This window comes from Hippocampus zosterae, chromosome 2, assembly GCF_025434085.1.
Source record: "Hippocampus zosterae strain Florida chromosome 2, ASM2543408v3, whole genome shotgun sequence".
NCBI lineage: Eukaryota > Metazoa > Chordata > Actinopteri > Syngnathiformes > Syngnathidae > Hippocampus > Hippocampus zosterae.
Window position 1 is genome coordinate 17,591,808 of NC_067452.1, and position 126,681 is coordinate 17,718,488.

A 126,681-nucleotide genomic window follows, 5' to 3' on the forward strand; every position below is an offset into this window, starting at 1 on the left:
TTCATAAAGTATAACATACTTTTGGGGGAAACACTTCATTAACATTAAACTAACCTGCATAAACATTGATTGATTGTGTTCAAACACAAGAAATTGTCTGTTGTTATGAATGTGAGTGTCAATGCCAGGCCAGTCACTGATTGGCAGGTGATCAGTCTGCAATGATGAATGGAGGAAGTCCTGAAGATCTGAAGGCGTATGCTTGCATTGGCTTTCTCGGAATCGATTTTAAAACACAAATTCACTCAAATGTGTCCATTTGTGCCATGGCTTCAAATGCAATAAACGCTGGTGGAATTTCAAAGGAAAAAAAAATAAGAGTCCCCTTTGTGGCTTCCATGTCTTGCCTGCTTCCATATAATCCACATCAGCGCTGTCAAATTCTGTCAGGTTCCAGTGAAAAGCTGTTGGTGGATTATCCACACAAACAGCCACATCTGCAGGAAACGTGTTTTTAGTTTTGATGCAGAGAAGAGTTTTGACAGGAAATAAGATCAATCGTGCTTTGTTGTCATCAATTACGCATGCCTAAGTAAGAAACTGTCATCACTGAATTTTGTCTCCATGCATCCTTCCATCAAGCTAGTTGTACTTGGTTTCTTTTTAAATCCTGATTAGGTTGTGGGGCATCTTGAGACAATAGAGCTCAGTCTCGAGGATTCTGCTCTTCTCTATCAATCCATTTTGAATTATTTTGGGACATTTTAAGAGAAGCGACAAGCTGTGATCTGTTTCTCACAACTGTGTTTTGTGAGCAAACCAAAAGGGGCCTTATTTTGTGCCCAGGTTTAGCACCAAGTGCAGTCAAACTTTGCACATTTCTGGCGTTTTCTCGTAGACAGGCGCATCTGAACGGGGGGCATTTGCACCGTTGTGAGAGTTAAAACAGCCGACTTACTTCTGGGCCAATGAAAGTGCCTGCACCGATTCCTTTTAATTGCGTCGCAGGAGAGGTGCGCGCCAGTTTTTGACATTGCGGAAGCAGAAATCGACTGGCAAAAAATTAATGTTTTTGGAATTAACGATTCTCACAGTTTTACAGGCTTGTTACAGATATGTTCACATATTTCTTTTTTATGAAGATGTACTGCTTGATTTTACAGTGTGCTGCGGACCACGTGGCACACGCTCCTCCATGCATGTATTTTTTTTCTTCTAAATAACCACACTAACTGGGTAGTAGGTGGAATTCCCACACTATTTAAATAACCAACTGACCGATAAATCAAATGTGTTGGTGGAGTTCCGGGGTGCGCGTTGATGGGCTCACGATTGACCACACGCGTGCGTCTATGGTGTCAGTGACACAGAAAAGTATTTAATCCCTAACACATAGTCTAAGAAAGCACACATCAAGCCGATGAATATGGACAGAGCTCTGGGTCAGGAATTGTTCCGTGAGGGTCGCGAGGCAGAGTGGCAAAGACGCTTTTCCCTGGCCTCACCTTTAAAAAATCCTTCAACAAGAGTGTGCCTATCTGTGTGTTGTGTGTGTGTGTGTGTGTGTGTGTGTGTGTGTGTTTGTTCCGTTATTGTCTCCAGGTAGGGGCAAATGGTCTGCGAGGACAATCCCGGTGAGAACAACTGCATCTGCCAGATTAGGTGCGAATTGGCTTTCTATTGTGAGTCTCAGTTTGATGTGGATATGCTCTTCTAGCTTTTGGCCGCCTTTTGCTGTCTGGAAGCGGTCATGCTGCTGGGGGAGCCCTTTGAAGCGCTGATAGTGACCTCCAGTCCAGGGGAAAAAATATGGATATAAAATATGGAAAAAATAAGGCCTCCTCCCCCTTGCTCCTGACACCTTGCCTGCACCGCCCGTTCCTCAAATCTCTCATTTACACTCAGCAACACATCATTATTTGCAGTCACACCTTCCGAAGTTTCACCCGAATTAACAGGACGTCAGCACTGACACAAAAGCAAGTATTTTGTGACTGTATGAAAAATTGCAATACGGCAACGTGAAAGCCTTTACTGTACTGCGGATGAAGTCCCTGACGGTGCTGCCACATTTCCGAGTCTCTCTCCGGATCTTTGTGCTCTGCTTAGCCTCGCTCCTCGGCTTCTTCCCCCTCAACGCTCTCCAGAGCTGGCTGTGTCTCTCGTTCACTCCTGGAGGAATGTTGAGTGTCTCTTTAGCCCCCTCCCAAAAGATTAAGCCCCTCCACACTCCCCTCTCCTCTCGTCATTCCATTCCCTAGTACGCCCCCCCACCCCCGAAGAGTTGCTGCATTTTTATCTGAGCCCAGTGATTGTGACGGATTGGCCGCATGACACACGGACACAGACACACATTTGTGGACGCGCGGCGAGGGGAGGCTGCCCACGGCTGGGGAGGGACCAGACAACGGCGGGCTGCGGCTATAAAACCTTGCCATGATGAGGCCAGCGTCCTGCCCTGAGCTGGACAGTACCCACTTCCTTTCTGCCTGTAGGACACCGCCAAGACAGGCAGCAGACCAGCCTCCAACATGAACGACATCTACAAGGCAGCGGTACGTCCCTACACAATCGTGGGCGCGTTTGCTCGGGCGATCGCCGACGCTATCAACTTCTGGGCAACATTTGCTTCATGGTTGCAACTGCCAAGAAGTTACTAATCTGTTTATGGTTTCCCCATACACGATGCTTTATGTTGCCATTTGACTTGAACGGTTTCCATCAGCGGCTGGTGATGATCCGACCTCTCCATGTTGGCCCATTTGACCCCAGTCAGTCCTGAGAGAGGAACCCCTCAGGAGCTTTCTGCCAACTTCATTCATGACTCCAAATGGATCAGTCCAATTTCGCATTTGCTAATTTGGGCTGGTTGCTTAGTGGTGCTCTGGTGCCGGAGAGGGGCTTTGAGGTTTAGAAAGCCCAATCCCATCAAGCCTCACCCGACCCCCCCCCCCCCCCACCCCAGCTCAGGGCTGAATTCCAGCTTTATCTGGGAGTCCGTCCGCCTCTGCGTGGACCAACGGCTGTCTGCCCCGTCCTCATCCATGCCAAAGAAGCAGTGCAGCTGAAACAGGAAACGCACACGGGAATGTTTCTTACAAATGAGTGTGTGCTGTGGATTGATTCTTTCACGTCTATCATCCCTTGCGGGAGGGGTGCATTTAATTTATGGTGGACAGAGTAAACTCTTACATAAGCAGCTGTCTCCTTCTCTCATTCGCGGTAGCTTTTCCTGGATTATCGTTCTATTGTTGCGCCAGAGCCTCAAGCTATGCTAATTTAAAACACGGTGTATTCTGTCCTTTATCAGCAGTTCCTGATCCTCCTGCCTATTTTTACCCTCGCCTCTTACTGGCTCACACTTGACATATCGAGTCTGTGTTTTGTCAGGGATGGCCCGGGGTTTCCAACTAAAAATATCACCTTTGTTTGGGAGAAAAGTGATGGAAAAGTAGACTTCGCATGGGCCGATTTGAAACATTGCTGCGGGAACGTGATTTTATGAGTCGGTGGTGTGTTTGAAAGCGGCACATAACTGAAAACAAATCAGAGAGTCTTTTGCCAAAATACACACTCTCGTGTACTGTTTGCAGGTGGAGCAGCTGACGGAGGAACAGAAAAATGGCAAGTGACTTGAGCGTAAACCTTATATTTCATTTCATAACAACTCAAGCGAAACCTTTTCTGTACTTATGAATGAAATGCCATGTTTTCTTGTCGCTAATGCGTCGGGCTGTTTTTGCAGAGTTCAAGGCCGCGTTTGACATTTTTGTCCAAGATGCAGAAGATGGCTGCATTAGCACCAAGGAGCTGGGCAAGGTGATGAGGATGCTGGGCCAAAACCCCACGCCGGAGGAGCTGCAGGAGATGATTGATGAGGTGGATGAAGACGGTAAATCAGACAGTGGCTGTTTTGATAGGAAAAGAAAAGGGTGGGGCGCCTACTTCTTGGGTACTTCAGCAAATTCCTGGCACAGAGAAATTTCATATAACTGCTAAGGAGCATGGAAAGGTGCGATGTGTCACAACATGAAACAACGGCACTCTCTGTTATTATCTGAAGAACTTCCAAATTTAAAAATCCAATCCCAAAACCTTTTGTGTCACAATTTGGTAAATGTCATATTTTTTTCAGTCCACACCCAAGCCTCTTATTTTTTACTGAGGATTGACCGATCTAAAGTGTTGAAAACTCTTTGATGATGCAACGGGAATGGTTGAGCAAGCATGCTATTTTTGGGGTCTCCTGGAAAGTGATGCTTTTGGAGGTACGTGGATCCCGCCCGATGCCGGCCATATATTGACATGCCTCATGCAGCCTATGTGTGTTGTCATCAAGTGATTAACATTTTTAGTGAGTGAGACATATAGCCCGAGGGTGGATTTGCAAAGAATCTGTGAGGTACACAATCATTTGTCCATCCAGTCATTTTCTAAATGCTGTCAGGTGACTGTGAGAGAGAGGCGGCGACCACCCTGGACTGGTCACCAGCTTATTGCGAGGCACTCAATTACAACAACATCACAAGTTTATCGAGACTTATTTTACACTGCACTACCTTGATCTGGTGGAGCAGTGCCAGATTTGCCTCAAAAGCAAAATACTGAAATCATAGAACCAATGTCTGATTGTTACTTAGCCGGAGCATTTTTTGCTAATCCCAACGATGAAAGGTGATGAAGTCCAAGATGAACCTGAGTCAACTATTTAGTCAAGTGTGTCTCTGCGCAGGGAGCGGCACGGTGGACTTTGACGAGTTCCTGGTCATGATGGTGAGATGTATGAAGGACGACAGCAAAGGGAAGTCCGAGGAGGAACTGGCGGAATTGTTTCGTATGTTTGACAAGTGGGTTTCTCCATTTCTAAAGTTGACTGCAACAAAGCTTTTATTATAATGAGATGTAACCAACACGACCAGACTGGTAATCAAGTTGCTATGTTACGTGCACTGACAAGAGCACCACTAAGCCCAGCAGTTACTCCTTCATGCTTCTTGGCAGCCAACAACATTCAAGCGGCCCCATGGTGTGAGCCAGACAGCTCGTCTTCCAAACTGAAGCATCACAAACAATTCGATGCAAGATGGGATCAATTAGCAATCACACTGGCTCACGCTGTACCACGCCATACATGCAGTCATGTGTTGTTGTTGTTTTTTTTTTTTTTTCACATGTGATTGCGCAGAAACGCAGATGGCTACATCGACTTGGACGAGTTGAAAATGATGCTGGAATCAACAGGAGAAGCGATTACTGAGGACGACATCGAGGAACTGATGAAAGACGGGGACAAGAACAACGACGGCAAAATTGACTACGACGGTGAGTCGTCGCAAGTCACTCATAGTCTGCAGTGCTTTCTTTTGTCACTCGTGTGAAGCTCACGTGTGATCATGAAAAAAGGAAAGTTTCGGCAGCCCCAAGTCCGCTGTGTTTTGAATATGTTGTGAATCTTCTTGGGACTCATCTATTGCACGGATCACCTTTTTGTATCACTTGCACACTGTGGAACGAGCAAGAGATGAGTTATTCTTATTTGGCGTTTTTGTCGCTGTTCGCTCATTTTGCAGAGTTCTTGGAGTTCATGAAAGGAGTGGAGTAATTCATCACAGCAGAAGCTTATTTTTGTATTCCTCTGTCACATCTGGAAAACTGAAAGCTGACTTGGGATGCAGCTTTGGAACGACTGCAAGATTTTCTGCATCTGACTCTTGCTTTTGTCTTTTTCCGACCATCTCCACTTGCATCGTTGTAAATACAATTTGTAACTATATTTTGTTCCCACGTATCCTGAATTTGTGTAAATGACATAATCCATTTGAAATCTTTTTTTCTTTTGTATGTCGGAAGTTCCTTCTCTGAGTCTCTACAGTGACTTTAAGACCATATTTCGTGATGCACATGGCAAACATTTTTATATGGTTGAGGCACCCCTCAGGACTTGTTGTTTCCCTTCTCATAGCCTTGGAAAGCACGCGTTTGACTATGTGCTTGGAATGTACGGTCAAGAAATAAATAAGAGCCATTTGTCAGAGCACTTTGATTCGTCCTATTTTACTTCCACATAACAATCACTCGAATATTTTCTTTCCACATGCTCTATATCCTCATGACTAATTCTAAACGTGGATCTCACATCCGTAGCCGCTTGTTTCTTCTGCTAGAGTCGGCCGCTTGTCTGTGGCACACATGCGATTCAAATGGCTGCTGCGCGATTCTCTTTCCTTTTGGGACAGGAGCTATTTATGTCTAATCATGTTGGTGCCCATGTTAGGGGATCTGGAATGACTGTCTTGGTGTTGACAATCCAATGCCTTTGTCCTTATAAAGAACTAGAAACGTGTTGCAGACCTCAGTGCACTGTCCCCGCGGAGGGTTGGATGACAACTGCCAACCGGTTGAGCCCTGGTGACCAACCCTCGAACATCTTGGGCCAAATACCTTTTAAACTAATTGATTCCGAAGACCCCTCCGTGAGTCGTCACCTTACCGTGGTGGAGGGGTTTGTGTGTCCCAATGATCCTAGGAGCTAAGTTGTCTGAGGCTTTATGCCCCTGGCAAGGGCACCCATGGCAAACAGGTTCTAGGTGAGGGGCCAGACAAAGCACGGCTCAAAGACCCCTTATGATGAGAAAAATATATGGACCAAGGTTTCCCTTGCCCGGACGCGGGTCACCGGGGCCCCCCTCTGGAGCCAGGCCTGGAGGTGGAGCTCGTTGGCAAGCGCCTGGTGGCCGGGCCTACACCCATGGGGCCCGGCCGGGCACAGCCCGAAGAGGCAACGTGGGTCCCCCTTCACATGGGCTCACCACTCATGAGAGGGGCCAAAGGGGTCGTGTGCAATGTGAGCTGGGCGGCAGCCAAAGGCGGGGACCCTGGCGGTCCGATCCTCGGCTGCAGAAGCTAGCTCTTGGGACATGGAATGTCACCTCTCTGGCAGGGAAGGAGCCCGAGCTGGTGTGTGAGGCAGAGAATTTCCGACTGGATATAGTCGGACTTGCCTCCACACACAGCCTGGGTTCTGGTACCAGTTCCCTCGAGAGGGGTTGGACTCTCTTCCACTCCAGAGTTGCTCACGGTGAGAGGCGCAGAGCAGGTGTGGGCATACTCATTGCCCCCCGGCTCAGTGCCTGTACATTGGGGTTCACACCGGTAGACGAGAGGGTTGCCTCCCTCCGCCTTCGGGTGGGTGGACGGGTCCTGACTGTTGTTTGTGCATATGCACCAAACAGCAGCTCAGCATACCCACCCTTTTTGGAGTCCTTGGAGGGTGTGCTGGAGAGTACTCCTGCTGGGGACTCCCTTCTTCTGCTGGGGGACTTCAATGCTCACGTGGGCAATCACAGTGAGACCTGGAGGGGCGTGATTGGGAGGAACGGCCCCCCCGATCAGAACTCGAGTGGTGTTTTCTTATTGGACTTCTGTGCTCGTCATGGATTGTCCATAATGAACACCTTGTTCAAACATAAGGATGTCCATATGTGCACATGGCACCAGGACACCCTAGGCCGCAGTTCGATGATCGACTTTGTAGTTGTATCATCGGATTTCCGGCCGCATGTTCTGGACACTCGGTTGAAGAGAGGGGTGGAGCTGTCAACTGATCACCACCTGGTGGTGAGTAGGCTCAGATGGTGGAGGAAGACGCCGGTCCGCCCTGGCAGACCGAAACGTATTGTGAGGGTTTGTTGGGAGCATCTGGCGGAATCCCCTGTCAGAAGGAATTTCAACTCCCATCTCCGACAGAGCTTTTCCCATGTTCCGGGGGAGACGGGGGACATTGAGTCCAAGTGGGCCATGTTCCGTGCCATCGCGTGGTCAACAGGGAGAGTGCCTCTGGATTGGCAGACCGGGGTGGTAGTCCCTCTTTTTAAAAAGGGGGACCAGAGGGTGTGTTCCAACTGCACAGGGATCACATTCCTCAGCCTCCCTGGTAAGGTCTATTCAGGGGTGCTGGAGAGGAGGGTCCGTCAGGAAGTCGAGCCTCAGATTGAGGAGGAGCAGTGTGGTTTTTGTCCCGGCCGTGGAACAGTGGACCAGCTCTACACCCTTAGCAGGGTCCTCGAGGGTATGTGGGAATTCACCCAACCAGTCTACATGTGTTTTGTGGACTTGGAGAAGGCGTTTGACCGTGTCCCTCGGGGAGTTCTGTGGGGGGTGCTTCGTGGGTATGGGGTACCGAACCCCCTGATACGGGCTGTTCGGTCACTATACCACCGATGTCAGAGTTTGGTTCGCATTGCCGGCAGTAAGTCGTTTCCAATGGGGGTAGGACTCCGCCAAGGCTGCTCTTTGTCGCCGATTCTGTTCATAACCTTTATGGACAGAATTTCTAGGCGCAGCCGAAGCATTGAGGGGGTCCGTTTTAGGGGCCTCAGTATTGCATCCCTGGTTTTTGCAGATGATGTGGTGCTGTTGGCTCCTTCAAACAGGGCTCTCCAACTCTCACTGGAGCGTTTCGCAGCCGAGTGTGAAGCGGTTGGGAAGATCAGCACCTACAAATCGGAAACCATGGTCCTCAGTCGGAAAAGGGTGGAGTGCGCCCTCTGGGTCGAGGAGGAGATCTTGCCCCAGGTGGAGGAGTTCAAGTATCTTGGGGTCTTGTTCACGAGTGGGGGCAGGAGGGAGCGGGAGATCGACAGGTGGATCGGTGCAGCGTCTGCTGTGATGCGGACGTTGTATCGGTCTGTCGTGGTGAAGAAGGAGCTGAGCCAAAGGGCGAAGCCCTCAATTTACTGGTCGATCTACATTCCAACCCTCATCTATGGTCACGAGCTATGGGTCGTGACCGAAAGATCGAGATCCCGGTTACAAGCGGCCGAAATGAGTTTTCTCCGCAGGGTGTGCGGGCTCTCCCTTAGAGATAAGGTGAGAAGCTCGGTCATCCGGGAGGGGCTCAGAGTCGAGCCGCTTCTCCTCCACATCGAGAGGAGCCAGATGAGGTGGCTTGGGCATCTGTTTCGGATGCCTTCTGAGCGCCTCCCTAGTGAGGTGTTCCAGGCATGACCCACCGGGAGGAGACCCAGAGGAAGACCGAGGACACGCTGGAGAGACTATGTTACCCAGCTGGCCTGGGAACGTCTCAGGATCCCCCGGGGAGAGCTGGAAGAAGTAGCTAGGGAGAGGGAAGTCTGGGCTTCCCTGCTAAAGCTGTTGCCCCTGCGACCCGGCCCCGGATAAGCGGTAGATGATGGATGGATGGATGATTCCGAAGAAGGATGAGGCTTGAAATTGAGCTCTTGTGCTTCTTTTCTGGGCGTCAGATTTACCAGAAGCGAAATCAACCTCTATTTTCATCCATTGTTCCATACACGGTACAAGTTCATGCCTGCTTGTGAAGGGCGAGGAGGACAAGCAGGAAGAAAAAAAAATGTTGGCATTTTACACGCCAGAGCTGGATGAGTCAGGCAGTTACTGCAAATGCAGTTACAGCGCGCCCACCACTTGATGTCAGCAGTCTGCCGGTGTCAAGAAAAGCTTTGACGCTGTGTTTTGCCCACTGAGAGGTTCGGTGACAAGCCAACAATTTGTGCTGCCATAAAAGAATTGTCGATGATCACGCATTGACTGATCATGTAATCCTTCACTGTCTTTAATATTTACGACTGGAAATTGACTTGCTTCATATTTCAATAAATAAGTTGTTTTGGTTGTTTGTTTGTTTACGTCAGGGACCAGTACAGCAAAGGATAAACGTTGAACAAGCTAGTAGTTTTTTAGCTAATTTCTACCTGTAGCCCCAACTTAAAAAAAAGATTGGAAAGGTTCAAGGAAAATTAGATTCGGAGTGACAACCGCAGCCACTTATACGGAGAAAAATTGAGACCACCCTTGTTTCTCCAGTTTCCTGTTCATTTTAAACACCTAGTACAATACAATAAAAGCTACATTTGTTTGACCCAATAGAACAACGACAATAAAATCAGCTCATAAGAGTTAACTTTAAGAGATGATCGAGACATTTTTCAATGGTTTTCCTGGCAATTATCAAAATAACAGCTCAAGTTCATACACGAATAACTGTGACTGTTGGACTGCATACATAAAAAACAGCAAACCAGTTGCTGTTGGTTAAGTTTTCAAAATGAGGACACACAACCATGCCACGATACTGACAGTGCCCAGCCTCAGCCACGCACAACACACCAACATTTTCTTCCACAGTCCTCTTATGACCACTGTGGTGTGGTTGTGTGGTTGGGGGAGCTGACACCTACAGTGTATTTGTCGGCATTTTTATCAGGGTCTTTGATCAGAGGGCTTCAGCCCCCCAAAAATAGACATAACAATTCCACTCCACACACGGATTGCATCTCACTCACATTTAGTGCATTGATAACATATGGGTTAATCAATGCTGACAGGTTTTATTTGTGGTCCTTTGGAGTAGGCTCGAAGATCTGTGATGTTCTTCAATTCATTGTGTGTGTGTGGGGGGGGGGGGGGTATAGCAGTGAGTGAGTAGATGAATGTATTTCATGATGTCAGTGTTCTGACTTGTGACAAAGTTTCGCCCTCTCAGTCCACCCCCCCCCCCCCCCAGCTCCCCCGAGGGTCCTGTCAACACCATTCAGTCCCGCTGGCCACGGTCCTGCGTCGCACAGCTGCACTGTGGACGGGCTGGTGAATAAACAAGGCGACATCGATTGGCTGCGCTTCCTCTCGTCACAAAGTGCATTTGTGAAGTCGCTAAGCCGGTGTGTGCGGTGTGGAAGAGGTCGAGTGGTGCTCTCCCCGCCATCAATGGGAGGCCCGGCAGCAGCAGAGTTGTGTGTGAATGAATGTGGGGTGTGGCGCCATAAACTGCAGGCTCTTATGCAAGCTCAGCCTGATGACTCATGCTGGATGTTATTATCACACATTGCAGTTTAAGGAGGCACCTTCACCACCGTGGATTCCGGTGACACAAAAGGTAGCATGAGACCAGCGTGACAGAGGAGTGACGCCGATGAGATATAAAAAGATTTACTGTCAATAACAGCAATATAGAGTACACCGTCAGCATTCTGTAACTGATTTCATTCCGTTTTATTCAACCAGTGTGTGTGATCAGTGGGTAAGGTTGAGTCTCACAAACACAGCACATACTACCTCTGTATTCATTTCCTTTATCTGCAAGTGATTCATTGACATTCATCATGCATCATGAAATTGGGCTACCAGATGTGTCAGTGAACTGTGCCAACAATGTGATGCTTTTATAACCTATTCCCAACACTGTCTGATTGATAGCGTTATAAAAGGAGTCACAAAATCCTCGGCAGAGTGCGGACTAGCCGGGATACCGTGCGGATGAGGGTGTTAACCACTTATGCCATCTTTGTTTTGTGCCACCCACACAGGAAGCCCTCAAGTGACGGTTCCCTTCTTTCTCGCCTCTCGTTATCACACTGTGTAAAAAAGGTGTCATGACGCCAACTAAAACAAAATAAACGTTCCTCTTTTGTTAGCTCCTACTGTATTAAAAAACAACTGCTTTAGTTGTGCTGTTAATCACTTCAGACCAAGACAGAGTACTATTGAAGCCTAAAATGACCATCCATCAATTACAAAAAGTTGGGAAAGTGCCATCTTTGGTTGAGAAAGAGGTAGGCTGTTTGAGTTGTCATAAATACACAACGAGGAAGTGGAAGATGACACAAAAAGAGAGCGGAAGGCCTGCAAATCCAGCTTGAACAGACAGAATATTGTATGGTAACGCTCCAACCCACTTGTGGGGCTGAGAACACTGAAGTACTGTCTCTGCACTGTCTGGACATAATGGCCCACACAACAGCAAGCCCCAAAGACACAGAATTTGCAAATTCCACAATAACTAGTCATTGATTCAAATGAATGATGATGATTGTTGAGCTTGATTGTACCACTGGAGTCTTTATCTGTTTTTACCACTTTCCAAAGGGAAATCGCGGCAAGAAATATGGGCTACCAAACCTACTCTTCTGATGAGTTGTGCACCTAGGCAGGGCAAGGCAGTTTTATTTTTATAGCACGTTTCATTCACGAGGCAACTCAATGTGCGTCACACAAGCAAAAGCTACAAGCTACAGCTACAAGTATTGACAAACACAACGGTCAACGACATTCAAAAGCAAAGCAGACAAAACCAAAGCAGCTTTAAAAAACAATTGAAAGAATGTAATTTGACAACATTGGAATCACATAAACGGAAAGCTTTAAAAACAGTTCAAAGTAAAGAAATAAAAGTGGTTTTCTAGAATTTAGAGTACATTCATTAAAAAGATAAGGAAAGAAAAAAATAGCTACATTTTTGATAGTCCTCTTGATCCGTTGTGCTTGAACTAGGTCAAATATCACATGTGAAACTAAATTTTAAAGTCAGATACAAAAAAGTAACAAATTTCTCTCTACTCCAAACAATTTCAACATAACTCAGTTTTTACATGAATACTTGTATATTTTCATCAGGATTTTTTTTTTCAGATCATAAAACAGAATTTTGGTCAGCAGCTAAATTGAGCATCCTGAGTCCCCTTTTTGGGCTCATGTATCCAATCTGTACAGCAAGCAGCATGTGGCCTTCCGTGAAGTATACCAATAAAGCAGGCGGCCGAGTAGCTCCCAGATCTGCCTCCTGCACCACTCCGGCGCTAAAAACGCATGACAGAACGATGACCTTTGTGTTCTGCGTTGAGTGAGCCATGTCAGAAAACACCAGCGCCCCCTTTCAATCGCTTGGCCACAGACTCAAGTACAAACATGCACATTTGTTCCCGTACACTTGTGAGCTCAGTCTACTGTAAAGTGGCGGATGGTGGAATTGGCCCAGACTAGAGACTTCTGCTAGTAACAGATGGACTGGGTTCGCTCCACCACCAGGACTCCATGTGGCTCTGCTTCACACACGACCTATATTCTCATGGACAAATGTGTCGCTTAGCTTGCACTGCATAGGGCATATTGTCCATTACCCTCCAAGGACACGTCACAATAGGGGACTATAGGGTCCGTTGTTGTTTTGATACGGATACAGTACATTTACTAAAAATCAAATAGGGTTGCAATGTGGTTCTGGAATACTGCACAACATGATGGTTGTCTTCACATTTCATCTTATAGTATGGTTACAAAATCAAACACAGTGGTGCCTTGTACAGCCTTTATTGTGTCCTGTCGTGCTGGGGGTGAGGGAATCTGACCCCATCGCATGTATTGGCAAGAATGAAGAACAGAAAATGGCTTCAATCTCAAATAAAAGGAGATTAAGGCATCCACATTCCAATACAAGTATAGATGATTCAGTGACAGCAGAGCTATTCCTGTCACCGAACGTAGCCATTAAAAGTATTCAAGGAACTCCCTTTTGGGCATGTCAGCTGCCATCATGGTTTGGAGCAAGCATGGAAGGTATCCTGATTATCCAACCGGGCCATGAAGCTAAACCTATAAAGTGGCGTCTTTCAAAAAAGATGACAATATATGCATGGTGTCATCGCTGCCCAGTGTCATGATGTCATCTATGTTGAGATTAGGATTATTTTACCCTGCCGTGACCATCTGATGGACAAGCAAAGGAGCACACAGAGAAATGCTGTTATTCAAACTGTGGCTCTTCTTTCCCAACAACAACATTACTTTGGCCCTTCTCTAGAAAAATGACTGCATCTATTCCTCAAATTAAATAAATAGATTTCTGTGGCAAATGTGAAATTCAGGAAGAGGCAGCTGTGAGCAACATACTGTCAGCCATGCAGTATGATAAGCATGCTCTTATGACCACAGCAGATGTGATTGTAAACCAGGAACGACTGGCTTAGATACCACATAAACACATTGCAAATGGGCCTTGACACCCAGCTCAAATCCCAGCGGCCTCATGCACATCTGCTTGCACAACTATGAATGCTGAGCGAGCACATGTGGCAATGAAAAAAAGATGCAGTCTAGATTTAATCATCTCACCGATCTTCGTACTACGTTCGGAAGTGGAGCCCATCCCATCCAATACTAATATAGATGCCAAATATCATATTCAGTAGTTCTCACAATGTCCGGATGAAGAAGAGATCAAAATGTTGGAAAAGCCAAATGGTCCTAAACCCTGATTTATTTTATTAATTGATGGCCTTCAGAGATTTGACTTTGTCCGCTATATAAATTAACTGACAATTCGGCAGTTCACTTAACAAAAAAATAAAATAAAATAAAAAATGATAACAACATATAATTTCAGTTCGTAAGAATTTGGTTGCCATTCAGTTGAAGAGATTTTAACATTATACTACGACTCGTGTATATATATAAATGACAGAATGGCTTCGGTCCGGTCGACACGAAAGATATGCTTCATGGAATATGAACCCAGTAGCGCTCTGAGCTCCGCAGACTCGGGTCCATCAGTGGAGCCCAGAGATCAAAGCAAACACGGTGCATCAGCATTCAGCTGCTCTGCTGCACGCAAATGGAATAATATGCCAACAGAACTCAAGTACCTGTATTTTCGATATCTGTACTTCAAGGGCTTCTCAGTTCAATATAAGGGAGCGTAAAACTGAACCGGTACTTGAAATGAGGAAAGATGCTGTTGCAAGAAATCAACCGTGACCTAGCAGGGACAAAAAAAGCGATATAGAGCGTGGGGCAAAGTGTACAGGCCACTACTTTTGACCACACATTTGACCTCAACAACCTATAGCACCGCTTGATCAAAATGATTTACAACCTTTTACAGATATACAGTACATCAAACGGTGTCTTAAATTAGGCTTGAATAAATGTGTCTGTGTCTTGTGGACGATCCCATGGAAGAGATGTTCTGTTTTATGAAAGAAAGGCACGGCAGCGCTATGGTGTGGTGCAGGTTTCCGTGGCCTACGTACAGTATGTCTTGGCACCACTGTCTTTTCAGGCCTGATCAGAGATCTGGCCCGCAGGTATGTGACATGCCTGGTTCGGTCTTGCGAGAAAAGCTCATCACTCAATAGCTTTCAAAATTTGCACTGTGATGCGTTGCCTGGCATGCCCTTTCATGCGCTGCAAAGTTGCTGCAAAAGTTGAAGGGGGGTGTGAACGCCCGCTCTTATTTTCTCACGCATATCAGTCGTGAGGATGGAACTAATACAACATCAGCGCAGTGTGCAAGTCATTAAATCCTAAAGGGCAGCTGTTAGACAATTAATTGCCTCATACAACATGAAAGCGCTATATAAATCAGCATGTATTGTATTGTATAGAACAGTCCTCCTTCCTTATATGTCTTCTCCCTCCTGCATAAGACTGTCGCGGAAGTGAATTTGTTATAGACTACTATGTTTCTCTTGAGTATATACACGATTACTGAGTATATTACACAGATGTACAGAAAGAGAAAACGCTCTGCCAATAAAGCATCTCGGGTACAGAAATAGAACATTAAGATGAGGAAGAAGCAAATGCAGTTGACAATCATTTGTCGGATGAAGCGACGCCCAATAAACATTTTAGTCTGAATGGAAACCGCTAACTGTCGGCTTGATGAGACGGCACAAGGGACAAACTGCATTCGGGACATTTCATTTACCCCAGTACATTTTGTCGATAAGATTCACGGTTGCAGAAATAGGTGAGGTCCAGAGTGCCGTCGTGCAAATATGACCAAACTGCAAAGTGAAAACGGGTCAAAAAGAAGCTACTGTATTCTATTGGCACTGGCAGAATTAACTTCAGAATCATTTTGATCTTAAGTGGAGGCATTTGTTGTCTGACATGTATACGCAGATTGTCATGTAAGACACCCAACACAAAGAGAACACAAGAGCATATTCAAGTAAAAATATACAATATATTTGTCATATAAACTTATACAGAATATTTCGGACATTTTAGTTCAGACACTATACATAAGGGTCAGAATCAAGTCACTGTTCGATCCTTCATTATTTTTGAGAAAAGGGTCCCCCAGTTACAATTGACTCTATGTACATCTTGACAAACGTAGCAACCAAAAGAGCCCTTTAATGCACTTGACATGATAGAGATGCCTACAAAAATCCCTGAAAAAGAGCTCTCGGTGAGGTAAGAACACGTTTGTCCAACTTTCATTCTCACTAGCTCGGAGGCCCGGGGGGGCAGAGATGGTTAATCGTGTGCCATCGCGTTTCCCTTCAGCGACATTGTGCCACAGAGGGAGGCGCTCCGGACACAATACGCTCAAGGATACAAAAGAAGGCGCAAAGTTGTCCGTTATTTTTTGAGGGTAAGTAATCCTGTTACACTTTTGTGAAAAGATGACAAAACCTTGGTCCAGTTCCGCAAGCTTAATTTCACGATTTCATGATATAAACAAGATCTGCGGCACAAGGTGGAACACAGTCATGCAAATTCAGTCGTTTGTGAGAAACGGAATGAAGAGCAGTGTTACATGCTTCCAAAGGTGCTTGTGGAGTATGCAGCCACTTACAGTTACATTCCTGTTGTTAAAAAGTGTGAGTGAGAACATTCAGACTTAAAAGAGGACCCACTGCGGCGCTTTATTTCAACCGCACAACGGCTGAACGGTCAACAGACTGAAAAAAAAAGGGACAGAAATTCAAGGCCGGATGACTGGAGTAGCTTATTTTCCCTCAGTTGCAAAACATTCTGATTGACAAAGACTATTAAGACAATTGAAGCAGCAGTCATTACTAATTAAAAGAAAGCTGGTTTAAAAAAAAAAAAATCTAATGAAACAAAAACAAGGAAGTCAAAAAGCAATCTCACCAGATATATTTGGACACGTTATGGCTAATATGGCAGTACATGATAGATGGTCATGTACTGATGAACACATTTCTCCTCGTGTTAGGTAAAAAGGCATCCGACAGCGTCTGACTCAAATATGGCTTGGGCTTGTTCTCTGCCAAAGTTGCAGAGACGTCAGGAAGCCGACAAGGTAAAACCACCACCACCATCGACGTTCAAGACGAGTCCAGTGTGTCCAGCTGAAAGACGTTGTGATTGGTGGGCGTGGTGAAGAAGAGCTGCTCCTCGCCGGTGGCGCGGTTGTCGCAGGGACTGCGCAGGCCCAGCGTCCGCTCAAAGTCCAACAGCTGGCCCATGAAGTTAAAATTGGGGGAAATGTTGGACTTCTTTCTCTTAACAAAGTCGTAGGCGTCGTTGAGCGGCAGGTTGAGTCTCTGCATCAAGTAAGCCACGGTGACGGTAACCGAGCGGCTGATGCCAGCCAGACAGTGCACCAGAACGCCACACTGCTTGGACCGAGCTTCGTCTGCGAGAGGAAAACAAAGCCGGCGTGTCAGCAAATTTCGCACAATCTTGAGACTCTTTGTGAATATTTTCATTCATCAACGTGACTCAAGTAGACATAAACAATCAGCTTGCTGGCACAATGACACCATTATAAGATTCGACGGAGGACAAAAAGGGCTTGAGACTGATTCTAGGAATTCATTTACTAAAAAAAAAAGACACGCACCAAATATCCGGCAGATTCCCGACTAGCATGTGACCCTGCAATCAGAGGCAGCACAGAGTGCAAGTGCCACTTCCTTCCTGGTTCTAGCACTGAACCTCTCAAGAAACCGACAAACAAGCTCTGCTTTTGAGAGTACCAAAGCAAGTACCAAAGCGTCACTCAAATTGGAAGCAGCTAACACAGATGACGTGCGCCTTCTCAGTAACAATATGTCCTTGTTTGAACTGTTTAACAACAATTGGCAGTCTTTGTATTTGATTACAGCAAAAACAACCACTTATAGAGTAATATAAAAACACCACCCTAGAAGCAATTATCATTAAAAAAATTATTGTATTGCTGGCATTGTGCCAAAACCTATGTCACAATTTGGTAAACTTCATACCTCCTCCACACACACACACACACACACACACACACACACGCACACACACACACACACACACACACACACACACACAATTTTACACTCTTGGTCACTAACCAGGTGTGGGTGTTATTTTTTCCGCAAATGATTGCCCACTCTTAAGTACTGAAAATGGCTCTTTGACAATGCCATGTTAATTACATCCCGTTTTTGGGGTCCCCTGAAAAGTCAGCATTTTGGAGATACAACAGTTAAGCCCACCGTCAGCGCGATGAAACTTATTGCACGTCTATGTGAGATGCATACTGCGTGAGCCATTATCGTGCTGAAGATCGTTTTTCAATGTATTGTGCAGCTCAAGTATACTCTGGATTCCACTCAGGAAAAAAAACAAATCAAACCAATGAACTGTGCAAGGATAAACAACAGTGTGGGAATTTCACAGCTGATAAAGAGTGAGGTCACTGAGATAGATCCAGTTGACGCACATGTAACACCACAAAAGCTCATGTCACTGTGAGAATAAACAAAAGCAAAATAGAACATTTTGGTGGAAGGGGTGAAAGTGCATATGCACACTCACCTATAAATGATATGGCCTCTGGGAAGAACTGGGATAGATTTTGACTCCAGTGATCTGAAATAGGGATCTGTTTATACCTGAAACGGCCCTCGTGTTCAAACATGTTGGGCAGATTGGGTGTGACGTTCAGGATGTACTTAATGTTGTGTTGTCCCAGCACATCAATGTTGGTCGAGTCTTTGGCACAGCCCAGGTAAAGGTAAGGCAGGATCTGAACTGGGAAGGCTGGCTGATTGCTGGGAAGGGGGCTCTCCTCTGGCTCAGTGGCGCTGCTGGGTTCTCGGTCAGATTCCCCATCTGAACAGTCAGAGCTGATCCGCAAATTTCCAAAACCCAGAAAGGAGAGCGGAGGAGAGGAGCTCGGACAGGAGCTGTCGAGGAGCGTCTCACAGTGTTCTGGGTACTCTGTGTGGAATTTTACAAAGCCACCTGGAGAGTAACCAAAACAAATCATATTGAAAAAAAAACCCAGCTTCCTCGTTTAGAGAATCAACAACATGATGTCATTTCAGTGAAGAACGTGCGGCACTGCAGTGAAGTGGTATACTACACAAGTCGATCCGGTTCCACGAACAGACCATTCATGAAACGCATGCTTGCTGCAGCAAGCAAAACACAACGTAGCCATTTTGGAATTTTAATTGATAATTTCAATGACATACTAAGAACTTTCAAACCTGGAAAACAAGCACACGCTAAACTATCGGGGCATTACGAGGGGACCAATACAACCACAACGACTGTATATACAGTGTTAATAAAAACAGGAATCGCCTTTTTCAAAAGTTTAAACGTGCAGCAACGCTTTCGACGTGTCTTCAAGCTCAACAAGAACCAAAACAAATCAGCCTTCGCGTTAATGACGCAAAAACTACGACTACGACTAGCTTGACGTGAGTGACATAAAGCGTGTTTGCATTTTCAAGTAAACACGACTTAACTCTGCACGGCACGGTTCAGCACACACAGCTCGAGTTCACGACACGTTAGCTATAGCTCCAAGTAACTTTTTTGGACACATACCCTCCAGGTAGTGCGCTTTACAGCCGTCCTCGTGGAGTTTTTGGAGAAGCAAACCCAAAACGGACGACGGGGGGCCGCTGTCCGACCAACCGACGGTGCTCTCATCGTACAGAACCACCGTGTCCGTTCGACATCTTCGCGTGAAACTCTCTTTGTCCTCGTGGTTGGGAATGATGGTCCGAATGGGGATGTTGCCCTTCTTGAACCTGCGGAGCATCAGGGCCGGGATGGCCACGCTGATAGCGCCCTCAATGTGAGACGACTCGTACAGCTCGTGTGCGCGGCAGTCGAGCAGGAGGACCGAAGAGGCGCCCGAGTCCAACTCCACTTGCAGCCATTCCACGCTCTTGCTCGCCGTCACATCAGACATATCGCGCTTGGTGTCGAGCTCGGGTGGCTTTCCTTTTACATGCTCCGAGTTCTCCGCGGCGACGCGCTACATTTTACCCGCAAACAGGGAGCCCCGCGGCCGCGATGAGCGTTCGGCTTGGCGCATGAGCTGAGCGGAGAGCTTTCCCCTTTTTTTCCGCTTCGCCCTTCCCATCAAGCGGAGAGAATGCGCCTTCCACAAATGCGAATCCGCTTTCACGCGCGCACGGTATTCCACCTTGAAACGTGATTTCTTTCAAAGCGAAAAAAAGTGTTGGTCAACTTCCGCCCGCCCTGCATCGTACTACAATTGGGGTTTCTCATTCCGATGCATGACAGCAGAGCGAGCAACTCCGGAGGGAGGAGTTTGCTCCCGATGACTGGAAAGTCGTAGCGGGCGGAAGTTAGGTAACAAACGATCATTTCTTAATCACCTCAAAAGAACTTTCTTTTATTTTTTTTCTTTTATTTTCACCCGTGTCCATTGTTGAATTGTCTCTGCTAATTGCCATCCAAACATATGTACAGTATATATCCAGTCAAACATGCAGCGGTACTACTTAGGGCCATGCACATTGTACCTGTCTAAAATATTACAAATAATAATAAATTATACTCTAGTCTAGGGGCGGCCCGGTAGTCCAGTGGTTAGCACGTCGCCTTCACAGTGCAGAGATACCGGGTTCGATTCCAGCTCTGGCCCCTCTGTGTGGAGTTTGCATGTTCTCCCCGGGCCTGCGTGGGTTTTCTCCGGGTGCTCCAGTTTCCTCCCACATTCCAAAAATATGCATGGCAGGCTGATTGAACACTCTAAATTGTCCCGAGGTGTAAGCGTGGATGGTTGTTCGTCTCTGTGTGCCCTGCGATTGGCTGGCAACCGATTCAGGGTGACCCCCGCCTACTGCCTGGAGACAGCTGGGATAGGCTCCAGCACCCCCCGCGACCCTAGTGAGGATCAAGCGGTTAGGAAGACGAACGAATGAATACTCTAGTCTATTCTCTCGAATCTGGACCGAAAGAGAAAACTTACAGCGTCGCTGGGAGACTGGTTGCACTCCCAGCTTTGCGGCAGTACAAATGTAAATAGTACTTAAAGGCCCGTTTTGTTTACATTATTTCTTTAGTCATTGTTTTAGTTGTTTCATTATTGTCTTTTATTCAGTTTGCAAAGCTTGGTTTTGATCTGACACAGTGATCGTGCATGACATGCTGACTAATGGGCGGCCCAGTAGTCCGGTGGTTAGGCCGTCAACTTCACAGTGCAGAGGTCCCGGGTTCAATTCCATCTCCGGCCTCCCTGTGTGGAGTTTGCATGTTGTCCCCGGGCCTGCGTGGGTCTTCTCCGGGTACTGAGGTTTCCTCCCACTTTCCAAAAACATGCATGGCAGGCTGATTAGACACTCTAAATCAGGGGTGCTCAACCAGTCCACCGCAGGCTGATCCCAAGTCGACCCGTGAGGTGTGTTGAAAAAACAAAGTCTTTTTTTAATGACATGACAGAAAGTCAGTGTCACCAAACTCAGCAACTTTGACTCTATATTTAGTGAGTATTCAGATCCTCTCGAGCGACTCTTTTTTCAAAAAAGTGACAAGATACCGACGCTCGTTCCTACCGACTCCTGTCAGGCTGCTGAATAAAAATTACAACAACAACAATAATAATAATAATAATAATAATAATAATAATAATTAAATGATGTAAAAAAGAATTGTAAATAGCACTGCGATTTATCCATTTTGTATTTATATTGCACTTAATTGAACGGTGTTTGTTTTTTCTTTCTTCTTTCTACCCACATTCTTGCTGCTGGAGGCTGTAAATTTACCCAGTGTGGGACAAATAAAGTATATCTATCTTATCTTATAACAATCTAGCGACTTTTTCTCGTGTTATTGGAGACTTTTGGAGTATGTGTGGTGAAAGCACGTTGTTCTCAATGAGCAGCGCTGGGAGCTGTTGTGGCCCCTCCCACAAATGAAGCCCCTGCTGGCTGTTCGCGTCAGGTTTACAATCTGGGCTGGAAGTAAATGTAAAACTTTTCTTTGTCTGAAATACATTTAAAAAACAAAAACAAATAAAATTTACAAAAGAAAAAAAAAGATCGGGAAAAAAACACTCCCCAAGTAAATCACACGCACTGATGACATCATTGAGCGACGTTTAGGACACCCAATAGCTACTTTCCTTACCGATGAGTTGGAAACGCTGCTGGAAATTGACCGCTGTTAACAGTAGCGAGCAGCTAGCGATTATAGCGGTTCTTTGACTGGTTCAATGCGGCTCCCGGGCTTTCACACGACAAGCATTGAAAATGCCTCGGTGGTGGCAATGCCATTCAAACAACGGCGCTAAATACAAAGGACGCACTGCGTCAGCCTATTAGGGATGTGAATCTCAGCACTGAAGACGATTCGATACACATCACGATCCACTGCCAGCGATGCGATACTTAAACGATACATGGAATTTTCTGGCGATACGATGCGATACGTTTCACCGTCGTCGCGATGCGATACGATTCGATACACATTATGTTCAAATCAATGCGATCCGATAAGATACAATGCAATTTGTTGCGATATTGTGCAATTAAACATGATGCAAATAAGCAAAGAAAAAAAGCTTTTAAAAAGATGGAATTCAGTATGGTATTACAAAAAGGATACCACTTTATTCCTTATAAAGAGTAGAACTTGTAAAACAACTTATTTAAGCCCTTTCACAATTGGGTTTTGTGCAAAGAAAATGTAAACAATTTGGCACCTGAGACTCACAGCTGTTGCTATAGTGTTGTCACGTTCCGTGCCTGCCTGCAGGGGGCGGGCTTTCTCCCCGCCGACTGCACACCTGTTGTTCATTCGGGATGATTATGCTTCCTTTATTAGGAGACTCCGGCAGTTTACTCACTGCCGGAGAATTCCTTACCGTGCCATTGTTCTCTCGCGCTATTTCATCGTTCGATATTACTCGCTGCCTTTTTGCCTTACTGCCACTACTATTGTTATTCGCGTTGCATCCAAATTGTTATTGCTCTAAGTTTACTGATCTCTGTACTTCCTCGCTCTTTGTTTTTCCGCGAGCGTTTTCGGTTGTTTCCCTTATTTCCTGGTCCTTATTTGACCAGCGTTTTTTTGTTACCGTTTTCCCTGTCGGGCTCTTTCTGTTCGTTATTAAAACCTTTTGTGTTTCATACAAGATCTTTTCGTGTCTGCTTTTCCCTGGGATCTACCTCGTTATTTTTGTTGTGCACGAGGCGATTTTTCATCGCCTCGGGCGCAACGTGACAGAATTCTCCGGCCACCATGGATCCCGCAGACATCGAAATAATTTTGTCCGCTCTTTCCCGACAAGAGCAACAGAGGAGTCAGCAGGGCCAAGCCATTAAGGAACTCCGCGGCGCGGTCTCCATGCTGGCTCATCGGTACGATGATTTAGAACCTCGGTTGGTCCGGGTGGAGGAGCGGAGACCATCTCCCCCCGGGGTTCGTTCTATCATTCCTGAAGCGCCCTCCTCATATCCCATTATGACGAGGGAGCCATCGCTTCCACACCCCCCTCGCTACGGGGGTGAGCACGGGCAGTGTGGACACTTCCTCCACCAGTGCTCTCTCATATTTGACCAACAGCCGTCTGCCTACGCTAATGATGCCGCCAAGGTGGCTTATGTCATGAGTCTGTTAACAGGTCCGGCGGCGTCGTGGGCGATTGCGACCAGTGACGCTAAGCCGAATCTCCGTACTTCGTTCCCCGACTTCGTGGCAGCGTTCCGCCGGGTGTTCCACCATCCCGTACGGGGCAAAGAGGCAGAGGGCCGGTTACTCGCCCTCCACCAGGGAGAGCGATCGGTAGCAGACTACTCCATCGAGTTCCGGATCCTGGCCGCCCAGAGTGGATACGGTGATCGGGCGTTGTGTGGTCTGTTTCGCCGCGGACTAAACCCTCAACTCAAAGACGAGCTGGCGACCCGCGACCACAGCACGGACCTGGAGGAGTTAATCGACCTCTCCCTCCTCATGGACAATCGCCTGAGGGAGCGAAGCCGGGAGCGTGGAGGTGATCGGTTCCAGTTCCGGCGTACACCCACGGAGGAACAGATGCAGCTGGGAGGCAAGGACGTTGGTGCGGAGGAAAGAAGGCGTCGTTTCAGCGATCGAGCGACGACTGACAGCGTTCAACCATCTCCTCACGCCGCAACCAGCCATCCGCGGTCGTCACCCCCTGTCCACCACGAGTACTGTGAGTCACGACCTCGCGCGCCACCCTTCGAGTCTAGGCGAGTCGACTCGCGGCCGGGACACCCCAACAGACTTGAGCTCGAGGGGGAGATATTTGGTGGGTCCCGGTCGTGGCGGTTTCGGGCTCTGGTAGACTCTGGGGCAGATGACTGTTTAATGGACACCAATCTCGCATCCGAGCTGGGTTGTTCCGTGGAAAAATTGATCGATAGGAAGCGGGTTTGTGATCTTGATGGGCGCCTCCTGGCGGTAGTTACGCATAGAACGGAGCCGTTGAAACTTCAACTGTCCGGCAACCATGTCGAGCATCGCCGTTTTTACTTGATGCGGTCCCGCAACGCCCCGATCATTCTCGGATTACCCTGGCTTAAAACACACAACCCCGTGATTTCCTGGGCGCGCCCAGCAATAGATAGCTGGAGCCAGTATTGTTACCAGCACTGTCTACAATCGGCCGTCGGGAAGCACGAACGTGTCACACCCCCCGAGGAGATCTGCCTTGACGGAGTGCCGGGTTGCTATCGGGATCTTAAGGAAGTGTTCAGCGAGGATCGTGCCCGCTCTTTGCCCCCACACCGCCCCTACGATTGCGCTATAGACCTGCAGGCGGGCGCTCCGTTGCCGACCTCGCGGCTGTATCAGGTGTCCCAACCCGAGCGCGAGGCGTTGACGGAGTACATCAACAGCTCGCTCGCTGCAGGTCTCATTAGACCATCGCGTTCACCGTTAGGGGCGGGTTTTTTCTTCGTAGGGAAGAAAGACAAGACCCTGCGACCCTGCGTAGACTATCGTGGATTAAACGAGATTACAATTAAGAATAGATACCCGCTACCCTTGTTGGACTCCGCCTTCGCCCCATTACAGTCGGCCACCATTTTCTCGAAATTAGACTTACGCAGCGCTTACCACTTGGTTCGCGTCCGGGAGGGTGACGAGTGGAAAACTGCTTTTAAGACCCCTCTGGGTCATTTTGAATACTTGGTTATGCCTATAGGGCTGACCAACGCTCCTGCCGTTTTCCAGAACCTAATCAACGACGTTTTAAGGGACATGATTAACATTTTTTGTTTCGTTTATCTTGACGATATTTTAATTTTTTCCCGGTCATTACACGAGCACCAGCAACACGTTAGGCTGGTGCTACAACGTCTACTGGAGAACCGGCTCTTCGTCAAGGCAGAAAAGTGTGAATTCCATGTCCCCGTCATCTCCTTCCTGGGGTTCATTATCGAACAGGGCAGGTTAAGGGCGGACCCCATTAAGACGCGTGCAGTCACTAACTGGCCGGTTCCTACCAATCGCAAGGACCTGCAGCGCTTTTTGGGGTTCGCCAACTTCTACCGACGCTTCATCCGCGGTTACAGTCAGAAGGCGCTCCCCTTAACCCGCCTTACGTCCATTAAAATCCCATTTAAGTGGGATCCGACCGCGGATGCGGCGTTCGCGAACCTGAAGGCGGCGTTTACCAGTCCCCCCGTACTACAACATCCTGATCCTGATCTCCCCTTTATCGTGGAGGTGGACGCCTCGGATTCGGGGGTGGGGACTGTGCTGTCCCAGCGCTCTCCGGTCGACCAGAAGCTGCACCCCTGCGCCTTCTTCTCCCGTCGACTCAGTGCCGCCGAGTCCAATTACGACGTGGGCAACCGTGAACTGTTGGCAGTTGTGACCGCCTTGCAGGAGTGGCGGCACTGGCTCGAGGGGGCAAAGGAACCTTTTACGGTCTACACAGATCATAAGAACCTCGCTTATCTCCGCTCCGCCAAAAGACTAAACGCCCGTCAGGCCCGGTGGGCCCTCTTCCTCACCAGGTTCGACTTCATCCTCACCTACTCTCCCGGGTCTAAGAACACTAAGCCCGACGCCCTTTCCCGTCTCCACGAACCTGCGGGGAGGGACCGATCCCCGGAGACCATCCTCCCGACCCAGTGCATCGTGGGGGCCGTCCAGTGGGAGATTGAGCAGCGGATCCAGGCAGCCCTGGAGGGGGTTCAGGTGCCGGCGGGGTGCCCAGCGGGGAGGCTGTTCGTACCTCCTTCCCACCGATCTGAGGTTCTGCAGTGGGGACATGGGTCCAAGGTGGCGTGTGATCCCGGGGTGAACCGGACTGTGCAACTCGTCGCCCAGCGTTTCTGGTGGCCGGAGCTCCGCAGCGACGTGACGGAGTTCATCAAGGCCACCCGCAGTCCAATGGACAGGCTGAGCGCGCCAATCAGGATCTGGGGGCGGCCCTCCGCTGTGTGTGCCTCCACCGTCCCGCATCCTGGGTCGACCACTTACCCTGGGTGGAATATGCCCACAACACCCTCGTCTCTTCCGCCACGGGCAGATCACCATTCATGACGGCTTACGGGTACCAGCCACCGTTGTTTCCATCCCAGGAGGGGCAGGTGGAGGTCCCTTCCATACAGCACCACCTTAAGCGGGCCCATCACGTGTGGAAGGAGGCCCGGGCTGCGTTGTCCCGCACTGCGACCCGGAACCGGCAGATCGCAGATCGTCGTCGGCGCCCGGCGCCCTCATATGTGGTGGGGCAGAAGGTGTGGCTGGCAACGAGGGATCTTCGCCTGGCCGGCACGTCTGCAAAACTGGGACCCCGATTCACTGGACCATTCGAGGTCGAGGCCGTCATCAGTCCAGCTGCAGTCAGGCTCCGGCTGCCACCCACCATGAAGGTTCACCCCGTCTTCCACGTCTCCCTACTCAAACCCGTGTCTTCCAGTGACTTGGCTCCTCCTCCCACGCCGCCGCCACCTCCGCGGGTGGTCGAGGGTGGTCCAGTGTACACGGTGCGTGCCATCCTGGACTCTCGGCGCAGGGGCAGGGGCTTCCAGTACCTGGTCGATTGGGAGGGCTACGGGCCGGAGGAGCGGCAATGGGTGCCTCGCTCCTGGATCCTTGATCCGTCCCTTCTGCGCGACTTCCACACCTCACATCCTTCCAAACCGGGGGGTCCGCCGGGAGGCGTCCGTTGAGGGGGGGGTACTGTCACGTTCCGTGCCTGCCTGCAGGGGGCGGGCTTTCTCCCCGCCGACTGCACACCTGTTGTTCACTCGGGATGATTATGCTTCCTTTATTAGGAGACTCCGGCAGTTTACTCACTGCCGGAGAATTCCTTACCGTGCCATTGTTCTCGCGCTATTTCATCGTTCGATATTACTCGCTGCCTTTTTGCCTTACGGCCACTACTATTGTTATTCGCGTTGCATCCAAATTGTTATTGCTCTAAGTTTACTGATCTCTGTACTTCCTCGCTCTTTGTTTTTCCGCGAGCGTTTTCGGTTGTTTCCCTTATTTCCTGGTCCTTATTTGACCAGCGTTTTTTGTTACCGTTTTCCCTGTCGGGCTCTTTCTGTTCGTTATTAAAACCTTTTGTGTTTCATACAAGATCTTTTCGTGTCTGCTTTTCCCTGGGATCTACCTCGTTATTTTTGTTGTGCACGAGGCGATTTTTCATCGCCTCGGGCGCAACGTGACAAGTGTAAACACAAACAGACTCTCACTGAGTGTCTTATATGAAATATTCATATATATATATATATGAATCTATAGCGCAAGATGTCCACCCATCCACTGTAAGTGCAACTCTTTGCGCACTGTTCAGCGACACAGTAATCTCACTTCTCACTTTGTTGTACACATCGGGAATATGTTTGTAAGTGAACACAGACCTGTCTGGTATTTTATACCTGGGTTGCAAAACGTGCACGAGCTGTCTGAAACCCTCGTTGTCCACCACACTAAGGCTGGAGGTCTTTGCATATGAAATAAGCAGTGGCCTTAGTTATAGCCATTGCGCGGTCACAGTGAGTTGCAAGGGGACTCCCAAAATAAGAGGCAATTTTTTTCTGATCCTGACCTGGTTTACCAAGAGTTTCTCCGGTGTCCGACGAGGAACTGGGCGGGGAAGCGGGAGGGAAACTTGTCGGTGATCTGGTGCCATCGGTTTAAGTGGGTCTGCATATTTGTGGTGCTGCCGTTGTATGGCTTCTTAGTGCGACATTCCTTGCAAATTACGGAGGTTTTATCAAGCTTTCCGTCTTTCTTTTCGAAGCCGTAGTATTTCCAAACATAAGATTTGAATGTTGCGGCTGCATTAAATATAGTAGTTTCCTTGCTGCTGCGTGCGCTAACTTCCATAATGTTTCGCTTGTTGTGTACTGGACTGTATGTGACGCACGGCTACCGTCCGTATTCAACACAAAACGCAAAGCAATGATGGTGCATTCATTGCGCCTAGGAAAGGGCAGATATGTGACGTTTAACATGAATAAAACGGCGATTGAATTGGATTTTACAGATACCCATCAATGCATCGTGATGAATCGCGATTTCACCGATACCCATCAATGCATCGTGATGAATCGCGATTTCACCCGTCAATCGCGTCGTACCCAGTGAATGAGCCGATGCACTCGGATCGCGGATGTGCGCATCGATGTATCGATTAATATCGATTATTTTCCACACCCTTACAGCCTATCGTCAATCCCGTTACTTGATTGACACAAGTCAAGTCAACAGTATTTATAGAGCACTTTCGAACAGCCATCGCTGCATACAAAGTGCTGTACATAGAGCAAGTTAACAAAAACAATAAACATTAAAACTAATCGGTAACAAAGACGGTAGAAAGCACCGAACAGTAAAATCAAAAACAAATCTAAGTCATGCTGAGTCGAATGCCAAAGAATACACGTGAGTTTTGAGGAGGGATTTGAAGATTTGAAGATGGGCAGCGATTTCCACCAATGAAGTACCAATAAAGAGCTACTCACCATTTTGCCATTAACAGTACACACCAGGGGTGAGGATATTTTTAATGCTTTCATGGGATTTCTTAGCGGGACAAAACAGTGGCTTTTAGATCTATCTTTGCTCACTGATCTCACTGGCCAGCTCAATGAATTGAATTTATAGCTGCAGGGTAAGTGTAAAGATGTAGTCAACATGATGAGTTCAGTGAGTACATTTAAAAGCAAGCTAAAGCTGATGTCCAACCGTCTGCGTCTTGGTAACCTGTGCAACTTCTCTCACATGCAAGCAGAACGTCAAGGGAAAGGCGTGACACAGTTTGACAGTGCACGTTATGAGGAGCATGTTCAGAGCATCTCGTCAGAGTTTGAGAGGCGTTTTACTGACTTTGCATCCATCGAGCCAATAGTCAGCTATATGTGTTGTCCATTTGGTGCAAATATTGACGGTGGTGACATTGCCGACAAAGTCAAATTACTTTTCGAAAGCCCCACTCTTGAGGATGAGATTCTGAGATTGTAAAATGACTTTGGGATCAAAGTCAGCCCACTGAGGTAGGAAGTGATTTCCTTTTTTCAAACAGAGATCTACCTGTTTCGTCATTGTTTTTTTTCTGTTTGGTTAATATTTGGTTCTATGTAGGAAACCCAAATGGCTTGGCCCTGGGACTTTTAGTGTTTAATGTATGTGTGTGTGTGCGTAGATCTCCGGAGGTTGGCTACTTGAAAAATAGCCCTTGGGACAAAAAAGGTTGAGCCACCCTGCTCTAAATTGTCCCTGGATGTGAATGTAGGTGTAGATGGTTGTTCGCCTCTGTGTGCCCTGTGATTGGCTGGCAACCGATTCAGAGTTTCCCTCGCCTACTGCCCGAAGACAGCTGGGATAGGCTCCAGCATCCCCGCGACCCTAGTAAGGATAAAGCTGTTCGGGAATGAATGAATGAATGTTGACTAATGAATTGCCTGACCTTGTGTGGGGTCTCGTAAGCAAGATATTTGAAAACAAAAATCATTGAAAACACACTGGATGCAATTTCTCCCATTTCTTGCCAGCTATCTGGATCGTTTTTTTAGTCCCGTGTATCGTGAAAAACAAAAAATACAAATATAATAACAATAATAATCAATAATAATAATAATACTTTGTGCGCCCGCTGTAATTATTACGTACGCACGGGCAACTAGTTTTGGGGGGAAAAAACCTACTACTTCGTGCACAAAATGGTAAGAAAATGCGCACAAAATAAGTGTTTGTGCATGAAGTAGTCGCAGCTTCTTGTGGCTCACTTGAAGAACATCGAATTCACCGTTTTTCAAAGTTGAAAGGTCGAAGGAAAGCTACATAATGGACAAGGACAGCGTGATCAACTTTTACTTTACGTTTCGGATGAGTAACGAGGACATCATGAAAAGCTTGGAGCAAGCAAGCAAGCAAGGAGTCATTATCGCTGAGAGACATTTGAATAGGCTGGTGAGAGCCTGACCGGCCGACGTAGGACTTGGACGCCAGATCGATTTTATTGTTCAGCAACTGCAACGCTCTGGAGGGGATCATCGTTACTAGTGGACGTATACAAAATAAAATACTTTTTTTCACAATATCACGATTTAATGTTGGTATAAAATAAAAACATCAGATCCAATAATTTGTGGGGTTTTGAAGGCACTGACTGCATTTAATAAGAACTTTGCCCCCACCAGTGTGGTCGTCTTAAGGCACGTCACGCTGACGTAATTTCCCCATGTCACGACATGATAACTTCCGCTATGACGTCAGTTTTGCCAGCCATCATGCCGGCGCCGTGTACGCGAACGCTCGGCTGTTTTCTCACAAAATATGGAACATACTGGTCAAGTATATATGGAGTCTCAGCACAGGTGAGTCTGTTTTGTAAGGAATATTTACCCCACTTGGGAAAATTAAAGCAGACAAGAACAGAGCGGTGATGCCCTTGAGCTAGCATCTTCTTGCTCCTGACACAGTTGAAGTGTTTGACATCCCCCTGAAGTCCCATCCTATATAATGAGTGTGCCATTTTGCAATGCTGCTCGAATGTTAAGTGAAGTTACCCCCAGTGTTGTGATACTTCCCGCAATGCATATCGAAAGGAGTGTATAACACGACGCCCACTGGAAAAATCAAATGTACAGTATACCATGATGTATTGCGCCGATTCGGAAATCTGATTTTGTCTTAAGTTAATTCTTTAAACGGGGTCACTAATGGTGTAGTGGTACACTCACCTGACTTGTGTGGGGGCAGCGTGGGATCGGGTTCTACTCGGTGACGATGTAGGTGTGAATGGTTGTTCTCTACATGTGCCCTGCGACTGACTGGCGACCAGTTCAGGGTTTGGTCGACCTTGCGCCCAAGTCAGCTGGGATAGGCTCCAGCACCCCACTGTTACCCTATACAGGATAAGAGTTGTTAAAATGGATAGATTGATGGACTTTGTAAAATGATTTAAGGACTTGGGTTTGTTGTGAAATGGTGTTGCTGATTCAGATTTTGAGTAGTGTTTGCGTCAATTAGTTGAACCGTGCAATGTAACATTTCCAATGGGCTCACTTCACAATGCAATGGATGCTCAATTTGGGATTCCTGTCTCATGACCTGATTGGAATGGAGAATCACTTCCACCATTTGTTCTTCTCTTGTGGGGTTGGCTTATGTTCAAGGTCTTCCAGAACGTTCATACATAGCCATCTTAAACAGTTCTGTCTGCTTCAAACTTATCTCTGATGCCAGCAATGAAACATCACGTTGGTTGAGCCAACTGAAATTGTCGTTTAAAATGTCTTTGCACTTCCGTGACATGTTTATACTTGCATTAGAGTCATTTTCTTGCACATGAAACAAAAACAAAATACATGAATAACTTGCAGTTCAAGCGTGAGTACTTTTTTGGGTGGGCACACCCTGTTCACTGAAGTACAGTATAGTCATCTTAATTTGCTTTTTATGTGTTCTTATCAATCATATTAATCAACCTAAATCCTCATTTTGTCTTGAGCAGGGTGCTTCTACGTCTTTTTACCAGTTCAATATTTCTGTTAGAATATTGTGCTTCTACAGCCCCCCACTCACTTTAGTAATTCTGTGAGAAAATTGTAAAACTAAACCTCCGTTTGTTCTTGTTGTCTTTTCCTCCTCTAGGTAGTCAGGAGACGGATATGTACAAGTGCCGTCATGCACAGGAAGAACCTGGCTGCTGCTGGCCCCGAAAAGTTCACGATGGAGTTTATCGAGAAGCAGGTGGAGGAATTCAATATCGGCAAGCGGCACCTGGCCAACATGATGGGAGAGGACCCTGACAATTTCACTCAAGAGGACATAGATGTAAGAATTGAAGCTTTGGGGAATGTTTGAACATCAATTTGAATAGATTTATGGTTTAGATCAGCAGCTCTTCAACCTTTTGCACACAGTTCATGTCCAAGTACAAGGCACAAATGAAGCAGTGTTTGATCGAATTTTGCAAGTTGAAATGTGCATTTTGCGCCTCATTAGAACACATTGCACAACAAAACTGAGACTCAAAAGATTTTCACAGTCGAAAGAAACAGTGTCCAACGTCTTCAGATGTGACGGTGAAAGAATGGCGCTCATTGTCGTCATCTTGTTTGACGCTGACGACTCTTTTCTGGTCTGAAACCCCGATGCCACGTGGTGCGCCTCAATTGTTCAGCTTGCGCTCTTTTGGGAATTGCTGCAATATTGTGGAGGGGACACAGGTGTGACTTCATCTGTTTTTGCCTTTTACCACTTTTTATCTAGTAACCTCTCACTTTTGGCGACCTTTCTTTGCGTCTCGGCACACTTGTGCCCCCGTGAGCTATTCTTTCTCCTCCCCCGTTGACAAGCTGAAATCTCAACAATCCGCCCGCACACCACCTGTTCGCTCATCCACCTAGCCAAAAAGCAGAAAAGAGCATCTGGTGGCCGATCAGTGTGTGCGCATGCACACTTGCTGAACTTGAGGTGAATTGTTGGACATACTGTCCGAGTTCTGCTTGCTGTCTACGCTGCCCCACAAGCTCATCTTTCCTTGAACCAGTTGGTAGCTTGTAGTTTAGCCTCCCCTACTCTCAACACCATCTGTTACCACGACCTCTGTTATTCTCAGCTGTCCTCATTGTCATTACCTGTCTTTTATATTTTCTTCTAAAGAGGAGCATCGCCTACCTCTTCCCCTCTGGCTTATTTGAGAAGAAGGCACGACCCCTCATGAAGGTAAAGATAGTGACTGGACATATGTTCTTGCATGAAGGTACATCTTTTTCAAAATCTCCTTTTTGGCACGTTACATTGTCCTTTCTTCATCAGCATCCGGAGGAAATCTTCCCAAAGCAGCGAGGTACATAATGTTGAACGCCTCGTATTCTTTTTATTTATTTATTTATTTATTTATTTGGGTTGTTGTTTGTTTTTTTCCTGGTTGCTCTGTGGAACTAACATTGTCTTTTCTCTTCTGGCAGCTGTCCGATGGGGGATGGACGGACGGCCATTCCACTTCCTGTTTTATACGGGAAAACAGGCTTACTACACCTTGATGCACGTGAGTTTGTCATAAGTCACGTTTATGCCAATCGACTGTATACACGCACCATTTCTGCGTTTGGGGTACGACGGTGTGATAACATCCGGTCACTCTGCTAATGCCTAGCCATAACATTGACGGCATCAAACTCTTCAAAATATACTTACTGTCTCCTGGAATGACACCATGTTACTCTAATTGACGTATTACTTTTGCAATTTTCCCACTAATGCCAGTGCCGGTGAAGTACTGTATCAGATTTAATGAACCGGTCATTGTTTCACTGTACATGCAGGTATGTATGTACAAGTGGGACGGAGACAAAGTACCTCTTACACAAAGCCACATTCACACACATTTAAAGAATGGGGTTAGGTTTCCTTCAGAATGCATCTTTGTAGTTTGAAACAGGCCAAGACTGAAAACACGTAAGGCGCCGGACCTTTGCTTTTCATGTGCTGCCGTGCATATGGTCCATTAGTCCCCTTGAGAAATCCTGAACAGGCTTACCCCCCCCCCCCTTCAATTAAAAAAAAAATTGGTTAGTCAACAAAATGGTGCAGAATTGTGAAATTTGTTAAGTACAAATGAAGACAAAATGGAGTGCTGCATAGTCTTAACTAGTTTGTTGTCTGAAGATGAACATGTCTTCACCTGTGCTATTTGTTACATGGCATTGAAACAATTCTTTTGAGTAGATGTGGAGGTGTAGATGGTGACATAACTGTAGTGTGATATAATCACAGTTCACTCGGTAATTGTGCACTATCTGTGAATATAAGTGGCAAAAAATGGTGTGAATTGCCTTGCACGTCATAATCATTTATAAATTGACAGACAAGACTTTAGGCCTGCTGTGGATAGCGATTTAAAAACTCCCTTAGCCTGAGTGTGTTTACGTCCCTCAATGTTTGTAGGACACACAGAGTAAAATCCTCGACATCGAGAAGCATCAGGATCGTCTGCGAGCCAAAGGACTCTTCTCCCAGGATGTCAAGGGGATGTGGGTGCACAAATTGCGTTTGAGGACTCAGGAGGTGCGTCGTTATGATTCTAATAGCACTGTCTACCTCTCATTAGCGCCCTCAGCACAAGCAGGTGGCTCCTGAAGGAGGAGCTGGAGGAGCTGCTGGTCGAGCCCATTTCTCTTCAAGATGTAAGTGATTCCAAAGAAACACAGCATTTTTAGTTTATTGGCCTATATTCCACAACAACACACACCTTTGAAGTCACTTAATTAACCGTTCACATCGGTCAACACGTTTTCACTCAATTTTTTAAATCGGCGATACAAATAAATGTTCCCACCTTTATTTTCTTGCACTGATTCATAACATCGGGTTTTCATAATAGTAATGGTAATAATATAGCAATAATACAACATGTAATATTTAATAATATTGATAAATTAAGGTTTAGATTCAGTAACAGGTCAATTTTTTTTCTGAAATGCCATAGCTATAAATTTCAACACGTGGTAAAATATAAAGTTTGATTGATTGATATGTGTTGCGCAAGCCTTTTCTCGGTCAAACAAATCATGAAAATACCTTAAAAACCTGATGTGTTGGAAAAAAGTAAATGCGTGTTTTTAACAGCATCAAAGTGTCTTCGAGGGATACAGGCGTCTTTGAATTAAATTGTTGTTGACTGGTGTAATTGATGTTAGGGACTCGAGGCAAAATGTGATGGCAAAGTACACCTCACAGTCTATTGGGGAGAAACCTCGGGACAGGAGCAAAAGTTTTATTTTTACTGTGCACATGGGGCGTTCAAAGACCCAACAGAACATCACAAATGCAGGTGAAAAAACACCATTTAACAATTCAAGCTAAAAGTACCAAAATACCACAAGATGGCACCAAAGTAACACTTTTTTTCTTTGCTTTGTCCTGAGCGCTGAAAGGGTGGTTGTTTTATTTCAACACACAAACTTTTTCTTTTTTTTTTAACCCTGTACATCTGGGTGGACGGGGAAGATTAAAAAAATGGCATCAGAACACAAGAGACCCCAAAGCACCTGTGTGATGCCCGGCTGTTTTTTTATCATTTCAGTACACTCGCTTTCTCCAGCTCATGGAGCGGCTGCTGTCTCTGCCGTACTGCGCCATGGAGGAGCAGTTTGTTCTCAGTTATCGCCAACGACTCGAATCTCAGTCCATGAAGCGGACTGTTCCATCCTTGGAGAAGGATGAAAAGGGCATGGCTTTTATCACCTCCCAAGGTAGATGCAGACTTTTTTTTCACTTCTGCTGCGCTATCATGTGAAAAAATGTGATGGTCTTTGTATTGACTCTCAGGACGAAGAAAGACATCAAATGCCTCCGTGGTTCTGAGAGATGGCGGCTCTGGAAGTGTCAACATTAATGGGCAGAACTACACCCAGTACTTCTCTGTGCTACAAGACAGGTTGGCGAGTGCTTTTTTTTTTCTTAAACAGTTTCTGCTCTCACCGCTCACTGTGTCTTTATCTCCTTGATGTGAATGAATTACACAGTTGAAAGGGTCCGTGTCAGCAGCCTCACATGCTCCACCAAGAATTTAAACATTCTGGGAATGTTTCACGTCATTGTATATGATTGTGTTGACTCCTCCTCACGTTTATCCTCCCTCGGTTTTGTGTGCACAGAGAACAGCTCATGTTCCCGCTCCAGTTTATGGGCATGCTGGGACGCTTTGACGTGGAGAGCACCGTGAGCGGTGGTGGGCGGTCCAGCCAGGCAGGGGCACTGCGACTTGCCATTTCTCGGGCCCTGTGCAGCTTTCTCTCTGAGAGAGATGTGGAGATCATGAGGCAAGGTGGGCATGCCAGCCAGCTTTTGCCACCTCAGAGTGTAGCTGTCAAATGTTGGAGTTCTTTTTTTCCCCTTTATTTGCCAGCTGGTCTTCTGACTCCTGATCCCAGAGTGAGGGAAAGGAAGAAGCCGGGTCAGGAAGGCGCCAGGAAGAAATTCACCTGGAAGAAACGCTGAGGATGATCCCACCAGAGATCATGCAATAATGACCTCTTTACATGTGGTACTCTACAAATGGAACTGAGATTGTCTCCGACTCAGAAAACTTTATCATGGATGCCACATTTGGTACTCAGCCATGAGGTGCTTCTGTCCAGAACAACTGAACAAGTTTTATTATATTCATTCATAAATGAATACATATCCATAACTGCTCATCATTACAAAAAAACATGATTACATCTCTTGTGTCACCAAAAAATGATTCAGCTTGAGCTCCATGGTGAAGCCTGTGTCAACATGAGACTTTCGGTGTGGAATTTACATTTGTATGTCTGGCGGTCTGGTTCTACATGAATATGCTAACTTTATTGCAATAGTCAAATTTGACCACTGATGTGTAACTTACACAGAGCATTACATTTATATAGTTGGGGAAAAAACTATGTGATCCCTCTGGAATTACCTGAATTCCTATACAAATTGGACATGAATAATGATTTGGTCATCTACTTAAAACCAATGTTTTCTTAAAGGCATACCACACAATCAATTTCAAGTTTCTATCGTGTTGGTGATGAAAAATTATGTGAACGTTGTGCTTACCTGTCAACTTTTCGGAGCGCCAACCTGGATAAACTACCAAAAAAATCCTTATAAAGAGCAAAAAATCCTTATAACATAACAAAGCGTTTTATATGTGAAAATAACGGCAGAAAAACACCCATGATATTTTCAATGATATTTATTGTAGATCTCCATAATACAATGTCTGGTTAATGTCTAATCATCATTCTACTTAGTGGCATTGCTGTGTTCAGAGTTGTATTCCTGCGTTACTTTTTTCACCTACTCCAAATGCTGACCCATCGGCTCGAAGTTACAGCATCCATTCATATTTACTTTGGAAATGAAAGCATTCGAGTAGACTAGCACCATTCGGGGCGGGGGGCAAAACCCGGAAATTTTCAGAATCCGTATGATTTGTGCGATACGGCCATATACGTAAGATTCACCACAAAATCCGTATGAACTATGGCTAAACCGTATGAGTTGACAGGTATGGTTGTGCAGCTCATGGGGTTAATTGAGCCGGTGTTAAAATAGTGCTTGTGACGATGTGATGTAACCACAAGATGGCGACAAACGCACAACAATCCAATGTGTTGAATTTTTATCAGTCACAAACAAGAGTGAAGTTATGCTGTAATTAGGAATTAAATTAGATTTCTTGAAACGAACATGACAGATTTATAAAAAAATAACAAAATAACTCGTATTGAAATATAAACCGCGGCAGTTAATCTTCAGAGACGGCAGGGTGGAGTTTAAAGTGGGCGGAGAAACATCTTAAATTAACTACAAGTATCTGCTCACGGTTGTCTAGTCTAGTGATGGGAATTCCGGCTCCTTTTAGAGAGCCGGCTCTTTTGGATCGGCTCCCTAAAAAGAGCCGGCTCTTTCGGCTCCCAAATGGCTCCTCAGTTTTTTTTGTTGCTTAAATTAATTTAATACCAAAAATAACGTAATATTATGTGTAAAATGAAGTACTAATGCAACAAATAGACATTATATCAAATATTTATTATTTGTATGACTTTATTTATATTCTTCTGAACATACTCAACATGGAGTGCTACAAAAATTAAAAACAAAGTACAAAGACCCATCTCAAAACAAGGTTGTCAAAAAGTTCCAATCTCTGAATGTGTATATTTATAAGCTTTTAACTATTTACAGTAAAATATAAGTAAGCTTTGAACACCACACAACAAATTATAAATTAAAAATTGTAAAACAAAAAGAAAAAAAGCAGCATCCAGGTAAAGGTTTTAGCTTGTCTTTAGCGAAGATTGGCATAAAGAAAAACCAAGTGCCTCAGCTTTGAGGGGTTGATCCTGTTTCTCCTCTCTGTTAATATTTGCCCTGTTTTGGAGAAGATTCTCTCTGAGGGGACAGATGTTGCGACAACACACAGCCAACACAAAATGGATGAAAATCCCTTGCAATCATTTTACCCAGTTCCTCGTCAAATGTGTTCTGTTTTGGTGGTTTTATAGCTTTTTGCATAAAGTGGCTCATAGAGCTCTGGGTTGTACATCTAGGCAGTTGTGACATTGCAGCAGCAGCAACAGTTGCAGACACACTAGCACCTTCATTAATATCTGGTTCCCTTGCTTGTCTTTTCTCTTCAAATTGTACTGATGGGTGGACATTTCTGATGTGCCTGTGCAGGTTATTTGTGGAGCCTGATCTATGGGATATTTTAACCTTGCACAGTCTACACGCTGCCTTTGAACTATCGATTACATTGAAATGAGTCCACATTTCACTGCGTTTCCTATCCATTTTCTCACCTTTCCACTTTCCACCGTGTTGTTTTTTTTTCACTAACTAGCTCTCTCGTCTCCTCGTCTGTCTTGTTCGCGTGCTGCTCAGTGTGCTGCTGTGTGTGTCTCTTCTCTAACCCCTCCCCCTTCTCTAAACTGCAGCGTGTGTGTGCGTGCGTGCGTGCGTGCGTGTGTAACCCTCCCCTCCGGCTCCCCAATGAGGAGCCGGCTCCCAATGAGGTGGGAGCCGGATCCCATCGTTCACTTCAAAGAGCCGGCTCTTGGAGCCGGCTCGTTCGCGAACGACACATCACTAGTCTAGTCACACGTGGAGATCAGATGGAGACTGTTGTTGTGAATGCCGCCAACGTGGACCTCAAGAAGAACCTTGTGAACGGCGAGCGGCAATTGAGGAGGCTGCGGGAGCTCATCCTTAGGCTGGAGCTCCACAATAAGCGACGGTCTCCCACTCGGGCCCGGGGTCACAGCCCTTGCACGCCATCTTCATGTCAGCCGGGCTCGCCAGGACCACCTGAACACCGTGTCGAATATTTGCAACAGCAGGGCCAATACGAACCGTTAGTTCTGGACGACGTAGAACTTTTGGACTTGGAACTGATTGGATTTTCTGATCATGAAACTTGGTGAGTGTGTACATGTTGTTTTAATTACATTCAAACACATTTCACGTGCTTTTTTAATCAATTGGTCCTGTTCCTATTTGTACATTTGGAAGCAAACAACGCCACACTGGGTCAACCCCAGAATCCAAGCTGTCTCAGCAGAAAACTCGGAATCAATAATTGGATGATTATGAAGTTTGTCTTGGAATGTGTCACGAGTGACGTGGGAAATTGTATTCACTGCATTCGAAAAATGATTTGTTTACTGCGAATTAGTCTTTGTTGATCCGTCTATGCCAGTAATATTCAAGGGTCTATTTGGACGTTTATAGTTGCCGTTTTAAATATATTTGTATCCATACTGAACATTTAGTTGTAACATTTAATGTTTAGATTTAACTATTAAATGTCACTTGTTTGTAAACGTGTAAACAGTGACTCTCAAAATGACTTTTTCTGTAATCATTGGAGCTAAATTTGACAATATTGCTATTTTTATAATGTTTAGATTTAACTATTAAATGTCACTTGTTTGTAAACGTATAAACAGTGACTCTCAAAATGACTTTTTCTGTAATCATTGGAGCTAAATTTGACAATATTGCTATTTTTATCCAGCGTGAGCTTTACAAACCTCACCCTATCCTGGATTAGCCAAGATGTTTCTGATTTTAAAAAATAATTTTGAAACGCGTTAACTCAGTGATCACACACTTTTTGGCTGACAGTCTTTGTGTCTTTACAGGTTGTATGTGCCACCCAAAACCAATAAGAAGAACTGTGAGAACTATTTAACACCTTTGCAGTGGTGCCGGCACATTCTGGAAGCTCCTGAAATGAAGCTAGCAAGGCATGACACGCGCCTCCAACTGCAGATAGGTGTGAGATGGACTTGGTTACAATTATTTGTTTTTCTACTGTAACGTGTTCTAACTAGAAGTGTGCAAAACCGTTACAAGGTTAACATTTTGCATTGGGATTAACAGGAATTTTCAAATTGAATAGTGGTTCAAGGAACTCGAATGCAGTTCATACTGTAGTTCATCATATTACAGACTAAAACAACATTAGACTTCATGCAAGTATAATAGTACCGGTACCTTGACTTACAAGTTTCTCGCCGCCGCTTGAGTGCAGTGGGTAACACAATGGAGCCATTAGGGTACAGTACAGTAATGCCCTCCCTTGTGGGAAAGGGAAGCTATTTATTTTGTATAGAAGTCTGCTTATCTTAAAAACAAATGTTTGTTTGTGCTTTTCCATTAAAGTACCCAGAATTTTCACTTAATAATCTTCCACACCTTTGCAACCCTGGCTCCCGATGTCGGCCATCTTGTTGTGTCCACACGTGCTTGTCTACTTTCTTTCGAGGCGTAACCGGCCTATGTAGGCTTCATTTTGAGACAATGGTCTTCTGATTGTTCAGGTCCCCAGTGACAGGCAGTGCAGATGAGCTAATGGCACAGTGCCCAGCTCCTTTCAAAGAAGCGTTGTCGCATCAATAGTCTATTCAAGTAGTAGCTGAACCTTTTCGACCAAGAACCACCAAAGAAGTACTCATCTCTCCAACTACCACCAATATTAATGTACATCAGTGCAGTAGGACCAAGTGTTCATCCAAAGCAAGACAAGTTTTATTCTTTAAATGTATTTCATAATATTGTACCGCAAGTCTCTGTTATATAGTAGTTTGACACTGGACTTAAATACAGGAATATAAAAAAAAATTCTTAATGATTGAGTTAAAAGGATTGCACAGATGTTAAACATTTAACTGCTATTTTTTTAAAGCATGTGGGTCTTGTCAAATGTATTGAAATTGCCAAAAGTTAAGCACAACTCAATTTTGAGAGTTACTGGACTAATCTGTCTGCTTTCTTTCAACCGTTTTGAAATGGGTTGTCCTCAATCTGAAGCGATCCTTTCCTTTCAATATTTTCAGCGTCATGCTGGCGTAAATTACTTTACAGCCCACGGCCCACCTCCACCCCACCCGCTGTAAGCAGAGTTGCTGTCGTGTCCCCCATCGGCACATCCAGAACAACTTGCTCCAGTCCCCGGACGCCTGAGATGCACGGTACCCACACAGAATTCAGACGACAACAAAAGTTATGCTTGGGGAACAAAAAAGTTCTGAAAAAATTTGCATTTCTCCACTTGTTTTCAAAAAATGTGTTCATTTTGTTTTCATGTTTCCTTAGCGTCATCTCGCCCTCATTCTCAGAACCCCAGTGGGAGGGTAAGGACTCCCACATTCATCCCCCACCCGACCCGTGGTAAGTCCACTTTTTCATTTCATGCCCCAAGACAGCAGTGAGCCTCTGTTGCATTTTTACATCTCACCACCGCTTGGCAGGAAGCAGCCAGCAGTGCCGTAGCCTTCTGCCACAAGTTGACCGTGACGTCATCTTTCCTGGGGTGGACGAGGATGACTTGGTCCCTCATGGCTACAAACTGCAGGATCTGACAGATGTGCAAGTGATTGCGCGGCTGCAGGAAGAGAGTAGGTCCAAACTCAAATTCACCAGCAATTCGATTTTATTTATTTTTTTATTTCCGTGATGTCTAATCACCATCACGCCCCGTCCCCACTAACTGTAGACCTCAGAGCTCATCGCTACTCTAGCTTCATTAACCCCACCAGGTGATTGTGTGTGTGTGTGTGTGTGTGTGTGTGTGTGTGTGTGTGTGTGTGTGTGTGTGTGTGTATGTGCGTGTGCGCGTACATGTGTTTCTGAGGTAGGAACTCTTGTCACTTGACTCGAGTCAGACTTAAGTCACAGATTTTGTACTGGACTTGACTATTTTTGCGGCAGAACCTTGGGACTTGGTCAACCCTTCTCACTTATTGTCTGGGTTAGGAGAGTTGAACCTTTCAGCCTGACCAAGGACTTCCGCATAGAGTGGAGCCAATAAGTATTGGGCAACTTAAAAATGTACAAGTTTTCCCCATTTAGAAAGATAAGAGAGGTTTGCAATTATCATCAAGGTACACATCAAGCGTGAGAGACAGAATGTTAAAAAAAAATCCACAAATCACATTTCACAATTTCAGATGGGACTTTACATGATTTTTACGTAGTAGGGGAACCTTTCGGGTCATGCAGGATTTCACCTCATGCCAACGAAGTGAGTTACTTATTGTCATCTTTGTGACGATTATCCTAGCTGTCTTCAAATCATTGACCTGGTCCTGCTGTGTAGTTCTGGGCTGATTCCTTACTGTTCTCAGGATCATTTGAACCCCACAAGGTGAGATCTTGCATTGAGCCCCACTCCGAGGGAGGTTATCAGTGAGGTTATATTTCCATTTTTCTAGTAATGTTTCAGACTGTTGATCTTTTCTCACAAAGTCGGTTACCAATTGCAGTGTGACTCATCCCAGCTTTGTGCAGTTGTACAATTTGATCTCTGCAGTCTTTGTGAAGGTGTCTGGTCTTTGTTATGATGAAGACTGGAGTCTGACAGTTTGAAGGTGTGTGCAGGAGTCTCTTATGCATCTAATCAGTGCTAACGGATGCCATTCCTACTGTTACTGAGTGCAGGCTAGAATAACTTCTTAAAGAGCAAGTAACTGGTCTGTGGGGGACAGAAGAGTTGTTTGTTTTCTAGCGGCCCAATACTTATTGGACACCCATTTTCACAAATAAATGATTTAAAAATCATGCATTTGCTGATTTTTTTTTTCAATTTGTCTCTCACGCTTAATGTGTCCCTATGATGACAATCACAAACCTCTATTATCTTTTTAAACTGGTGAATATATGTAGCCCAATACTTATTGGCCCCACTGTTTGTGACTTATTCCTACCTCTGGTGCGTGTGCATGCAGTTGTTTGGCATGCCATTCCTCATTGCTCGCTTACCCAGAACTCAGGCGGGATTATGCCAGCGCTTCAACCTCCCAGGCCAATCGGCACAGCCAGAGCGACACCCTCACACTCAGCGCCCGCCCCGGCCCAGAGGAGGAAGACGAGGCGGCCGGCGAAGACTGCGGCCCGCCGAAGCGCCGCCTCTGCCCAATGCTGCACCCCCACACCTCCAGCGCCCAAGACTGGCAAAGCAGCAGCTTCCTGTCCATACATCCCTCCGTCCCACCTCACCCCTTCGCAGGCCGATTGCAAGCGCCTTTCAGACCAGGAGCAGGTGAGCAATTGTGCCCATGAGTGAGCCGCTCTTATGGCCCTATCACTTAATAATAACATTCTAAGCCTCTTGAAGTGTACTTAAAGCGCTGTCGACAGTGCATTTCCGATCCCAGTTTGATGGGATTAGATTCATCCGCCCGCAAGTGCTGGGAACTGTTAAAGGCGCTTTATGTAGTGCTTAAAGACATCATTCCCAAATGGAGCATTGGCTGTGACCTTCACATGTAACAGCAAGAAAGACACCTACCAATTGATCAACAATATTTGCCCTTGTGTGGCTTCAAGCAGGGAGCTTTGGCCTCTGAGCTTTGATCGTGACAGAATGCAGAGTCACAGACATTTATTTGATTTTTTTTATAACAGTGACACATGCATTCAAAGGTTTGGAGTGGGTCAAATTCAGTTCGCCTGTTAAGCTCAGTGCCGCATGTTAAACTCACGGTACTCTGTGTTGCAAGAACTCTCACATATTAGATTGTATTGTTATATATTTTGGATGAGATGTTCTTATTTTATTTTTATTTTTTGCTTGTCTTTCAGAAAAGACGCGGCACAGCTTGCCCAACCTTTCCCGAGCGCACAGTGTTCCCATCGCGTATTTACTTCATACTAGCCAGAGCTTTGATTCTCCAAGCTGCTCGACTTTCCTGCAACCCTCCAGTAAGTTGTCAGCTCGTCTGAGACTTTGATCAAATTCCCAACTCTGCGGTTTTTATCTTATACAGTACACATGTAATATAGATATTATACAGACTAACGTATGTGCTATACACTTTTTAATATCTAACTACTGTATACTGTGACTCAGTTGGTACTGTTTTTCAAATCAACATTTTCACTTTTTTTTTTCCTATATCATTTGCAAGTGTGAATATTGCTTGTGTGACAGTTTAATTTCCCTCCTGATAAATAAAGTATCTATCCCTGTGGCCTCCCTCACCCTGTGGCTCACCAAAGTCCAGAGCATGAGGAGCATATCTTCACCTTCACAGCAACCACGAAAAGCCACCGCCTATCTCAGCCCGAGCATCAAAGATGCGCTGACTTCCCGGTTGCCGGGCAGCGTGGGCAAGAGCAGGATCCCGACGCTGAGTAAATGCTTCTCCCCTAGTGTGTCCAGCCTAAGCCCGCCTTGGCCCGCCCACTTTGATGACACCGCAAGCCCCTTCCCTACCTGCAAGGTGCCCCAACCAGGCGACACATATAGAAATATGATGCGGTTATTTTCCATGTAGCATTGACAGTACACTACTCGTATTCTGGTGAGCGCAACATTTTCCTGCTTTCAGTTTGCTCACGCCTCCAAAGCGTTTGTTGTACCCCCACCCGCGGGGACAGCCGCAACTGATGGCACTATTTAGCCAAGCCTAAGGTGCGTTTTTAAATTGAGTTTTGCATAAAGTATGTATTTTTCTGTCTTTGTCAAGGGAGAGTTATCACTGCTGCTTCTGTGCTACGCACCCTTTTACAAGATATTTATAGATTTAGAAGTGTGATTGTTAATTTGTTCTCTACACCCCTTTTGGCAATATATGCCAATAATGCTGCTAAAATCAGATGTCTGTGGGCACTTTTTATACATAACTATTAATCAATGTGGTATTGTTAACTTATGGTTTAGTGGTGGTGGTTTGTTCAACTGTTGTTTTAATATACTTGTCTCAATGTGGTTTGATTCACAAAATACACACGAATAGAAAGTTCATCTTTGTTCACATAAACGACAATTCACATCTTTTTCTGATTTTCTTTGCACCCCGAATGTCATGGTTCATGCATAATTTAGAATGACACCATTTGTTTTCTGATTGTTGTGGCAAATTAAATTTATGTTTTAATTCTGGTCTAAATGAACGATTACAGTGCTTTAAAAAGAACATTGTAATGGCAAGCAATTGGTGACTTCATATTTTTAATGGTGAAATCTCAAAGTGAGTGTCACACATCTTGATGTATAACCCTGCTGCAATAAAAATACCCTAAATGTCATCCTTTCACCCTGAAGTTTGTTGCCTTTTCCCAAAGCTTGCTGAAGTGCAAAAAAATGAAAATGTTTAAAGTGGCATTCTTTTAGACAGGCCTAGTATAAAGTTTATGTGCTGAGGCTATTGTAGGTCAAATTTGACCAATGTGTACTAAAATACATTTTAGATTTACCAGTGTTTGGTATATCAAGGAGAATAGTGGGACTCTTCGTGTGTGTGTGTGTGTGTGTGTGTGTATATATATATATATATATATATATATATATATATATATATAGGGCGGCCCGGTAGTCCCGTGGTTAGCACGTCGGCTTCACAGTGCCGGGTTCGATTCCAGCTCCGGCCTCCCTGTGTGGAGTTTGCATGTTCTCCCCGGGTCTGCGTGGGTTTTCTCCGGGTGCTCCGGTTTCCTCCCACATTCCAAAAACATGTGTGGCAGGCTGATTGAACACTCTAAATTGTCCCTAGGTGTGAGTGCGAATGGTTGTTCGTTTCTGTGTGCCCTGCGATTGGCTGGCAACCGATTCAGGGTGTCCCCGCCTACTGCCCGAAGACAGCTGAGATAGGCTCCAGCACCCCCCCGCGACCCTAGTGAGGATCAAGCGGCTCGGAAGATGAATGAATGAATATATATATATATATATATATATATATATATATATATATATATATATATATATATATATATATATATATATTTTTTAAGGGACACTAATAACACTGTTCACGTAGGACGCAAAAGTCACTGCCTGTTTCAATATTTGCACAGATTCGTACAGAAACAGACACATTGCAATTCATAAGACACAGTGCAATTCATAAATGTGACATAAGATTGTTTGATACCCAAACCTGAACCAAAATACACTGAAAAAAACGATTAATCATGTATTTAATGTCAGGCAGCTACGGTAAATCATTGGAAGGCTCAGCCATTCATAATTTGATGGAAAATTATGAGGATTTTCTTGACAAGTGACACACTTAGCCAGTAAGTTTCTCTATGTGCATGGAAAATGAATAATAACCGCTCGGTTGCTCCGTAAAGTGATATCAATACAGAACTGTACTGTACATTGCAAACTACGGTTAAAAAAACCCATTCATTTCGCGCCAGCAGAGGGCAGTAGATAAGAAAAGAGATTCCGTCCGTTTCACATAATAGAAGTAGAATAGCTGGACCAGTTTCACGTGACCGCAGTCGTGTATGTAAACATAACGTCGAAACGATGTTGACAAACTGAAAACTGAATATGTAAAACATAATATGAGGGACAAACTTCGCGGAAACTCGGACTGGATGTCACGTTTACCTGATGAGCTGCTTGACGTGTCGCTGTGGAATTTGGCCATCCCCGGTAAACACAAAACACACTGCCCTTAACAGAAAATACGGAAGTCTAGTATAGATGTAGCCAAAATCTCTTTACAGATGCATTTAAGATCATTTAGGTGCTTTTTAAAAACTTTTATATTTTCATATCTACGTTTTTAGTGTGGCATGACTGCTTTTCTAGTGCATCCATCCTCACCATGTATTTTTGTGCATGTGTGTTTCAGGGAGTCATGACAGCATGTCATTCTGTCTGGACTTGTCCTCTCCTGTCGTGGAGTCAGAGTCGTGGTTTCTCAAAGTGACGGACACATTCGCTCCTTGTTTGATACGGCCCTGCGTGTTCCGCTGGGCCACCACGCAGGCACGCGCACACACATACACACACACACACTGACTGCAGGGGGATTAATTTGCAATAATAAATTTAAGTTTGGATTTCAAAATGTAACATTTGTGACATTGCTCATTTAACTTTTCTGACACACATCGTAAGTCGAACTTGTTTCAAGTTACGTGACATGGGCCCCAAGCTACGGTGTGCATGTTGTGTGTTTATAGTGTTTAAGGCTTTCTTTGTGTGTGCTCACAGCAAGCTGTCCTCAGTCAGCAGTGTGACCTTGGTATTCGCTTCTTGGACCTGCGGATTGCCAGGAAGCCAAAAGATGGCAGCAAATTATTCTTTGCCCATGGTATCTACACTTGGATTACTGTTAAGGTAACATGTACACACACACACAAACACACACTCATGTCATCATTAATATGTACATATTACATTCAGAACCAAATAAAAGAAACATAAAAACTGTCAGATTACAGGCCATTTCTGTCAGCTCTCATTAGTTTCCCCTGAGTGTCCAACTCTGGAAAATTTGCTGAAAATCTCAGTGTTCTATCCCTTCGCAGCAAACTGTGGACCTAAAAAGTCTACACACTCCTGTTCATGTCAGATTTTTATGAAATAAAATTGTGAATAGGATTCAGCACACACCTGTCACCCTTTAAAGGGCCTCTGATTTGTCTCAAAGTCACAGAAAGATCTGACGTGATTTTCATATTAATAAGGCCGTGGATATTCTGATCATGATGTGTGTGTGTGTGCGCGCGCGTGTGTCAGCAGGAGGCACTGGATGAACTGGCCACCTGGCTGGATGCACATCCCAAAGAGGTTGTTATTGTTTGCTGCTCACATTTCAGTTGTCTGACCCCGAGGGACCACACACAGCTTGTGGAGTACATCATCTCAGTCTTTGGACCTAAGCTTTGCCACTCACAGGTATCCTTGTAATTTACGGCTCCAGGCTCATTATATACTCGATATAAAAAATTGCGTGGAATGGCTTACTGCATGACAATGAAGCAAATGAAGGACATCATTTCACTCCGTGGTGGAAGTTTCCTCTGCTGACTGTAGATAAACTGTACTATTAATAATAATAAGGAAAATAAATGGTGGTACTCTTTTGAAAAAAAAAATCCATTCTGAAATTGACTTTTTGAGCAGGATTGTCCCACCTTGCGATCCTGTTGGTCCAAACATCAACAGGTCATTGTTTCCTACGACAACCAGGAAATTGTCCAGCATCATCCTGAACTGTGGACTGAAATACCTTACTGGTACAAGCGCGCAGACTTCAAGGTACATGCCAAGCCGCCACCTCCATGTACTGACGCGTTCATGTCTTTCCGTAGGTATGCTGACAGCACTGATCCAAAGAAGGTGATTTCCTACTTGGAAGCTCAGAAGCAAAAAGGAAGACCATGTAATTTGGATAAATCTATGGGGAAAAAAGAGATCATATCATAAAAGCCTGTAATATATCAGTTAACAAATCAGCTCACGTGACTTCTCTGTACTGATGTGTTTTCCAGCTGGTTTTTACGTTAGTGGCCTGAACCTGACTGAAAACATCACATTTGTCCTCCTCCATCCCTTCCAAAACATGAGGACCATCACCATCAAAGCCCTTGCTTCGCTCCTTGGCTGGGTGGAGGAACAACAGCCGGGACCTGAGGTGGGCAGCGTCAACATCATCTGCTGTGACTTTGTTGATGTCACTCACTTTTGCGAGTGTGTCATTGGCCTCAACTATAAAAAGGCGGTGCTGACAGAGACCCAAAAAAGACACTCATTTTGAATGTGCAGGAGAGACAAAGGGGGAGTGGCTTGTCGTGGCTGCAAGTGACTATGATTAGGATGTATTTTGATGCCAGAAACCCCTGAGACACCGGCACTCCTACACCTGTTGTATTTTTAGTACGATTGTGAATTTTACGGGTACGAGTTGCTGGATGTGAGTCACAGTGCTGTGTACAAAATGTCAAAATTATGTATCAATATGTTGCCACTTTGGAAGCCAGAACTCCCCAGGACATACACTTGGATACTTTTTACATTTTTACTGCGAATAGAGTTTTGAATTGTGTTAACATGTGGGGACAAATACCCCAACACTGGAGTGGACAATGAATAATGGCTACCCAATGCCAAATGAACTTGCATTTTCTTGTCAAGACCATGACTGATTTGTCGTTGATTGTACTTTAAAATAATGTGATATAAAGGACAAGAAAAATTACGCTTGATTGACCTGATTTGTACAATCAACTGTATAAATAAGTTCCTTTAGTCTTGCGGAAATACTTGCATTTTTTTTGTCCGACAACACCCACAAGTTCAGCATTCGGCTTTGCGATACAAAGTACTGCAAACACTTTAGTACAAAGAAGTGCAACAGACAATGCTTTGAACAGTTTAATTGTGAAATGCCAGAAGCTTTCATGTACAGTATGCACTGATGGTAGAAGACTTCAGGGAATTCCCATTTGGATGAAAACAATTCAAATAGAACAGTACAAAGGCAGAAAAAGCTATTGGCCAACTTTTTGCAGAGTCTTGCCTCAGAGATTGGGCTGCATCAGTCTCCCAACCAATCATTCCATTTTTTTTTCCCTGTTGCTGCAGTTCATTTTTGGACAGACACAAATCTGTCATCTCATTCTGTTTGCCCAAAGTCACGCAGACAATGCCGGCATGTTCCGTGTGATTTTATTTCTTCTTCTTCTCCTGCGTGCTGGTAAACCACTGGTCCAGCAGCCTCTTGCTGTAGTAGATTTGCCAAGCGTGCACCTGCACGGAAATGACGATCACCAAATACATGACCATCACCGCCGAGAAGCCAAAAATAAACCGGTAGGCTTTGCCGTGTCGATAGAGCTGCTGAGCGATGGGAAACATCTCCATGCTGCCATAGATGAGCGGAGCCACAGAGAAAAGCCCGTTGCTGATCATGGAGATGACCAGGTAGCTGATGTTGTTTCGTGGCAAAGCCATGAAGCTAAAGGTGGTGGGAATAAGACTGAGGAGGTACGGGTACTCCCACTGGTACGGCGAGGCGATAGTTTTGTGGGACACCAGACTCAGCTGGCTCACTGTCACCTGACGCACAACGAGACACTTGAATCGGAGCACGGCTGACACTCTTTTGAATCACAAGTGAATGAAGTTTTACCTGAGCTGCCATCAGCAGCCAGATCAACAAGTGGACGATGTTGAGTTTGCGGATTTCGGACTTCAGGGCCACGCTGTACACAAAGATACAGTATGGGAGAAGAGGTATGCAACACAGGCCTGATTATCGTGATGAAATATGAACCATTAACTATTTTTTTCCCTCTTTCCTCCGCCATACTTCTCACACATACTCTCACACATACACCCACGTACCCTATCTGCTATGATTGGTGGAACTGACAGAAAGGTCCAATTCAACTTGCATTGCCCTGACTGGATGAATTTGCATGCATCTGTTGCATGCTTCACGTTGTGAATTCCTGGAGTGACTGATTACACATAGCATAAAAGTAAAAAAATCACTGATAGCACTCGTGCATACCTCATCTGGTAGTGTGAGGCCACTCGCTCTCTGTGTTCAAAGTCACTGCCGTCCGTGCCCGTCGCTCGTGGTCCTGCTCGGGAAGCCATGGCTCAGTTCTACATGATGAGACAGACCGATCACAAGTATGAGAGCTTGTACGGTTCTTCATTTTATTATTTTCCACATGCATGTTCCAGGAATTACTGGGCGAAGTGTGGAGTACACATTTGTCATCAACAGAAACATTTCTGCTTAAGTTCTGTCAAATCTGACGGCCCGTCAAGCCAAACATAAGTGTTAGTGGAACATGTTAACGAGACATATTATTGCATTACACGTTCTATATAGTCTAACATTGCTCGTTTCTTGGGGGGAGGGGGGATATTTCTGAATGTGAGCGTTTTACATTACAATGAGAAACAGTCTTGATGTAAGCCGATATAGTCATATTATAAATGATACAAATATATTGTTATATAATATTGGAAATATTTTGTTTGTAGGCAGCCCGCTTCTGTACGCGTTGGGCTACAACTCCGAATATTCCTTGTTTTGATTTTAGAAAGTCTTATATAGCCACAACGCATTCAAAGTAGCCCACAGAAATCATATCACATGCTGCTAGTTTTATATTTGATCAACTCCGCAGTCTTAATCACCGCCAAGTACTTTTTTGTTCCCATTTCGAATTATCTTGAAGCTCTGACCATTTAGAGGTCAGTCCTCTTATTCACTTACACAAGTGTACTGTCACGCCCCCGTTCCACTGGTCTATTTTCTGATTGGCTGCACTTCGTGTGATGATTTCACTGAACTCAAAAGCCAGTGGCAAGCACATTGAGTTTAAACAACCCTAAATTCTAACGAAAAGCTTCAAATGGATCTTGTCTTACGACAGCTTGCAGAAGGCATTGTCTACAACCGAACTGCAGGCTAACGTCTAACTTGGGCACATGGCGATTTTAATGTTGGTCGACAAAGATCCAAACAGTTTTGTAATAAGAACATTTGAAATCATGGAGGACTTACACGTTATCTTCCGCCGTTCGTCAATTTTTCGAAGCATGAACAAATTGCACGCCAACGTTAGCGCTGTGAGGAAAAGGAAGTCGACTGACAGTCCCAACGACGATTGGCCAAAAACACTTCTTCCTTTTTTTTTAAAATTGCGGTTGCAAACTGTAATAGCGACCTATCGCCACCTATTGATTTGGAATGTTTACTGCTTTGGCTCGTCGACTCTGTGGTCCGTTATTACCCCAAGTACCACCTCGAAAAATAAGTACAGCATCACTAGAATTGAACAACATTAAAATACCAGGCCCATATATTCACGTAAAGGCAGGCACATGCTTTCCCCCCTCCTTCTAAAAAGTATGCTTAATATTATTTTATAGTGTCACTGTAACATCATGCACAGCTTGAACAACAAAGCTGATTTGTATTGTACTTCAAAGTTAAATACAACGAAACTGTTCTTGAATGTACTGTGTTGAATGTAAAAAAGTAGGTTAAAACACTGTGCGAAATTTGAAGTGATTCTTTATGTACCACTATTGTGGTATCATACTGTCGTGACAATGACTTAAATTCGTTCATGTTTTGAAATAAAAGAACAAAACTACAAAACTAAAAAAACGAAAGAGGAGTTTTTCAATTTTTTTTCTATTCAGTCCTTTCAATACATATCTAGCGATTTGATCTTTTGCTTGGTTTCTCAAAATTGTTCTATCAAATATATCTACTGTATTCATGATCATTCTATTGAATTTTCTCTTTTTAACACTTGAACACTTTTTTAATAATCAAATAAATATTTGTAAAAAAACTGCATGAATATTAATTTTACCTGGTTAATGGGATTTTTGAACGTCTGCACACAACATCTGCAAATCTAATCAGGGCTGTAGGAAGTCACCTTCATCTTGAAGTGTGTTATGCATATTTTGAGCGATGAAAAAAAGAGTACAATATATAATTTTATGTTAATCTTTCGAGATCACACTTTTCTTACAATTCACAACTACAATGAAACAAATGAACAAACACAAATAAAGTACTTTGTTTGGATATTGGGCTTCCGCACCACCCGCCTGTCAAATCTGCATGCTGACACGTCAAGTGCTCGCAAACGTCTCTGAAGAAGGTGAATGCTGATCACTGAAATTGCACAAGGTCTGAAGAATGAAGTGATACACATTTTTGAGACAAATAACATACACTTCAATCGGACACTTTTATTTATTTTATTGGACACTTTAATTTATTTTTCCCAAACCACGCAGCACCGCAACATAAGGATGAAAGAGGCGCATGCTGCTCCGGAGCTGTGGGTTGCCGACCACTGTATGCTTTTAGAGTATGTCCTGTAAGCGATGTATTTGTATACAAAAGCGTATACAGCATGAATTCAAATATTTTCCTTGTATGCTACCTAATATGTCTGTTAAGACCAGCTGTAAGAAAAAGGAAACAATCACGACTAAATGATTGTCATTTCAGCTATCTTCTCAGTCAGGAGACAGAGATGTATTTGCTGCCTCAAAATGACCAAATTAAACATTCAACAAAGTAAAAATGAGTTTTTGTACTTTTAACAGACCGATTAGCACATTTATGTAAAGACCGCTTTGTTCATATGTAAATATAGATAGAATAATTTTAATGAAATCCCAAACAAAGATTGTCATTATGTTGCCGGAGCACATCCAAACCGTTTCACTTTACATTTTCTGTCTCAATCATCGCTTTTCTAAATACAAGTGTTTTCAATCAGATTGCGTACAATAAGTACCCAGAAAAAGTGGCGTGGACATACGGATCAGCATAAAGTCCTGCTGCCTGGTCAGATGGCAGTTGAACATGCACAGTGTCAGCCTGCTGTAGAGGAAGCACAGCACTACCGGATGCCTGATCCAGCAAGCCTTTGGTGCACTCATCGTAAGTGTATAGCATGGGCTTGTTGTTCTTCATCAGTGCCACCCACACGTTACTCCCTTTGCAGTGGACATGGTAAGTAAAATAGTAAACCCCAGGTACACTGCATGTAAAAACACCATTTTGCGGACTGTAGTCCCGATTGCTGTTCTGCAGGACTTTATCAAAAATCACAGGAGAACCGACAGGAGGAAATGGATCGGTGAGCTTTGCTGTGAAAGATGGCATCTCCAAGGCATTTTCACCAATGTACCCACCATTAGTTGGCTTTTTGTATGCTTGTTTTTGACTACTGTATGGACCCGACACTGGGAGGGTTTGTCCAAGGACAGGATATGTCGCAGGTATTCCTGGAGGACCTGGTGGTCCAGGTGGCCCTGGTTGTCCAGGGAGACCCTGAGGTCCAATAGACCCAGGGTTACCATTAGGACCAATCTGACCAGCCTGTCCAGGTATTCCTTCACCCGGATAGCCCGGCATCCCAGGAGGACCTGTTTCTCCTTTTTGACCGGGCATTCCAGGAGGTCCAATTGGTCCACCCGGTCCCAAAAGTCCTGGGATGCCCTGAGGTCCCTGATGGCCTTTATCGCCAGGTTGGCCTGCCTCTCCTCTTGGCCCTGGTAACCCTGCAGTTCCAGAGGCACCAAATAAACCCCTGTTGCCTGGTTCCCCTTTGGGGCCTGTTGGTCCTTGAAATCCTCTCAGTCCAGGTTGCCCGACTCCACCTATGAACCCTGGCTGTCCTGGGAGTCCTGGTAACCCAGAATCCCCTTTTAATCCAGGATTTCCTTTTGGCCCCCCATCACCATTTTCACCCTTTTGTCCCGGGAAGCCACTACTTCCTGATGGCCCCATTGGGCCTGGTGGACCAGGTCTGCCACTCAAACCTGTAGGACCAGTGACACCTGGAAGTCCTTCATGACCCTTTTCTCCTTTTAGACCTGGTGATCCGGGAAAACCATTATGTCCTTTATGACCCTTGGGTCCTGGAAAACCTTGTTTGCCATAACCAGGCAAACCTGGACTTCCTGGCAATCCTGGAGAACCTGGTTCACCTTTGCCTCCAGGAAGCCCAGGTTGGCCTGTAAAGCCATCCTTCCCTGGTTTTCCAACTCCAGGTGAGCCCGGTAAACCTGGCTGGCCTCCGTCACCAGGTGGGCCTGCTGGTCCTGGTTCACCACGAGGACCAGTTTTTCCCGGCATTCCTGCCTGACCAGGAAAACCATTCACACCAGGTTTGCCAATCCCAGGCATCCCGGCATGTCCAGGTGGACCTGGTGGTCCACTAGGCCCTTTCAACCCAGGCAAACCAGGAATACCAAGTCCTTTTTCCCCTCTGGGGCCTGGTTGGCCAGGAAGCCCAGGAGAACCTCTTTGACCTGGCTCTCCTTGAAGACCTACTTGTCCTGGGAGACCTTGACCGCCTACCTTTGCAATTCCAGGAAGGCCAGGTGGACCTGGAAGTCCTTGAGGACCATGAAGTCCATTTGGTCCCTCACGACCATTAGGTCCTGGCTCACCTTGAGGCCCAGGCAATCCAGGTCCTCCTGGTTTTCCAGGCAATCCGGGAAGTCCTGGTTTACCTATTCCCGGGTACCCTTGAGGACCAGAAGGGCCTGGTTTTCCGGGTACTCCTTGCAATCCTTGTCCTGGCAGCCCTGGTGGTCCTTGAGGTCCTGGTGGGCCCTCAACTCCAGGAGGTCCAACGCGGAAACCTTCTCCACTAGAACCAGGAGGAGGTGGACCTTTGGCTCCTCTGAATGTTTGTCCTTAAAAACAATAAACATTTGATCATGAAAGGTGAAGATTACAACTAAGAAACAAACAGTCCTCAGTTCTTTAATTATTTCATTTTCAATTATTTAAAAAAAAACCTGGCACCTTTGTTTTTCGTCACTAGCCGTTCTTTGCCCAACTCAAATGGAAGCTGAGGGAGCTCCACACCGTACTGACCAAGTAACGGCATGTCATTCCCTAAGACGGGCTGTTGTGGGTGGCCATCGTTGTACTGTGGCTGGCCCTGGTATTGATGCAATGATGTTTTGCTTCTGGAGAAGGAGCCACCATGTGCCAGATGAAGCACAGCGATGATTATGTGGATGCGATGGAAGATTGTAGGAACCATATTCTACTGTGGAGAAGAAGAAAAAAAAACCTAAGTACTGTTCGTGAAGTGCATCTGGAAAGTGCATCTTTTTTTCTACATTTTTTTATGTCAGTCTTCTTGATTAAATGTTTTTTACTCAAAATTATAGCTCTCCAGCATTCCTCCAGAAGGACAACCATCTTTGCCTCATCTACCTTTCAAGTCACTAAGGTCGAGTGGCCAGACCAAAGCCACTCCTTAGCAAAAGTAACATGGCAGCCCATCTGCCATTTACCCAAAGGCATGCCATGAGCGACCAAATTCTCTAGTTGAATGAGACAAAGATTGAACCATTTGACATGACTGCCAGACTTTGGTGAGACATGTTTGAAAACAGGTTACTGCACAAAGCTCTAATCCTTACAGACAGGGAAGCACGATGGTGGCATTATCATGCTGTTTTTCAGCAGCAGGAAATGGGACACTCGTCAGGAATGAGGGAAAGATGAAATAAGGCTGGGTTGTGATCGTCGACTTCACAGTGCAGAGGTGCAGGGTTCGATTCCGTCTCCGGCCTTCCTGTGTGGAGTTTCTATGTTCTACCCGTGCTTGCATGGGTTTTCTCTGGGTACTCCAGTTTCCTCCTACATTCCAAAAATATGCATGGCAGACTGATTGAACACTCTAAATTGTCCTTCGGAACGATTGTGAGCATGAATACAATACAATACAATACATCCTGATTTATGGTCACTTGTCAATGTGTGCCCTGCGAGTGGCTGGCAACCATTCAAAGTGTCGCCCGCCTACTGCCCGAAGATAGCTGGGAGAGGCTCCAACACACCCCGTGACCCTTAGAAAATGGATTAGAAAATGGATGGATGGAAATAAGGCTGAAACATAACATGTGGGAAAAGTTGAATGTTGTGAAGACTTGAACTTACTCGTGTAGCGTTCCATTGTGAACAGACGTGTTCAATAAAGATTTTTTTTTAAGCGTGGTTTCGGTTTTCGAACAAGTCGGATTTCGAACAGCCTTCTGGAATGGATTATGGTTGAAAACCGAGGCATGACTGTATTCTTATTTAAGCTGCAATAGGTCAACATTGGATCAACCCCCCCTCCAGTTATGAGTGCCACTTTGGCTTACCGGTACTTTTGAAGTTGATTTCTTCACCAAGTAAATGTCTTTGTCCACTGCCTCGCCTCACATTAGGTTGCTTCTCGGACTCGGTTCCAAGGTATGAGTGGGAAGGTGGCCATGTAAGGGCTCCAGTAAGGTCTCAGCTCTGCCAAAAAAACATGAATTGCAGGTTAGACTTGTACCTTCTTCACCTTCATGTAGGGGCACTACAATGCACGCACATTTCATCAACAGAAAGAAACGCAGAGAGACTAAGACTAGTTATCATAAGTATACTTAGAATTTCTAATATTGGCTGACATTAGTTTGCGCAAGTGGTCATTATGTTGCGGCCTGTCAGTGTTTTGGTTGTGTTCATTGGCTTAAACACTTGACAAGTCCAAGTCCAACATTGTCACAACGTTTGAAGAATCTCCAACTGCTCTCTAATGTAAAGATCTAGCACCATGGACAGAACCCCACACTATTTCACATTCCTCATTTCAACATCCTTATTCTTTGGGAATCATCACTTTTTCTGTCCTAGTGAGAGCAATTTAGTTCCCATGTTTAACCCCCCCCCAAACCCCTTTGATTAAGTGTACTAACAAATATAAAATTAATATTTTATGATCATCAATGGCCATAATACATGTAAAAATAATTTCTGTTAATATTATATTAAAAAAAACACTTTACACCCCATGGTCAGGCTGGTTCTTCTTTTACAATAAAATTTGCAAGTAAGGCACAAAAAGTGATAGCAGATCACACACACCCAATCAGACATTATTTTTTTTTACTGAAAATGTTGAATTGTTTGAGGCATTCAGATTCAGTCTGATCCGAAATAAATAGTAAATCAAAACCCTAAATAATAGTAACAAGCTCTTCGATTAAAGAAGAGCAGTAGCACATGCTTGATGTAGACTATTGCAGATTTATGAGCAGGTAATACATAGTAAAGCTTACATAAATGAAGCTCACCAGATGTTACTATCGTGCATGAAATGAAACTATTCATTGTTGAATTCTAAAACACCATCGCTTCCCTCTTCATAACAGAGTTCTTTTTAATTTGTGAGTCTCAGTATGATTCCAGAGGTTTTGGGAAGCTTATTGCACAAGTACAAAAAAGCTGTTGAAGAAGTTAAAAGGGGACGTTGTTTTGTTGCCAGTCAAATATTGGAATGACGCAAATCTCGTATAAAGTGAAAATTTGTGTGATTCACTTTTAAATGTGTGTCAATAAAAAATTGTCTGTGATGGGGTATTTTTTTCTTTCTTTACATTTGGAAGCTGTTAGCTTAAGCAAATGTTTTATGTTTGTCAGAAAAAAAACCCCAACAAAATACAAAAAACGATTGTAATGATTTGTGTGTATAGTATGGAAAATATGACTGGATGGTGACTGAATAAGATGAAATGACTAATTGATAATTAATTGATAATTTCACCTCTCACAGCATTTGAAGGTTAGTAGTGTTAGTCCTTCTGGCATGTTATTACCATGTTACCCTGATTAGGAAAGGACAGAGCCGACTCTTCCTACTCAGGAAACTGAGGTCTTTTGGGGTTCAGGGGTCGCTCCTTAAGACTTTCTATAACTCGGTGGTGGCCACGGCCATCCATTATGGCATTGTCTGCTGGTCAGGCAGCATCTCAGCCCGGGACAGAAAGAGACTGGAGCGACTGGTCAGGAAGGCCAGTTCTGTCCTGGGCTGCTCCCTTGACACTCTGGAGGAGGTGGGCAACAGAAGGATGCTAACTAAGCTAAAAGCTATGATGGCCAGTCCCTCCCACGCTCTCCAGCCCGCCCTGACAGCACTAGGTAGCTCCTTCAGCCAGAGACTGTTACACCCGCGCTGTAAGAAGGAGAGATACCGACGCTCGTTCCTACCGACTGCTGTCAGGCTGCTGAATAAAAATAACAACAATAATAATAATTAAATGATATGAAAAACAATTGTAAATAGCACTGCGATTTATCCATTTTGTATTTATATTGCACTTAATTGAACGGTGTTTGTTTTTTCTTCTTTCTTCTTTCTACCCACATTCTTGCTGCTGGAGGCTGTAAATTTCCCCAGTGTGGGACAAATAAAGGATATTGTATCTTATCGTATCTTATCTTATTCCATTTTACTCAACAAACAACACATTTGAAAAATCCACAGCCTTTATTAAGGGCAATGACATACATTGAACCCAAGCTCCAAGACTACATCAATTTGACCTATTTTAAAGAGAACAGCATGATGACGTCAAGACACACTGGATCAATTAAGATCATTTGCCATGTCATATGACAGAGTCCACAATCAGTGGGTCAGCTCCTCCTCTATTCTTGCATGATGTTGAGGATTTGTCATATTTGTAGGGGGGGGGGGGGGGGGGGACAAACAAACTTGCAAGATGTCATCGTGCTCAGTGATTGGACTATTTTTGACTTGCACCACTCAACTGATGCGGCCAAAAACCAAGTGTGTGTGTGTGTACTTGCATACATCTATGATGACAACAGTTAAAAGAGCATTCTGTGTGTAAACAATTGATAGCTATGCCACCAAATGTGATTAGCAAGAATTTGCAATGAAACCTGCAGCAGAGTGCATGTCATGTAAATGGCTCACTTGAGGTTCGACGATCCACGCAGCACACGCTTTTTTTCCGGCTCATTCAAACAATGCGCGTACATGCACCTACAGTAATTGCACTCCAATACAGTACACAGGCGTGGTGTGTGACTCATTAACAGAATTGCCTTGAAGTTCCGGGAGCCACAGGTCACCTGACGTCTCGCCACAGTTTTTATTTCAGACAAATGTCAACAAACGAATTTGTTCAACTGCACCTTTTGCACCCATAATTTATTGCCATCACCTCATGTGGTTGCTTTGTATCATATTTATGGTGGCTCCCAAAGGCACTCAGCCATGTTTTATGGATTTGATGGGCCAAAAATAACAAGCTAGCAACGAGACGATGGGAAATTTACGGTTTACAGCTGCAATAGTTTAATTCTAGATTGTAAACTGTGATTTTAATATATCTGTACCGTACAAAGGAGTCATTGTTCAGAACTAGTTATATTTCCACATTGCAACAGAGGCAAGTGGTCACAATACTTTAAATGCAAAAACAACTAACTTATTAAAATCAAACAAATCCAATTAGCTCCAAAGATGGAAGAAGAAAAACGAGAGGCAAGCAATCACTGCTTTTATTTATCTGTGTGAGTTTTATTCTCTCTGTTGGATGGGTGTGGATGGGTGGTACAAGGAGTGAATGTGTTTGATCCACTTTCAGCGACACACATTTCTTTATATTTTATCCATCAACTAAGAATATTTAGAGAGACTCTGTTGATTTTTTTCTTTCTGAGATCAAGCTTTGTGAAATGTACTGAGTTTATGCAACATGCTCCAGCACAGAAGTGCCACCTGACCTGACCAGCTGCCATAACAAGATATGACAACCCAAGAATTAGAATCAACCGTTGGTGGTCCTGCAAGGCCTTCCCGACTGTCCTGAACACTATCAGAAGCAATTATCTTCATTAAAACCCTAAATTCCAATCCTTGTTGCATGAAATTGTATTGATTTGTTCCCAGCAGTCTATTCTCTTCATTTTGTAGCATCTCTCCAAGCTGCACGGCTCGCAGACGTGGATGTGAATGATGGATTTTTTTCATCTTCTGTTTGCGATGTCATCTCATCTGCCCACGGCCTTCTCAATCTGGAGTGCTGACCCAAGTAATATTTACAAATATGAATGCTTATTCAATCAAATCAATTTGAAATGTATCCTCACAGAGCCAACAAGCTGGCCTACGATGACATCAGCATTTTTCCATCCTCTGATTGTTTGTTCAGAGCAAAACTTGTTACCGTCAACGTCACTAGCAAAATACACCGACAGACTTTAATATGTTTAATAATCAGCATTTCTTGACAGTATGTCACTGACTGAAATGTTTACTTAAATATTGATTTTTCCAGATGTTTAACATTGAAGAGCTAAATTACATGTTAATTATACTGTATTGCAATACTAATATACATTTTGGCTTCTACATTAACCAGGCGATCGTGGTGGCCTGATGAGGTGGACTGAGTCGGGTAAGAAGGCCCAGTTATGTTATGCGTGGTCTGTCACTGGGCTCAACAAATCAATCCCCAACTCCTCATCCCAACGACCTAGACCTATGCCCTCCCATAAAATGCTGATTGTCTCTCTGCTATGAGGCTGAACGTTCCAACAGTAAAATACCGTAAAAGTAAGTCAAGGGTCAGAGAGAAGAGCCCGATTGCCTTAATCTCTGCAAAATACAAAGCTGAGATGATTACAAAAACATATTTTCTAACCCAACTTGCAGGAGAGGAGTATTTGCGCGTGCTGTCGCAGTGTGACTCACAAATGAGAGACAAGAAAGGAGGCAGCAACAGACACATGGTGGTGGGATCAAGAAGCACATTCTCTCCTTGCTACATCAACACTTCCTGTCTAGGAGACAGGAGTGAGCGAGCGGGTGTGGGTCACAGTGCAAAGACATTAACAAGGCAGCAGACATAAAAGTCTGGGCCTGCTCAGGGAAGCGCCTGTCCCCTCTTTTGCACCCGTCAATGACAAGTGGCGCTGGTTCAACAATAACACGACAGAGGCTGGTCTCCAGGAGGACAAGATGTTGTCTTTTTAATGTTAATGTGGTGCTTGTGAGCTCTTTGGATATTCTTACAGGAAAGCATTGTCTCTGACCCTCATCAAATTAAGCAACAAGCACCAATTCATCCCAAACAATCACCCAATGTCAGGTTTAAGGTGGCGGATGCACAGGAGGGATAGACAGACACGCATACTGCGGAGTTTGGCAGCTTGCTGGCCATGCATGATGATCACTTCACATTCTGGATGCAGAAAGAATTCTTGTGCTCAGAAGTCAATGCAAGTTCACGGCTACCAAGTCCCACTCATGAGTCAGTCTATATTTTCTTCAGAATTTGACATTCAGAAAATCCTGTGAATTGATCTGCGATGTTTTGTTGGCAAGAAGGCAATGCAGAAAATGCGATGTTGCAGCCAGACATGCCAATAACGCACTTATACAGACAAAACATGAACAACCCAAAAGCAGATCGGCGCTGTGTTTGTAAGGTGCCTCTTACCTTCACATGTGTTGCTGCTATACTGCAGGGTGGATGGAGCACAGAACTTTGATAGGGGTGAGGCTTTTATGTGCAAGAGGGAGGAGCTGCACAAGCAAGAGGACGGAGCCCAAATACTGTACAAAAAGGACCACAGGATCTGCTTAAGGGAGAAAGCACAGACAGCGGCCAACTGCGGAAAGGCAATTGCGGTGCTGTAACATACTTTGGTCGACCTCAATTTCGATCAAGTTGCTATTGCTATCCAAAGCAAGTTACAAATCTCTGCCAGGACACAAATATTGCCTGCCTCGTGGAGCCAAAAATGTTCACCATAGGCGGGGCAAGTGGATGAATTTTCTTTTAGTTTTTACTATCCTTCCCCAAAATTCAATATCCATTTATGAAAAACAGGTGGGAAGTGGGGAAAAGAAAAATCCCAGAAAAAAATGGACAGATCCATAATGTGAATAAATATTGTGTCTTTTATAAGTTGTAATATCACCAATCACCACAAGATGGTGGACATGTCTTAGCTGCACATACACTGGGTTTTATACTGCCGGATAGTGTAAAGGGAGTATCCCTAATTTTTTTTGAGGACTTGGAATGACATGCTGGACAAACATAGTACCTCAAAAAGTTACATATTTTGAGTGAGTTAATTTTTGTGAAAAAATGCGGAGTAAGTTGACTTCGTATTGGATTCTTGTTTACACTGGGGGGAAAAAAAATCATTACACTATTTTGTCATATTCTTCAAACCCATGGTTGTTTGATTAGGCTCTTCTATATTTGAACATTATTGAAAAATGTATTCTCAAAAATGAAATAGGTGCACTTATTTAGTCCAAATTTAAAATCGAATTTTTTTTTGGCCACCCCCAGTAGCACTGATGAAAAATGGGGCCTCTGCAGCATTCAAATTGCCCATGCCTTATTTCATCTCAATGCATTTCGATGAGGCAACGTTGCCAACCAACAAACGTGTTGCTTACTTCGTCCTTCTCTGTCGCGTCGATTACAACTCGTCAAATGCACGACTATTCATGCTGAGATTGTGTAACAGCGGGCAATGCTATAGGAAAAAACACTCTTTGTAAACCAGATCTAATCTCACGACTCGGGTTTGCATCCATGTGCAATTTTAGTGAGGCTTTGAACTTTTGCTCAACTTCTTGCTTATTTCAAGGTGTCAATTCTGACCGTGAACAGCTGGTTCACATTTGAGTAATCATTTTTCGTGGTGCTTTTTTATTTAACTTCAGACGCTTCAGGAAAAAAAACCCCATCTGCCAAATTTGCAGTCGTTTTCACAGAAAATACTGAAGCTGCTGAACTCTATTATTTCCCTGCATCAATCACTTTCAGGACGGTGGAGCGAACTCAGCACACCGCAGAGAGAAAATGGAAAACGCAACCTCACAGCTATGCAGTACGTACCTGAACCAGTTTTTACTCATGAAAGGCTAACACAAATATAACATTTTACAAGAAAAGGCCACAGCCTTGAAAAGTGGTCAATATTCTTTAGTCTCCACTGCTACAGCAGATAACCTCTAAATGCAAAAAAATGAAATGAAATGAAAACAACAACAACTATTTGCTATAAAATGTTTTGCAGTGCCCAACCTCCACTAGAGGGTATTTTATGATACAGTACTTGACTAGCTTTGAGACCTTCTAAGGGCAAAATTGGGACTGATGACTGGAGCTCATTTTCCCAGTCCTCCCTCAGTCCTCATACGCTTGAGCAATGTACTTAACCCTCGCGTTGACGTTTGTTCCTGAGTATAATATCAATGTCCCTGTATGGGAGAAATTAAAGGATTCATTTTTCTGGCCGTTACATCAGGAAAATTAGGTAAATGATGACATCACAGACATTTCAGCTGGTTAACTTTGAAAGAAAACATGTGGAGGAATTTAGCTACAAGGTCAGTGGAAGAAATCATCAGATCGTGTTTCACCGTCATTACATCGCCTCACTGCTGCTCTTTTTTCTGCAACGTTCTCTTCGAATTTACCTCAAAGACACCCAATCAAAACAGGAAAAGTCTTCAGGACTGGCCAGTGGAAAAGTAGCTTAACTGTACTGAAAATCTTTCCAATTTCTGCATTGGATGAAACATCCCGAATGCGTAGAAAAATCAAAGTGGACTAATGTGTTCTGCTCATCAAACCCCCACCCCCCCTCCCCCGGCCCCTTTTTTCTTTTAATAAGACAAATTAACAGAATATGATCATTATCATTATAGGCACATTAGGGATCATTAGTTAGAAGCTTTCCAAAGCAAACAATGAGCAAATTCCACCGGACGACAAGTGTGGATGCCTCACATGGCAGTTTCTAATTAAAAGTGTTTTTGGTAACGTGATCCTTTAGACATTTACCTTGGAGCGAGTTGCTGAATGGTTCAACACATATGTAAAGTGTCTATTAAAAGTCTACACACACGTTCAAATGCCAGGTTTTAGAGGTATTAAAAATAAATAAATAAATAAATAAATAAGAGGAGGAATGAACGTTGACACGATTGACACACCTCTAGTCTACTATGTCTGCTTTTGCTGCGCAGTATAGATTCACAAGTGTTTTGTTTGTATTGTTTAATCAGATCTGTGCGGTTCGGTATAGGTCAGGTGATTTCCATATGCGACACTCACCTCGTCAGATACGTGCTGGATTTTTATCTACCACCCAAAGAAACCTGATTCTGCTTTGAAGATATACAATTTCATGTGTGTAATGGAAGTAAGAGAGAAAAAAACAAAACACAGCTCTCTTCCATGAAGCATATTTGCAACGTGCTGTTTGAGAGCAAAAAACTTGAACGATGCTGCGCAAATCAAGCTTTATCTTGTGCGTATCCCACAGCCTGCTAATAAACTGCTGGTGGGAAGGTAGATGTTTTACACCAAGTAGCACCTCAACAAAATATTTCGCTCACATCTTCCTAACCGCTTGATCCTCACTAGGGTCGCGGGGGGTGCTGGAGCCTATCCCAGCTGTCTCCGGGCAGTAGGCGGGGGACACCCTGAATCGGTTGCCAGCCAATCGCAGGGCACACATAGACGAACAACCATTCGCGCTCACACTCACACCTAGGGACAATTTAGAGTGTTCAATCAGCGTGCCATGCATATTTTTGGAATGTGGGAGGAAACCGGAGCACCCGGAGAAAACCCACGCAGGCCCGGGGAGAACATGCAAACTCCACACAGGGAGGCCGGAGCTGGAATTGAACCCGGTACCCCCACACTGTGAAGCCGACGTGCTAACCACTGGACTACCGGGCCGCCCGTACTTACAAATTAAACAACTGAATGAGTTAAAAGTACTGTCCTGGATTTTAAAAAATATTTAAGACACTATAATGTGCAATACATTCTGACATATCTTGTAGTCATGTTTTTCCCCGCATAGCTGGTACCACGGAATCACTGTCATAGCAGGAAACAGCAAACCCTTCTTGAACATTTTGACTTCCTTCAGGGTCATTTCTTCTCAGCACAGTGTATATCCTTTTCAGGTCACAGTGCATCATTACACCGACAAGAAATGTGCAACGAAAGCGTGATTAAATGACAAACAATGTGAGGGAAATTCCAATTAGGTTTTTAACATCAACATGCACCCACAAGGCAATTTACCTACTGTAACTCCGATTAGGAGTATTCAAGGACTTCCGCTTAAAAAAATTGGCAATACAGAGACTGAATAACACAACACAAGGCCGACAGGAAATCGAAGGCCACAGGCTCCCTGGACTCGGTTTGCGCTGCTTTGATAAACCAAGGGTGCGCTCTCTTCCTCTGCCAGCAGAGCCCGTTTTTACTGGCGTTCAGCGCCTAAGTGGACACACACACACACACACACACACAGGCCGATTCCACGCAGACGGTGTTGACAGAGCAGAAAGTCAGCACTCATGAACTCATGATGCAGGATTGCTGGAGTTTACAGAGGCTGAACGAGGTCCCATCAGCACAGTGGAAGCTTGTCCTGCTTCGGAGTTTCAAACCCTTGTTAAAGCCCGTGTGTTTTCTTGCTTGCTTGAGTATTTGTTTTGTCCACAATGACAAGAGTCCCATTTTGCTCCACGACTGACTTGGACTTCTTTTACTAGTATTCAGTAGCAAAAAGAACAGGAAGCGGATATTTACCACAAAAACGTAAGCATAATTGATAGAACAGTTCTGATGTCAAAAAATTACTGTGGGACTTGAAGCCAGCCAAAATTGTCAAGACAACAATGTCTCGACAATTCACAAGCCAAAACTCCTTGGGCCTGGATCCCAGCAATCAGTTCTCACGGTAGCAAGAGGTTCCTGCTTTGGCAAGCAGGAATATTGCAGCAATAAGAACGAAACGGAGGAAAGCCGTGCACTGGGAAACCTTTTTTTTTTAAAAAATAAAGTCATCATTGCCTACAGGGCAGAGAAGGAGAACAGTGGAAAGATTGTTGCTCTTATCAGGACATAAAGCCAACAGACGCCGCGAAGCGGCCTGGCTGCTGAGCACAATCACACTCATTTCAGCATTTGTGGGCGTGAGGCTTCAAGAAAGACAAGAAATGCAGTAGAAGCTCAAGGTTACACATCAGCCTGACGGACCAGTGAAGGGTAAGGCCCACCGCACACAGAGCAACGCGGCCAAATGGCCAATCTTATCTGGAAACAACTTCTTGAGACTTTAGATGTACAGTATTGCACTGCATTAGTTTTTAATTGACTGCCCCGGCAACTGAAGCCATATTAAAAGTAAGGCAGGAAACGAGAAGTAAAGGAGTGAGTGTGGTTATTTCAGAGGCGGTTGGCAATGATGAACTCGTGCACTTCAGCGACAGTCTACACACTTCGCACGCAACGCAACACACACTGAAAAATGTTTTTCTTGAATTTACTCAATTTTATTTTGTCAGGTGGCTGCACAAAATAAAATCATTCGGATGCAGATACATTCAAGTAAATGTGTAATCGAGATTTTTAAAAAAATGCATCTGGCTCCAGATGATTGTATTTCAGGCAAACGCCTGACAAAATAAAGTACGAGTAAATTCAACACCATTTTTTTTGTGTATGATTTATTTCCATGACTCCCCTATCCGAAAAACCGGTTTCCGTTCAACAACAAACCGGCGTGATTATTAAAAGTTCCGTTAAGTGCAATGATGAACAACTACTGCTGTGTAAGATGAGATGCAATGCGATGCGATTCTTTAAAGCATCACACTACAATTGAAGCACATTTTTATTTATATGCATGAAAAAAAATCTAATAAAACTGAAGTCAAAAAAACTTCAGGGAGCGCATTTGGTTGTGTGCAATTGCCTCTCTGCAATCCTCTTGGAGCGTCTAAGAACAATATTTGGTTGGTTGGTCTCCTGCTGATGCTCAAGTGGCCTTGCTGGCTCAGGATGCTTCGGGTTGTCTGCCTCTTTGCCACTTTCCGCCTGCGACGCCGCAGCCTTTGCGCGACTGACGGCCTTGGGTCTCCCTCGGCCAGGTTTCGAATTATCGGCCAGTTTCTGCTGCCCCGCGGCTGCTTTGGGGGCCCTCTCCACCGTGGATTTTGAAGGCGATCTGTGGGGTTTGTATGCACGCTTACTTGCGTCCTTGCCAGCGGGCAGATCAGTCTTTGGCGCCACTGGTTTAACAACTCCTCTTCTCTCAATCTATTTGAAGGGTTGGATAGTAAGTTTAGACGTTGGCGCAAAACTTAAATTCATTGGTTGAAGCCAAGCTGTGCTCTTACCTCTGGTTGAGCTAGTTTAGAGTTGAGTTCTGCCATCTTTCTCATTAGTTGCTGAATCAGCATCTAAAAGCCAACAGAAGAGATGAATTAAAACAGCTTTATCGGCTGTGGTTCCGTTCCTCACCTGGCAACCAACAAGTTGTTTCACCAACTGTTCAGTCTCCTTTGATTCCTCCTTTGTCCTGAGACGCACATAAGTTCAGAATTCAACTAAAGGATGTGATTTGTAGTAAATAATGACATGGGACACACGTGCACAAATTGCAACATGAGATGAGGTCTAAACATACCGACTTATGTCCTTCTCCATATGACTGAGTGCCTGCTGCTGCTTCTTCTTCTTCTTCTTCTTACTCGGTGCCCTATCCACATCTTCCTTGTTTACTACAGCCAGCAGTGACGTGGCATTTTGCTCCAACACTTTGATTGATGACAACATGATTCCAAGCACCTGCTTGTGGTGCTCCACAAGCTCCGAGTACGATGAAGACTGATAGGCAGAAGACATTTACACAAACTGGTCTATGTAAAAAGAACTGTGAAGAAGACACTCAACATTTTTTTTTACCTTTGGTAAAGATATTTGATGGGTTCTTCATTGGTATGACTACACAAAATGACTCCACCCCCTACCTCGGGGTGCAGGATGAAGTCAGATCCAGCCACTCCCGCCAACGTAGTCCAGTCACAAGTTAAGAGTAGTCAACTTCCAAGGTCATGACAGGATGAAGCTGAAAAGTGCTATAACTTCTACTATTCAACTTAAATTTGATCACTTCCTCTTAGGGGTGTCATGATTCGGTTTAGGGACCAACAGGTGGCACTGTAGGGCTCCCCCGGCAGCTGCACACCTGTTGGTCATAACTAATTAGGTCTTTAAAAGGACTCCCAGCCCAAACACTCAGTTTCGGGTCATTGTTGCTTCTTGCTACTGGCATGTGTGTTGTTGTTGCTCTTGCTACCGTCATGTTTTGTTTGTTGCTGTTGCTTCTTGCTACTGTCATGTTTGTTTCAGTCATGTTTAGTTCATTGTTATGTTTTAGCTTCAGTCCTGTTTTGGTCATGTTTTTGTTATTGGCAGTTTTTAGTTTCTGCAATGGTTTTTGTTTGTTACTTTGGACTTTGTTTAGGATTTAGTTTTCTTGTTTTAAATACGATTCTTCAAATACACCCTGATCTTCCCTCCTGCCTGCTTTTTGGGGTCCACCACCACCACACAAATGTGACAAGGGGCATTTTTGTCTGATTTTGTAATTTGTCACTTCAGCTCTTGAAATAAAATCAAGATAGTGACTACATCAATGTTCAGATTTTGGCTCTTTTTTTGGATATTGGTCATCAATTCAAACCTGTGAAATACATATTCTTTAAAAAATATCCTTGTTATTGACTGGATTGAATGAGTCATTGTAGACATGATACTGGATTTTTTTGCTGTGTTTTCGCTATTCGATTACATCATTGGTTAATATTTGAGCAAAAGAGCAAATTCAAATAATATTTTTAGTTTCCAAAAGGGGCGTTTAATGACTTGCTGCACTCCAGTGGTGAAAATGAATGACGACATTGAGAACTCTACTGGCCATAGAGAAGAACGTTAGTTTTAGAAGGGGAAGCGCCCTCTGCTGATTGAGAAAAAATATTCGGAATGTAGGGGGGGGGGGGGGGGGAGAATATAAAAAGTACTGAGGCTGCATGAACAACAAAATCATTTTAGGTCGTTTTCCCACCTGCACATTGCGCAAATGATAATTGAACGGTTACAAATGATGGATATATGTGTTGTAATGAGCTGATGTTGGTTAAAAGCATGATGTATTTAAAGAAGTAAACAACAATAAAAATGTTGATGATGGTCCTGAATAAGTTGTAGGAAAATCAATTCAAAAAACGTATTCAGAGCAGTCGGTGCAAAAAATATCAATGTAAAGTTAACAAGTAATGTCAGCTTACTTTGTCCAGATCATCTTGCACGTTCTCGCTGGAGGTCAGCATCGGCTCCAAGACCAGCTCCCTTTGCAGCACGCTTCGCACCACCTCCAGCTCTGCCTGAAGAGCATGCAGATGAATTGGCTTCCCAACTTGTGCACATGGATCACTTCACTGAAAGCCAACCCATAGCTCCTTGACATGTTTCTCCACTTGAATCTTCCTCAAGAAGTCCAGGTCACCGGCTGTTATCTCATACCCCTTCATGCCGTTCAGTAAGGTGTCGGGGTAAGCAGAAAAAGCTTGCAAAAATGCACACATGTTAGAATCTGACCCTCTGGTGTGCCAACGCGTCACAACTACATTGAACTGATTTTACAGAATCATTTTTGATATTCATTTAATTGCCAATATTATGAATGGACGGGCAGAAACATGACCTTGGAAAATTCAGTGATTTGCCTTTGAGAAGCATATGTGTTAATATGTGCAATGGTGCATTTTCAACTGTTAATTCATGATTGTAGCAACGCAGTGTGGGTATAAAACTATTCACTGATCAAAACAAATTTGCTGCTTCACATAAAGACATGAAAATGCTATTCAACACTATGCATGTTGGCGTGATCCTTTTGAAAAATGTTCTAGAAGCGTTGTGGCCAAGCTTTGCAGGAATTTATTTGACCTCACTTAATTTGTTGGAAAGATCAAATAAAAACTACAAATATTGCATATTTAATTATTCTATATATATTCACCGTAACAGGCCCAGATGTTTTACACTGTAAATGTACTCGTGATTAAATATCAGTATATGGGTCAGACACAATTGGAGCATATTTTAGGCGCCAACATTGGGGGAGGGGGGAGCAATTATTTTATATTTTTTTTCTGGGGATACACTTTCAAGTAAAAGTGGCAATAACAGAGCATATACTGTAATTTGATTTGTCCAGGTCAACCTAAACTCAACTACACTAACATTTTGTCATCTCAATAATTTGAAAACCCCCCCCCCAAAAAAACAAATGATTTGATAAGTGCAATGCATATTTTATGGCCCATTAGTTTTATAACTTGAGTGAGTTTCTCCTGAAATTCTAGAATATCCCACATTAGGAGTGTACTTTTTGTGATATTTCCGTTTTGTGGTTTGCTGCAAGATTTTTCTATTGCAAAATACATGCCTTAGTTGAATAAGGTTTCTGGTAACATTGTTGAGAAGTATCATTGAAAAAGCCTTACCTGGTTTTGTGCCTGAAGTGTTGAACTCGGTCTCATCCGGAACAGGACGCTCGCCACTGTCCTCCTTTGGATCATAGACAAAGGTCATGAGGTCACCACTTGGACTGAAAACGAAACAGTTAAGTCAGACAACAGATGGTCTAACTGGATGCACGGACCTCAGTGTCCTGATGGAATGCCGCAATGTGACTTTTTTGATCCTCATTGATAATGACCAAGCGTCTCTTCACTTCGGACAGAGGAGGCGTCCTGGGCAGTTGCCTGCCGGTTGGGATGAAGTGCAAGCTCCCTCCCAGCCTCTTCAAATAATTTTCAGCCATGAGGGATGTACAAACTAACAATGGCCTGCTCCCGCGAAACAAACAAAATAAACCCTTCTTCTGTCCCTTTAACAACTCGATTGGTTGCACCTGGGGCGCAATGATGCCTTCTGGCCACCAGGGAGCAAAATAGTTGTGCAAATGAAATGCACTCTTGACTGGACATTTTCAGTCGCCTTTTTAATTTTTTGTTTTCGATTGGCAGTTGAAAAACGAAAGAACGAATGATACACGGATTATTTTACCCATTGCAAACATATTTCATCCATCCGTCCATTTTCTGACCCGCTTAATAATAATAATAATAATAATAATAATAATAATAATAATAATAATAATAATAATAATAATAATGCATCTCACAATAGTCGCGGGGAATGCTGCAGCCTACCCCGGCTGTGTTCGGGCAGTAGGCGGGGTACACTCTGAACTGGTTGCCAGCCAGTCGCAGTACACTTTTCATGCAAAAATGTAATCTAACTCTAACTCAATATTATTTAATCTTATATTTTATATTATTTTAGCCACCAATAGATTGAGAAGAAAGCAAATTAAAAACAAAATCTAAATATGTTGATAGTTGCACATAGACATGTCACTTCCTGTGAAAGGACCACATTTACACTTGTACAAATATCTGACGGCCCTGCAAAGTGCTAAGTGAGCTGACTGCTTTCATACTTGGACCAACATTTGGCACCTGCATAGTCATTTGCAAGAATTCATTCTCCATTCTGAGAATTGCGTTTTCAGACCACAAGCATACAATGCTAGCGAACATAAAATCCCCCTTGGTTCATTTTGTGTTTGAGGGACACTACCTGGGAATGCACAAGAGACATCAGAAGAATGTGAACAAGGGAGCATGAATGATATATTCAGAAAATTCAAAAGGCATTCCCAATCCACGGCCTTATTGCAGAGAATAGTTAGATGTTTTCAGTGGCAAGAAAATCACGAACAGCACATGCATTCACTGTTCAGCACCATATCCAGCCAGAGAAACAGCTTCAGTTCACAGGCCCCTGTCAATGCCCTGCTCCACTGACAGATTGAGGAAATCTCTCCACCGTCATGCCATGCGGCTTTTTAATTCCACCCTGGGAGGGAACTGCTATTATCATATTCATCCTCTCATCTTTGTACTGTACTGCCAACAATTTGCACACAGATCCCCCATGCACCTTATTCTGGACTTTCACACTGCACTGGAATTGTGACTCTTATTGTCTTTCTCTTTCCATCTCTCTCTCTCTCTCTGAGTTTTAGGGAACTTATGGTTAAAAAAACACTGATATTTTGTTTGGTAAGTTTGTTCATTCTCAGCTATTGCAATCTTGTATCTATTTACTACTTGTGTGGGAGTATATCAAGTTAAATATTTTCACTTTACTTGAACACTGGATTTTGGTTTTGGCAGAAGAAACACACATATCCACTGTACAAGGCAGGTGGACAGTTAGCCGAGCGGAAATCCAACTATCTTTAAACTGCCAGTGTCACACTGCCGGTCCCGCATGCTTTGTGGCACTCCAGGAACTTGAAAGGCGAGCACTAAGTCGTAAATACTTCTGCTTTTAAACTCCTTGCTCCCATGACGCCGCAGGAGAGATGAAGAGAGAAAAGGGTCATGCATTGGTGCTTTGTACAATCTGATTGGGTAACAAATTATTAGAGCTCATGTTCTAGTCGCAGTATCTCAAACATGCACTAGGCCTCTTGCTCCAGTGCAGTTACTGAAGTCACAAACGCACACACCACTAAAAGTTCTTTGGTGTCCTAAAAAGACCACCACTCCCTTTGTTGCACCAAATTGAGTGGGAAGCTCATAAAGAGAGGAATATGTGCTAAGACATTTGACTCCACGGGGAGATGTCCATTGATTCATTTTAAAATCTAACCGCAAATGGCTGGCAACCAGTTCAGGGTGTCCCCCGTGTCTTTATGATGGCGCGGACAGGCTTCAGCATGCCCACAACCCTAGTGAGGAGAAATGTTTCGGAGAATGGATGGATGGATTAAAATCTAAAATCCATTTACTCATTCAATCCCAGCCATTTTCTCTGGAGCAACCCCCTCAATCCCAGAATTTTACTAGATTTTGACTGATCTTGCAAGGCCCACAGAATATTTGGTTTATATAAACATGGAGCCTACCAAAATAAAGTTTGGACTCTCTTCTTTCAGGAGAAAAAAACATTTTTGTTTCGTTTTCTATTCTTCAGCAATCGACATTACAAAATGGCTAAATTCCATGAAAATTGTGAATCTGGGCAAAAAACTGAAAAAAAGAGCTTTTTGTAAAAGCATGCATTTCAAGCACCAATGCCACCTACTGGTCGCTTTTTTACATGATTTACAATGCAAACGTCTTATTCGCATTCACAGAATGCATCGGACCCTCCTCCTTTCTATGACGCAATAAAAAGACTTAGACGTACAAGTACGTCCTTGGTAGGAGGGGCCTAATTTTAAAAAGACGTACAAGTATGTCGTGTGGAATGAAAGCGTTAATGATTACTAAACATGTTTCAAGACAAATGGAGTTCCAAATTATAGACTTAGCGTGGAGTTGGTAGCCCAGTGAGCAGGTTAGCACTTCTGCCTCACAGTTCTGAGGTTCAGGAATTTCATCTCCAGCTTTCCCGTGACTGAGGTGCGCACAGACATTTTCAACACATCGCTCCCAACAATGTCCCAACCTCCCTAAAGACTGACTCCATCATCCCCATCCCGAAGATCTAAACAGTGGCTCCAAATGACTATCGGCCAGTAGTAGTAGTACTTTGAGAAACTGATCGTGGCACAGATCACAAACTCTATGCACATCACTGTGGACCCTCACCAGTACACCATTTCAGTGGTACATCCAACCCTCACCAACCTGCAAAGGAGGAAGTCCGACATCTGCATGCTCTTGGGGTATTTCAGACACCTTCAACATCTCACAGAACCTGTTGCAAAAGGTAAACTTCTGTGGGCTAAGTCCATCACCGGGGAACTGGATCCTGGACATATTTGGAACGGAAAAATTATTAACGGTACTTGCACTTGAAAATGAAATGTTTTTTCTTCTTCTTCTTTTGCTCTTTACCTTTCCTGTTAGGGGTCGCCACAGCACGTCATCCTTTTTTCCAAGTCTTCTTCAAAGTCTTCTGCATCCTCCTCTCTATCACCAACTGAAGTGTAATGATGTATTTTAGTTATCATACATTTGCCTTCAATGTCTTCCCTCACTACATCTGTCAAACTTCTCTGAGGTCTTCCTCTTGCTCTCTTTCCCGACAGGTCCCTACTGACCATCCTTCTACCAATATACTCACTATCTCTCCTCTGCACGGATCCAAACCATTTAAATCGTCTCTCTCTAACTTTTTCCTCCAAAACATCTAACCTTATCGATCCCTCCGATGAGCTCAGTTCTAATTCTATCCCCGATGACTCCCAAAGTAAACCAACATCTTTATCTCTGGCACCACCCAGCTCTGCTTTGTGCCATTTCCTCATTGTCACTGCGTCCAAAAAATACATCATGGATTACTGTTTTCTAAACTTAGTCCTTCATCCTGGCGGTGACTCGTCTATCTCATAACACTCCATTGCTGTGGACTGCTGACCGTAAGTATTGTATGCTCTAAAGTGTGATCATTTTCACAGTGTTTTCTACTTAGTAATGCTAATGCAAGAACTATCATTAAATTATAAAACTGTTAATGCAGCACATAACTATAGCGTCACCACAGCTTTTCTTTTACTTTCAAACTCATCCTGTTGGCACGAGTGAACCACATAGCTAGCTGACTTTGGCACGCCTACTGTATGTTTGACACCCCTGTGATCAATGTGCCACAGTGTTCAATGGGAAAAGTGTGGTTTTGCTTTTGTTTTGTGGCACATTTATATTTCTCCTCGAAAAGCACAATCCATCCCAAGCATGAGGTCCTTCCCCTCAGGGACTGCTGAGGCAGTGGGCTTCAGTCAGGATCCATGGAGTAGAGTCATTGCCATTTGCGACACACAAGCACCCAAGTGTGTGTGTGTGTGTGTGTGTTTGGAGGGTGGTGGGGTGCAGACATGGCTCAAGGTGTCAGAAGGCAGGCTAGTTTAAATTTAACTGGCTGCAACTTAACATGGCAGGTCCTTCGCTCCCTCTCCCTCTCTCACACACACACCCATGCCCAGACAGCATCATGCTCACACAGACTTAGCCTTAGACACCATCCTGCACTGTGCGCACCATACAGCAGCAGCCATCCTCATTCAGACCACCTGGATTGTACAGGGGGACGGCCGAGGACATAGCAGAGAAGTAACTCTCACACTGGGTGGGCAAGAAGCATTCAACACTAAGGATAAACACGTCATCCAAGGCGTCAGGCTGAAGAAACGACCGGCAGCTCTGCAGCATCACAGCAGCACAGTTAGCGGTTGTGTCGCTTAGCTACGAGAGGTAAGACCAGAGGAGCATGTGCACAGTGGCCGTGAAGGTATCTATTAGAAATACTTTGACTACTGGAGAGAGGAAAACTGCAGAGAAACTGCTGTGTTCCATGGGATTAGTATGCAACGGGGTCCAAATTCACATTGGATGCACAGGAAAATAAATCAGTACCATTCTACGAAGGGTGCCGATGACTGCGGTCACGCGGCACATCAAAGCTACAGTGATAACTCATGCAAAACAGTCCTGATGTGACAATGGCAAATGTTGGCCGCACCCAGGAAAGTTTTGCAAAGGTGTTTCCATTTTTCCACTGGCTCTACCATCACTGGCTTGCCAACGGCTGCGTTTTGATGATGTGTTGATGTGATGGGGATCATAGGTTCAGATTGTATATGAAATAATTGCAGTCAGTCAATAGGTCTTGATTTTTTTTTAAACAACCTTGTCCTTATGGAGCCATTTGGCATTTTTGCTCTGAATAGTTAAAATACTTCACTCCAAAATGTACAAAAAACATGTCCTATTGTCTCATATTAAGATTTAAAGTATTACACAATGCTGAAAGTTTAAACTATAAGCAAGCAAGATGTTGACAATATTTGGTGCATGACTAGCAGTGACGATTAGCATCCAATAGCAGAGCAGCAGGCCAGTAGTGCCTTCTGGTGTTACTAATCTGCAGCAATCAACTAATTTAACTACTTAACATGGCGACTCACAAGTGTGACTGCTGGCCATTCATAGTGATATCTGATTATTTCACGCGGCACGGTGATCCACTGGTTGTTGCGTCAACTTCACATTGCAGAGGTTCAGGGTTCGATTCCAGCTCCGGCCTTCACTTGTGGAGTTTGCATGTTCCTCCCGCACCTGCTGATTGAACACTCTTAAATTGTCCCTAGGTGTGATTATGAGCACGAATGGTTGGTTTTCTATGTGTGACCTGTGATTGGCTGGCAACCAGTTCAGCATGTCTCCCGCCTACTCTCCAAAGACAGCTCTGATAGGCTACAGCACACCCGCGACCCACATGATGATGAGCAGATTGGAAAATGGATGGATGGATGGATGATTATTTCACTTTCAGCGCGTGAATCATCATCAAGCCTCATCCTAATCATAACATGTTGAGTATTTATTCTCTGGTCGACTGAGCAGACCTTTAGGCCAGGACTCACACTTTTGACGCGTGGGAGGCTCGCATTAAGACAGACTAAAGGCTTTTGGAAACAATGCATTTTAAGAGATAACATCTAAAGTGCTGAAATCACTGGAGAAAAGTACACCTTGCTGCTGAGTGACAGTTTGGGGCTAGTGGGGCACAGATTGTAAACGTACTCTGAGCTCCTCGACTAGGTGGGCGGATTACAGTCTGGTTAAGAGGTTTTGTGTTGGATTTATCACTGACTCATCTAGTCAGAATGTAGACATCAGCACCAGCTAATGTCTACAAAAAAAGGTTCACAATTACATAATAAAAAGAAGATAGTTTGCGAGAATAGAAATCTGGACAATATTTATTCTGGCTTGTCAAGAAAACGAATTGCACGATTCAACAATTGCATGTCATGCAAACAAATGGCAGCATCAATAAGAAAAGCTATTCAGAACAAACATTCTTGGATTGCATTTGCTGATTGGAGAAGAACTGAGCTTCTCAGTCCATGCAAAGCAATGACATTTGTCAAATTTGTGCTGTTTATCAAATCATTTGTTGTCTGGTGTATTGAGGCAATGAGGTGGCAGCGAGGTTAACCAGTCCAAATCCAAGTGTGGAATGAGAGGGGCATGGTGCTCGCTGACTTGTTTGGGCTCCCTAGGTCTGGTTTCACTTACAGAATAGCTACCACTCAGAGCTCTGGGGAAAGAGCACTATTTATACTTGAGCAGAAACGCCAGTGTTGTCCAACAATAGCTTTGCTCCGAGCTTGACCCGCAGACTTCACAGTCCAAATAAGTCGCAGCCATCACACTGAATGATAGGATGGAACCCCAGAACCATTGTTCATCCAAGCAAGTTAAAAAGAATTTTAGTACACTGAAGTGGTCAAAGACACAGTTGTAACAACTCTTCATGAATTGAATCATAATTAGGGGTTAGCTATTTCTAGAGGTGGCAAACATATTCACACTCTGTACTTCTACTTCTAGTCAAGTACCAAAGCTTGTGTAAAAAAAAGACTGGTGAAAGTAAAACGACCGATTCAACTCTTCTCATTGAGTCAAGAAAAAATATTCACACTCTGTACTTCTACTTCTAGTCAAGTACCAAAGCTTGTGTAAAAAAAAGACTGGTGAAAGTAAAACGACCGATTCAACTCTTCTCATTGAGTCAAGAAAAAATGTACTGACTGACTATTCTGATTGCTAACCAATTTTAAAAACTTGGCACATTAAAAAAAAAAGTACTTGTACTGTGTTACGTCTCACCACAAGCAATACCTGACACCAAAAGTCTGGACTTCTGGACTAGTGTAACCTGCATTTCTGCTCAAGCAGAATATATGGCACTCCCTTGGCCCCGCCATCACCATTAGAAGCGATGGGCTTGGGTCGGTACACTTTCTCATGCACAGGCACAGAACATAACAACTCAAAACAAGCCATAAAGTCAGGACGTTGTATTTATGGGGTGTCCTAGTACTTGTAATGTGTGTCCGCGTCCCTTCAAAGGTATCATAGAGTGAGTCCTTTGTTTAGTTTAGTTTTTTTCTTTTTACTGAAGACAGTTTAGGTCGAAATCAAAAGCTTAATATACAACTAGACATTTGCAGTCTCTGGAGTAATTGCATGAGAATGCTGAAATGCGAAGTGAAAAAAATATGGATGCCTCTGGAATGGTGTTGAATGATGTTGAAAATGACTACCAATGTGGGGAAATGTTTGAATTTTGAATGGTATTGATGATTTTGTTGACGGTGTCATTAGTAATGAATAGGGAATTTTTGGTGCAATTTTTTGGGGGTGAAAATGTTGAATTTTTGGTCAATGGGGAGCAAAGTGAAAATTGTTCCAAATGTGGCTCAAATGAGTTGAATATTTAGAATTTCAAAATGAGAACAATGTTAATCTGTTATATTCAATAACTCACTGGGAATGAATGACCAAAAGCAGATCATTGCTTTCTCAGCTATTTAACCTTTCCAACAATTCATTAAAGTTTAATTGTTGTCTCACCAGTCCATAAAACTCTTGAGGCACACATCTACGCATGTTTCTTCTTCTACTGCCCGAAGACAGCCAGCTCCAGCATGCCTGCGACCTATGTGAGGATAAGCGAATTAGAAAATGGATGGATGTAAATATCTATCAAAACTGATATATTTATTGAGGGGAGTGAATAAAGAGCACAATATGAATTTGGTCCGCCGTGGCAGTCAGGTCTGGTCTTTCTGAATATATTAAGGAGCTGTCCGATGTTGTGATTTAAAAAGGAAATGCTTGTAAAGTGATTTTTTTTTAATCTTTGGCGTGTTTTGACAAAAAACTAAACAAAAACGAAAACAAAAACAACAACATCACAGAGGTCTTAAGACACCAGCGAACTGTTTTAACCTTTTCAGGGACAGCAGTCTGTTCATCATCTTTATGGACAGAATTTCTAGGCGCAGCCGAAGTGTTGAGGGGGTCCGTTTTGGTGGCCTCAGTATTGCATCTCTGCTTTTTGTAGATGATGTGGTATTGTTGGCTCCTTCAAGCATGGCTCTCCAACTCTCACTGGAGCGTTTCGCAGCTGAGTGTGAAGCGGTTGAGATGAAGATCGACACCTCCAAATCTGAAACCATGGTCCTCAGTCGGAAAAGGGTGGAGTGCCCCCTCCGGGTCGGGGAAGAGATCTTACCCCAAGTGGAGGAGTTCAAGTATCTTGGGGTCTTGTTCACGAGTGGGGGTAGGAGGGAGCGGGAGATCGACAGGCGGATCGGTGCAGCGTCTGCTGTGGTGCGGACGTTGTATCGGTCTGTCATGGTAAAGATGGAGCTGAGCCAAAGGGCGAAGCTCTCAATTTACCGGTCGATCTACGTTCCAACCCTCACTTATGGTCACGAGCTATGGGTCGTCACTGAAAGAACGAGATCCCGGATACAAGCGGCCGAAATGAGTTTTCTCTGCAGGGTGTCCGGGCTCTCCCTTAGAGATAAGGTGAGAAGCTCGGTCATCCGGGAGAGGCTCAGAGTCGAGCCGCTTCTCCTCCACATCGAGAGGAGCCAGATGAGGTGGCTTGGGCATCTGATTCGGATGCCTCCTGAACGCCTCCCCAGTGAGGTGTTCTGGGCATTTCCCACCGGGAGGAGACCCTGAGGAAGACCCAGGACACGCTGTAGAGACTATGTCACCCAGCTGGCCTGGGAACACCTCGGGATTCGCCAGGAAGAACTCGAAGAAGTGGCTGGGGAGAGGGAAGTCTGGGCTTCCCTCCTAAAGCTGCTGCCCCCGCGACCCGACCCCGGATAAGTGGTGGAAAATGGATGGATGGTTGGATGGAGGGAGGAACAACAGTCACTACATTGGACAGCTTATCATGTTATCAGGTTACAGGGTGCATGAAATGGTTACATTGTGAAACAATCATTTCCTTTTAAATACAGGTACAGTATATATTACTCATTTTTTTTCTTTTTTCTTTACTGAGGTTAAAGTCCACCTACTGTTCACATTTGCTACAGCATCATCACCCTCACTCCTTTTAGTGTGTGTACTTTGGTTTGACTATGCAGCAGGTTGAATTTGGACTCCACCGTAGGCTACTTGATAGGGGCCGGGACTTTCCATGATGCGACACAACTTGTCAAACCTGCGCCTCCCTTTGCTGTGTGGCCTGGTTGGTTATGTTCTCATAAAATCCTCACAGAGATCAGCATACGATATTTGGCAGTTATTTCTGGGCAGTCTATTCTCAGGAGGGATGCAACTTTGCCCGTGACATTCCGAGCATACGAAACATGATTAGATAAAGCGACACAAGTACGGTGCCGTAAATATTCACCTAACAGTGGCCATGCCGTGAACACTCCTCTTTTTTTGTGCTGGCATTGTTGCCCCCGTGCTGTGTTGCATGTTGCCAAGGAGACGCCCCTGACGAAGACCAAAGCTGCATGTCTCTCTGTTACAGAGCAGCGTCGACTGCGAGTCAAATGTCACCCACAACACAGAGTGAAGTGTGCATGTCCCTTCATTCCTAAAAATGTCCCGCCTGCCTCGAGGACAGGGGTCTCCGAGCTTTTTCCTGCAAGGGCTGCATCCATAAAATAAAAAAAAATGTAACATTTTAGGGTGGTCTCCGGCCCTGTATCTCCACAAGAATAGGTTCGCTCTTGCACAGCGCAGCAATCAAATCATATCTGCACATTCAGAACCAAAATGAGAGCAATCAAATGTATGTATAAATCTGACAACATTTAAAGGACTGTTTTGGGATCGGCTTTAATGTTATGATTTAAAGATCTGATCAATCATGTCATTGTTAGTGATTACAGCCGCAGTGTTTCTCATTTAAACATTTGTTTGTGGCGGGCTGCCACAAATAAATTTTAGACACCACTTAAAGACTTCAGCGCTATCAATATTTGTGTCGCAGTGCTCATTGCGTGGGCCTTGTGCGTGTCTTCTCATCTATACCCGTACCACTTTCCTTTCTGTGCAAACACAGTCCCTCAATGGACTGACGAATAAAACCTATTGATGCTTACGTTTGGGAATAGATCTTAGTCGTACCAGAGGCATCAACAGTTAAAGCAGTGCCGATCCCTCTGTACATTCGTAAAGATATTGTGCGTTTAGCACGACGCAGCAAAGTGATTATTACATGAAGTGAAGCAAAATTGCAATGCTGTCCTGCAAGCACGTCTGACAGCTCCTGTCGCTGCTTGAATACCTGCAATCTTTCAGCTCACTATTTTGCAACATTATTGATTATTACATATTGTTTAGCAGCTAACAAGCCAGACAGCTCCCTCAGGAGTCATCTGATGCCGTGCCATGCCATTGTGTGCATATTTACTTTCATCGATTAATTCTTGGAGAGCAGCCTTCGCCACACATTGTCTCTGAGCCACAGCGAAATACGTTCACTGGGCGGGCCTTTCGACAGCATGGCAAGTGGCTCAAGGAGGGCTGACCTCGTAATCCTCACGATGTCCACTATCATTTCACACGGAAGCAAATTCCGGCAGATGAGGTGACAGATTGCTGACTGTCCTATAAACCCATGCCTTGACTAATCTACTGTCAGCCCTCAACTGGAGGGGTTAAAGCCCCGAAAGGGGGATGTGTACATTTTAATCCCCACAACGAGTCCTTAAGGTCCCTCTGTCCCTTCAGGGTCTCCTGACTATTGGTAGTGGTGAGTCTTGGGAATTGGGTGGAGGTAACTGGTAACAAATTGTCATTGCTGCTGTTTCAGTGGGACTATTATGGTTGTTGATATGGCTGTTATTGAACATCACATGACCAAACCCAGAAAACAAGTGATCCGTGGCGGCCATTACCCGAGCCCTTTGCCACTGGGATCTCATTTTCAGTCAACAGCAAGTAGGCAGCCCTCTCACAGGGATAAAATAATAGGGATTCTTATATCGGATTAGTTCATATTCCACAAATGCAATCTTAATCAGAAGAGCATGTTTAGACGTGTGGTGGCGAATACAACTTATTATTGACAAGAAAAGTCTTGACTACCTTTAAATAGTCATGAGATCAGGGCCTGGACACCTGAGGCTTAAATTTATAATATACTCCCCTCTGCTGGTTGGTTGGTTACACTACATCCACAATGCCGTGATTACCTTCACCTCATTTCATCTGTGAGGTGCTGCTTTAAGAGTAGGAAAGGCTGCTTGTAAGGGAAATACTTTGGCACGTGATCAGGATCACCTGTATGGTAAAAAAGAAAAATGTTGTAATGATGAGTTAACCCGCAAGGGTCAAACTCAAGTCCCGGGGGCCACTTTTACCTACCCACAACATTTTACGGGGCCCATTAAGCCAGCCATATGTGTCTACATAATTTTTCTGACCAAAAAATCCAAACCGGCATTTTTGTGGGTGAACAACTTCAAAACTAGTGAGCCATCAATTTGTTGTGCATACATAATAATATGATGAGGCGATTGTACATTTACATGGCTCCACAGTAACGGTTCTCTGAGGGAAACCATAACTACGCTATGTGGCCTGCAACAAAAAATTATTCGACACTTGCTCTAAATTATTGAGCTCAGTGAAAATCATCTTTACCTTCCTGTTTATGTAGAAAGCAAAGATCTGCAGCGTCACACTCTGTCTAAACCCAATGACCCCCGTCACCGATATTACTACGACCCAACAGCACTTGCGGCTTCTCCTTCTCATAATCACCTGTTCCAAAACAGACCTGGTAACAGTGCAACTGTATGCAGCCTGTAGCTGGGGCCAAGAGAGGAAAACCAATATGGGATAATAAATACAATTGTGTGCTGGAACATGCGTTGAGGCCCAAATGAGATTCTCAGGTCTAAACATAGCATGTACAGTCCTACGGCGAAAGAAGGAGGTTCACTTCTTGTGCGTCATCTTCTGTTCATTGACGTTTGACTTCACGCAACATGAAAAGAAAAAAAAAACAATCTGGTCTCAGTTGTGGAGGTTAAACTTCTGGGGCTTGTTTGCAACCTTGACACCAGAGAGGTTCAAACAGGCCAATGGTTAAAGATGTCGTATTTCATGCTGCTACATGCAATGTTTTGGAAGCAGCTGTAAAATCATTCGAAAGATACCTTACCTTACCTATCCCTTGACCTCGGTTGTGGTCGTTGTGGCGCCCGTGAAGACCCTTTCACCGTTTCTTTCCAACCGTCTCTGTTTTCTGCCTCTCTCTGGGACTTTGCGAAATCCAGGTTGGTCCACTCTCTGATGTTGTCCTCCCACCTCTTTTTCTGCCTTCCTCGTTTGCGAGATCCTTGTACAGTTCCTTGTAGCACCGTCTTTGCAAGGCCTGATGATCTCGTAACATGGCCGTACCACCGTAACCTCCGTCTTTTTACGATGGTGAGTAGGTTGTCATGGTGCCCGATAGCTTGTTGTATCCTATTTTGAACTTCCTTGTTTGTTACATGATCGGTGTAAGGGATGTTTAATATCTTCCTGTTGCATCTCATCTCCATTGCAAAGATCTTTCTTTGGAGATCTGCTGTTAGTGTCCAGTTTTCACATGCATATAGGAAGATTGACATGACAAGGGAGCGTAGAAGGTGGATCTTTGAGCGCAGAGCTATCTTCTTATCTTTCCAGATGGTTTGGAGTTTTGCTATTGCTGTTGATGTTTGAGCAATTCTTGCCAACATCTCTGGCCTCGAGCCCTCGTCTGAGATAATAGAGCCTAAGTATTTGAATGACTGCACAGTTTCTAGTTTTTTCCCACTTACTTGGATATCAAGATTGATGCCTTGATTGTTGTTTGTCATCAGCTTTGTTTTTTCGGCAGATATTTCCATGCCATATGAGGCAGCTGCTTCGTCCAGGTGTTCTACTAGTCGCTGTAACTCATCTTCTGTTCCTGCCAGTCCATCTATGTCATCAGCAAATCTGAGGTTGGTGATGTTTCTCCCTCCGATGGAGATTGTGCCTTCATGTTGTTCAAGGGCATCTTCCATGATCCTCTCTAGATACAAATTGAAGAGGGTGGGTGAGAGTAGGCAACCCTGACGCACACCGACTGTAGTTTTAAACCAATTGCCGATACTTCCATTCAGGAGGACAGCACTTGAGGCCTTTCCATACAGGTTTTCGATGATTCGGACGAGGTTGGCATCGATGTTATACTTGCGCATGGTGGTCCATAGGGCTGCGTGCCATACCCTGTCAAAGGCCTTCTTGAAATCTATAAATACGTGGTATAGGTCTTTTTGGTGCGAAAGATGCTTCATCCTGAAATGTTTTGGAAAATGAAAATTACAGACAGAACTTGACGAGCCAGAGGAACATAACTCTCAATGTACTCAATGAGAGGCATGGCAAACCCTCAACTGCTTGCTTATCATGCTCAAACAGCTGATGTGACGCTGCTGTAAATGCAAATCAAAAGTCTGTGAGTCTGAAACTTACATCAAGTACTTAAAAAATACTGTTCTTGTTCAAGTAAACTGAGCCTTTTTGGACAAACTAAGAAATAGCAACTACACACAAATGTAGGGAAAATATTTACCGGTACATAAAAAATGGATATTCAAGTACAGATAATTGAAAAGTCTACTCAAGTGAAAGCACATCAAGGTTGGAAAAACTCCGTTTTTACCTCAGTTTTCTGATGGTAGATCAGAAGAATCAGAATGACTCGCTCACAGGTTTTTGGAAATCATCATCAGGGAAGCTTTACTTGGTTAAATAATATCAGACTTGGGATGAGTGGCCAGGCACTCCAGAGACCCCGCCATTTGCATACAAGCAATTTAAAAGTCACTTTCCCATAACGTATCCATCTAAAACCTCTGTATCATCATCCATGACGCACCTCGAACAATGCCTGATCATCTTCCCCCACACCCAGTGTTTTTGGAGTTCGCCTGTGCTTGGGCAACTTCATGAAATTGCCCATTTTTTTATGTGCACGCGTTTGACGGCAGGGAGCATCTCAAAAGCTTTTATGACACCACCTGTTATTATGACAACCATCCACCCCGTTTGCAAACACTGCACTCCTTCTTTTGGCTCCGTGATTAAAACCACGGAAGCGGGTGCAGTTATTACAGGGTTATTAGTTGGCCTTAAAAAAATACAGTTAAGTTCCTGAGGGTATTTTACAAGCACAAGCATTCTCTATGAAGTGAGATTATGAAAACACTGGGCTGTAATGCAAATAAAATTAGCTGAATAAGTAAATGGCCAACGTATGCTCTTTGTGCAAAAAGAGGAGACTGTTGCTCCTGAATTAAGTGGTTGATATTGAGCCCACTTTGTGTCCAGAAGGCAGACAAGTAGTAGATCTGCTCCTTCTTAGCAAAAGTCATTCACTCCATCTGCTCCTCCCCTCTCCCGCTGCTTGTATTTGATCTTGATTCTCTGAGTGCCCTCAATCACGTCAGGGTGTGATGTAAGGCTGTAGGAATGTACTCAGTAATGTGTGTGTGTGTGTGTGTCTTCCATACATGGGGGGGAGGTTTATTTTCTTTGCAGTACACCTGCTTCCTCACCTTTCACCTTGGTGACTTTAATGGGCAAATGTAAAGTCAAGATCTTTTTTTTAAGTCTTGAAATGTATGTAAACTTTTACGAGTCCAAAAGTCTGAAGACAGCATATTCAAGGCTCTTGGGCCACATCGTACTTTTTGACCAGCGAGCCAACCACGGAAACTTAAGTGGTCATGGGAAAGAAAAGCATCCAAACTGCCAGAAGTTTCCAGCGACTTCTGGCTGCTGATACTGTTATGAGTGCCGAAAGAGTTTAAAAGCTACACTTTAAAAAGTAAATAAAGAAACATTGGGTGCAATCAAGATTTGACGGCAACAAACTTTTATGTTGGGCAATTCAATAAATACTTTCTGTTTTGCTGTGGTAAGAATTGGTTTTCTCGCATTTCATAACAAAAAAGATGCATTTACAGAGCTATACTATTCCTTGTATTGGCTACCTAAGTTAGGTCTCAGTAAAAACAACTCAGCACATTGTTTTGGCACAAACGACTTAATTGCTTTGCTGTGCTAGCTAACATTGTTGCAATAAATGTCAGTAATTTATATTTCAAAGTTGTTGTAGCTTAAATTACCGGTATGTTTTGCTTTGTTTTGTTTTTAAGAGGGTTATAGGCCGGGTCTCTTGTCTACTTTTTCTTGCCTAGGGATTATTTCATAAAACAAATTATCACCAGCAATTAATGCATCCACCCATTGTCCGAGCCGCTTATCCTCACAGGGGTCGCGGGTGTGCTGCTTTCTCACAACCATCCGCATTCACAATCACACTTTAGAAAAATTTCGAGTAATCAATCAGCCTATCATGCAAGTTTTTCAAAATGCGGGAGGAATCCGGAGTACCCGGAGAAAACCCACACAGGCAGGGGGAGAACATACAAACCCCATAGAGGACGGCCGGAGCCCGGAATTGAGCACATGACCCCTCCACAGTGAGGCAGACACGCTAACCAGTCGCCCACTGTGTCGCTATCAACAATTCCAAATTCACAACTAGAGAAATGAATAATTATACTCCTTGACGTCAACACCCATACCTGATCAAACAATTCCTGTATATTTTTTCTCTTAACTCAAGTATGTGCTGTTGGACCTACTACTAATCCTTTTGTTAAATTCAACATGAATCTACTTCGGTGTCCCTGGTGTGACCCTTTTTGCCTTTTGACGATGTGAAATATTTGTGATCCCTCTGAGAGTTTTGGCAGATATGTGACACTTGCACATGCCGAGCTGCTGTACACGTCTGTGACCTCTGGATCTGCTGCACTAACCTGTTCTATCGGCAGCTCGGTGTTATGCCTGAGTGCATGCGGAGTCTGCCCCTGACTAAGGAGGAATTACCTCAGCTCACAATCATGTGGCGTCTCACCTCCACTGTGTACAATGCAATCAACCAGCCTCTGCTCTCACTCACAGGCCATCAGAGGTTCTCACGCATCGGCCCAGTAACCAACAAAATGCCGCTCTACTTATCTGGGAAGTTCAACAAGTGGTGAGAGTCCATTCATCAGAAAATCTATGTAGAATAAAATTACTTTCTGTGAAATATAGATCGAAATAAATCGCTTACTTGAGCAAATGGGATGATTCATTGCCTACTCATGGTTTTCTAATCCCTCTGAGGCCGATGCAAATCTCTTCTTAAAACTGAACTCAGATAAAAGCCTCTATAAAAGATGATGCAATGGTTCTGGAATTCCTTGAGATATGGTTGGTTTCTACTAAAAAATTGTATAAATTGTGTGGTTACAGTTCATTAGCTTGTTCTATCCATTTATCATAGCTGGGTTCATCACAATCAGTGAGCGTCTGAGCATCCCGGTCACATAGCGGACATCAGCGCCAAGCAGATGATGATTCTTCTGATCCCAAAAAGTCTTGTTTCGCTGAAGTGGCTCTTTTCCCCAACCACAGGGGCCCAATCACATCAAACAAAAAACAAAACAAAAGGGAAAAGTTATTGGCTGTAAAGGGTGAACAGCAACTTTCAGGGAGGAGATCCAAGAAAGTTCTGGATGTAGTTCGTAATGTGAAACATTTTTCCATTTTTGCATTAGTTGACGACTCCATTCTGCTGTGAGGCTAATAATATCTTGCAAGGCCGAGAATGCACAAATACAAGGCCAGATATACAAACTTCACACAGGTTATTTTGTTGCTTTAGCCCACTGTCTGAGGTATTTAGAGAATTACACTTTGCTTTTTTCCCCCCCTCTTTTCTTGTCCTACCCCTTGTTCTCCAAAAATGGTGAAAAATCATATTCTCATGCAAATACACCAATAGGCGATTCACAAATGTGTATCAGGATATATTCCAAATAAGAACAAAAAAAAAAAAAACAACGCTCCTTTTTACATATGTTCAAATGAACTGCACGGATGAGTGTGACGTGTAGATCCATTATTCAATGTAGTAGCAATAAATAGAGACAAAAATAAAGGAAGACACAAACGGGCATGCCCCATTATAAATATCTATAGATAATCTAGACCCTGAAATGTCATCGAGGAGCGGTAGAGGATTCCAGTGGCGACCTGAACAACTCTGATGAACTTTGTGCCCCAAAGGGTCAAGGCAGTGCTGGAAAAGAATGGTGGCCAAACAATGTGTCGACATTTTTGGCAGAATTCGGACATTTTCAATTAAGGGTGTATTCATTTCTGTTGCCAGGTTTCGACATGAATTGCTTTGGGATGAGTTATTTTGAGGGAATTGGGTAAATTGACATTCACACACGTTGTATGATGATTATATTGGAGCAAAGTGTCATGTCTTCAGAAATGAGAGAATCAAAATATTTACAAAAATTGTGACGGGTGTTATTGTACACGCGTGTGCACATCGAAGTGTACTTTGCAATAACCCAACACTGTCCTTTCAAGGTAGCAACATGCGCTCCCGTAGCAGCAGCCTGGAGGACGTCACCAAGGTCAAGTTGGCCAAAGAAGAACCCTCTGGGCGGCCAGAGCGTCGCAGTCGCCACCGTGAGCCTCCAGATGACACTGGCACCATCCAGTGGAACCACCAGACCACCAAGAATGGTGGCAGTAGTGCTGCAAAGGGGCCCCGTAAGGAGAAGGCAAGAGACCTTTCGCGTGATGACCTGGTCTTCCTGTTGAGCTTGCTGGAGGGAGAACTGCAGGTCAGGGCACAAGTCCAGAAAGACAGTTTTTCTCAAAAACATCAACAAAAAACGGTGGACATTATTCATTCCGCAGGCCAGAGATGAGGTGATTACTGTGCTGAAGGCAGAAAAAATCGATTTGGCCCTTCTGGAAGCCAAATACGGCTTTGTCACGCCACCCAAAGTCCTGCAGGCTCTGCAGCGGGATGCCATCCAGGGCAAAGTTGACGGCTTACAGGAAGACATCTATGAACGGCCCATGGTGGAGGTACCAGCAGTCTTGTATAAATACTTGCGAGCAATACTGTAATCGAGTCAAAGTATCCACAAAGAAAATATCTTTCGAGTGGCGTAAAAGACATTGTGTAGAATATTCCTTGAGCAGAAGTCTGAAAGGACCTGATACAGTATTTGTTTTACTGAAGTACCAACAATTATTTTCTAATATTAAAGTTTCTTCCATATTAAAAGTAAAGTATTTTTGAAAAATGATGAAGTAGGGAAGTATTCTTACTCATGTTACATGATACAGCTGGCTGTTGTTGATTTACTGTATTTGCAAAAATCACGGTGCATGTGTCCTGCAACTGTCTTGCAGCTGGACAAGCTGGTGGAAAAGCAGAGGGAGACGTACCGCCGCATGCTGGAGCAGCTGCTGATGGTAGAGCAGGCCCACAAGCAGGCCCTGTACAAAATGGCGGATGAGAAGCGCAACCATGGCGACTTTGTGAAGAAGAGCGACGAGTTTACCAACCTGCTGGAACAGGAGCGTGAGAGGTCAGTGTGCAGGACCGCAACACCGACGCCATCACAGAGCTTACCCAACCTCCCTGGCTCTCTATTCCATGGGAAATATCACCCGTTTGAGTTTAGTGATAATTCATGGTCACAGTAAACACTCAATCGAAGTCATAACACAACATGAAAATCAAGGCATAGTTTTGGGACATATTGTATATGAGGTATGTCAGATAAATTCCACGACTGGTGTCACAAAACATATATTTCAAGTCCAAACTACAAACAAATGAACTAAATAGTTTGACTATAATTTAGCATAATCCTAACTAGGACAACTAGATTTCATGCAAGCACAGCGGTACCTTCACAAGCACAGTCACTTTTTTTGTGTTGCGAGCAAAGGTAGCAAATCCAAGTCCAGAAAGTGAAAACCAAATTTCCAGGGGAGCTCTTTTACCAGCCGCCTGAGTCAAAGCACCTGTGGCTAAAGCCAAACTGTGGAAGGGTTTTCACTTACTTTTGACTTACTCTGGTTGCAAGTCAAAATATTAATGACTTTGTATGAGCCAACTTCAGATTCAAACACTTAAGGGAAGTTAGCAAGAAAATTGAAGAATCAAGGCACGGTCATGCAAATAATCTAAGTAATGCAAGTGGTTAGGGAAAAGTATCTATTTTACATGGTTGTCATTTTATGACATGGTTGTCAATTTATGACATGAAATGTTTATATTTATGTTTGAATAAGATACCTTTCTATTGAATTACCCTCAACTGCTGTTAATTCCCATAATTCCCCTTGGAGAGTTTCAAATTGAGAGTATTCCCATAGCACACAATATTAACCCCGTGAAACTCCATGTCAAGGAAAAACTGTTGCCAGCATTTGCGGGTCACATTTAATAATAATAATAAAAACAAGAGAGAGGTTGCAACAGTGAAAGGAAAGAGACAGGGTGGAGTTGTCGATAGTGAGATTAAAGTTGGGAGGAGACTCGTTGGGTGAGGGAGTTTAGACCAATGATTAACAGATGAGAATTTGTGCAGTTGGGTGTGAGAAAGTTTGTTTGCATCCAGGATTTAATATCAGAAAGACTGTTAGACTGGGTGGAGTGGGTTGGATTTAGCGGAGATGTCCAGTTGAATATCATCAGTGTAACAGTGGAAGCAGAGACCATAATGACAAATGATTTGGCCAAAGGGGAGAAGGTAGAGGAGGAAGAGAAGAGGACCAAGCACAGAGCCTTGGGGGACACCTTGGGACAATAGGGCAGTGGAAGAGGGAGCAGTTGTTGATGTGGATGAATTGTTTCCTGTCTTTGAGATATGAGTGAAGCCAGGGGAGGACATTGACTGTGGTGTTGAGGGATGGGAGGAGAGAGAGTAGGTAGTAAGGTCAAAGAGGATGATGACGGAGAGTAGGCCAGAGTTGGAGGAGAGAAGGAGGTCATTGGTGATTTTAAGGCAGACGGTTGCAGTGCTGTGATGCGGGAACCAGAATGAAATTGCTCAATTATTGTCAAGGTGGGCTTCGATTTGGGATGCGATGACATGTTCTATGATTTTGGACAGAAAGGGGAGGTTGGAAATGGGTCGGATGTTGCTCATGGTGTCAGGGTTGAGTCCGGGAGTTTTGATGATGGGGGCCAGATCTGGCCCGCGTGTTTTGAGTTTGACACCTGGGTGATAGCGGATGTACGGGAATGTCAGCAAATACTTCACCTTGATTGATTGAGGGTCTGTTATTGAATGATGACCTCATCACATGCCGACTGATGCAGGAGCAGCAGAGGTGTGGGAGCCAGAATGACAACGGCGTGCTAACCAGCAACAGATGTTTCTTAAAACATGATCTCAGCGCAGAGATGAACAGTACACAGATGGCGACTGCCCACCTTTGTTCCTCTGTGGGGAATTGAAAGCAGCGAGGCAATTTCATGGCTGTCTGCATCTTCTAGTTTTGTTGAGGAAAAAAAAACTGGCTTGAAGTTGAGTGTTTAATGTCGGGTGTGATTAAATAAGTGTACAGTATATGCCATCCCCATCCTTCTAAATGGCCATCATAAATAATGAAATCTAAAATCTATACAATTCAATTCATCAGGAGAGATTTTATGGAAATTTCACTTTTCAGTTTTTGTATTCAAATTGGATTTTGTATGGAATTGGAATTTTGCCGATTGGGACTTGGCCTTCGTATGAGACAGTCATGACCCTGCCAAAATCGAGTGATTATGACGAAGGTGTGATATCAGAGACCCTTTGTGAAGATACTGAGGAACTGTTCTAAAATGTGGACAAAATTGTCTACTTTAAACGTGACGTTTAAAAGTAACAGGGAAACCATATTCAAAAACACTACCTGTCAACACATTGAAAGTCAAATACTTGTGTATTTGGCCTGCTCATTCCTTGTTATGGACAATATACATTTTGTGAATATGTAAGAGTAAACATGATTGACAACTACTATGAATAACAAACCAAACACCCTTAACCTTCATTCCTACTGTACTTGAAGCTCGATTGAAGTAGGCTGAGGTCTGGCGTGATGTGCTAAACATTGCACTTGACACCACACACTGGGCAATTCCATTCATCCAATTTCAATACTACTTAGTAAGTTCACGGGTGAGCTGCAGCCTACCGAAGCCGGCATGTGGCTGCCGGTTTATTGAAGGACACATATCGTATCATCAACAATCATTCACAGTCGCATTTACACCGAGGCCAAATTTTGAGTGTTCGTTGAGCCTAACCTCATGTTTTTGGAATGTGGGAGGAAGCCAAAGTACTCTGAGAAAACCCACGCAAGCACAGGGAGAACATGCAAACTCGACACAAGAAGGCTGCATATGAAATTCACATCTAGAACTTCATGACAGTGAGGCAGCAAATGCTGTCTATATCTATGCAACATTTCTACTCCCATTAGGCCTTTCGGTGTCCAATGCATTGATTGTGGTTGGTATCTGTGACGATGGACTGCTGAATTGTTCTTGTGCTTTATGTTGTGATGTTCAAAGTCAGTTGAAACAATCAAACTTTTAAAATAATGACATTCTCTCCATTTCTCAAGTCCCAATGCTTGACAAACATGTGCAATATATTATACTTCTCATCTAAAATAAATCCGTGCATTATGGAAGTAAAATCGGGCAGCGATTGAAAGACATGGACAGTAGCCGCAAACATGACACAGCACGATTACCCTCTGCTTCTTTGTTTGCTACGCAGGGCTTGCCATTTATCTTTAAGCCATCTGGCTGGCTTAACTGTTGCGCTGGTGGTGACATCAACAGGTTGAGAACATTCTTGGGCAATGTCCTCATCATCACTGACGTGCTTATTATCCAGATCTGCCCTCTCCTTTGAAACCCAACGTTGCATTTTATGTTTACATTGTGGGATTTCTCGTTGAAAATGATCAGTGTTCCTGGACAATCGAGCTCGCCTCAGAGGAAAGTTGTGAACTCGTAAACCAAGTCACTTTGCAGGAACCCCTCCGATGATAATGGGGTTCATCTTTTCCACCCATGCTATGTTGCACAGAGAGGGCACATTGCCTGCGCTGACACTGATGCTAAGCAGTCCTGAGCTCTACTGGATGTAGATGAAGTGTAATGAAAAACAGTAGAAGAAGAAGCAGAGAAGGTCGCCTACTAAGCTGGAGAAATACCGTGTGTGGAAACGGGAAGTAGCGTTTTGAAGGTGTTGAATTACCATCTCAGCGGCATGTTTCATTGTACGTTCATATTCAGCAAGCATACTTGTTTTAGTGTATGATTTGGCTGAACATTTTAGTGTTCATAATGCCGTTTTGTGTCAGTTTTACAGTCAACTTAAACTGAGAGTGATAAACAGCTTATAGCAAGCATGCTTAACCTATTAGAACATCCGGTAAAAAAATGCTATGGTTTCCCCATATCATGTCTTATTCCATCAATTGCGTATGGCTCGGTCGTGACTCTGCAGCACACTAAATAGGGGTTCACTCAGTTTGTTGTTGTGTCCAGATGACGGCATGTTTAAGAAAGTTATCGGGCAGCTGTTTGTGCTGGATGCATGAGCACAACCTGTCAGCACCTACGGAGCGTTAAAATGCCATCGGGCCATCAAAAAGTGTTAGCAATGTCTTTCCTGGAGAGATCTCCACCTGTATTTTCAGCCTCGCACACACTCATACATTCCTGCTCCGCACCAGCTTTCTGAAAGCTGACATGAGGAAATGAAGTTATTGGCAACTGGAGAGGCTTTGTACCGAACATTTCCTTGTATGGGTGGAAAAAAAAGTGATTTCCTGAGCTGACCACGATGGTTTACTGGCAGTCGTATGCTTGAATGAGCATGCCCTCATATCAAAACCATGAAAAGCAAGCTTTCGACATGTTGACCCAACACAGCAAACACGCACATTCTGCCTCATCTCCAAATATGTCTGAGGGCCTCTTAAAGCATACATCACTCTTGTGGGGAAAGAGTACTTGTTGAAAAGGATGGCAATTAGTAACGAATTAGGATGTGCAATGACGGCGTAATGAAAAAGACTCAAACGATGGCAGATGTGAGTCATATCCTTTTACTGACCATGGGGCTAGTTTCCTTATTTGCAATATGTCATTGTATTTTTTTTCAAGGTTCAATTTGGCAAAAGGAGTCCATTCATAAATAAAATCTAGTATTATTTCACTTGGTAAAGTGGGTGTGACTAAGGGAATGAGGCTACAAAATTCCGCCTTCCAAGCACTCACAATCACGAGAGGAATCTGTTCCCAAGCCCACATGCTGATAAAATGCTCTTTAGTAACATTTTGCCAGAATTATCAGATCTAATATGGGTATGGTATGACATTCAAAGTCACTGAAAGTCGCCAACCAATAGGAAGTGATGAGATTACGGAGACCTGGCGGCAAATTGCTTAAAGTTTACGGGCAGGGCGAGACAAGCTTGATAGACTTACTGTTGAGTCTCTCTGGTGGTCTAGTTTGAATGAAAGTGACACAACTTTAGCGATGACATCATGCTTGGAGATAGAAGCACTTTCAGGAAAGTTTTACAGATGTGTGACGGCATTTGCTTTCGTTATCCATCTGCTCGGTAGACAAGAAACAGTTCAAAGAGCTTGAGAATGCTCAGCCAATTGTCTACTTATGACAAAAAATACACACCATGGACCGAGCATTTTCCAGTACAGGATGCTGGAAGTTCTTTTGTTTCAGCTTGACTGTACCCCGAGTACAAAGGATGGCCTGTAAATACATACTTGAAAGAGTTTGGTGTGGAAGGACTTCACAGTGCTTGCTTTAACGCCATCAAACACGTTTTGGGTGAAGGAGAAAAAAAGGTTGCGATGCCAGTCGACACTTGTCCGAAAGAGTAGAAATGTCCTTTTTAAACATTTTTGACCAATTTAAAGAATTGCTGCAAATGGAGTCAGGGGTGCAAATCCATTACTTATTTATCAATGAACAATGTGCAAAAATTCACCTCCTGTAGGTGGGAAAAAGGAGCAGCTTATGAGTCGGCATTTTGTTGTTGACTTGTGTTGCAAATCACAACGTTCTAACACTTCCCGCCTCAGTTTTGCAAAACGTGAGGTTTTCTATTGTAGTGTGTAAAGAATCAACAGTGTGATTGTCCTCACACAACCTCAACATTGCGAATGAAATAATGCGGCTCCCTGTCAATGCTAACTGGAATCCATGAATGTAGCAAACAGATGAGGTACAGCCCTCAAGTGTTGTTAAGATGAGAAAACCTTTATTAGTCTCGTAATGGAGAAATTCCCAATTCACAGCAGCAAAGTTATAGAAGGAAGAAGTAGAACAGCAAAATATAGGAGCTGCTGGAAAGACAGCCACTCTCGCGGCGCCTTGTTGACACGCAGAACAGATGATGGCGCACTCTGGCATGTATGACCTCATCTCGTGTGATTCCATTTGGCTTCAGCAAAAAGGGAAAACTGGGTGGATTCACAAAGTGGCGAAAAACGTCATGAAGTTCAGATGAAAGTTCTATCAAATGTGATTTTATATGAGAAACTTGGAGCGCACATTGCCTACTTGCAATCGCCACAATGGACAAATGAATCCATCCATCCATTTTCACAATGCTTATCCTGTTCCGGGTCACATGATCATCTGACGACAGGGGACGAACGGACTACACCCTGAACTGGTCACCAATCACTTGCAGGGTACTTATAAAGACGGATAACCATTTGGACTTTTTTGGACTTTCCTCCAGTTTCATGATTAAGCTTTTTTTTTTTCCAAGTTACATCCCAACCATTTGGTATGAGCTCACATTTTAAAAAATATTGATTTTTGCACCTGCCCAAAGCAACTATCTCCGGCTATTTCATATTGTTTATTAAAGGGTTACAGTCAATGGCACTCTTCTTAACCTCCGTTGAACCTGCTTTCAAGAGTAATTGTTGCCGTCAAACCAATTTGTTCTCAAGGAGCCTTTGACTTGCAGCAATGCAATGGGACAAATAAGCAAGCGCACAGTAGCTGGTTTCCGAGGCGTTGGGAGTCGGGGCATGGTCTGACTAAATAGGCTTCGGGGGCCAGATCTGATTTCAGACGTCTGGGGAGGATCCGAGCAGTGTAAGGAAGAGGAAGTATCAATGTCAGCGTGCGGACAAGCCTTGAGGCCCCTGCAAAGAAGCAAATGTACCATAACGTGGTGTTTGGGTCACGGTGCACGATTTGGAGTTTGCAGGAAAACTCACACTCTTAGTGCCTTGGATACAACGCAGCAGAATTCTTGTAAAGTTTCATCAGGGGCACGGCATGTGCGGTTTGGATTCAGAGAAAAGGCGAGAGGCTAAATGCTGCGACTCCATCTCGCTCTCTAATTTAATGTAAGTATAGCATGAGCTCATTCCAGAAGAGTACTCTTTTTCCAAACAAAATACGCATGAGCTCACGTTTGAAAAAGCCACGCATGGCATCCGACCTAACGCTTAAGTCGTAGCGACCCGTAATCTAATTTTACTACAATTCCTTTGCTAGCTGGGCCTCATTTTGAGCCTAGTTTAACACAAATTCAGCTGCTATGCTGAAGCTAATTACTGTCATAAAATAAAAGGAAGACATTGTGAGCAAAGTGGACAGAGAAAAGCACACAACTCCAAGGGCCTCTGTGGACTGGCTCCAGATGTGAGCCAACTGTTGTGCTCAGTCACTGAGGTGTGACCGGTCATGTCTATTCACTGTGACATCATCGGAATCCTGCATCCACTCCACTCATGTGGATAGAGAAGGTGCATTTGTCTCATAGCCTGAACATGTCACCCTTTTGTAGAGCGCAAGTCTAATCTGTTGACTTGGAGCAGCCATTCCCAAGCAATGTGTGTTGTGACTGTGAGAGACTGTGTGCCTTGGGAAATTATTCAAGTTCACTGAATTGGTTTGAAAGTGATGCATTCACCACAAAAAGTTGTGGTGAATGCATCACCACAAAAATTCTTGTTTCTTGTTTTTGTAGCGATGCAACATATGGTGACCGACAGAACAATGAAATGCTCTTCTACATTCTCTTTTCTACCTGTTGCCATTCATGCAACAGAATAATAGTGCTGTGCTCAACCAAACAGGCCCTGACTTTACACTGGGACAGTACATTTGTGAGTTTATTGAAATGGGGTCGTCATAATTTCAGAATATACAACCCTATATTATAACTATACAAATAATACAAATATTGTAATTTAGCGCATTAAATTGAAGAAAATTACAAAGAGGCAATGTGCCAAATAATGATCTTTTTTTTCTGGTCTCTCCTTTTTTTTTCAAACTAATATTGCGTCTGACTCCTTTCACAGAAGACATCTTTGGATGCTGACAATGATCATGATGATGTGGCCATGAATTGGCCTGAAAGCAGCAGGCAATTTGCCTCATCTCTCTTTAAGTGCGCCGGGCAATGATGTCACACTGACCGTACAACACACACTCATGATTGTGTCGCGAGTCTTCTGTAAATTCCTGCGTCGCAAACTGCAGGACAGAATGCCTGTCATGACCTTTCCTCGTCAATATTTACAGGCAGAAGAATCGATAGCAGAGGTTACCGACATGCTACCTACGGGCACCAGGTCACCCCCACCCACAGGGATCACATGAGTTGCCCGCGGGCCTGTTCTAAAAAATGTCTCAGTTAGTCAGTGTAAGTGGCTCGTGAAAATGCGAACATTATGCTTTCCAGAAAGTTTTTTTAAGCATATGGAACACGTAAACACTTGCAGAGATTTATAGGAATAAAGTCTTGCATATTGATGTTACTAACTTGTTAAATCGTTGTCGATAATTATTGTGGGATATCACGAACACGATTGTTGACACCATTTTTATGAAAGACATAATTTGAGCAAATCAGTTATTTCAGAAGTCTCAATCAAACTGTTTGGCCTTCATCGTAATCAGTACCCAAGAAGTTGGCCCTGGTGTCAAAAAGGTCTGTGACCCCTGATCTAGAACATTATGGGCAGGATGGATTACATTTTGTCACACTTTATTTGATATATCAAACTGTTTATTTTTAATTCTCGCTAAACAGAAAATAATTATGATAGTTCATTAACTTCTGGTCCAGACTTGATCTGGCATCCCTGAATGATTGTTCATGATTATTTGAACAATTGTAGACTTTCAAACACTTAATCGCCAATAAAATGCGAGTCCTCAAGCGATTACAAGAACCTGCCTTGAAAGAAAGTGTGCCTGGGCAGTACTGCCCCGCAACCAAATAAAAAAGAAAACAAAATCCAGGATTCAGAAGAATACCCTTGGCGTGAATGCATAAAGATCCTCCAAAGGTTCCTGCAGTGAAAAGGGGCCGTCGGTGTGTAATTTACAGACTGTCTGCCTAGTTGCACCCTCTGAAGGTGCGAAACGGATTCCTGCCTCTTGAGCAGTCCTTGACAAGACTGCACACGTCACTCATTCTACAGGTGCGTTGGGAACTACTTCTTCTTATCTCTGTAATGGCTAAGATGAGAGAATCATCAGTAGTGAAATCAAAAAAAGAGGAGGAAGAAGGGAATTAAAGAGCAAACGCAGAGACAGAAAGAGAACCATTTGGGTTTGATTACAGGAGGACGTCATGCACGTCAGATATTGTCCGTTTCATAATGCGCAACATGCATGAGCAGGCAGGTGAGGCGACACGACTACCAAGACTCCGCGTTGAGCTTTTTTTCTCTTGCTGTCGGATCTTACAGCTGTGGAGTGTTCACACAGTGAATGGAAACTCACGAAATCAAGGGCTTGTGGACATTATAACTAAAGACGGATACAACGGTCATTTCGGCAGCTCATTTAGACACCAACACACTGAAACTAAATATCCTAAAAAAAGAAAAACGCTGGTCACTCAAGATAATGAGCCTGATAACGCTTCTCCCGTTAATATTTTGAATCATACATACATAAGGAGAGTAACATCTCTGTCAATGCCAGTCAGCGGTGACTTGAGAGGAAAAAAAGAGAAGTGAACCCATGACTGATGTGGGCCCTTGGAAAACAAAAACAAAACAAAAAAAACAAGCATGTTTTTTTTTTTTCTTCTACACGGGGCTCGCCAAATCCCTGGCAGCTCCCCTGACCGTCGTGACCACAGATTGAATACTGGACAGCAATGACAGAAAGTCTAGCTTTGTTTGAGAAAAAATAATTTTTGTGTTCTAATCTTGGAAAATGTTTAATGAGTGGAGATACACTACTTAGACAAAGCATTACGACACAGAGTTATTACATCTACAGCTGGTTAAAATGCACTGGTGGCAAAAGTATTCGTACTCAAGGAAAGGTGCAAATATTTGTGTAGGAAAATACTCCCAAGTACCGGTACAACTCTGTAACTGATGTAAAGTACAGATTCTGAAATGTGACAAAGCAATTTCTTTTTTTTTACCATCTTTTGACCATCAATTAGAATATCTGTTTTGATAACTTAGCACAGCAACCCCCAGCCCCCCCAAAAAATAATAACTATTACAGTGCTCATCCCGAGTAGGGGGGAAAAAAACGATCGTGTGATGGCTAAAGCTTTTATGTTACCACATAGTTGTGAATTGACTCACAATAAAAAATGATAAAATAACAAATAATAGCAACTGCAAAAAACAACAACAACAACAACAACAACAAAACAGAAGACGGTTCAGTTAAATACAGCCATTGGTGGGGAATGTCTATCTTCTCCTAATCTGTTGCACCATTGTGGTCAATGCTCCCTGGTTCCGTCCCCAGAGGTATTTTCAAGTACTGGTAACTGAAGTAGATACTGCAGTGTTAAAGGCAAAAAAATGTGTCATAATGCACTCTGTCTGGTGCGCACACGCACGCCAGCAAGCAAGAACACCCCCTTCTTGTATGTGCGTGCAATGCAAAGCTCCATATAAGGCCATGTTGATGATGTCATACTCCAAAGGCGCAGGGAGCAAAGCACATCCTTTATTGTTTGGTCTGGCTGCAGGAATGCGACTTAGCGAGCGGGGCACACGATGTATGGCAAAATAACTCCTGGCAGTGACACCGGGAACGCTTTGCTGCAGGTAGGCTTGCTGATCTTAATCCAAACTCTCGAGACTTTGGCAGCTCTTGGATGGCTTTGGGACAAACAGATCACACTTCAGGTCAAGATTAAAGTATTGGAGGGATTTTGTTGCTGGAGTGGCACCGAGATTTGGATGGCGACACTCATCTGGATTTCAAATTACTTTCCTGCACTGTAAAACAACGTGGTTATAGATACTAGTACGTGATTGAGTATGTTTATAACATGTGTAAAATCTGTCAGATTTATCCCAATGAATTGAGTAAATGTGTGAAAAACAATTACAAGTAGAAATAAAATTCTACGACTGAATTCCTAAAGTAGAAATAAAATTCTACGACTGAATTCCTAAATAAACACGACAGTCAGATACAAATGGCAATGAAAGGAGTAAATATTTTTCCATTTACTTCACATATTAAGAGAACTCAGCTATTATGGATTATAACTCGAGGAGTTCGGCGTTTTGACTCTGGAACATCTCAGAGTCGATTTTACATCAGTTGCTTACATCCACAAAACAGGCATACTTTCTTTTAAGACTAAATAGTCCATAGATGGTAAAGGGAATAATTATCTTCATGTGCCCTGCGACTTGTAAATGTGTGATTGATGTGTAATGAGATATGAATATTATTGTCAATGAATTAACTTTAGCTCTTTTAGACTGTCACTGAACCTACAAAAGACTTATTTCTAAAAGTGGCTTCTTTGCAAACCGCATGCAAAATACAGTACCATATAACAGTGGAGGGGAGAAAGAGAGAGAGAGAAAAAAAATCCTCCTTCTACTCTTTCTCAATACAGCCATAGAGGTTCTCAATTTATAGTTACAGAAGGTAACCAGGTTTACTTTCTATGTGTTCGGAAGACTATGCTGTCAAACTCCCCCAAAAATTCTACATGAAATTTTCAGGGGCCTTCTTATTGTCGTTTTTCATTACCTGTTGTTACTAGCTTGAAACAGTACCTGTGAAAATTTTTGGCTGCAGCTAGAGATGTGGCTTCACTTTGACTCGCAGAAATGGAAATAATGTCTTGTAGGACAGTGCATACCGTGGGAAGATAAGAGATCTTTGACTTTTCTTATTTCTGGTGTGAAAGTAAATGGTGGGCCGCGAGACACACTCCAATCTGTTGACTCAATGACTACGAAGCATTGTGTTTGTGGAAAGTAGAAATAGAATGGGAGGAATACAAAACACCTCTTCTAAAACAAGCTCATTTTAATCTGGGTTGGCGTGTGCCGTACCTTGTTTTACCAGCAAACCTGAGCAAAACTGATTCTTCTATCTTTTAAAACGGAGACTCAAAATGTTATCCGTTCAAAATAGCTTACTCCATCTGCCAAGTAAAAGAAGATGTTTATTGCAACGATAATGATGAACTTTATTAGGATATTATTATTTTTTTTGCTTTGCTGTTGGACAAATCACTGCCTGACTTGGCCGCAATCAATGCACAATCTCACACTGTGATTCAGAAAGGATGTCTTTTGTTGTAATCAGGGGTTGGTTATGCCATAACGCTATATGTCAAATTATTTGTTCTACTGTTGCATATGGGCATGCCGCCAAGACTCGTCGTAGTAGAAATGCAAAGCCAAAACTAATTTTCCAAAAACATACTGTGATGAGTGGAACTATATCACTTGGTTAAAATATGACTTAGGGAAAGCAGATACATTTTGTGAGTGCTTGAAGGTAAAACTTTCCGACTTCCTCTTTTTCAGACTGAAGCTGTTAATTGATCAGGAAAAGGCCTTCCAAGAACGAAAAGACCAAGAGAACAACAAAAAGGTCACAAGTCTGAAAGAGGAATTGAAAAGGGTCAAATCCTTTGCGTTGATGGTGGTAGATGAACAGCAGTGTCTCAACGAGCAGCTGAATCAACAGACAGCGGAGGTCCAACAGCTGAGCACCACCACTATACAGGTTCGGGAGGAGCTGAGCTTAGCCAACAAGAAACTGAAGGAAGAGGAGCAGAAGGTGTGCCGCCTGGAAGCGGAGCTGCGTGACTGCATCAGTCGACACCATCAGGAGCAGGAAGCCACCATGGCTAAACTGACAAGTGAGGATGCACAGAATCGGCAGCTGCGTCAGAAGTTGTCCATTCTAAGCAGGCAGCTTGACGAGCTGGAGGATACCAACAAGACGCTGCGCAGAGCTGAGGAGGAGCTGCAGGAGATGAGAGACAAAATCAGCCGAGGTGAATGTGGAAACTCCAGCTTTATGTCCGAGCTGGAAGAGCTACGGAAAAGAGTGCTTGAAATGGAGGGAAAGGATGAAGAACTGATTCGAATGGAGGACCACTGCAGAGAGCTTAACAGGAAACTGGAAAAAGAAGCCAGTCAAAGTTACGGTTTGAAGGCTGAAGTTGATAAACTGAATCACAGAATTATGGACTTGGAAAGACTCGAGGATGCATTTAGCGAGAGTAAACAGGAATGCGCCTCACTAAAAAGTAACCTCGAAAGGGAAAAGACTGTGTCAAAGGCTCTCTCTGGGCAACTGGAAGCTTTGAAAGCTCAAGTTGAAGAGCTGGAGCGTGCTGAGGGTCAGCTTGAAAAGACAGAGTTGACATTGAAAGAGGACCTCACCAAGTTAAAGACACTGACAGTCATGTTGGTCGATGAGAGGAAGGCCATGGCAGAGAAGCTGAAGCAGATGGAAAACAAGGTCGAAAACAGCACTGGCAAACTTCAGGTCGAACAGGAGAAGGTCACGTCAGTCACAGAAAAGCTCATTGAGGAGAGCAAGAAAGCTTTGAAATCAAAGGCTGAGCTGGAGCAGAAGATGTGCGAGGCCAAGAGGGAACGGGATGACCTCAAGTGCAAACTAAGGGCGGAGGAGGAGAAGAACATTGATTTGGAGTCTAAAATCAATCTGATGAAAAAAAGGTTGCAATCACTCGAGACTATCGAAAGGGACTACCTAAGGAGCAAAGTTAAAGAGGAGCATGTGAAAACACCCATCGCCAACCGCTTCCAACAAGAGGACAACAAAGTCAAAGACTTGACCCAGGAAGTCGAGCGACTCCGACACAAACTCAAAGACATCAGGGTTGTCGACAGTGACCTGTTAAAAACAGAGGAGCTGGAATCCTTGGAGATGAGATTCACAAACGAGCAGGAAAAAGCCAAGGCTTTGATGAAGGAGCTAGAAATGTCCAGAAAAGAACTTTCCACATACCAGCTGGCTGAGAAGAACGAGTCCAACCAAGAGCATGTTTTGTTCAAACGTCTGAAGGACGAGGAGGCAAAATCAAGTAATTTGGCAGAGGAGGTAGTGGCTCTTAAGGAGAAGATCCATGAATACATGGGACAAGAGGAGTCCATATGCCGCATGCTGACCGACCACACCTCTCTGCGAAGGAAGCTCACCCAACAGGAAGTCAGAAACAAGGAACTGGCCAGGGAGATGGAGACGCTCACGCGGGAGCTTGAACGATATCGAAGATTTAGCAAAAGTTTGCGCCCTGGCATGAATGGAAGGCGCTTTTCGGATTTGCACCTTGCCACCAAAGAGGTCCAGACTGAGCCTCATGACCTCTTGACGGAAGTCCCGTTAGAGCACGTCATGTTTAATGGCAATCTGTGTGATGAGAGCAAACCTGGGGACAATGAGATTTACAACAAATGTGGCCCCTCCCTCGTAAATAACATCAATAACCTCAATAAAAACAACCTGAGAAGAGTCCCCAGTGCTAAATCCAACGAGGGTCCTAACCAGCGGAATGGCAAACTGCAACAACGGCCGAATAGTAACCATGTACAGGCTGGAGACGTGGTATTGACCCACAATCCTGGCCTGCCGCTTCAGATTAAAGTGACCCCTGAGCACAGACACAACATGGCGACACTTGAGATGACCAGCCCTACCGCAGAGAACACGCCGTCCTTCACCAGCACTGCCATCATACCCACAAGCGGAGGCCCGCCCAAACAGAGAATCACAATCATCCAGAACACTGCCATTTCCCCACCTATGAAATGCGGACGTTCCCCAATTTCAGACAAGCCTTGCTCACCAGATAGGGTGCTCTCTCCTCTCGCTATGTCGCCATATTCGAGAGCTCTGACCCCTGACTCTTGCAACTCACTGACCCCTGAAAGAGCCATGTCCCCAATCCAAATTGTTTCCGTCACAACGGGCGCCCCTGACCGTGATGTCTCAGCTGAGCCGGTGGAGATTGCCGGAGGGCACGCCATCTTCCGCGTGAGTCCAGAGCGCCAGAATGGCTGGCATGTGCAGCGGTCCAACAGCTCTGGGCCTAACATCATCACCACAGAGGACAACAAAATCCACATTCACTTAGGGGGTCCCTTCATTCAGAGTGTCAGCTCACCAGCTCTGCAGGAGCAGAGAATCCCTAACGGCAGCATTGCAACACCCAAAAGCAAGAGCAAAGTCACTAGTAGCATCATGATTAAGCCTGCCGCCACACAAACCCATCGACCATCACAGATTACAGTAAGTAATGTTTACGACTGACCCTTACGCCCCCCCCCCCGCCTCCAAACCACCCATTTTACCACCCTCAACCTCCAGCCCTTCACCCAAGACATTCGATACAATCCCTGACCCTGAACCATTTACATGTGTCTTCCCTGACTCAGAAGAGGTACCGGTAGTTAGCTCAGAACTGGATCTTTGATTGTGGTTGCTTCGCTGTGCTCGGTCCCGTTTGTGTTGCCTCGGTTGGACTAATCAGAGTGCACGTACTGTGTTGTAATTTACACCGATGTACACTACGTGTCCATTCGTACGTCTAAGTTTGTTCCTGAGAATTAAAAGTATTGTAGTTTGTCATCCATGCTCACCCGCCTCATTTATTCATTGTATGCAGCATGTTTCAGTTGTGTGTAATTAAAACAAAACAAGTTGTTCTTTAGGTTGACTTCTGCAGCATGTGCAGTTAAGTTCTTCCCCCCATAGTTGGGATATGCAAAGGCACTCACATGTTCATCAATAATTAAATTCATTATTATAACTTTTGTACACACATGTTTAAGGTCACGGAATATTCAAACTCATAAAACTGGACCATCAAAGCCTTGAATTGGCTTTGATAGTCCGTTTTTTGGACACCACCACCATGGATTTGAAATCAAACAAACTATATTTTAGTGAAGTGTAGACTTTAATTTGAGATGTTTCTCAAAGTGCTGAATTTTCAATCATTTTACTCGGCCACTTTCCATTAGGCATCTCACAGCTGCCTTGACATTTGATACAGTTGTCAGTCAAATTAATTTGTAAGTCGTTTAAGAATGTTTTGCAGTGCTTGACATTTCGAGCCCATAGGTATCACCAACTTCTGAGTTTCCTCCTCGGAGCTCTTTCGACAGGACTTTACTGCCGTGACCTTCAGTTGTTGCCAGTTTGTAAGTCTGACCGCTTCTGATTTTCAGTATAAAACATTGGCTTGAGAGCAGACCACTGGGTTGGTGGTCATTGAAGGATCGTCAAATGATTAGCCTTTAAAAGTCCCAAGTTCATTTGTCCATGTCTGCTTCCAGAAGACTGGCATTGGAATTCAAATCTGGCTTTCCTGTTCGTGAATGTTATCAGTGGCATGTACCTTCGTGATTTACTGTGCTAAGGAAAGCATCCTCAGATCATCTGCTTTAGTTGTTTTGTTACTTAAGACAAATGAATGAAATATTCTTCAATGGCCACCCTGACCTGATCTCAACCCAATAGCACAGCATCTCCAGGGAGGAGCCTTAGAATTTTGTGAAGTTCATGTACTCCATACCCTAGGCAGACATTACCTGCAAATAATTTTCATCAAAGTATGAGAAATTAGAATCATATTAACATTGATTTCATTTGTCCAAAGTCTTAAAACATTTTACCCCCGGAGAGTACACACGTGAATCCAAACCATTGTGGTGGTATATGGATTCTGTCCCTAACTGTATGTTCACTTTGGAAAATTGTTGCTCCATCTTTTGTACAGGACGCACATCGACAAAGATGAGTAATGGGTCATGGGTTGTGCTTGAATCCAAACTATACTGAATGCCAGATAAAGGGATGCCAAGGTACGGGATGGAATTTGGAAGATTTATTCATCGACATCACATTAGTGCATTAATGTAGCAATTGGTAGGGTGAATACTGAAGTAAAAAGAACTTGGCAGAGGAATGATGTCAATTTTCCTATGTTATGTGAAATTGACATCAAGTGTTTGGCATAACAGTTTTGAGGAAAATGCAAAACAATAAGGCATTTAAGTACAGCAGACATAATGGGAAGTGATGCTCATCAACCCAGACCCAACCCAGTGCGACAGTAAGGCCATGATTAAATTAGCCATTAAATTGAACAAATGCAACTGTAAGCCTCACAGCTGTAGAAATTGTATCCTTCCAATGTCCAGGAAGGAAGATATGATGCATGCTGAACAAAATGCTATTCATTAGTGCCTGTGATTCACTTTGGATTGAATACACAAACTTTTCTCAACAGCTATGTTGAAACTACCTGAATTTCTAGAACAGATGACAGTAACCGTGGTGACCAGCAGGCACAATAAAGTATGTTAACGCCGGTCTAGGGGATTTCTCCAAACAAACCACATCACGTGCAAATGGGCATGCAGACGCCGCGAATGTGGCTGCTTTCCTGCACCAGCGGCAAAGCAAAACAAGGCTTCTGTTTGGTTGCTACGGGAACAGCAAGAGGAAACGGAACGCCTGCTGCAGTAATGATATGCCTAAGAAGAAAATAGAATCCCACAAATCAAGTATTGACACATATCCTGGTCACTTCGAGGCACTGAAACTTGCAATCCACTTTACTGAGAGGTCGCAGACCCTGTGTGAACATAAACTAGGGTGAGTCCCACTTTGACTCAGCTGTACATAAACTGTAGGTAGAGCAGGAAAAGTCCCCCTCAAGAAACAAGATAGGCCTAGTATTGTTATGCTTGTCATTGCACTATGAGCTTTTAAATAAAACTACTGAGGACAACGAATAAGATTCAACAAATGAAACAAGTCATTGTATGTATCATCACTATGTGTATGAAGTCATCAGACTGTGTAGGCAACATTTCAGGAGTGTGTGTGTGTGTGTGTGTGTGTGTGTGTGTTGAAGGGTCATAAACTTTGGTTGAAAGTCCATACAATTCAGTAAAACATACAGCTGTGATAGGCTCCAGCACCCCCCGCGACCCTCGTGAGGATCAAGCGGTTAGGAAGATGAATGAATGAATGAATATTGTTGTTCTTTCCAGCAGAGTGACTGCACACAAAACTGAAAAAGAGGTGAAAAAGTTTTGAACCAAAGTCATTGGTATTATTATTTTTTTAATCCACATCCTTCTATTTGAGCCTCTAAAACAGTGGTTCTTAACCTTGTTAAAGGTACCGAACCCAACCAGTTCATATGCACATTCACCGAAACCTTCATTAGTGAAAAGTAAAAATATAATTTGCTTTTACAAATTCCAGACATTAAAAACACATTTGAAAAGAGAAAAAAAGCTTAAATAAAATTTCAAGACCTAAGTATATATATTTTTAAAATTGTGCACAAAATGAACCAGCCAGTGATGGCCATGTGGGCGTGTCATAACTAATTGACAAGTTGAGTCGGGTGTGTCTTAATCTCATTGGCACAGGCTCCGTCGAACCCCTGAGATCAATTCACCGAAATCCTAGGGTTCGATCGATCGAACCAATGCACTAAAATGTGACTGTGGTTGACATAGTCCTCATTTTCGTTGTAATTTCATCAAAATGAAACTCATGAACATCACCTGGCTTCGGATCAACATTTTTTGCCCATTTTCTGTCAAACATTTTCTGTCCAGTCAAACATCAACTAGTCATTGCCAAACAACATAACGGCAACGTCACTGGTGGAGTGTGTCCTGGGGAAGTCTTTTGTGAAACTTATTAAATGTGTTTGGCTCCACCTAAAGGTCACTTCTGGTTTTCACCCAATCCAACTGCAACGTTTCTTGTGCTGCTTGTGGTACCCCAACCTCAAATGCTCTCTGTATTCCTCCAGATGCCTCAAGAAGCATTCCGACGCGCTGGGCCGACCCGGATCCCAAAACCAAAGGGCTCCCCGTCTGTAAAAGGGATGAGCGGCAATGGCGCGCTGCAGAATAGTAGCCAGTCACTGCGCACTCCTCTAAGCAGTGGCAAAGACCAGGCTGTGCACGTGTCTGCAGCACACAGAACCAATACCAATAACAACCCGAACCTTGCCAATCGCAGACTTTAGTATAATGTCATGAATAAATTCGAGGTGAATGACAATGTGATCTCCAGGAGGTCATTTTGCATTCACCGACAACTATATAGTAGCTGCTTTAGTTTAGTTCTCATCATGTCAGCATAACTGCAACCCAGGTGAAGCGTCATAGGAAGGCTACTTGATAAAGCTGTATGTTGTGCATTTGTATTTATTTTTTTAGCAGTTTGGAAAAAAAGACATGAAAAAAGACTGGAAACTACGTTTTTTTTAATGATAAATGGCAATCGTGTACTAAATGGGAAAAACTGTTGATGAAATACAGCTGCATCATACTACCAAACATAGTTTTCCCCCCCGCCTTTTGATTCAATAAAGACCTTTTATATTGGAACATACATGTCTCAAATTCATTTTGATCATACATTTTGCATCAGGATTGCCAAATAATAAAGTACAGTGGTTTTAACATGAGAAGTCTACATTTTTCACATTTTATGTTACAGTCTACTTCTGCATCGAATACATTTGTCAAAGGCTATGAATACTTAAATATAAGACAATTTATTATTTTTTTAAATTCTTAATAAATTTGAAAAACAAGGAAAACTCTTTGCTGTCATGAAGAATTGTGTAGAATTTTGAGGCGATGATCACCTCAAAATTCTACACAATTAACAAAATGTGGAAACACTATCGTTTTTCTAAAGCTTTAACAGCCTAGATGCACTTTAACATTATGTATTTAAAAAGTAGTCATGATCATCCTAAAGGTTTTTTTTTGGGGGGGGGGGGGAGACTCCCTGACACAAGTGCAATTTATTGTCCAAACCTCCTGCTGTATTCGATCAGCATTATCAACTGATCACGTGGATGTCAGAGTTGTTTGCATGGCACTGCTCAGCACGGACAAGAAGTGATCCATCTCCTGGCCTCGTTCTGTGGCACACACCCACGAGCGAGAGGAACCATCCAAGATGAAGGCGTGCTTCACGTCTGTGGAAATATAAAGCAGCTGAGCAAAGGAGAGCAATGTGAAAATTGTGTCCGTGTCTGACAACTTACAACGCGAATGTACGATCTTCCTCACAGTCAGAGTGGCGAGCGCCAAAGAGGCGAAGAACGTGTGCGTGCTCCTGTGCACCACCGTGAAAGGTGTGTGTTTCTTTTGCCTCCATGTCAACATCAAAACATCAGTGAACAGGAAGAGGCTGACATCTGCTACATGCTCGTAGGTCCTAATCAAACATGAGAGACACATAACTTAAAAACACGTGACCGTAACATCTGCAGCAGCAGCACTGATACTTGAGACACGAATTGTAGTCCTCCATGAATGCATAAAGATTTACAAAGTACAATGGTCTCCAGTTCCACTGCTACGCTGATGATGTCCAATTGTACATATCCACCAAATCATTTACCCCAACAACCCACTCCACCCTGTCTAATTGTCTCTCAGATGTCAAATCCTGGTTGCAAACAAACTTTCTCACTCTTAACTGTACTAAATCTCAACTGCTTATAATCGGTCCTCGGTCCCTCACCCAAACAACCACCAACTTTACCCTCACTATAGATAACTTCACCCTGTCCCCCTCCTCTCACTGTCGCAACCTTTTTGATAATAACCTCTCTTTCGATCAACACATCAACCAAACCACCAAAACTGCTTTCTTCCACCTCAAAAACATTGCTCGTCTCCGCCCATCACTTTCTTTCAACGCTGCTCAAACCCTCATCCACGCCTTCATCACCTCCCGCCTTGACTACTGCAATAGCATTCTCTATGGTACAACCTTCAAACTCCTCCATAAACTACAGTACATCCAGAATGCCACTGCCCGCCTACTCACCCACACCCGCACTCGTGATCACATCACCCCCATCCTTAAAAACCTCCACTGGCTCCCTGTTCCCCAGCGTATTCAATTTAAACTGCTCATACTCACCTATAAAGCCCTTCACAATCAGGCACCCTCCTATCTTTCCGACCTTCTTTACCAATACACTCCTTCCCGCAATCTCCGCTCTTCAAACACAAACCTCCTCGCCATCCCCGTGACCAAGCACAAAACCTGGGGGGACCGAGCCTTCTCTGTCGCCGCCCCCACCCTCTGGAACGCTCTACCACAACACATCCGCAACTGTACTGACCTCCAATCCTTCAAATCATCCCTAAAAACTCACCTGTTCCGCTATGCTTTTAATACCTTTTAATCTTTTTTACCAATTTTTCTTTTGTTCATCCAAATGAACTTTTGTAAATTATGTATGCTTGTTTTAAATGCACATTTTTATCCTGTGTTTTTATGCTCTTGTAAAGTGTCTTTGAGTGAGATGAAAAGCGCTTTCAAATAAAATGTATTATTATTATTATTATTATTAATATGTGGTCCAATAGAGGCAAGCCACATGGGCTGAGTCAATTGTTAATCATAGTTGCATTTGCTATGGGCCATTAAAAAAAATAAAACTGGCAGTGGGCCACAAACGGCCACGGCACTCTTGTCCTACATCATATGACATTATTCATGTTCTCAAAAAGTGAATTAATATTATCTGATGAGAAATGCAAATTAATTGGAACTTTCTAGTAATTTCACACCTGAGAGATTCTGGTATGTGATCATTGGGGCTGTGGAGTAAATCAGCATCTTGACGGATGATGAGCTGCCGGTTTCCCTCACTGAGACTCTTCACGCAGACATACACAAACACGTTAAAGCGGTTGTGTGTATAACTTTCAACAAGAGATACATATAGAGTTCTACCGGACAGCCTTGGATCATCTGCTGTGTTTCCTCCAACAGCCGGTCCCTTTCACAGTTGCGTTTGAGCTAAAACGAAACAAAACATATTGCTTTGCATTGTTTTTAGTTGATGACAACAGTGTGTGAGCCATTCTACCTTTTGGATGAACTTTGTGTATCGCTGCAACGTGCTGAGGGCGCCGGAGACTTGGGTGTGATCAGGGTGACTGACATGTGTGTGCAAAGTTAGAGCTTGCAGCAGGGTTGTGTACTCTTGGATTCGCCACACTGGACACAGCAGCAGTTCCTGTAAACTTTCGGAGCAGGCGCACACATGGATAACAACGCACGTCCGCACGCACAGGTATGTGTGTCAACATCCCAGTTCGACAGAGCACAAGCGCACACAAGGTTACCTCAGCATGTGGGTTGCCAGAGTTCGGTCAGTTCTCTTCAGGAAAGCTCGAAATGCCGGCTTTGTATCTCTGCACTGATACGCACAAACAATACTGACATATAACCATTTGCATTTGCATTAAAAACGCTGCCTTGGCAAAGATAATGAAGCTCTGCTTTGGTTGCTTCAGTCAAAGGGGCATTCATTTTACAAACAGTTGATTCATTACATTAGCAGTGGTATAGAAGAGCCAGCATCATACTGAGAGTTCACTGACCGCATTGAGTGAATGAGAGAGCCAACATAGCCGTTAATATGATTCAGTTCAGTGTCGAATGGTGTTACCAAGATCTTGTATTAAATCTCTTTGGATCGCTCGAGTAGTTGTTACCTTGTCAATGGCACTGAGAGCAGTTGTGTAGTTGTTGAGGTAGTTTGTGTACACTCTAAGATGTGTGCACAGTTTCAAGCACACATCGCCAACACACTGCTCTGCACCCCACTGCTGCAGTCTAGCATCTAAAGCTGCCTTGAACTCCCTGTGACCAGCAAGCAGGCGGAAAATGAGACAAAAACTAAACAAGAAAGCTATGTGTGTGGGTTGTGCGTACCTGTTGAGGTCCAGTATTTTTGCAACGGGGCTCAGGATGACAAGCATGTCTGCTAAACTGAGAATGGCCCTGTTGGAGTTGAGGGCTGCTGTGAGAGGCTCCTGGTATGACTTTCGCAAAGAGGGGGTCAGAGGAAAACCAACCAATGAAGTTTGGCGTATGACAACAACATAAGCACTCCTACCAGAGAATGTAAATTCAGCTTCAGACACAATGGTTCAGATCCCGTCTAGTAATCGCGGTATCATGTACGCAATGTCCGTGTAGCAGCACAACACAACGTAACCACCAAGCAATTCAACAAAAACATGGAACAGGGCGCATAAACAAGAGACTCGTAAAGTGACACCCTCATCCACAATCACAGAGTTAAGAAGAGGACATACCTTCACAATAGCGCTGAGTCTGCTAATGTACAGAACCTCACTGAGTTGCAACTCTCTGGCGACGACACCTCTCCAGTCCAGCTGTGTCTGAAAGAAGAGACAAGCCAAGATGAGGACTTGGCTGTTCTCTGGCACGGGGAGAGTACATACCCAGCATATCACACCTGAGGAAGCCCTGACATCAGAGGGACATTGGAAAGTAAGTTTTCGTCTCTCGTCTCCTTCTCATCACTCCATTTCGTCAGGAAGGCAGCAAGAAACTCGAATGGGCTCGTCTGAAGATGCATGACCAGTCAATGAGTCGATTACACTACCCCACAATGAGGTCTCGGGCTTTAATGAGTTTTAACAAAAAAGAAACGCCGGAGAAGAATTTTTCAGTCCGTGCTTTCAAACCGCGTTACAATTTGTCCCCCTGCTGGCCTTGTGATCATTGAACGGAACAGCAACTCGTACTATTTACCTCCGCTTGTTTGCTGAGAACAGTGAGTCCCTCAGTGAGCGCCAGACTTAGGTCTTCGGACAAACGCAGATCCTCAAGACAGACTCTCTCCCACAGAGAATGACCTGAAGAGTCACCAGAGTTGACAAAAGGTCAAGTTCCCACAAGCTTAGAAGAAGTGAGGCACCCACCCAAAGCTCTGCCCCGGGCTTGTAGGCCAACTTGCTGAAGTCGGAACTCCAGACAGTTTTTCATCTCCGCCAGAGCTTCCTCAATCCACTGGGCCTGTCTGCACCAGCCAATCAGGACTGGCTCACAAATGTAATGAAGCGCCGGGCCTCCTGGTTGTGGGTCGGAGAGCCCGATGGCACCGATACTTCCATCAGACCAATCGCTGAGGACTAAAGATGGGTAACAAAACAACAGGGTTTTGTTCATTTGGAATTAAATTGTCTTAATTATGTGATAAGACTTTGGCTACAGGACTCACTATTTTGAAAACTTCCTGTGGCGAAACCCATCGGTGCCCAAACATTCAGCCCAGTAAGAGCGGCCAGCTTCTGCATGAGCGCCACACCTGAGGCTGAGAGAGAAGAACAGTTGAGCCGCAGAGCTGCTTCTGAGTCACAGTGAGAAATGGCGATCACCCACTCGATGCCGCACACGGTGAGAAAATGTCGATCCCGCCTCCTTGCTCAGCAGGGACCACCGGGATGGACAATTTTTCCCAGAAATCTCGATGGGCTGGGATGAGTATGGTTCTGTCTGATAAGCAGATGTCTGCAGGAACAAAATATGTTGGGGGAAAAACAAAGAAATAAGAAAGAGGAAAAGTATTCATTCTCACTGTGAAAGAGGTGAATTTCTTCCGTTCCCCCTGGCGCTAACAGGCCGAGCCTTTTAAAAGTGCGCCCGGAAACAGCCTCCTCCACCTGGGACAACAGTGCCGAGAGAGTCCCTCGGTAGTCATAGAGAACGACAATCACATCCGCCTTGGCACCGCTCAGCACCAGCTACGACACACACAGGAAGAAAATGACGTTGATTGCTACCATCCTGTTCCAATGATGTCTTCTTGAAGTTGGGTGATCACCTCATAAGCAGGAATTTTATTGGAGACCAACAGCAAGCAGTTTGCAGGATTCCTGTGGATGTTGGAGCGCTGTCGTGGTGCAGGTCTAAAGACGTATTTGGACAGTGGCCCACTAGCTCTGCTTGGAAAATTTGAAACAGCATCTTCGCTGAATAACAGCTAACAATAATCAGGAATGATCAACTTGAACTTTGTGCACTGGGGCACAGTCATGTTGGAACAGGAAAGTGCTTTGCTAACTTCACCAGTGGCCATAATAAGCAGTACTGAAAATTGATGACAGGAGCTATTTAAAAAAAAATAAAAAAAAAAAAATATATATATATATATATATATATATATATATTTCAATAATTAAATGACACGAACACCCTAAACTGGTTGCCAGTCATCCGTGCTCACACCTCGGAAAAATTTAGAGTGTTCTATTAACCTGCCACGCATGGGTTTTTTTTTTGGGTGGGGGGGGGGGGGGCGGCCCAGTTGTGAGCACGTCTGCCTCACAGAGGTCGTGGGTTCGATCCCGACTCCGGCCTTCCTGTGTGTAGTTTGCATGTTCTCCCCGGGCCTGCGTGGGTATCCTCCCTGGTCACCCGCTTTCCTCCCACATTCCAAAAACATGCAAGGCAGGCTGATTGAACACTTCAAACTGTCCTTTGGTGTGAGTGTGAGAGCGGATGGTTGTTCGTCTCTGTGTGCCCTGCGCTTGTCTGGCAACTGGTTCAGGATGTCCTCGGCCTACTGCCCGAAGACAGCTGGGATAGGCTCCAGTTTTTTGGATTTGGGAGGAAACCAGAGTACCCAGAGAAAACCCACGCAGGCAGGGGGAGAACACACAAACTCCACACAGGAAGGCCGAAGCCGGAATCGAACCATGAACCTCTGCACTGTGAGGCCGACGTGCTAACTAGTTGATCACCGTGTTGATGAGTCTAATCAACAAAACAAAATGTTAATATGCTATTTTCTTCACTGAGAACAGATCTGGAGGGTGACTTTTTTTTTTAAAGAAGGTGTTTAATTTAATTCATATTGATCATTGTAGATTAGGTTTCCAGTGTGTCAATAGATGCATTTCTGACCTGCTGGAGCTGTGTGCTACGTTTTCCTCCAAGCTCAGGTCGCTGCTTGTGCTCAGACTCCAGTTCGGAGGTCCAGAGGTCTTGAATGTGGTCCCAAGGGTGGTTGCTCTGCCTCCAGATTCACCCAACCTTGTGCTGGTGCTCCAGGCTTTTCTGGTTCTCAGTGCTACTCCTGCAGGGGAAAAAAAAACATGCTACATTTGCTACTTTTTTTGTTTTTAGTTCACTCTTCACTGCTTTTACTCACTCTTCTCCTCGTGAATCTTTGTTCTGATCATCTGCCTGATTAATCTTTCTTTCAGTCTCTCCTCTTCTTCTTCTTCCTCCCCATTATAAGGTTGGCTGAGTGTCCAGAAGTGTTGTGCTATTTCATGAGGAGTCAGCCTGTCCAGTGTGCTGATGCAGGAGATGAAGTGCTTCTTCCAGGCGCCAAACTCCTTTTCCCCAGGCGTGTAGGGAAGAAACCAACCTTGTCGTATGCAGCGCCCCGCCCAGAGACAATCCTGAGTTTTATTTGAAACGTGATGATTAAACTCCCAGAACAAATTAAATACAGTGACGTGAAAAAGTATTTCCCTGCTCCCTGATTTCTGTGTTTGTTTGCATATTTATTACACACAGAGGTTTCAATTCATCAAACCAATTTGTATATCACACATAGAGACTAACCAAGGAAATATCCAATTAAATTTCTAAATGCCAATTCAATTCATTAATGCACAAAAAAAATCCAAATCTACCCGTCAGGAAGGGGGCAAAGACTATTTCACAGCACTGTGCAACTGTTGGCCTTACAACCCTTCCCACCTGTTCCGATAGAACTCTCCAGTGCCAGCTGACTTGGGCGGCGGAGCAGAGGTCCAAGGGGGACAGGAAGGACATGATGTAAAGTGACAGGAAGCGGGGCAACACCGCTGTGAAATCCGCTTGAGTTGTTGGAAGTGTTTCGGTCAGCAGATCTCTACAGTACCTGCTGGAGTGATTGACATACTGTACTTCAGTGGACGGTGTTGTGACGTTCCCAATTTTCAGAAGGGGAAAAAAAAGGACTTCACCTGAGCTGAGCCTTGGTACATCGTGTGAGCACAGAATGCATCATGCGTTTCCTCTGTCGATCAGTCCATAAATCAAACCAGTGCAGCACTAGATTGATCCTCTCTTCAAATAACTGTTAGGGAACAAATATCAGCACTGGTCAAACCATAGCACATCTCGTAAGGTTAAAATACCAACCAGCTGATTGAGAAAAACAAATCTGCCTTTAAAACTCATTCTGTACCAGCCATTTGGATCAGATCCCAAGTCTTGAATAAAATTAGAATAAGTGGGATTGAATGTGTGGAGTCTGAAAATACATTAAAAAACGTATTTGTAAATGTATTTCGGACTGAATCACTTAAAAAGACAATTATGTTATTATTATTACTGACCATTTCAGTATTGGAGGACGATAGATGCACCAATGTATCTGAATACTGAATACAAACTGCCTTTCATTTCCAAAATTCTGGAAAAAGTGGTGCACATGCAGTTGAAACTTTTCTTGGATGAACATAACATCTTGGAGGTCTTCCAGTCAGGTTTCAAGATGAAGCATTGCAAGTATTCCCTTCCACTGCTATGCAGATGACTGCCAGATCTATGTCCCACTGAGCAAGAAAGACGCCTTCTCATTAAGGCCACAAAAGAGGATTTCCCAATCTTATTTGGAATTTAGGTTTACATGACAAGTAACCAATCGTTGATAGTTGAACTGGACGACTCAAATTACGAGATTGGTTTACTCCCTTCGCTCGAAAATAAAAATGAATACAGTACATCAGAATTTGGATGGCGCATTCTAGATTGAACCATCTGCAATTTCTATACATTTAATCACAATCTGTATCCGTATAATCTAACTATAATTCTTTTTCACTTCGTGTTGCTTTGAATCTGACCTGCATGTTCTCTGCGCGGTTGTTCAGCGGAGTCCAGCAGCTGAACCGAGCGTTTGAGTGAAGCTCCTTCTTTTCCATGGATTTTGTTTTTAAAGCCACGTGGAATCCTGACGAAGCACTCAATTACATGTATGGTCTACAAATGCAAGTCATCTGTGGCTCCGGGTCGCCATGGATACGCATCAACACATTCCTTCACACAAAACACTGCACTTGCTGCGACCAACATCATCACATTATTGGTACAAAAAGCCTATCAGCTTGTAATGTGGGTTGCACCCGCTACGATATATTAGCTTTTTAAACAACATTGCAAACTCGTTGTGGGCGTGTGAGTTTTCTCATTCGTTCAATCCTGACCTGTATAGTGTAGTTCCGCGTTACATGCACAAGATGGCGCTGGGTGAACGTCTGATAAAATCCAAATTTAAACGCAGTACAGCGGAGCTAGTTCCCAAGCTAAATTGACCAACGGCGTGTATCTTACATTTGAAAAAATGTCATTCACGCCTTCAAAGAGGAATGTTACAAAACGTGGATACATGACCTGTGCCATCTTGTGGAACAGCGTTTAACAGTTCTGCCTCTTACGTCGCTAGCATGTGAACAGATGAACAAAAGAGTAGTAAATACAATTAAATACAACTGCGTAAGTCTAAAACACAAACCTGATGGTCTTTCTTGGAACACTGACTGTCAATCAATGCATTGGAAGGTAACTTCCACGAAGTGAATTTGGTTGACTCTTCTTTCAAAGAAAAAGGCTTACTGAAACGCTGCAGAATACTTGATGAAAATTGTCATTCATGTATTTAATTAAAAACATCAGCATACATGTTTTTCACAGTTCAAGCTTTAAAGATAATACTACATCCCCAATATTGGCTGACTGACAGTCAAAAGTATTGAATGATTTACATTTCGCATGTGGAGAAGTGGCGGCCCGGTAGTCCAGTGGTTAGCACGTCGGCTTCACAGTGCAGAGGTACCGGGTTCGATTCCAGCTCCGGCCTCCCTGTGTGGAGTTTGCATGTTCTCCCCGGGCCTGCGTGGGTTTTCTCCGGGTGCTCCGGTTTCCTCCCACATTCCAAAAATATGCGTGGCAGGCTGATTGAACACTAAATTGTCCCTAGGTGTGAGTGTGAGCGTGGATGGTTGTTCGTCTATGTGTAACGGAGTGATATATTGCGGTTATTAAATTATGACGGAAGTGACGCAACAGCGCACGGTATGGCACCAGCCTCCCGCCGTAGTTCAGGTAGAGCTACCAGGGAAGTCACAGGGTAAGTCGGGTTTCATTGACGGTCCGGATTCATTCTAGTTTAATTACAATATTTCACTTTTTTTCCCTTTTTCTACGGCGCGGTGTATTTAATTAGTTCCCGGATTTGTTCCGAGTCCACATTGCTTTTTGTGTCGTCATTTAATTTAAGTTTTATCGAATGAAAGTTTTTACCCATTGAGTTAACAGGTGGGTTTTCTTTGTTGCGCAGTTATTTACTCGACTGAAAAGCCCCGTGACTTCACCTATCTTGGCATACTGTGTTGCAGGTAATGCTTCTTTCCTTTTCATTGTACTCTACATAGTTTTTCGTGTTGTTTTTCATTTGACTATTAATGTGGCTGGCGTGTACCCGCGCGGTTCGTCGCGGCCGCCATTACTGTGCATTGTGCAGCCGTTCTGCTGCGTGTGATGCGTTCAGTGGCGTCATGTAGATACCAGAGAATGTGTTATTTTGTCCTTTTCTTTGTAAATAGTTAATATACGATCACCTATGTTGTATATTTCGTTTTGTTATGCTTTTAGTTTCTTATGGATGATGTTTAGTTCAGGTAGAGCTACCAGGGAAGTCACAGGTTATTTACTCGACTGAAAAGCCCCGTGACTTCACCTATCTTGGCATACTGTGTTGCAGACAATAAAAAGAAAAGAAAAGCCACATCCTAGTGTCTGGTATTCTTGAGGCGGCAGCGACGTGGAGCTTGAGACCATCATAGTGGTGACCCCCGTCACATTGGTGCCGTGACCCGTCGATCACAAGTTGACTCTCCACTTTGGACCGGGACCACGACGCTGTGCTGCTTCTTCATATCACTAGGTGGACAGTGTGTGCTCATGTTCTGCAATTAGTGTGTTCTCATCTCAACTGCTGTTTTACGATTGGTGTACTTTACCGCATTTTTTCTCTTACTCTGTTTTTTTGTCCCCTCCGTGAGTCGTCACCTTACCGTGGTGGAGGGGTTTGTGTGTCCCAATGATCCTGGAAGCTAAGTTGTCTGGGGCTTTATGCCCCTGGCAGGGTCACCCATGGCAAACAGGTTCTAGGTGAGGGGCCAGACAAAGCACGGCTCAAAAGACCCCAATGACGACAAAAATAAATGGATCTAGGTTTCCCTTGCCCGGACGCGGGTCACCGGGGCCCCCCTCTGGAGCCAGGCCTGGAGGTGGGGCTCGTTGGCAGGCGCCTGGTGGCCGGGCTTACACCCATGGGGCCCGGCCGGGCACAGCCCGAAGAGGCAACGTGGGTCCCCCTTCCCATGGGCTCACCACCCATGAGAGGGGCCAAAGGGGTCGGGTGCAATGCGAGCTGGACGGCAGCCAAAGGCGGGGACCCTGGCGGTCCGATCCTCGGCTGCAGAAGCTAGCTCTTGGGACATGGAATGTCACCTCTCTGGCAGGGAAGGAGCCCGAGCTGGTGTGTGAGGCAGAGAATTTCCGACTGGATATAGTCGGACTTGCCTCCACACACAGCCTGGGTTCTGGTACCAGTTCTCTCGAGAGGGGTTGGACTCTCTTCCACTCTGGAGTTGCTCACGGTGAGAGGCGCAGAGCAGGTGTGGGCATACTCATTGCCCCCCGGCTCAGTGCCTGTACATTGGGGTTCACACCGGTAGACGAGAGGGTTGCCTCCCTCCGCCTTCGGGTGGGTGGACGGGTCCTGACTGTTGTTTGTGCATATGCACCAAACAGCAGCTCAGCATACCCACCCTTTTTGGAGTCCTTGGAGGGTGTGCTGGAGAGTACTCCTGCTGGGGACTCCATTGTTCTGCTGGGGGACTTCAATGCTCACGTGGGCAATGACAGTGATACCTGGAGGGGCGTGATTGGGAGGAACGGCCCCCCCGATCAAAACCCGAGTGGTGTTTTGTTATTGGACTTCTGTGCTCGCCACGGATTGTCCATAACGAACACCTTGTTCAAACATAAGGGTGTCCATATGTGCACTTGGCACCAGGACACCCTAGGCCGCAGTTCGATGATCGACTTTGTAGTTGTATCATCGGATTTGCGGCCGCATGTTCTGGACACTCGGGTGAAGAGAGGGGCGGAGCTGTCAACTGATCACCACCTGGTGGTGAGTAGGCTCCGATGGTGGGGGAAGATGCCGGTCCGTCCTGGCAGACCCAAACGTATAGTGAGGGTTTGTTGGGAGCGTCTGGCGGAATCCCCTGTCAGAAGGAGTTTCAACTCCCACCTCCGACAGAGCTTTTCCCATGTTCCGGGGGAGACGGGGGACATTGAGTCCGAGTGGACCATGTTCCGTGCCTCTATTGTTGAGGCGGCCAATCTGAGTTGTGGCCGTAAGGTGGTTGGTGCCTGTCGTGGCGGCAATCCTCGTACTCGCTGGTGGACACCAGCAGTAAGGGATGCCGTCAAGCTGAAGAAGGAGTCCTATCGAGCCTTTATGGCCTGTGGGACCCCAGAGGCAGCTGACGGGTATCGACTGGCCAAGCGGACCGCGGCTTCGGTGGTCGCCGAGGCCAAAAACCCGAGCGTGGGAAGAGTTCGGTGAGGCCATGGAAGCCGACTTCCGGACGGCTTCGAGGAAATTCTGGTCCACCATCCGACGTCTCAGGAGGGGGAAGCAGTGCACCACTAACACTGTGTACAGTGGGGATGGGGCGCTGCTGACTTCGACTCGGGATGTTGTGAACCGGTGGGCAGAGTACTTCGAAGACCTCCTCAACTCCACCAACACGCCTTCCTTTGAGGAAGCAGAGCCTGGGGACTCTGAGGTGGGCTCTCCTATCTCTGTGGTTGAAGTCACCGATGTGGTTAAAAAGCTCCTCGGTGGCAAGGCCCCGGGGGTGGATGAGATCCGCCCGGAGTTCCTCAAGGCTCTGGATGTTGTGGGGCTGTCCTGGTTGACACGCCTCTGCAACATCGCGTGGTCAACGGGGAGAGTGCCTCTGGATTGGCAGACCGGGGTGGTAGTCCCTCTTTTTAAAAAGGGGGACCGGAGGGTGTGTTCCAACTACAGAGGGATCACACTCCTCAGCCTCCCTGGCAAGGTCTATTCAGGGGTGCTGGAGAGGAGGGTCCGTCAGGAAGTCGAGCCTCAGATTGAGGAGGAGCAGTGTGGTTTTCGTCCCGGCCGTGGAACAGTGGACCAGCTCTACACCCTTAGCAGGGTCCTTGAGGGTATGTGGGAATTCGCCCAACCAGTCTACATGTGTTTTGTGGACTTGGAGAAGGCGTTTGACCGTGTCCCTCGGGGAGTTCTGTGGGGGGTGCTTCGTGGGTATGGGGTACCGAACCCCCTGATACGGGCTGTTCGGTCACTATACCACCGATGTCAGAGTTTGGTTCGCATTGCCGGCAGTAAGTCGGAATCGTTTCCAGTGAGGGTAGGACTCCGCCAAGGCTGCCCTTTGTCGCCGATTCTGTTCATAACCTTTATGGACAGAATTTCTAGGCGCAGCCGAAGCGTTGAGGGGGTCCGTTTTGGGGGCCTCAGTATTACATCCCTGCTTTTTGCAGATGATGTGGTGCTGTTGGCTCCTTCAAACGGGGCTCTCCAACTCTCACTGGAGCGTTTCGCAGCCGAGTGTGAAGCGGTTGGGATGAAAATCAGCACCTCCAAATCTGAAACCATGGTCCTCAGTCGGAAAAGGGTGGAGTGCCCCCTCCGGGTCGGGGAGGAGATCTTACCCCAAGTGGAGGAGTTCAAGTATCTTGGGGTCTTGTTCACGAGTGGGGGTAGGAGGGAGCGGGAGATCGACAGGCGGATCGGTGCAGCGTCTGCTGTGATGCGGACGTTGTATCGGTCTGTCGTGGTGAAGAAGGAGCTGAGCCAAAGGGCGAAGCTCTCAATTTACCGGTCGATCTACGTCCCAACCCTCACCTATGGTCACGAGCTATGGGTCGTGACCGAAAGAACGAGATCCCGGATACAAGCGGCTGAAATGAGTTTTCTCCGCAGGGTGTCCGGGCTCTCCCTTAGAGATAAGGTGAGAAGCTCAGTCATCCGGGAGAGGCTCAGAGTCGAGCCGCTTCTCCTCCACATCGAGAGGAGCCAGATGAGGTGGCTTGGGCATCTGATTCGGATGCCTCCTGAGCGCCTCCCCGGTGAGGTGTTCCGGTCATGTCCCACCGGGAGGAGACCCCGAGGAAGACCCAGGACACGCTGGAGAGACTATGTCACCCAGCTTGCCTGGGAACGACTCGGGATCCCCCGGGGAGAGCTGGAAGAAGTAGCTAGGGAGAGGGAAGTCTGGGCTTCCCTGCTAAAGCTGTTGCCCCCGCGACCCGGCCCCGGATAAGCGGTAGATGATGGATGGATGGATGGATGTTTTTTTGTGAAGTCTCAAGATGAGCTCCTTGCAAGGAACGTTTAGCACACCTTTGAATAAGTGTGTTGGTAGAGGTAGAGGGATCCCGACCGTGTTGCGGTTTAGTAGTCCTGTTCAGAGTTGTGTAGTTCGTGCAGAGGGGAATGGGCGGGTTCTAGCTGAGGCCGCTTCAGTTAGTGGGGACAGAGTTCCTTCCCAGACCCAGTGCAGTGTACCTATGCCAGGCACACGGGTTACTGATTTCGCGACGACAGATCCCTTTCCCCCGTCACCTGACATAGTTGGTCAGATGAGTGACATAATAAGACATGTTGGCCAGCAGCTGGCAGATAGCATTGTTGCACAACTCAGCCCTACGCATAAAGTCGCCACGAATAACAACTCAGTCTTACATGACACGGCCGTTGACACATCCGCACGAAGCCTTGACTCATCACAAGTTCTGCTCGTACCGCACAGGAAAGTTCGTGAACCTCCAGCTTTCAAGGGGGATAACACTGATGTAGTTAATGTGCATGAGTGGGAAGACCTGATGAGGAATTACATGAGGAGAGCAAATGTAGCTCCTGAGCATCAGACAGAGGAAATCCTCATGAACCTCAGGGGTAGAGCTAGAGATGTTGTTAAAGTTAGCACAAGAAACGGGGCAGTTGATGTTACTCGGAACCCAGATGCCATCTATGGCCTTCTTCGTAAACATTTTGCGACTGTCCCATGTTCGCCTCTCCCTCTAGCGGATTTTTACTCTACGCTTCCCGAGAATAATGAGGACGCATATGACTATTGGTTGAGAATTAACAATGCAGCTGAGATTGCCGCTGACCGTCTCAGAGGACAGGGCAGACATTTGGACTGTTCTTCTCTTGATGTAACACGGATGTTTATCAAGAATTGCCCATCCAAGGATCTTTCCATGACATTCAGGTCGAAAACAATAGACAAGTGGTCGGCAGTTGAGGTCCAGGCTATACTGGATGAGTACCAGACAGAGATGAGTTCAAGGACCTCTGCATCAGCTGTGGTGAGCAGGAAGCCCGCTGAGCATGTTTATGTGAACAAAGTTGAGATGCTGCCGGACACAGCGGACAAAGATGACGGTCGGATAGCCCACCCAGCCAGGGCGCCCGACTCCGCGGCTCTTGAGCGTGTCATTTCCATGCTGGAGAGAGTCTTGCTGCAGGGGGCAAATCCTTCCTCCACTTCTGGCGCTGGTAGACGTAGGGCAAGGCTCCCTATGGTTGAAGGTTTGAATAATCTCCCATGTGCTGTCTGTGATAACCCCGACCATTCTGCGCTCGTTCACTGCCGCGAAAAGAGACTTTGCTTTTTGTGCTTCTCACCCTATCATTCCAGAGGCAACTGCCCCACGCAGGCACGGCCCTCGCAGTCACCACTGTCGGGAAACTAATGTGTCCGCATCCAAGGGAGTGCGATGTGGATGAAGTTAGCAACCCTCCCGATAGTTTGACAAATGATTTAGAATCAGTATTGGAGTCACTCACTTCCAGTGTCCCCACAGAGAAGACGATCGTCTTTCAGGGCGCTCACAAGGTTCTGAAGTCGGATAGTTTGTTTTACACTACTGCCACAATAGCTGGTGTTTCCCTGGCTGCGATGATTGACAGCGGCTCCACTGGATGCACATTGAGTGAGTCGGCTATGGCACGATTGTTGGTGTGCGATCCAGACATGAAACGTTACCCTGCAGACGACGTTGTCATTGTTGGATGTGGAGGTCATCGGGTGACGCCTTCGGCTATATGCGATGTGGAAATCGTGGTGTATGATTGCAAGTTAGCTGTGCCTATGTTTGTGGTGCCTGGACAGACCGATGATGTAATTCTGGGCAGTAATGCCATTAAGAAAATTCTCCATCTGATGAGGAAGACTGAAGGCTACTGGCGGCTCATGTCAGAGCCCGGCAGCATCGTTGACGATGACTCTCACCACTTTTTCTCTCTCCTTTCTAACACGGAGAGATGGAGGGGTGTAACTGTACCTGACAAAGTTGGCACGCTGAAGTTACGGCAGTGTGTGATGTTACAACCGAGGAGTGAACATCTTGTTTGGGCTAAGCTCCCCGCCTCCGCACTGATGTCGGTTGGCAGCACAGTCATAGTTGAGCCAACTCAATCAAGGTGTAGATCCAGGAAGATTCTGGTTGGCAGGGTTATCGCACCGATGTGGGGCGATGGATGGCTGCCAGTGAGAGTCATCAACCCCTCTGGTGAACAAGTGGTATTGAAGAGAAACGCAAAGTTAGCAGATGTGTTTCCTTGCATTGCTGCTGAAGACTTGTCTGAGCCCGACAACGTCCAAATTTTCTCTCAATCTGTTATGCATGCCGCGAAGCCAAGGTCCAAAGAAGACATTAAGATTGCATTGGACAAGCTTGGGCTACACGATCTGGACCTGGATGCGTGTGCTGTGTCTGACATGTGGAGGGACAGACTTTTCCAAATCATTGAGAGGTATGAATCAGTCTTTTCACGGGACAAGATGGACTGTGGGGAGGCCTCTGACTTTGTGCACAAGATACACCTTGTGGATGAGAGGCCATTCCGCCTGCCTTACCGGAGAGTGCCGCCGAGTCAATATGAGAAGCTGAGGATGACTCTCAATGAGATGGAAGAAAAGGGCATCATTCGGAAATCCACTAGCGAATATGCGTCACCATTGGTTCTAGTGTGGAAGAAGAATGGGGATTTGCGCATCTGCACGGATTTCAGGTGGCTTAATGCGAGGACACAGCGGGATGCCCACCCACTACCCCATCAGGCTGATGCCCTTGCCGCACTCGGGGGAAATGTCTTCTTCTCCACCATGGATCTCACCTCAGGATTCTATAACGTGCCCCTATTTGAGGATCACAAGAAGTACACTGCTTTTTCGTCTCCTTTTGGCCTGCACGAATATAACCGGATGCCACAGGGTTTATCGAACAGCCCGGCTACATTCATGCGGATGATGCTTTCCATTTTTGGTGACAAGAACTTCACGAGCCTTTTGTGCTATCTTGACGATCTCATGGTCTTTGGTCCGACAGAGCAGATTGCGCTTGAGCGGTTGGAAATGGTCTTCTCCCGTTTGAGGAACCATAATCTCAGGCTAGCGCCGAAGAAGTGTCACTTTCTTCGGAGATCTGTGAAGTTCCTCGGCCATGTCATCTCCGAGTCAGGGGTGCAGACGGATCCCGGAAAGGTGGAAGCTATAAACAGGGTGCAGGTGTCTGACTTGATGGATAGTGATGGCCTCACTCCCTCGCAGAAGAAGATTAGGTTTTTCCTGGGGATGGTGCTGTATTATCAGCACTTCATTGAGGACTGCTCCGTCAAGGCCAAACCCCTGTTTAAGCTCCTTTCCGGTCAGAAGACTGGTGGTAAAGCCAGACGAAGGGCGAAACCTGCATTGGATGCTTCAAGTCTTGTAAAGTTGAGACCGGATGACTGGACCACTGAGTGTCAAAGTGCCTTTGACATTTTGAAGCACGATTTGTCGCACAGTGTAACGTTGGCCCATCCCGACTTCGGGAAACCTTTCATCCTTGCTGTTGATGCATCATTTGACGGCATCGGGGCCGTCCTTTCCCAGCTCCAACCTGGTGACAAGGTTGCGAGGCCAGTGGCTTTTGCGAGTAAAACGTTGTCGCGAGCCCAGTTGAACTATCCTGCTCACAGGCTTGAATTCCTTGCTTTGAAGTGGGCTATTTGTGACAAGTTTTCTCACTGGCTGAAAGGCAGACACTTTACTGCCTGGTCTGACAACAACCCCTTGACCTATATTCTGACCAAGCCCAAGCTAGATGCCTGCGAACAAAGATGGGTGTCGAAGCTGGCGGCTTATGACTTTGACCTGAAGTACGTTCCAGGACCCAAGAACACGGTTGCTGATGCCCTGAGTCGTGAACCCTTCGTCCAGTCTTGTGTGAGTCATCGTCTTGTGAAAGAGCCCTACCTGTCCTTACTGAATGAGGTCCAAGGTGTTTTTAATGAGACGGTGCAGGATGCTCTTCGTTTGTCCAACAACTGTCAGGTCGTTCATACGGCTGGGGATTACGATGGAGGTGGTCCCAAGGGGGAAGCTCCCGATCTGTTGTCTGAAAGTGCCATTGGTGCAGAGGAGGT

The 126,681-nt window shown here is 44.6% G+C and overlaps 10 protein-coding genes across 24 annotated transcripts; 5 read left to right on the forward strand and 5 right to left on the reverse strand.

Moving 5' to 3' along the window:
* The first annotated feature begins 2,244 nt into the window (after positions 1 to 2,244).
* On the forward strand, positions 2,245 to 5,974 carry tnnc1a (troponin C type 1a (slow)). Its single transcript, XM_052057769.1, has 6 exons — positions 2,245 to 2,495; positions 3,534 to 3,564; positions 3,686 to 3,832; positions 4,673 to 4,787; positions 5,126 to 5,262; positions 5,511 to 5,974. Exons 1-6 carry the CDS (start codon positions 2,472 to 2,474, stop codon positions 5,540 to 5,542), a joined length of 486 nt encoding a protein of 161 aa, XP_051913729.1. The 5' UTR covers positions 2,245 to 2,471; the 3' UTR covers positions 5,543 to 5,974.
* Positions 5,975 to 15,701: 9,727 nt separating this feature from the next.
* LOC127595837 (dual specificity protein phosphatase 7-like) lies at positions 15,702 to 20,061 on the reverse strand. The gene is made up of 3 exons (XM_052057745.1): positions 19,327 to 20,061; positions 18,304 to 18,732; positions 15,702 to 17,146 (listed from the first exon to the last, which is right to left on the reverse strand). The coding sequence occupies exons 1-3, from the start codon at positions 19,694 to 19,696 to the stop codon at positions 16,836 to 16,838; spliced, it is 1,110 nt and encodes a 369-aa protein (XP_051913705.1). The 5' UTR covers positions 19,697 to 20,061; the 3' UTR covers positions 15,702 to 16,835.
* A 10,383-nt stretch (positions 20,062 to 30,444) lies between these two features.
* On the forward strand, positions 30,445 to 36,422 carry mrps9 (mitochondrial ribosomal protein S9). Its single transcript, XM_052057729.1, has 11 exons — positions 30,445 to 30,563; positions 31,843 to 32,025; positions 32,857 to 32,919; positions 33,013 to 33,043; positions 33,165 to 33,244; positions 34,144 to 34,229; positions 34,307 to 34,382; positions 35,282 to 35,450; positions 35,527 to 35,635; positions 35,856 to 36,025; positions 36,107 to 36,422. The coding sequence occupies exons 1-11, from the start codon at positions 30,453 to 30,455 to the stop codon at positions 36,196 to 36,198; spliced, it is 1,170 nt and encodes a 389-aa protein (XP_051913689.1). The 5' UTR covers positions 30,445 to 30,452; the 3' UTR covers positions 36,199 to 36,422.
* Positions 36,423 to 38,832: 2,410 nt separating this feature from the next.
* On the forward strand, positions 38,833 to 45,278 carry LOC127595830 (SLAIN motif-containing protein 1-like). 2 transcript variants are annotated; one of them, XM_052057723.1, is made up of 8 exons: positions 38,833 to 39,154; positions 39,879 to 40,012; positions 41,076 to 41,210; positions 41,335 to 41,409; positions 41,490 to 41,636; positions 43,004 to 43,279; positions 43,822 to 43,941; positions 44,239 to 45,278. In XM_052057723.1, exons 1-8 carry the CDS (start codon positions 38,850 to 38,852, stop codon positions 44,514 to 44,516), a joined length of 1,470 nt encoding a protein of 489 aa, XP_051913683.1. In that variant the 5' UTR covers positions 38,833 to 38,849; the 3' UTR covers positions 44,517 to 45,278. The 2 variants fall into 2 exon arrangements, with proteins under 2 accessions (XP_051913683.1, XP_051913684.1); XM_052057724.1 differs by having other exon boundaries at positions 42,966 to 43,279; positions 44,239 to 44,392.
* Positions 45,279 to 46,426: 1,148 nt separating this feature from the next.
* On the forward strand, positions 46,427 to 49,181 carry LOC127595841 (PI-PLC X domain-containing protein 1-like). Of its 2 annotated transcripts, none has more exons than XM_052057754.1 (7): positions 46,427 to 46,624; positions 46,827 to 46,963; positions 47,192 to 47,317; positions 47,720 to 47,878; positions 48,107 to 48,219; positions 48,295 to 48,365; positions 48,475 to 49,181. In XM_052057754.1, exons 1-7 carry the CDS (start codon positions 46,534 to 46,536, stop codon positions 48,738 to 48,740), a joined length of 963 nt encoding a protein of 320 aa, XP_051913714.1. In that variant the 5' UTR covers positions 46,427 to 46,533; the 3' UTR covers positions 48,741 to 49,181. The 2 variants fall into 2 exon arrangements, with proteins under 2 accessions (XP_051913714.1, XP_051913715.1); XM_052057755.1 differs by having other exon boundaries at positions 47,723 to 47,878.
* Positions 49,182 to 49,344: 163 nt separating this feature from the next.
* jagn1b (jagunal homolog 1b) lies at positions 49,345 to 51,645 on the reverse strand. The gene is made up of 4 exons (XM_052057768.1): positions 51,510 to 51,645; positions 50,499 to 50,596; positions 50,115 to 50,187; positions 49,345 to 50,041 (listed from the first exon to the last, which is right to left on the reverse strand). The coding sequence occupies exons 2-4, from the start codon at positions 50,585 to 50,587 to the stop codon at positions 49,652 to 49,654; spliced, it is 552 nt and encodes a 183-aa protein (XP_051913728.1). The 5' UTR covers positions 50,588 to 50,596; positions 51,510 to 51,645; the 3' UTR covers positions 49,345 to 49,651.
* A 1,067-nt stretch (positions 51,646 to 52,712) lies between these two features.
* LOC127595827 (collagen alpha-1(VIII) chain-like) lies at positions 52,713 to 61,896 on the reverse strand. 2 transcript variants are annotated; one of them, XM_052057715.1, is made up of 4 exons: positions 61,793 to 61,896; positions 56,660 to 56,792; positions 55,299 to 55,548; positions 52,713 to 55,186 (listed from the first exon to the last, which is right to left on the reverse strand). In XM_052057715.1, exons 3-4 carry the CDS (start codon positions 55,540 to 55,542, stop codon positions 53,253 to 53,255), a joined length of 2,178 nt encoding a protein of 725 aa, XP_051913675.1. In that variant the 5' UTR covers positions 55,543 to 55,548; positions 56,660 to 56,792; positions 61,793 to 61,896; the 3' UTR covers positions 52,713 to 53,252. The 2 variants fall into 2 exon arrangements, with proteins under 2 accessions (XP_051913675.1, XP_051913677.1); XM_052057717.1 differs by lacking the exon at positions 61,793 to 61,896 and having other exon boundaries at positions 55,299 to 55,545; positions 56,660 to 56,791.
* A 5,073-nt stretch (positions 61,897 to 66,969) lies between these two features.
* LOC127595834 (uncharacterized) lies at positions 66,970 to 77,632 on the reverse strand. 7 transcript variants are annotated; one of them, XM_052057736.1, is made up of 10 exons: positions 76,188 to 77,628; positions 74,119 to 74,203; positions 73,909 to 74,032; positions 70,705 to 70,808; positions 69,646 to 69,761; positions 69,484 to 69,579; positions 67,821 to 68,020; positions 67,655 to 67,712; positions 67,531 to 67,593; positions 66,972 to 67,450 (listed from the first exon to the last, which is right to left on the reverse strand). In XM_052057736.1, the coding sequence occupies exons 3-10, from the start codon at positions 73,935 to 73,937 to the stop codon at positions 67,076 to 67,078; spliced, it is 1,041 nt and encodes a 346-aa protein (XP_051913696.1). In that variant the 5' UTR covers positions 73,938 to 74,032; positions 74,119 to 74,203; positions 76,188 to 77,628; the 3' UTR covers positions 66,972 to 67,075. The 7 variants fall into 7 exon arrangements, with proteins under 7 accessions (XP_051913695.1, XP_051913694.1, XP_051913693.1 ...); XM_052057735.1 differs by having other exon boundaries at positions 66,970 to 67,450; positions 70,705 to 70,768; positions 73,909 to 74,203; positions 76,188 to 77,632; XM_052057737.1 differs by lacking the exon at positions 76,188 to 77,628 and having other exon boundaries at positions 70,705 to 70,768; positions 74,119 to 74,332.
* Positions 75,078 to 108,673, forward strand: filip1l (filamin A interacting protein 1-like). 4 transcript variants are annotated; one of them, XM_052057696.1, is made up of 8 exons: positions 75,078 to 75,474; positions 83,927 to 84,032; positions 87,049 to 87,124; positions 88,516 to 88,775; positions 88,852 to 89,025; positions 89,356 to 89,534; positions 101,798 to 104,537; positions 108,091 to 108,673. In XM_052057696.1, exons 4-8 carry the CDS (start codon positions 88,524 to 88,526, stop codon positions 108,307 to 108,309), a joined length of 3,564 nt encoding a protein of 1,187 aa, XP_051913656.1. In that variant the 5' UTR covers positions 75,078 to 75,474; positions 83,927 to 84,032; positions 87,049 to 87,124; positions 88,516 to 88,523; the 3' UTR covers positions 108,310 to 108,673. The 4 variants fall into 4 exon arrangements, with proteins under 4 accessions (XP_051913656.1, XP_051913657.1, XP_051913655.1 ...); XM_052057697.1 differs by lacking the exon at positions 83,927 to 84,032; XM_052057695.1 differs by lacking the exons at positions 83,927 to 84,032; positions 87,049 to 87,124.
* A 395-nt stretch (positions 108,674 to 109,068) lies between these two features.
* On the reverse strand, positions 109,069 to 118,162 carry LOC127595825 (epithelial cell-transforming sequence 2 oncogene-like). 3 transcript variants are annotated; one of them, XM_052057713.1, is made up of 21 exons: positions 116,984 to 118,162; positions 116,099 to 116,211; positions 115,851 to 116,013; positions 115,291 to 115,546; positions 115,044 to 115,215; positions 113,962 to 114,109; positions 113,716 to 113,881; positions 113,520 to 113,648; positions 113,359 to 113,451; positions 113,060 to 113,269; positions 112,890 to 112,993; positions 112,591 to 112,701; positions 112,427 to 112,513; positions 112,041 to 112,150; positions 111,821 to 111,968; positions 111,449 to 111,522; positions 111,190 to 111,346; positions 111,054 to 111,119; positions 110,888 to 110,976; positions 109,345 to 109,517; positions 109,069 to 109,275 (listed from the first exon to the last, which is right to left on the reverse strand). In XM_052057713.1, the coding sequence occupies exons 1-21, from the start codon at positions 117,059 to 117,061 to the stop codon at positions 109,145 to 109,147; spliced, it is 2,778 nt and encodes a 925-aa protein (XP_051913673.1). In that variant the 5' UTR covers positions 117,062 to 118,162; the 3' UTR covers positions 109,069 to 109,144. The 3 variants fall into 3 exon arrangements, with proteins under 3 accessions (XP_051913673.1, XP_051913672.1, XP_051913671.1); XM_052057712.1 differs by having other exon boundaries at positions 113,962 to 114,079; positions 115,851 to 116,016; XM_052057711.1 differs by having other exon boundaries at positions 115,851 to 116,016.
* Positions 118,163 to 126,681: the final 8,519 nt, after the last annotated feature.

Coding starts and splice junctions, on each gene's coding strand:
- LOC127595825 (XM_052057711.1), bottom strand. CDS start 117,061: ATGGAAAAGAAGGAGCTTCACTCAAACGCTCGGTTCAGCTGCTGGACT. Junction 113,882..113,961: donor ATAAAATTCCTGCTTATGAG/GTGATCACCCAA, acceptor TGTGTGTCGTAG/CTGGTGCTGAGCGGTGCCAA. Junction 112,151..112,426: donor GACTCAGCGCTATTGTGAAG/GTATGTCCTCTT, acceptor TCTTTGCGAAAG/TCATACCAGGAGCCTCTCAC.
- LOC127595841 (XM_052057754.1), top strand. CDS start 46,534: ATGAGGGACAAACTTCGCGGAAACTCGGACTGGATGTCACGTTTACCT. Junction 47,318..47,719: donor ACACTTGGATTACTGTTAAG/GTAACATGTACA, acceptor CGCGTGTGTCAG/CAGGAGGCACTGGATGAACT. Junction 48,220..48,294: donor TGGACTGAAATACCTTACTG/GTACAAGCGCGC, acceptor GTCTTTCCGTAG/GTATGCTGACAGCACTGATC.
- mrps9 (XM_052057729.1), top strand. CDS start 30,453: ATGACGTCAGTTTTGCCAGCCATCATGCCGGCGCCGTGTACGCGAACG. Junction 30,564..31,842: donor TATATGGAGTCTCAGCACAG/GTGAGTCTGTTT, acceptor TTCCTCCTCTAG/GTAGTCAGGAGACGGATATG. Junction 32,920..33,012: donor AGGCACGACCCCTCATGAAG/GTAAAGATAGTG, acceptor TTTCTTCATCAG/CATCCGGAGGAAATCTTCCC.
- LOC127595827 (XM_052057715.1), bottom strand. CDS start 55,542: ATGGTTCCTACAATCTTCCATCGCATCCACATAATCATCGCTGTGCTT. Junction 55,187..55,298: donor GCTAGTGACGAAAAACAAAG/GTGCCAGGTTTT, acceptor ATTGTTTTTAAG/GACAAACATTCAGAGGAGCC.
- filip1l (XM_052057696.1), top strand. CDS start 88,524: ATGCGCTCCCGTAGCAGCAGCCTGGAGGACGTCACCAAGGTCAAGTTG. Junction 89,535..101,797: donor CTGGAACAGGAGCGTGAGAG/GTCAGTGTGCAG, acceptor CCTCTTTTTCAG/ACTGAAGCTGTTAATTGATC. Junction 104,538..108,090: donor ATCGACCATCACAGATTACA/GTAAGTAATGTT, acceptor GTATTCCTCCAG/ATGCCTCAAGAAGCATTCCG.
- LOC127595837 (XM_052057745.1), bottom strand. CDS start 19,696: ATGTCTGATGTGACGGCGAGCAAGAGCGTGGAATGGCTGCAAGTGGAG. Junction 18,733..19,326: donor TAAAGCGCACTACCTGGAGG/GTATGTGTCCAA, acceptor GTTACTCTCCAG/GTGGCTTTGTAAAATTCCAC. Junction 17,147..18,303: donor AGAGGCCATATCATTTATAG/GTGAGTGTGCAT, acceptor TTCCTCTCGCAG/ACGAAGCTCGGTCCAAGCAG.
- tnnc1a (XM_052057769.1), top strand. CDS start 2,472: ATGAACGACATCTACAAGGCAGCG. Junction 3,565..3,685: donor GACGGAGGAACAGAAAAATG/GCAAGTGACTTG, acceptor CTGTTTTTGCAG/AGTTCAAGGCCGCGTTTGAC. Junction 4,788..5,125: donor TTGTTTCGTATGTTTGACAA/GTGGGTTTCTCC, acceptor GTGATTGCGCAG/AAACGCAGATGGCTACATCG.
- jagn1b (XM_052057768.1), bottom strand. CDS start 50,587: ATGGCTTCCCGAGCAGGACCACGAGCGACGGGCACGGACGGCAGTGAC. Junction 50,188..50,498: donor GCCTCACACTACCAGATGAG/GTATGCACGAGT, acceptor CTTTGTGTACAG/CGTGGCCCTGAAGTCCGAAA. Junction 50,042..50,114: donor GGCTGCTGATGGCAGCTCAG/GTAAAACTTCAT, acceptor GTTGTGCGTCAG/GTGACAGTGAGCCAGCTGAG.
- LOC127595830 (XM_052057723.1), top strand. CDS start 38,850: ATGGAGACTGTTGTTGTGAATGCCGCCAACGTGGACCTCAAGAAGAAC. Junction 39,155..39,878: donor TTTTCTGATCATGAAACTTG/GTGAGTGTGTAC, acceptor GTGTCTTTACAG/GTTGTATGTGCCACCCAAAA. Junction 43,942..44,238: donor GACTTTCCTGCAACCCTCCA/GTAAGTTGTCAG, acceptor GGCTCACCAAAG/TCCAGAGCATGAGGAGCATA.
- LOC127595834 (XM_052057733.1), bottom strand. CDS start 71,024: ATGGCTGAAAATTATTTGAAGAGGCTGGGAGGGAGCTTGCACTTCATC. Junction 69,762..70,704: donor CACTTCAGGCACAAAACCAG/GTAAGGCTTTTT, acceptor CATTTTTGCAAG/CTTTTTCTGCTTACCCCGAC. Junction 67,594..67,654: donor AACAACTTGTTGGTTGCCAG/GTGAGGAACGGA, acceptor GTTGGCTTTTAG/ATGCTGATTCAGCAACTAAT.